Here is a 133510-nt window from a genome sequence, read left to right as displayed (position 1 = left end):
TCACAGGAGAGGAACAGCAAGAGAGTAGGCTTGATCCCCTCAGCCTGGAGGGGAGCTGATGGTTAGAGCCCCGAGACAAGACCTAGTGAGTAGTGAGGAGAGAGGAGCCAACCTTGGGAAGGGGAAGAGGTAAGGAGGAGAAGAGGGGACCAGGCAGAGAAAGAAGAGAAGACCTAGAAGACAGCGGCTGAGAAAATTCAAGGAGAGGGTGGCCTGCCAAAGTGTTATTGACTAGGTTTGGCTGAGCACTTACTGTGTCTCAGACAGTATGCTGAGAACTTTGTATATATCATCTCATCTCATCATCTCAACAATGAAAAAACTATTATATCCCTGAAAAGGGTCCTTAGACTCAATTCCAACATGGGGCGGGGGAGGGGGTTCACTCATACCAACAAACAATTCTCAGACACCAGCAGGGGTGTCTAAGAATTCAGCTCAATTCTGATGTGATCTACCCAGAGATGGTGTCAGATTCCACTGGTGAAAGGCCCAGTTCCACAGTTCCACAAGACCACCCTCCACTTCAGATACCAGCCTCAAGCCCCGCTCCTACCGGTGCATCTTACCAACTGGCTCCAGAGTGGAGGTCCCCACTACCCTCTCTCTGAACGTTTGATTAATTTGCCAGAGAGAAATCAGAGGAATATTTTACTTACTAGATCAAGGGTTTATTATTAAAGGGTAAAATTCAGGAACAACCAGATGGAAGAGATGGATAAGGCAAGGTATGTGCGAGGGGGCCTGGAGCCTCCATGACCTCTCCAGGGACACCATTCTCCCAGGATTTCCAAGTGTTCATAAACCTGGAGGTTCTCCAAATTTTGTCCTTTGGATTTTTTGGGTTTTTTTGTATTTTTCTGAAGTTGGAAACGGGAAGGCAGTCAGACAAACTCCCGCATGTGCCCGACTGGGATCCACCTGGCATGCCCACCAGGGAGTGATGCTCTGCCCATCTGGGGTGTTGCTCTGTTGCAACCAGAGCCATTCTAGCACCTGAGGCAGAGGCCATAGAGCCATCCTCAGCGCCCGGGCCAACTTTGCTCCAGTGGAGCCTTGGCTGCGGGAGGGGAAGAGAGAGACAGAGAGGAAGGAGAGGGGGAGGGGTGGAGAAGCAGATGAGCGCTTCTCCTGTGTGCCCTGGCCGGGAATTGAACCCGGGACTCCTGCACGCCAGGCTGACACTCTACCACTGAGCCAACCGGCCAGGGCCTGTCTTTTGGGTTTTTAATGAAAGCTTAATTACATAAGCTTGGTTGATTGAATAATTAATGATTGGTGATTGATTCAACCTCCTGCCCCTCTCCCTTGCCCATAGTTGGAGACAGATGGGACTGAGAATTCCAACTGTCAAATCACTCGGTGGGTTCTCCTGGAGACAAGCCTGTCCTTTGGTGCTTCCAAGTCACCTTGTTCGCCTGACAAAAGACACCTCCATCACTCTCAGCACTTAGGAAATTCTAAGGATTTAGGGAACTGTGAGCCAGAAATAGGGCAAAGACCAAATATTTGTTTCTTATAAAATACAATATCACAATCCTCATTCCACAGATAAAGAAACTCAGGCACAGAGAGGGAAAATAACTTGTATGAGGTCACACAGCTCATGTGAAGTGGCTCTAGGACATGAACCCAGATATGCTTGACTCAGGAGCCCAAGTTCCTCACGTTTCTACTGAACTGTATAGGTCAACAGTGCCAGGCCAGGAGGAGGAGGGTTGAAAGGAGGCCATCTTGTCTTCCTTGCTCATAGGACCTCAGTTTTTTTCAGTCTTGGAACCAGGACAGGACAGATCTAAAGAAGAAATCAGCTCCCCAAGAAAGACAAAGAGGGACCAGAGAAAGCACTGGGGTCATTGTGCTGGCAGGTTACCCACCCCTGGAACTGCCCGCCTCTTGACTATTTAAGATGTAACTTAGCAAATGTCATCATAGCGCAATTAGTCTGTTATTTGCAACAGAGAGCACTTTATATACATTTATAATTCCAACTTTTATATGCTAATCATCCCCAAATCTCAAATTCCAGCTCATACAGCTCTCTTCCATTAACTGACGATTTGTTGAAGATCTCGGTGAGCTGTTCCAATAGCACCTCAAACTCATCATACCCCAAACAGAACACACCATCTTCCCCACACCATGCTCCTCCTTCCATTTTCCTTGTGTCCTATCTCAGTGAATAGCTCTACCACCCACCCATCTGCACAGACCGGAAGGCTGAGAGCCACCCTTGGGCTCCCCCTTCCTCCATTGAACACCCGTCAATCTCACCATCGAGCATGGGTCCAGCCTTACATTGTCATTCTCCCATCTGTGAGTCTGACTCTCCTTCTGGACTTTGAAGACTTTAAGGGCAAAGACTGTCTGTCTGTCTGTTTGTTTGTTTGTTTTTGTATTTTTCCAAAGTTAAAAGTGGGAAGGCAGTCAGACAGACTCCTGCTGTGCCTGACTGGGATCCACCCGGCATGCTCACCAAGGGGCGATGCTCTGCCCATCTGGGGTGTTGCTCTGTTGGTGGCCTGAGCCATTCTAGCGCCTGAGGCAGAGGCCACGGAGCCATCCTCAGCGCCCAGGCCAACTTTGCTCCAATGGAGCCTTGGCTGCAGGAGGGAAAAGGAAAGATAGAGAGGAAAGAGAGAGGGAAGGGTGGAGAAGCAGATGGGCGCTTCTTCTGTGTGCCCTGATTGGGAATTGAACCCGGGACTTCCACAAGCTGCGCTGACGCTCTATTGCTGAGCCAACCGGCCAGGGCCAAGGGCAAAGACTGTCTGTAATCATCTCTTTACCTCCAGTGCCTGGCACATAGTAAGCACCTAACAAGTGTCTCTTAAATGAATGAACAAGTGAATGTGTGAATTAAACAAGGGAGCAGCAAGGTCACTGTCAGATTTAGGGAAGATCAAGGTACTTGACTAAGCTTTTTTTTTTTTGGTTAGAGATGATGCAGCCAATGCAGAGAAAGTACTGGAAGATTGGGGAAGGGGTGGTTCTCGAGTAAATTCTGAAGCCTTGGGAAGGAGAGAGACAATCTGGCTGTTGTGATGGGAGGATAAGAGAAAGGAAAAGATGAAGGTGAGAATCAGAGGTGTCGGGAAGTTGAGAGAAAGGTGCTCATGTTGATGACCTCAGTCGAGAGAATGGAGGTCAACTTCGGAGGCAGAGGCAGGGAGAAGGGTGGCATGAGTGGGATTGAAGTTTGGACCAGACAGTGTGAAACACAGGAGGAAGTGCCCCAGAGAGGGGTGAGAGGACTGTCTGGGAGCATAACAACTTCCCCGATGTTTTCTAACACGCATTTGCCATTTGAGAGGAGCCATTCACATGATTCTGTTGACTTTCTCCAGCCACACTTGGCAGTCCAGGTGCGAAGGCCGAGCAAATGGACAGTGGGATCGACTCCAGCCTGGGAACTGGCAAGGCCAGCACTGCTGAACGTCAAGGGGTGGGGAAGGGAAATTCCCACATGGAGCCATGCTGGGCATCAAAACATGTCCTGTCATTTAATCCTCACAACTGTCCTGCAAGGGAGGTATTGTGATCTTTGTTTTGTCCAGGAGGAAACGAGATGCAGAGAGTTAATGGCTTGGCCAAAGTCATGAGTGGCAGAGCTGACCCGGGGTTCACGTCCGAGGTAGCCTGATTCTGAAACCTGTGCTCCTCACACTGAAGCATTTATTGAGTGCTTGCAGCATGCCAGGCACTGTGCTAAGCCCTTTCCATTCATCCTCTTGTTCAGTCCTCAAAATAACTCAGTGAGACAGGGGTCATGATTTTCCCTGCTGAGCTACAGTGGCTCAGAGAGGTTAAGTCACTTGGCCAAACTCCCTCAACATCGGAAGGAGAAAGTTACAAACCAGTTTCATTATCAGTTGTTGGAGCATTCTATCGGATGATGGGCGGACAGGTGAAGAGACAAAGTCAGAATATCAGCGGTGTGTCTGAGCCCAGCGCTTTTTTTTTTTTCTTTTTATTTATTCATTTTAGAGAGGGGAGAGAGAGAGAGAGAAGGGGGAGGAGCAGGAAGCATCAACTCCCATATGTGCCTTGACCAGGCAAGTGCAGGGTTTTGAACCGGCGACCTCAGCGTTCCAGGTTGATGCTTTATCCACTGCGCCACCACAGGTCAGGCTCTGAGCCCAGCGCTTTTAACTACTACATTTTACTACTTCCTTCTCTTAAGTCTCCTCATTTATTCACTCTACTGTCGATTAGTGAAAATTTCAAATACTAAAGTAGTAAGAATATGTACCCAGACCCAGATTTCTTCCTTAATGTTTCTCCAATCTTATTTCATCTATAATTCCCCCCACACACTTCTTTTTTTCTGGAATATTTAAAAGCCACTTAGTCATCAAGTCATTTCACCCATAAGTACTTCAGTAAGCATTTCTAACTGATAAGGATTGTGATTTCATAATCACCATGCCATTATCATACCTAGCAAAAATAACAATAATTTATTTTTTAAATTTTATTTATTGATTTTAGAAAGAGAGAGGAAGGGAAAGAGGGATAGAGAGAAGAATAGAGAGAGAGAGAGACTGACCTGTTATTCCACTTATTTATGCATTCGTTTGTTTGATTCTTATATGTGCCCTGACCTGGGATCAAACTCACAACTTTGGCATAACAGGATGGTGCTCTAACCAACTGAGCTACCCGGCCAGGGCAACAATAATTTCTTAATATTATCTAAACCCCAGACCATTTCCAGAGGTTGCTGATGATGTCAAATGTCTTTTTACAGTTAGTTTGCCCAAATTCGATCAAAATAAGGTCTGACACAGGGCACGTTGTTGACTTTGTCTCATCAACCTCGTACTCTGTAACAATCGCCTCGCCTTCCCTCCCATTCTTCTGTGCCACTGATTTGTCAGAGATGATTCTGGGTATTGCGATTCTCATTTTGACATATCAGGAACTGAAGTTCACAGAGGTTAAGAGATTTGTGGAACCTCACACAGCTAAGAGACAGACTTCTCATTTAGTAATGTCTCCAAAATGTGTTCCCAATGGGAGAATCTTTAGTGCCCAAGGGTCCCCACTGAGCAGGGGACAGGAAAAGCAGCAGGGAAGATGGTCTGGGCTTCACAAGGAAAAGAGAGAGATGGAATGTAACAGTAATTACAGCACTATTTCTGATTGATTAATGCTTGCAAGTGGCTGGGCATCCTGGCACTATTTCGGTCAGTAGTCACAACAAGCACAAATAGATTATACTTATTTCCATTTTACAGATAAGGAAACTGAGGCACAGATTGGTGTATGAAGTTGCTCCAGATCTCACAGCTGTGTAAGCAGAACTGGAATAGACCAATTTAACCCCAAAGTCTATGCTTTTTTTGATTGGCACTAGATAAGGGACTTTTTAGAAACCTGAGATCTTGAGGCCTCTTGGTGGGGAGAGAACCGTGGCCTGGGGCTCTGACACCTGAGCTCCATCAGCAGCTCTGCCAGAGACCAGCAATGTGATGCCCAGCAAGCCACCCCCACCTTCAGTTTCTTCATCTGCCAAATGGAGCAACAGAGAGATGATTCCTGAGGGTCCTTCTCCCTCCCCAGGGTTCTTCCCCATGGATGACACAGGCCTCTGGGAAGTGATGCTGGAGAGGAAACCACCCTCCATCTCCCCTTTCATTTTTGAATAGCTTGGGCTTGTTTGACCGTTCCCCAGTACATGACAGAGCAGATACTTTCCACATGTGCTGTTCTCCCCCCAACCCCCATGACATCCCTTGGAGGGTGGGATCCACCCTGCCTCTTCCTCTAGATTTCCCCTAGAGCCTCTGTGGTGCCTCAGAAAAGAGGGGGAGGTGTTATTTTCTTAAAGTTTGAGATTCCTGTCACATGCTTTAAAGTCATGCTCATAGAAGAATCATCCCAAGTCATGGTATCAAACCAATCAGTCATTTGACCCAGAAGGCAAAGCCAGAGTAATTGGCAGAGGCAGGTTCATGGGATCTGGGGCATGATGCAGTGCCCCAGATGCCAAGGCAAAGTCCCTGGGCCTGGCCCATGTGCCATGGAAGGGGAGCATAGAGTCCCAGACTCACCACTCAGGACAGGAAGTCCCACAGGCCTCTTCCCTCTGTCCCCAGGTCCAGACAATTATTGTGGGCAGCTACAAGGGCTCTGGAAAGTGGGTGACCTTAGAAAAAGGGACTGTCTCAGGGAATATAAGGTATCAATAAGGTCTGGAGGGGGCTCTATAACAATGATTCTGAAATAAAATATTGGAAGTGCTTTATAGACTGAGATGTAATAAATCATCACTATAAGGTCCTGAGAGTGCAGAGCAACAACCAAGAGGCTGCCTAGGCACTACTGAATCCTAGTTTAAGTTTAGGCTCCTCTACATATCAGCTTTGTTACTGTGGGAAGGCTACCGAACCTCTGTGTCTCAGTTTCCTCATCTGTAAAATGAGAGTTGGCTAGAGTAATGATATCTCTGAGGCTTTCTAGCCCTGAGAGTCTCAGGTTTGTAGTGACTATCCCCAACACTCTGTCCCTTGTTGAAAATTGATGGTGTAGGGGTGGGAATCTATTTGCCCAGGCTCATGGCACATATCTAGCACAGGACAGACACTCAGCAAACATTGTTGCTAATATTTTCACAGTCAGGGAAATAATACTGGCTGGCATTTACTAAACAGTTACCATGGCGGACCCCACGATCTATGTATTAGCTATTGCTACATAACAGATTTTCCAAAAACTTGGCAGCTTAAAATGATTATTATCTCACACCATTTCTGTGGGGCAAGAATTCAAGGGCAGCTGAGCTGGGTGGTCCCATTCAGTGTCTCTAAGAAAGTTGTTACCTGGAGCTGCAGTCAGTTCATCCTAAGGCTTCACTTCCAAGATGGCTCACTCACATGGTTGGCAGGCTGGTGGGAGGCCTCAGTTCCTCAGCACGCGTCCCTCTTCATAGGACCGCGTGAGCACCCTCATAGCATGGTGGCTGGAGAGTGATCCAAAACAGCAAGGCAGGAGTGGCAATGTCTTTCATGACCTAGCCTCAGATATCACACACTGTCATTTCCATGGTCTACTGGTCACACAGACCAACCCTAATGCAGTGTGAGAGGAGAGAACACAAGGGCATGACTAACGGGAGGTAAGAATTACTGAGGTCCATCTTGGAGGCTAGCAATTACAGTCTGTTTTAAGGGTTTTAGAATTATCTGCATATTCATTCATGAGATTGATACTTTTATCATCCTTATTTTGCAGAGTGAGTCACAGAGAGATTAGATAATTTGGCTAAAGTTGCATTTCTAGGAAATGGTCTTGGGTATTGTTATGAACTGAATTGTGTCTCCCCAAAAGTTTGAAGCTCTTGCTCCCAATGTGATGGTGTTTGGAGAGGGGGCCTTTGGAGGGAATGAGGTGATAAGGTCATGACTTGGGGCCTTCGTCTGATGGGACTAATACCCTTCGAGACACAAGGGAGGTGGCTTTCTCTCTCTTCATGAACACTTGCCGAGGAGAGGCCGTGTGAGCACTCGTGAGATGGCAGCCATGCGCAAACCAAGAGAAAAAGGCTTAGAGTGAAACAGGCCAGCACCTTGATCTTTGACCGCCAGTCTCCAGAACTGTAAGAAATGAATTTCTGTGTTTAAGCCATCAGGACTGTAGTATTTTGTTACGGCAGCCTGAGCAGACTAAGACAGTCCTTGACTGCAGAGAGTTGGGTTTTTTAGCTCTCACTCTTAAACTTCCCTTCCCTCTATGGTCCTATTAACATTGCCCCTGACTGGCTGGTCTGGACCCTGGGCTGGGGAGAGAGATCTGAACCATGTGGGGTCAGTCGGCACTGGGAGGACTTGGAAAAGTAACTAGAGGAAGCCTTCTGGCAAATTCCAGTCCCCGGGCTCAGCACTGACGCAGATATTCTGGTGCTTGTACCACAGAGACACAGTCTTGGGGGCCAGCAGCCCACCCCACCTGGCCTGCTGCTCCCCACCCCCACCTGCTGGAACCTGGTGCTTGCCACACACACCATTTGGACCGTCCAGATCATAAACAGTAAGCAGGAGGAAAACAAACTATATTTAAACTGGCAGTTGCCCCATAAATAAGGCTAAGAGACAAGTGACCCTTGGGAGAAAACAGTAGAAACACTGGTAAAGACCACGTGTCAATCCCCACCATAAACTAAAGTTTTGAAAACAAGGAAAGGGTCCAGAAAAGGGGATTCACAAAAGAATAAATGCCAATGCCTCCCCCCCAAAACAAACAAGGTGCTTGTTCTCATTAATGTTAAAAATCTCATTGAAACCGGAGTAAGATCTATTTTTCTTCTATCAGGTTGACAAAACTACTAACCAGTAATAACACCCAAGTTTAGTGAAGGTGGAGGGCAATGGATACTGCTGCGACACTTGGCTTTGGGGGAGGGGGTACAAGTTGACAAAATAAAAACATAACATATTCCTATATGTGCCTTAGCATTTGTATTCTGAGAAGTCTATATTGTCCCCAAACTAGAAAGATGATGACAGAAAGATATAGTCAGATAACTAGAGATAGATAAGATATTCAGATATAGAGATAATATTTTTATCTTTCAGTTACAGTTGACATACCATTATATTAGCTTCAGGTGTACAACATGTTTATATACGAGGATGTGTTTTACGATATTGTTTGTATTAACAAAACCTTGGAAACAACCATCAGTGGAACAAATAAATTGTTGCATGGTCACATAATAAATATTATACAGCAATGAGAATGAACAAATATTGCCACGTGCAACAACATAAATAAATCTCATAAAGAATGTTGAACAAAAGAGTATGTACTATATGATTCTGTATTTATGTAGTTCATAAAAGTCCACACTAATCTAAGCTGTTAGAAGTCAGGATAGAGTTAACCTCAGTTGGGGAGCTTGAAGGGGGTGGGAGTATAAGCGGGGCTCCAGGAGTGCTCATAAATTTTTTGTGTGTGTGTGACAGAGACAGAGAGAGATAGAGAAAGAGACAGGTAGGAACAAACAGACAGGAACGGAGAGAGATGAGAAGCATCAATTTTTCGTTGTGGCTCCTTAGTTGTTCATTGATTGCTTTCTCATATGTGCCTTGACCGGGGGGCTACAGCAGAGTGAGTGACCCCTTGCTCGAGCCAGTGAACTTGGGTTCAAGCCAGCGACCTTGGGCTTCAAGCCAGTAACCTTTGGGCTCAAGCCAGTGACCATGGGGTCATGTCTATGATCCTATGCTCAAGCCAGCGAACCCATGCTCAAGCTAGTGAGCCCACATTCAAGCCGGTGACCTCAGAGTTTCGAACCTGGGTCCTCTGCATCCCATTCCGACGCTCTATCCACTGCACCACTGCCTGGTCAGGCATTGACCTGGGTGTGAGATATGCAGGGGTATTCACTGTGAAAATGTCTTTAACTGTACACTTATGAATCGTGTTGTGTTCTTTTCTTTCTTTCTTTTTTACAGAGACAGAGAGAGAGTCAGAGAGAGGGATAGACAGGGACAGACAGACAGGAACGGAGAGATGAGAAGCATCAATCATCAGTTTTTCATTGCAACACCTCAGTTGTTCACTGATTGCTTTCTCATATGTGCCTTGACCGTGGGCCTTCAGCAGACTGAGTAACCCCTTGCTCAAGCCAGCGACCTTGGGTCCCAGCTGGTGAGCTTTTTGCTCAAGCCAGATGAGCCCGCGCTCAACCTAGCGACCTCGGGGTCTCGAACCTAGGACCTCCGCATCCCAGTCTGACGCTCTATCCACTGCGTCACTGCCTGGTTAGGCTGTGTTCTTTTTTTTTTTTTTTTTTAGGCTGTGTTCTTAATGTACATTACACTGAAAGAAAAAGTTTACTAAAAAATAAAACAAAAACATATCATAATAAGCATTCCTCCTGTCTATAGAGTAACTAAATATATACATAAATATTTCTTCAATTAAAAAAATGACTTTGATCCTGACTGGTTGTGGCACAGTGGATAGAGCATAGACCTGGGATACTGAGGTACCAAGTTTGAAACCCCATGATTGCTGGCTTGAGCCCAAGATTGCTGGCTTGAGCAAGGGGTCACTGGCTCAGCTTGAGCTCCCCAGTCAAGGCGCATATAGCAATAAATGAGCAACTAAATTGATGCAACTATGAGTTGATGCTTCTCATCTGTCTCCTTCCTGTCTCTCTCTTACAAAAAATAAAAAATTAAAAAAATAATAACGTTGAGCTTTCTAGATTGAACATCAATATGAAAAGATGTCAGCAATATATTGTTAGACACAAACAGAAAAATACATGTCACTTATATGTAACTTGATTCTTTTTTTTTTTGTATTTTTCTGAAGTTGGAAATGGGGAGGGAGTCAGACAGACTCCCGCATGCGCCCAACTGGGATCCACCCGGCATGCCCACCAGGGGGCAATGCTCTGCCCATCTGGGGCATTGCTCTGTTGCATCCAGAGCCATTCTAGCGCCTGAGGCAGAGGCCATAGAGCCATCCTCAGCACCTGGGCCAACTTTGCTCAAATGGAGCCTTGGCTGTGGGAGGGGAAGAGAGAGACAAAGAGGAAGGAGAGGGGGAGGGGTGGAGAAGCAGATGGGCACTTCTCCTGTGTGCCCTGGCTGGGAATCGAACCCAGGACTCCTGCACGCCAGGCCCACACTCTACCACTGAGCCAACCAGCCAGGGCCGATTCTTTTCTATTTAGACAATTATGTACTTATGTGTATGTAAATAAATTAATACACGTATTAAAAATTCTTTACGGGCACAGAAAATGGCTGGAAAAATCCCCACTGTTACATGTCACTGTTCTTATGGATGAGGACTCAGGGAGCTGGGGCTCCTTACTGGGGGCCCTCTCACGAAGCCTAGCAGGAACTTGAAGCTAGAGCTGAGTGAGCTGGGCCTTCTTCACCTCTGTCAGAGCCCAGCCCTGGCCAGCATGCCAGAGGGACCTGAGGATTAGGGTTTTTGGAAAGACTGTGAGAGGTGAGCAGCCCCAGGACCCCTGAACAGCCACGTCAAAGCCTGGGGCAGTGCATTTGAAGGCCCTTGCAGAGCAGGGGGAGGGCAGAAGTAGCCCTGCACTCATGGCCACCAGAAGTGGTGGGGGAGGGGGAGAAAAGGGAACACAGCCTTATCTAGGGACCCCATTTAATTATTACAGCCCAATGAGGTAGGTATGATTGTATCCATTTCTAGATCAGGATGCCAAGGTTAAGTACGTTGCGCAAGGTCACATGTAGTAAATGGACCAGCCAGACCTTGAACCCAAATCTGTCTGAAGCTCCAGTTAGGGGCTCTGCACTGGGCTGGGGAGGGAAGTGAAGACAGCAGGGAACAACGGGCTGCCCTACACAAAGACTCAGAAGCCCAGTCCACAGGTCTCCGCAGGGCTCAGAGCCCCAGGAGCCCAACCTCCCGGAATCACCAAAGCAGGTCCTACCCAGTGTGTGCAGCCAGGCCACCCAGCTGGGGTCCGGTCTCAACCACTAAATCTGGCTCCAGAGGCCGCTCTGTTAGCTTAGCACTGACACCTTGGGTTCCAGCTGCTGGCAGCCTCGAGGCAGGCACCATCCAAAATAGGTCCCAGGAGTGAGCCTGGTCTCTCCACTGTGCCTCTGCCCACAGCCACCCAGCCACTAATCCCCCAACTCTCCCCTCACCCAGCCCCCTCTTTCCCTACCACCTCCCTTCCCGTGCCAGCCCTCAGGTTCTGAGTCACTGTGGACGTGAGGCCTGGCTATTGGAAAGAAACAAAGGGTGGGGCAGTGGGCAGGGGTGGCTGGAACAGCCTGGGTCATGGATTCAAGTCCCTAATGTTTGAGCCAGATGTGACTTGTGACTTGGCTGATTGTCTTAAGCAGCTTAGAATAAGTTAGTTCACTGATCATTGGGGGTGGCAGGTCAGAGGCAGCAATGGTTGGGAGTCTACTGTGTACCAGTTTTTTTTTTAACTTCTCTCTTTTTTTTTATTATTAAATTTAATGCAGTGACATTGATAAATCAGAGTACATATGTTGAGAGAAAACATCTCCAGATTATTTTGACATTTGATTGTGCTGTATACCCCTCACCCAAAGTCAAATTGTCTTCTGTCACCTTCTATCTGGTTTTCTTTGTGCCCCTCCCCTCCCCCACCCCCTCTCTCCTTCCTCGCCCCCTCCCCCCTCCCCCCTGTGTACCAGTTTTAATCAGTCCTTACAACTGTGAAAGGTGGGTGTTAGTACCTTTATTTACACATAAAGAAACCGAAGTTCAGAAGGGGAAAAAAACTTGTTCAAGGTCACTCACAGCTTGGATTCTGGAACAAAAGAAGGCCTAGATTTTGAACTGGACCCTGTTACTAGCTGTGTCGTCTTGGGCAAGTTACTCTACCTCTCTGAGCCTGTTTCCTCATCTATAAAAATGATATTAAATTAACTTGCAGCTTATAAAATTATTGTGAGGATTTAAAAAGTTAATGTTAAGCCTGACCAGGTGGTGGCGCAGTGGATAGAGCGTTGGACTGGGATGCGGAAGGACCCAGGTTCGAGACCCCGAGGTCGCCAGCTTGAGCGCGGGCTCATCTGGCTTGAACAAAGAGCTCACCAGCTTAGACCCAAGGTCGCTGGCTTCAGCAGGGGGTTGCTCAGTCTGCTGAAGGCCCGCGGTCAAGGCACATGTGAGAAAGCAATCAATGAACAACTAAGAAGTCGCAACGCGCAACGAGAAACTGATGATTGATGCTTCTCATCTCTCTCCGTTCCTGTCTGTCTGTCCCTCCCTGTCTATCTCTGCCTCTGTAAAAAAAAAAAAAAAAAAAAAAAAATTAAAAAAAAAATTTAAAAAGTTAATGTTAAAATTCTTAGCATGATATCTGGTACAGAGGTCCTCAGTCAATGTTACTATGATTAGTCCAACTCTCTATTAGGAAGAGGATTCACTCCTTGAGTAGAGGGGCTAAGTAAAGTTTAGCCTTCTCAACTCAATCCAAGAAGTATTCCTGAGAGAAGCAGCATTTCTGTCCCATCTTAGCCGGAGACCATGAGCTCACTGTGTATGGTTGTGGTAGGGGCAAGCACACGGGATGGGGGTGGTATTTGGGAGAAGGTAGAACAACTCAGGCAGGAGAGTTGTCTCCTCTGGGGTGTGTTCCTAGGAGGGGGTCAGGTCAGGTCTACATATGGGCAGTCTTCCAGACCTTGTTCTCAGAGGATGTCCCAACAGCCTGCTTGGGCACCTTGGATGATAAACAGGTTGTCACTCTCCAAGCCCCAAGTGAAACTGATAAACCCTGGCAAAGTCGAGGAGAAGATAGGAGGCTCATCTATAAATACTCCATGACTCAGGATAAGTGTCCTGTTGAAGAGTTGCTTGTGTTTATGACTCTGTTGCTCTGGGGAAGTGTTCCAGCTCAGGGAGGAAGGTCTGGGCCAGTCTGAGGTCTGAGACCTCCCAGTCTGGGGTCTGGGGCAGGCCCTCCATGGCCTGGCTTAGTGTCCAATCCATTATAGGATTCCAAGAAAATCTCTCACCTCTCTGGGCTTCTTGTGATCCAGGAAATGAACCATATTGCTAATGGGCTGTGAGGCAGGATTACCTAATGATTGGGTACCCAGGTTTTTGGTACCAGAAAAATGTAAGCTCAAGTCTTAATTTCATTTCTGAACTACTAGCTATGTGATTTTAAGACAATAATTTCAGCCTGACCTGTGATGGTGCAATGGGTAAAGCATTGACCTGCAATGCTGACATTGCTGGTTCATAAAAACCCCAGGCTTGCCTAGTCAAGGTACATATGGGAATTGATGCTTTCTGCTCCTCCCCCTTTCTCTCTCTCTGTCTCCTCTCTCTAAAATAAATATATAAAATCTAAAATAATAATAATAATAATTTCACTTTTCTGAACCTCAGTTTCCTTAACTATAAAATGGGATAACAATGGGAATTCCTTCATAGGATCATCATGATGAAAGAAGAGAGCATATATAAGGTACTCCCGCAGTAACCAGCATGTAGCAGACCCTCAGTTAATGATAGGTATTGTGATTATAAATCAAGCTGGGGTCAACTAACAGACAGATGGAAAAGTGCAGCTGAATTTAGAAGAAAGATCAACCTGGGACGGAGAGAAGAGTCCTTTGCTCAAGACTGTCTGAAACTGCCTGACCTGTGGTGGCGCAGTGGATAAAGCATCGACCTGGAAATGCTGAGGTCGCCGGTTCGAAACCTGGGCTTGCCTGGTCAAGGCACATACGGGAGTTGATGCTTCCAGCTCCTCCCTCCCTTCTCTCTTTCTGTCTCTCCTCTCTCTCTCTCTCTCTCCTCTCTAAAATGAATAAATAAAAAAAAAAAAAAAAAAAAAGACTGTCTGAAATGACTTCTGAACTTACAACCCCTAAAGACACTCTTCTGCCTGACTTTGAATGTCCTCTTCCTAATAATCACCTCAGGGCCTTTGCACATGCTGTGTACTCTGCCTAGAATAATCTTCTCCTTCTCAACTGAGATGTTACCTCTTCAAAGATGCCTTCCAGGCCCTGGCCGGTTGGCTCAGCGGTAGAGCGTCGGCCTGGCATGCGGGGGACCCGGGTTCAATTCCTGGCCAGGGCACATAGGAGAAGCGCCCATTTGCTTCTCCACCCACCCCCTTCCTCTCTGTCTCTCTCTTCCCCTCCCGCAGCAAGGCTCCATTGGAGCAAAGATGGCCCGGGCGCTGGGGATGGCTCCTTGGCCTCTGCCCCAGGCGCTAGAGTGGCTCTGGTCGCGGCAGAGCGACCCCCCCTCCGAGGGGCAGAGCATCGCCCCCTGGTGGGCAGAGCGTCGCCCCTGGTGGGCGTGCCGGGTGGATCCCGGTTGGGCGCATGCGGGAGTCTGTCTGACTGTCTCGCCCCGTTTCCAGCTTCAGAAAAAAAAAAAATACAAAGATGCCTTCCATACTATTCTGTTTAAATAAAAACTCATCCCATTACTACTGGACTCAACACCTGTTTGATTCCTTCTTAATATTTATCACTATCTATAATTGTCTTACTCAATTTTCTTGTCAGGTGTCTGTCTCCAACCTCTCCTGCCACCCAAGAAAGTATCTGTTCCATGAATGGAGGAATTAGATGAGCTTGTTCACTGCTATATTCATAGCTCCTGACATATGCTGGGAGCCTAACAAATATTTGTGGGATGAATGAATGATCCAGCCCCACCTGTTTCCTGATATCTCCCTTTTTTTTTTCCGATTCTCTGATCCTTTAAGACTGATTTTCCACTATTTCCCCATCACATGCTCCTCATTCTCCCCTCCTATGTGCCTTCACTTGGAATGCTCTGTCTCTTTTGCCCATTCAAACACTACCCAAGGCTTAATTAACTTCTATTGGCCCTCCTAAGGGAAGCCCACTCACCCCTGGATCATGTGCCCTTGTGAAGTGAACAACCTATACAACTGATGGCCTTGCTACAGGCACCATTACTTATTTGTGACCTTGAGCAAGTCACTTCAGCTCTCTGGGTTCCATTTCCCCTAGTTAATTCTATCCTTGTGGTTGTGTCTAAGGGAAATAATTCAAAAACAGAGAAAAGCTATAAATCCCCAAAGATAGACTCTGAGTCATTATTGAAAATAGAAGAAAAACATTAAACAATGAAAATGTTAAATGTTAATAATAATAAAAGCTACTGTTTAATAAATACTTGAGTAGGCTAGGCAGTAAGCAAGGCATTAAGAGCTGTGGTTAAGCCCTGGCCAGGTGACTCATTTGGTTAGAGCATCCTACACCAAGGTTGTGGGTTCAATCCCCCATGCGGCACATACAAGAATCAACCAAAGATGCATAAATAAGTGGAGCAACAGATCAATGTTTCTCTCTCTTCCTCTTCCTCTTCCTTTCTTTCTCTCTCTCAAATCAATTTTAAAAAACAAGAAACAAAAACAGAGCCTTGGTAAGAGCACAGGCTCCAGAGCCTCAGCTTCAGAACTTAACTCTCTGTGATTTCCAGCCATTAAATTAACCGCTGTGAGCCTGTTTCCTCATTTGCAAAATGAGGATGATAATACTTCCTAACTCATTGGGCTTTGTTGTTGATATAAGCAAACTTTTTATTTATTTATAGTTTAATCCAAATACAGAAAAGTACACAAATAAGTGTGCAATTCGATGAGTTTTCACAAAATAAGGATGGTTGTATAATCAGCAAATAGGGCAGTTTTGAGGACTACATGAGACAGTCAAGATCTGGAAAGTAGTTAGAGCGCTGGTAAAGGGCATATGTTGTTACTTGCTCTTGTTTCATAAGCATTGTGCTAAGCACTTTACATGCATTATTTTTATTCAATCCTCACAGTAACTCTATGAGGTAGGCACTAATATTACCTTCATTTCAAATAAAGAAACCTAGCTTCAGAGAAGTTAAATATACTGTCCAACATCAAAGTTAGTAAATGACAGAGGTGAGAGAAGCACTCAAGTCTTTTGCCAAAACCTCCTTCCAAGCCCTTAGATATACTGATTCCTCAAGATGTCGATTGCAGCATCAACTAATAAGTTAAAAAAATTGGGTACTCAATGACCAACTTGGAAAACTGTGGTTTTCTGAATTCTTGAGTGAATTAAATAGATATTTATTGAGTACCTACTATGTGCCAGGCACTGCTGTAGGCTCTGGAAATACAGAGCAAGCAAGTTTATGTTCTGGTGGGAGAAGACAGACACAGAAAGAAATAAAGATAATGTGTGATGCTAATAAATGCTATAAAAAATATAAAGCAGGTGAGCTGGCTGGGTAGCTCAGTGGGTTCGAGTGTCATCCCGATACGTAGAAGTTGTGGGTTCGATTCCCAGTCAGATCACATATAGGAATGGATATGTGTCTGTCTCGCTCTAAAATCAATAAATATGAGGTCGCCGGTTTGAAACCCTGGGCTTACCTGGTCAAGGCACATAGGGGAGTTGATGCTTCCAGCTCCTCCCCTCTCTCTCTCTCTCTCCTCTCTAAAATGAATAAATAAAGAAGAAAAAGTAAAATCAATAAATATTTTTTAATCCTTTTCCATAAAAATACAAAGTGCAAGATACACTAGGTTGATAACTATTCCAGTCCCTGGGTACACCTTGTCCCAACCTTTGCTAGATAGACAAGATTCTCAGAAAAGTGAAATAGTTATTTTATTGAAGTGGAGTGATTGTGGGTGGTTTTTAAATTCTTTCCTTTTTAAAAACTATCTGCTGTTGTCACATTATTATTTCTGTAATTTTTTAAAAGTCAAGAAGAAGAAGAAGCAGTAGCAGCATTCCAGGAGTCTTAGACACACCAAATAACCCAGTTCTCTGGCGACAGTGAAGGTGACGCACATGAGATGGCATCTTAGTGAACGTGCTGTGCCATCTCAAGTAAGTCACACTTCCTCTCTGGGCCAAATACTGAACATGCAAAATGCCACACTGCCTGGTACCCCTGCCAAAAAAGTGGTCCCTCACAGATGCAGGCACTAACAAAGTAAAGCCTTTCTACTATTCACATGACACATACCTATAAGAATTATTTTTTAAAAAATCACACGAAAAGAAACATTGAATCATTAATAAAAATAAATAAGGAGAAAGAGATGACAAGCCACAGACTGGGAGAAAATATCTGCGAAAGACATATTTGATAGATAATTGTTATCCAACAGCTACAAAGAACTCTTAAAACTCAACAAGGAAATTAACAACCCTATCAAAACATGGGCAAAAGATCTGAACAGCTCACCGAAGAAAATACACAAATGGAAAATAAGCACATGAAAAGGTGCTCAACACCATATGTCATAAGGGAATTGCGAATGAAAACAATGAGATAATACTGCACACCCATTAGAATAACCCAAATGCAAAACACTGACAAGCAAATGCTGGCCAAGACGTGGAGTAATGGCTGCGCTCCTTCATTGCTGGTGGGAACGAAATGGTTCAGTCACTTTGGAAAACAGTTTGGCAATTCCTTACAAACCAAAACATACTCTTACCATACAACACAGCAGTCATACTCTTTGGTATTTACCCAAATGAGCTGAAAACCTATATCCACACAAAAAGCTGCATGTGAATGTTTCTAGCAGCTTTATTTGCAATTGCCCAAGCTTGGAAGCAACCAAAATGTCGTTCAGTAGGTGAATAGATAAGTAAACTACGATACACAATACATATTATTCACACTAAAAAAAGAAAGAAAGTTATCAAGATTAACAGGTGAAGCACAGGGAGTTTTTAGGGCAATTTTTTTGTATGATCCTTTAGTGGTCGATGCATGTCACTATACACTTTGTCAAAACCCATACACACAGAGTGAAACCTAATGTCAATTATGGACTTTGGGTGATAATGACCTGTCAGTACTGATGTGCTGAATGCAATGAATATACCACTCCGATGCAGATGTTGATGGTGGGGGAAGCTGTGGGGGTTGGGAGAGGGTGGGGGGGTATGTGTGAACTATCTGTACTTTCTGCTCAATTTCGCTGTGAACCTACAGTGCTCTGAAAAATAAAGCTTACTTATTTTTAAAAATCAATATAAGAAAACAAAGAAGCATTGTCTGGTATAGTTGTTAGCTCAGGTGGGGGATGGGAAATTCCTGGAAGATCTCTGTTCCTTGAGGTCTGCAACCACTCACACCGGGAGAACAAGAAAGAAGTCCTATGTGAAGAGAACGGGTTGGGCTCGGGCACCAGCTCTTTGCGGGACCCGTTTCATTTGTTCTCTCAACAGCCAAATGAAAATGTTGCTATTACACGAAGGGTTGATAATTATTATTATTATTCCTAGTCAACGGCGAGGGAAACTGAGGCTGAGGGATAGAGACTTTCCCAGTCACCTGTCTATCTGAGCCTAGAGGCTGAGCTCTAAGCCGCTAGGGAAGGTTGGGTTTCTCTCAGCCCCCTTCAACCTCCAACATCGCCCCCTCCCATGAATTGTTTTGTCTCTTCTGGGGGTCTGGTTGTAGTTGCAGGCCTTGCTGACTTGGACATTGGATCCCTGAAAGGACAGTGCAATGTCCTTAGGGGACTGACTGAGAATTTGACTGCCTGGAGCCTGACTTCATGCAGGAATTTCGCACCTTCCCAGACCTTAGACTGCAGGTGGAGGGTGTCTGGCAGGAGAAACAGACAATTGCTGCTCCCACGACGGGGGGGTGGGGGTGGGGGTGGGGGGGCTTCTCCCCCTCCTCCTCCTCCTCCTCCTCCTCCTCTTCCTCCAGCTCTCAGCCACCTGTTCCCAAGCCCTATCCTCTCCACCTCTCCACCTCTTCCTAGGAATGCTAAATCCCAGAGCTGGCAGGGCTTGTGAGGTATCAATAACTGAACTCCAGCCTGACCTGTGGTGGCGCAGTGAGATAAAGCATTGACCTGGAACACTGAAGTCGCTGATTCAAAACCCTGGGCTTGCCTGGTCAAGGCATGTATGGGAGTTGATGCTTCCTCCTCCTCTCTCTCTCTCTCTCTCTCTCCCCCCACCCCTCTGAAAAAAAATAAAATCGTCTTTAATAAATAAATAAAAAATAAAAAACTGCACTCTGACGTCTGTGCTAAGGAGTTGAGTAAAGCAATAAAATGGAGTCACTACAGTCCCGCTGGTAAATGATAAAATCAAGTTAGGTTGAAGCATGAGGAAACAATCTATTCCTGTTTTAACTAGTTTGGGAACTTAAATGTTGACCTGTCCAGTCCTGTATCAATGCCTGGATATAGATTAAGCCTCCAGATAACACTCTGATTACTCCCCTGAAGTACTAAGGTATCTAGACCACTTGATATTCATTATCTAGATTGCGTCATGATCACCATCTCGGGACCAGTCCGGAGGCAAACAAGACTGATCGTCTCAAGAATGTACTTTTTACTATAAGAACACTTAGCTATTCTTTCTTCTTCGGAACACTCTGGGTATTATCTAGTACCTCCAGTTGGCAAACCCTAAGACCTTTGAATACATCTTTATTTATTTCCAGCCAAAGCATTCTGACTCTTTTTGAATTCATTCAATGTGTTACTTAGAAAGGCATTCCCTCACCACCTAGCTTAGTGTATCCCAAGGTTCTCTTTACCAAGCCACAGTCGCAGAGCTCCAGGGAAAAGCAACCTGGTCTCATCTCTCCAGGCAGAGGAGAACAGAAGCTCCATCTCCACACATGCTGCAGATGGCTTTTCCAGTCTACCTGAATCATTACCAGCTAGAAGCAGCGGTCATTGGGACTTGGACGTGAGCTGCAAAGTATAGAATTGTGACAACAATTCCAGTGCCATGCGGACTTTTCCTGGATGTGGACTTTTCCTGGACTCCTGCTCCTTGGGACAGCTCCTAACAGACTGAATTGGGGTTGGGTTGCATTTATCAAGGACTTGGCATGGTGTTGGGGCCAACTTGGACTTGGTGAACTTGTTAAGGACACTACTCTTTTATGGTTTCTTGCTGTATTGGCCAAGAGTTTGCTTAAAAGCTTTAATCACTGTAAAAAAAAAAAAAAAAAAAAAAAGGAAGACTGGATAAAGAAGATGTGGCACATATACACCATGGTATACTATTCAGCCATAAGAAATGATGACATCGGATCACTTACAACAAAATGGTGGGATCTTGATAACATTATATGGAGTGAAATAAGTAAATCAGAAAAAAAACAAGAACTGCAGGATTCCACACATTGGTGGGACAGAAAAACGAGACTAAGAGACATGGACAAGAGTGTGGTGGTTTCTTACCTGTGGTGGCGCAGTGGATAAAGCGTCAACCTGGAAATGCTGAGGTCGCCGGTTCAAAACCTTGGCTTGCCTGGTCAAGGCACATATGGGAGTTGATGCTTCCAGCTCCTCCCTCCCTTCTCTCTTTCTGTCTCTCCTCTCTCTCTCCTCTCTAAAATGAATAAATAAAAAATTTAAAAAAAAATTTTAAAAAAATTAAAAAAAAAAGAGAGTGTGGTGGTTACGGGGGGCAGGGGGAGGGAAAGAGGGAGAGGGGGAGGGGGAGGGAAAGAGGGAGAGGGGGAGGGGGAGGGGGGAGGGGGGAGGGGCACAAAGAAAACTAGATAGAAGGTGACGGAGGACAATCTGACTTTGGGTGATGGATATGCAACATAATTGAATGACAAGATAACCTGGACATGTTTTCTTTGAATATATGTACCCTGATTTATGGATGTCACCTCATTAAAATTAATAAAAACTTATTTTAAAAAAAAGGCATTCCCTCCTGGCAGCCTACATTTGAATGCCTTTTCAGCCCATCCCTCCAAGACTTTCATGGCCCTGAAGAGCATGAGGGTGGTAGGATAATAATAATAACCATGGCTATCCTGTTTTGAGTGCTATCGGGTGCCAGGCCACGTGCTGAATGCCTCACTCACATGGTCACACTCAGTCCCTTCAGGTACATTTGGTATCTCCGCTTCATATATTGGGAAATTGAAGCGTGTGGAAACTCAAGTAACGCCCCAGATCACACAGCAGGTGAATGCCTGGGCAGGAACGAAAATTGGGGTGACAGCCAGAGATAGGCGTCCTGCTCAGACCACAGTAAACACTGTGGCCCAGTTCCTTTAACTTCCAGGAACAGAGTTGACTGGGATGGGGCATGGGAGGGGGAGGACCTTCCAGGAAGGCACCTTTCCCATGGACAGCAGGACCCAGCCTGTTGGCACAGGCCTCATGACAGCCCCAGGAGGCAGGAACAGGGCCAGCCTGCCAGAGGGGCCCTCTCAGGGCTTCTAAGTGAGGAATCAGGTGACAGGAACATCTGCTCCCGTCCAGGGAAAACACAGTCCTGCTAGGAGCAGCCCTTGACCCCTCTGCTCACCTGTTTTCTTCCGGTTCTTGTTCTCCATCCCCCACTCACTTCCTCACTCCCTGAGGTGCTTGACTATTTGGGGCTTCCCAGGAGACAGGGTCAATCACAGGGAGAGAAGAACAAAGAGGGAGGCCTATTTGTCCACGGGCTATGGTCACAAAGGCCTTGAATTTAGGCTTTTGACATTAGCGTTTGAAGGGCAGTGTTCCCTAGTGGTTAAGCCTGTGTCCTCTGGAGCCAGACTCTGCTGGGCCTCCCTCCCAGGTTTCTTAGGGCTGTGTAGCTTTGGTGAGTTTCCTTAACCTCTCTGTGCCCCATCTGTAAACTAGGAATAAATACAGGTATTTATTCATAGGGTAGGTGTGAAAATTAAATGAGTTACTAATGTAAAGTGTACATTTCTGTGAGTAGAAAGCCTGGCACAGAATAAGCACTAAGTCGGTGTTGGCTGCTGTTTCCAAATGATGTTACATGTGGACTCACAAAGTGGAAAGAAGACATTCATCACGGAAACTTTAAAAAATCACCTCCTCTCAGCCTAACCTGTGGTGGCGCAGTGGATAAAGTGTCGACCTGGAAATGCTGAGGTCGCCGGTTCGAAACCCTGGGCTTGCCTGGTCAAGGCACATATGGGAGTTGATGCTTCCTGCTCCTCCCCCCTTCTCTCTCTATCTCTCTCCTCTCTCTCTCTCCCTCTCTCTCTCCTTTCTAAAATGAATAAATAAAATTAAAAAAAAAAATTAAAAAAAAAAAAATCACCTCCTCTCATTCCACCACTCAATATACCACTGACACCATGTCACTCCATTTCCTTCTGATTTTTTTCAGCCCATCATTTTTACAACATTGTAATCATTGTATACTTAAAAGTTGTGCAACTTTGAGATGGTTTTCATTTAACATTTTATCCTAAGCATTTTTTATATTCATTCAATAGTTTTTTTGTTTTTTGTTTTTTGCAAGAGAGAGAGGAGACAGACAGAGATGGACAAATAGGAAGGGAGAGAGATGAGAAACATCAAATCTTTGCTGTGGCACCTAAGTTGTTCATTGATTGATTTCTCATATGTGCCTTGACCAGGGGGCTACAGCAGAGCGAGTGACCCCTTGCTCAAGCCAGAGACCTTGGGCTCAAGCCATCAACCTTGGGCTTCAAGCCAGTGACCTTTGGGCTCAAGCCAGTGACCATGGGGTCATGTCTACGATCCCACGCTCAAGCTGGCAACCCCTCACTCAAGCTGGTGAGCCTGCACTAAAGCCAGCTACCTCGGGGTTTCGAACCTGGGTCCTCCATGTCCCAGTCCAATGCTCTATTCACTGCGCCACCTCCTGGTCAGGCCAATATGTCTTTATTGAGGATCTAATACTATGCACTGAACCTTATTCTAGACCATGGTTGCAGATGGCTGGAGCCAATCACAGCTGCCCTCCAGGACAACACCAAATTTTTATTGGATAATGCATAATGTACACGGGTCGTTGTATGGCTCTCACAAAATTACATTTTAAAATATGTGGCGTTCATGGCTCTCTCAGCCAAAAAGCTTCCCAACCCCTGTTCTAGACTCTGGGTAAAAGACAGCTAGCAAAACAGACAAACCCTGCTCTACAGGAATTTACATTCTACTGGGAGTTGCTATATTGCCTTCAGAGCTCATTCTTTTTATTTTTATTTTTCAATTACAGTTAACATTCAATATTATTTTGTACTAGTTTCAGGTGTACAGCATCGTGTTTAGACAATCATATACTTTACAAAGTAGTCCCCAAATATTTCAAGTGCCTACCTGGCACTGTATATAGTTTATTTTTTATGTTTATTTTGTTGATTTTAGAGACAAAAGAAGGGAGAGAGAGTGAAAAGGACAGGAACATCAATCCGTTCCTGCATGTGCCCGACTGGGGATCAAACCAACAACTTCTGTGCTTTAGGACAATGCTCCAACCTACCAAGCTATTCGGCCAGGGCTATATATAGTTATTACAATATTATTGACTATATTCCCCATGAGAACTCATTCTTTTACATCAAGATCTCATTTACTACAGTAGAGAGCACAAATGTGAAGTGTGGAGGTTAATGGATTTTTAAATCTTTTTTTTTTTTTTTTTTTTACAGAAACAGAGAGAGAGTCAGAGAGAGGGATAGATAGGGACAGACAGACAGGAACAGAGAGAGATGAGAAGCATCAATCATCAGTTTTTCGTTGCGACACCTTAGTTGTTCATTGATTGATTTCTCATATGTGCCTTGACAGTGGGCCTTCAGCAGACCGAGTGACCCCTTGCTCAAGCCTGGGGTCCTCTGCATCCCAGTCCGATGCTCTATCCACTGCACCACCGCCTAGTCAGGCGGTTAATGGATTTTTACACACATATTCAACAGTGTAACTGACACCCAGAGCAAGAGACAGAATATTTCCATCACCCCAGAAAATTCCTTCACCTTCTCCATCAATAACCACCCCTCTTCTCCCCCACTAACCCTCAGTGTCTGTCAACATAGATTACTTTCATCTATTCAAGAACAGGACCTGGACTGACCAGGTAGTGGCGCAGTGGATAGAGCATTGGGATGCAGAGGACCCAGGTTCGAGACCCCAAGGGCGCCAACTTGAGCACGGGTTCACCTGGTTTGAGCAAAAAAAGCTCACCAGCTTGGACCCAAGGTTTCTGACTTGAGCAAGGGGTTACTCAGTCTGCTGTAGCCCCACGGTCAAGGCATATATGAGAAAGCAATCAATGAACAACTAAAGAGACACAACAAAAAAAGAAATTGATGCTTCTCATCTCTCTCTCTTCCTGTCTGTCTGTCCCTATCTATCCCTCTCTCTGACTCTCTGTCTCGGAAAAAAAAAAGAAAAAGAAAAGAAAGAAGAAAGAACAGGATCTGCTCTTTTGAGAATGCCTGTTTGTTTAGTTTTTAAGATTTTATTTATTTATTTTAGAGAGGAGAGAGAGAGAGAGGGTGGGGGAGGAGCAGGAAGTGTCAATTCCCATATGTGCCTTGACCAGACAAGCTCAGGGTTTCGAACCAGAGACCTCCGTGTAATAGATTGATGCTTTATCCACTGCGCTACCACAGGTCAGGCAAGAATGCCTGTTTTTTTTTGTTGTTGTTGTTTGTTTTTTGTATTTTTCTGAAGCTGGAAACGGGGATAGACAGTCAGATAGACTCCTGCATGCGCCCGACCGGGATCCACCCGGCATGCCCACCAGGGGGCGATGCTCTGCCCACCAGGGGTAGATGCTCTGCCCCACTGGGGCGTCGCTCTGTCGCGACCAGAGCCACTCTAGCGCCTGGGGCAGAGGCCAAGGAGCCATCCCCAGCGCCCGGGCCATCTTTGCTCCAATGGAGCCTCGCTGCGGGAGGGGAAGAGAGAGACAGAGAGGAAGGAGAGGGGGAGGGGTGGAGAAGCAGATGGGCGCTTCTCCTGTGTGCCCTGGCTGGGAATCGAACCCGGGACTTCTGCACGCCAGGCCGACGCTCTACCACTGAGCCAACCGGCCAGGGCCGCATGCCTGTTTTTTAATTGCTGCAGAATATTCTGTCCTATGGATATATGTTGGACACATATTTTGCTTTTAGTTTCTCATTGTTATCAATTGTGCTAGAGCACATGCCACATTTCTAATTCTGTCCTTAGGCTAGATTCTCAGAAGTAAGATCGATGATTGAAAATTAGTAAATATTGACAGAATGCTTTCCTAAAAGATGTACAGCACCAACAGTGGGAGGAACAAGCTATGAGCACACACCATAACTGGAGTTTGGCTCACTCACCTGTATTCTTAGTCTGTTTTAGCTGAATCCTCAGCATATAATACTGTGCTACGGCAGTGAGTCTCCACAGGAAGTTCGACTGGCATAAGGATCACAAGACAGGACTTCTCTTGGTCCTGAGCTGGGGACTCAGCTGTACAGAGCTGTTAGAACTGTGCAGAGCTGATAAGAAAGAAGCACTGAGATGTGGAGAGAGGGCACTCATATTCAGTTCAGTGGACTCTCTCAGCTCTGAGTCCTTAAGGAAAATGGAGTTTAGTCCAACATTCTTGGATGACTCGTCCTTTCTACACTAAACTTCCAAACCCCAGATCGTCTCAAATTTCCACCTGCCCTTAAATCTAGTTCTCTCCTTCTGCCTGATCACAGCTGGGTCCAGAGCACCATCATCTCTCACCTAGACCTTTGCAACTGACCTTCCCACATCCCTTTTGCCCACACTCGGTCTAATCTCCAACTGCCAGTTAAATGTGATCTATCAAACTGGAAATCTAATCATGTTTAAAATCTCTACTTAAATACCCTTTAGCGATGGAAGGGTTTCGTGATGGAATAGGTAAACAAAAATCAATGGATAAATGGATATGCAAAATGTGTTATACTGGGTGGGGTAAAAGTAGGATTATAGTTGTTCATATGGAAAATAATACATTAGTCAATAAATAATAACAGTTTGACCAGGCGGTGGTGCAGTGGATAGAGCATCGAACTGGGATGCAGAGGACCCAGGTTCGAGATCCCAAGGTCGCCAGTTTGAGCGTGGGCTCATCTGGCTTGAGCAAAAAGCTCACCAGCTAGGACCCAAGGTTGCTGGCATGAGCAAGCAGTTACTCAGTCTGCTGTAGCCCCACGGTCAAGGCACATATGAGAGAGAGCAATCAATGAACAACTAAGGAGTCGCAACGAAAAACTGATGATTGATGCTTCTCATCTCTCTCTGTTCTTGTCTGTCTGTCCCTATCTATCCCTCTCTCTGACTCTCTCTTTCTGTCTCTGTAAAAAACAACAACAAAACAAAACAAAAAAATAAATAATAACACAAGAATAAACTTTGTGTTTTGTGAACTCACAACTGTAAACCTACTTTTTCCATACCCTGTATATACATAATGGAAGATTATTCAGCCTTAAAAATGAAGAAATTCTGACATTTATACATGAATGAACCTTGAAGACATTGTGCTAAGTGAAAGAAGCCAGACAGAAAAGGACAAATATTGTATGGTCCTCATATTTATATGAGTTACTAGCACAGTCAGGTTCAGAGACAGGCAGTAGAAGTTGCCAGTGGGTGAGGGGAAGAGGGAATGGGGTGTTTGGTTTAGTGGGTATATAGAGTTTCATTTGGGAAAGATAAACGTTTTGGAGATGGATAGTGGTGATGGTTGTAAAACAATGTGAATATAGTTAATGCCACTGAAATCCGAACACCTAAAGTGATTAAACCAGTAAATTTTATGTTATGTATACTTTTCAACAATTTTTTTTTAAACATTCAATGAGCCCTGGCAAGATAGTTTGGTTGGCTGGAGCACTGTCCCAATGCAGAGAGGTTGCTGGTTCTATCCCAGGTCAGGGCACATATAGGAATAAAAGAGTGTTTCTGTCTATATATATCCCTTCCTCTCTCTCTAAAATAAATAAAAAAAAACAAAACCACAAAAAAACCCTTTAATGACCCTTAAAAGAATGACTTATCTCAAAACCCATTAACATGGTCAACATTACCTTACCAGATCTGGCCCCTGCCATATATATATATATTTTATTGATTTTAATTTATTGTGTTTACATAGATTCTAGTGTTGCCTTGAATGCATCCCTCCTTCCCCGTATTCCCCTCAACATCTCCCTTGCCCCCTTCCCCATAGCGCCCTCCCCCCATCCCTTCAGGTTTATCTCATCCTATCATCCCCCTTCCCTCTGTCCTCTTTTCCTCTGGTCCCTTTGATCTCTCCTCAATTCCATTCCTCAGTTCACATTGTTCATTGGATTCCTCAAATGAGTGAGGTCATATGATATTTTTCTTTTTCTGCCTGGCTTATTTCATTTAACATAATAGTTTCCAGGTCCATCCATGTTGTCGCAAAAGGTAAGATTTCCTTCTTTTTCATGGCCCCATAGTATTCCATTGTATATATGTACTAAAGCTTTTTTTTTTTGTATTTTTTTTTTGTATTTTTCTGAAGGTGGAAACGGGGAGAGACAGTCAGACAGACTCCCGCATGCGCCCGACCGGGATCCACCCTGCATGCCCACCAGGGGGCGACGCTCTGCCCACCAGGGGGCGATGCTCTGCCCCTCCGGGGCGTTGCTCTGCCGGGACCAGAGCCACTCTAGCACCTGGGGCAGAGGCCAAGGAGCCATCCCCAGCGCCCGGGCCATCTTTGCTCCAATGGAGCCTTGCTGCGGGAGGGGAAGAGAGAGACAGAGAGGAAGGAGAGGGGGAGGGGTGGAGAGGGAGATGGGCGCCTCTCCTGTGTGCCCTGGCCGGGAATCGAACTTGGGACCTCTGCATGCCAGGCTGATGCTCTACCACTGAGCCAACCGGCCAGGGCCTATATGTACCAAAGCTTTTTAATCCACTCGTCCACTGACGGACACTTGGGCTGTTTTCACATCTTCGCTATTGTGAACAAAGCTACCATAAACATGGAGGTGCATTTCTCCTTTTGAAACAGTGCTATGGTGTTCTTGGGGGTATATTCCTAAAAGTGGGATAGCTGGGTCAAAAGGCAGTTTGATTTTTAATATTTTGAGGAATCTCCATACTGTTTTCCACAGTGGCTGCACCAGTCTTTATTCCCACCAGCAGTGCAGGAGGGTTCTCTTTTCTTCACGTCCTCGCCAGCACTTATTCTGTGTTGTTTTGTTGATGAGTGCCATTCTGACAGGTGTAAAGTGATATTCATTGTGGTTTTAATTTGTATTTCTCTAATGATTAGTGATGTTGAGCATTTTTTTCATATGCCTATTGACCATCTGTATGTCCTCTTTGGAGAAGTGTCTATTCATTTCTTTTGCCCATTTTTAAAATGGCACAGAGAGAGGGATAGATAGGGACAGACAGACAGGAACAGAGAGAAATGAGAAGCATCAATCATCAGTTTTTCCTTGCAACACCTTAGTTGTTCATTGATTGCTTTCTCATTTGTGCCTGGACTGTGGGCCTTCAGCAGACCGAGTAACCCCTTGCTTGAGCCAGAGACCTTGGTTCCAAGCTGTTGAGCTTTTGCTCAAACCAGATGAGCCCGCGCTCAAACTGGCGACCTTGGGGTCTTGAACCTGGGTCCTCGGCATCCCAGTCCGACACTCTATCCACTGCGCCACCGCCTGGTCAGGCTCTTTTGCCCATTTTTTTTTTTTTTTTTTTTTTTTTTTTTTTTTTTACAGAGACAGAGTCAGAGAGAGGGATGGACAGGGACAGACAGACAGGAACAGAGAGATGAGAAGCATCAATCATTAGTTTTTTGTTAGTTTTTTGTTGCGACACCTTAGTTGTTCATTGATTGCTTTCTCATATGTGCCTTGACTGCGGGCCTTCAGCAGACTGAGTAACCCCTTGCTCGAGCCAGAGACCTTGGGTCCAAGCTGGTGAGCTTTTGCTCAAGCCAGATAAACCCGTGCTCAGGCTGGCGACCTCAGGTCTCGAACCTGGGTCCTCGGCATCCCAGTCTGACACTCTATCCACTGCGCCACCGCCTGGTCAGGCTCTTTTGCCCATTTTTTGATTGGATTGTTTATCTTCCTGGTGTTGAGTTTTACAAATTCTTTATAAATTTTGGTTATAAATCCTTTATCAGACGTATTGTTGAATATGTTCTCCCATTGTTTGGTTTGTCTTTTTATTCTGTACTTATTGTCTTTAGCTGTACAAAAGCTTTTTAGTTTGATATAGTCCCATTTGTTTATCCTGTCTTTTATTTCACTTGCCCGTGGAGATAAATCAGCAAATATATTGCTGTGAGAGATGTCGGAGAGCTTACTGCCTATGTTTTGTTTGTTTTTTTTTCTTTTTAATTTTATTTTTTTACAGAGACAGAGAGAGAGTCAGAGAGAGGGATAGACAGGGACAAACAGACAGGAACGGAGAGAGATGAGAAGCATCAATCATTAGTTTTTCGTTGTGACACCTTAGCTGTTCATTGATTGATTTCTCATATGTGCCTTGACTGTGGGCCTTCAGCAGACAGAGTAACCCCTTGCTCGAGCCAGCGACTTTGGTTCCAAGCTGTTGAGCTTTTGCTCAAACCAGATGAGCCCGGGCTCAAGCTGGTGACCTCAGGGTCTCGAACCTGGGTCTTCCGTATCCCAGTCTGATGCTCTATACACTGCGCCACCGCCCGGTCAGGCTGCCTATGTTTTCTTCTAAGATGTTTATGGTTTTACGGCTTACATTTAAGTCTTTTATCCATTTTGAGTTTATTTTTGTGAATGGTGTAAATTGGTGGTCTAGTTTCATTTTTTTGCACGTAGATGTTCAATTTTTTCAACACCATTTGTTGAAGAGGCTGTCTTTACTCCATTGTATGCTCTTACCTCCTTTGTCAAATATCAGTTGTCCATAAAGGTGTGAGTTTATTTCTGGGTTTCCTGGTCTGTTTCATTGATTTATATGCCTGTTCTTATGCCAGTACCAAGCTGTTTTGAGTATAATGGCCTTGTAGTATAACTTGATATCAGGAAATGTGATACCTCCCACTTTATTCTTCCTTTTCAAGATTACTGAGGCTAATCGTGTTCTTTTTTGGTTTCATATAAATTTTTGGAATATGTGTTCTATAAATATATCTTTGAATAGGTCATTGGTATTTTAATTGGTATTGCATTGAACGTATAAATTGCTTTGGGTAATATAGACATTTTAATGATGTTTATTCTTCCTAACCATGAGCATGGTATATGCTTCCACTTGTTTGTATCTTCCTTGATTTTTTTTATCAATGTTTTATAATTTTCTCAGTACAAGTCTTTAATCTCCTTGGTTAAATTTACTCCTAAGTACTTTATTTTTTTGGTTGCAGTAATGAAGGGGATTGTTTTCTTAATTTCTCTTTCTGACAGTTCATTGTTGGTATACAAAAATGCCTCTGATTTCTGAGTATTAATTTTATATCCTGCCACCTTGCTGAATTCATTTATCAGGTCCAGTAGTTTTTTGACTGAGACTTTAGGGTTTTCTATATACAATATCATATCATTTGCAAATAATGATAGTTTTACTTTTTCTTTTCCAATTTGGATGCCTTTTATTTCTTCTTCTTGTCTGATTGCGGTGGCTAGGACTTCCAGAACTATGTTGAAAGAGTGGTGAAAGGGGGCACCCCTGCCTTGTTCCTGATCTTAAGGGGATTGCTTTTCATTTTTGCCCATTGAGTACTATGTTGGCTGTGGGTTTGTCATAGATGGCCTTTATCATGTTGAGGTATGGTCCCTGTATTCCCACTTTGCTGAGAGTTTTGATCATGAAAGGGTGCTGGATTTTATCAAATGCTTTTTCTGCATCTATTGAAATTATCATGTGGTTTTTCTCCTTCCTTTTGTTTATATGATGAATCACATTGATTGATTTGTGAATATTGTACCAGCCTTGCCTCCCCTGAATAAATCCCACTTGATCACGGTGTATGATTTTTTTCATATATTGCTGGATTTTGTTTGCTAATATTTTGTTGAGGATTTTAGAATCTAAATTCATCAGGGATATTCACCTATAATTTGCTTTCTTTGTGTTGCCTTTGCCTGGTTTTGGAATCAGAATTATGCTCGCCTCATAAAAGGAGCTTGGAAGTCTTCCTTCCTCTTGAATTTTTTCAAATAGCTTGAGAAAGATAGGAGTTAGTTCTTCTTTGAATATTTGGTAGAATTCACTTGTGAAGCCATCAGGCCCAGGACTTTTGTTTGTTGGGAGGTTTTTGATAACTGTATAACTGTTTCAATCTCATTTGCTGTAATGGGTCTGTTTAGGTTTTCTGATTCTTCCAGATTTATTTTTAATTTTTTTTTTTTTTTTTTTTTTTTTTTTTTTTTTACAGAGACAGAGAGTGAATCAGAGAGAGGGACAGACAGGGACAGACAGGAACAGAGAGAGATGAGAAGCATCAATCATTAGTTTTTCATTGCACATTGTGACACCTTAGTTGTTCATTGATTGCTTTCTCATATGTGCCTTAACCGCAGGCCTTCAGCAGACCGAGTAACCCCTTGCTGGAGCCAGCGACCTTGGGCTCAAGCTGGTGAGCTTTTTGTTCAAACAAGATGAGCCCGCGCTCAAGCTGGCGACCTTGGGGTCTCGAACCTGGGTCCTCCGCATCCCAGTCCGACGCTCTATCCACTGCGCCACCACCTGGTCAGGCCAGATTGATTTTTAAAAGATTATATGTTTCAAGAAATTTGTCCATTTCATCTAGATTGTCTAATTTTTCTTTTTTTGGCATACAGTTCTTAATAGTATTTTCTTACAATCCTTTGTATTTCTGTTGTGTCAGTTGTTATTTATCTACTCTCATTTCTAATTTTATTTATTTGAGTCCTCTCTCTTTTTTTCTTGGTGAGTCTGGTTAAAGGTTCATCGATCTCACCCTGGCCGGTTGGCTCAGCGGTAGAGCGTCGGCCTAGCATGCGGAGGACCCGGGTTCGATTCCCGGCCAGGGCACACAGGAGAAGCGCCCATTTGCTTCTCCACCCCTCCACCATGCTTTCCTCTCTGTCTCTCTCTTCCCCTCCCGCAGCCAAGGCTCCATTGGAGCAAAGATGGCCCGGGCGCTGGGGATGGCTCTGTGGCCTCTGCCTCAGGCACTAGAGTGGCTCTGGTCGCAACATGGCGAAGCCCAGGATGGGCAGAGCATCACCCCCTGGTGGGCAGAGCGTCGCCCCTGGTGGGCGTGCCGGGTGAATCCCGGTCGGGCGCATGCGGGAGTCTGTCTTGACTGTCTCTCCCTGTTTCCAGCTTCAGAAAAATGAAAAAAAAAAAAAAAAAAGGTTCATCGATCTTGTTTACCTTTTCAAAGAACCAGCTCCTGGTTTCATTGATCCTCTGTATTGTTTCTTTAGCCTCTATGTCATTTATTTCTGCTCTAATCTTTATTATTTCCTTCCTTCTACTACCTTTGGGCTTTAATTGTTGTTCTTTTTCTATTTCTTTTAGATTCAGGGTTAAGTTGTTTATTTGAGCTTTTTCTAGCTTCTTAAGGTATGCCTGTAATGCTATGAACTTCCCTCTCAGTACTGCTTTTGCTGTGTCCCATAAATTTTGAGTTGTTGTATGCTCATTATCATTCGTTTCTAGGAATTATTTTTATTTCTTCTTTGATCTCATTGTTAACCCATTTGTTATTTAATAACATGCTATTTAGTTTCCAAGTGTTTGAGTATTTTTCAGTTTTTCTGTTGTGATTGATTTCTAGTTTCATGCCATTGTGATCAGCGAAAATGCTTGATATGATTTTAATCTTCTTAAATTTGTTGAGACCGCTTTTGTGCCCTAACATGTGGTCTATCCTAGAGAATGTACCATGAGCACTTGAAAAGAATGTATACTCTGCTGCTTTAGAGTGAAAGGTTCTGAAGATATCTATTAAATCCAGTTGATCTAATGTGCCCTTTAAGCCTGCTGTTTCTTTGTTAATTTTCTTTCTTTCTTTCTTTCTTTTTTTTTTTTTGTATTTTTCTGAAGCTGGAAACGGGGAGGCAGTCAGACAGACTCCTGCATGTGCCCGACCAGGATCCACCTGGCATGCCCACCAGGGGGCGATGCTCTGCCCATCTGGGGTGTCACTCTGTCACAATCAGAGCCATTCTAGCACCTGAGGCAGAGGCCACAGAGCCATCCTCAGCGCCCGGGCAAACTTTGCTCCAATGGAGCCTTGGCTGCGGGAGGGGAAGAGAGAGACAGAGAGGAAGGAGAGGGGGAGGGGTGGAGAAGCAGATGGGCACTTCTCCTGTGTGCCCTGGCTGGGAATCAAACTGGGGAATCCTGCACGCCAGGCCGACACTCAACCACTGAGCCAATCGGCCAGGGCCTTTGTTAATTTTCTTAGTGATGTTAGTGGGGTATTGAAATCCCCTACTATTATAGTATTGCTGTTGATCTCACCCTTTATATCCATCAAAGTCTGCTTTATATATTTAGGTGCTCCTATATTAGGTGTGTAGATCTTTATAATGGTTATATCTTCCTGTTGGATTGCTCCCTTTATCATTATGTAGTGACCTTCTTTATCTCTTACTATAGCCTTTCTTTTAAAGTCCCCTTTGTCTGATATAAGTATTGCTACCCCAGCTTTTTTTTATTTCCATTTGCATGAAATATTTTTTTCCGTTCTTTTACCTTCAGTCTATGTGCATCTTTTGTTTTAAGGTGTGTCTCTTGTAGACAGCATATGTATGGGTCCTGTTTTCTTACCCATGCAGCTACCCTGTGTCTTTTGATTGGATCATTTAATCCATTTACATTTAAGGTTATTATTAATATGTAGTTGTTTATTTTCATTTTATTCTTTAAAGCTGTATTCCTCATTTGCTATATATTTTCCCCCCTTTGATCTGTTTACAACAGGCCCCTTAACATTTCTTGAAGCATTGGTTTGGTTGTAATGAATTCCTTGAGTTATTTGAGTTATTTTTTTGTCTGGGAAGCTTTTTATTTCTTCTTCAATTTTAAATGATAACCTTGCTGGATAAAATAGTCTTGGTTGTAGGCTCTTGTTCTGCATTACTTTGAATATTTCTTGCCATTCCCTTCTGGTCTCAAGTGTTTCTGTTGAGAAGTCAGATGTCATCCTTAAGGGGGATCCTTTGTAGATGATAGCCTTTTTTTCTCTAGCAGCTTTTAATATTTTCTCTTTATCTCTTAGTTTTGGTATTTTAATTATGATGTGTCTTGGTGTAGATTTCTTTGGGTTTCTCTTTAATGGAATTTCTGTGCTTCTTGAACTTGTGTGACTTTTTCCTGCATCGGTTTAGGGAAGTTTTCAGCTATGATTTGATTGAACAAAGACTCTATCATTTGTTCTTTCTCTTCTTCTTCAGGAACCCCTATGATGCGGATGTTATTTCTCTTCATGTTGTCACAGAGCTCTCTTAGAGTTTCCTCAGACTTTTTGAGTCTCTTTTCTTTTTGCTGCTCTGCTTCTGTGTTTTCGTTTATCTTGTCCTCTAACTCACTGATTCAATCCTCAGCTTCATCCATCCTGCTTTTAACTTCTTCCATTGTGGTCTTCATTTCTTGATATTGTATTTGTCATTTGTGTCTGATTCTTTTTTATAATTTCAATGTCCTTTTCTATACTTGCTATCTTTTTTTTTTTTTTTTTTACAGAGACAGAGAGAGTCAGAGAGAAGGATAGACAGGGACAGACAGACAGGAACACAGAGATGAGAAGCATCAATCATTAGTTTTTCATTGCACATTGTGACACCTTAGTTGTTCATTGATTGCTTTCTCATATGTGCCTTGACTGCGGGCCTTCAGCAGACTGAGTGACCCCTTGCTCGACTCAGTGACCTTGGGTCCAAGCTGGTGATCTTTTGCTCAAACCAGATGAGTCCGCACTCAAGCTGGCGACCTCAGAGTCTCAAACCTGGGTCCTTGGCATCCCAGTCCGACACTCTATCCACTGCGCCACTGCCTGGTCAGGTGATACTCGCTATCTTTTTATTTAGGTGTTTGTTATGTCCATCTATTGCTGTTCTAAGATCTTTGAGCATCCTAACAATCATTATTTTAAACTCTGCATCTGGTAATTTGGTTATATCTAACTTATTCAAGTCCTTTTCTAGGGATTTCTCTTGATTCATTTGGGTTGCATTTCTCTGCCTTCCCATTTTGTCTGTGTATAAGAAGGGTGTGGCCACTGGAATCTAATGGGTGTGGCCTCCATGTTCCCTAGGTGTGGTCTGTCTGCAGGCCTGCCACCCCCTCTTTCGTTGTCTGGGGCATTCAGGTATAGGCATTGCCTGCACTGGACTGCTGTAGCTGTCACTGAGGTGTCCACCTCTCCTCCACGAGAGGGGCTCTGTTCACGTGCCTGGGTCTACAAGCCTCAGCAGGCCTCTGCCTTCGCCCTGCCCCCACGAATAGGGCTGCATGTCTCACCAGGGGCTGCAAGCCTTGGCACTGTGGGCAGGGCTGCACACTTATGCTCAGCCACGGGTCTCTGCCTATTCCCCTATATTGAGGTTTTAAGGCTGATTATCTCACCTTTTATCCCTTCAGTTGGGATCTAGACCATTAGGAAATACAAATGGAAGACAGATGGAGAGAGAAACATATGGGCTTTATTATTGATAACATGGGCTGGAGACAAGACTTGCACCTATAACTATATTAGAGCTTTCTAACATCTTCCTCTGTCCATTGCCTTCCCCAAATCCTAATTTTTAACTTCCTGTTCAGTCTTTGGTAGAGCAGCTGGGCACACATATTCCTTCCACCTGTGATGCTCCTCCCTCCACATCTCGCTATTTGCTACTCATTTGTCATTTCTTAGTATAAATGTCACATGCTCAGAAAGGCCTTCCATACCCAAACAAGAGACCATCCTATCTCCATTCCCAGTCTACTAACTAGTCTGGTGGCTCCTATAGCTACTTCTTCCTAACATTTTCCATTACTGTGCCTGTGTGTCCCTTTCCATGATCACTGTGGAGGTAAATGAGAAAGTAAGCCTGGTGAGAGCAGGCCCTCTGCATGTTTTGTTCCTGGCCACATGTTCCAGTGCCTGGCTCAGTGCCTCGCTCCTAGGCTCCCAGGTATGTTGAAGAACATTCTATCCACTAGCACTCCTCTCACGGATAGCTCTGTGTCCTCTTGGAAGGTAACATTCAGTCCTATGCTGAAGAGCAGGCCTTTTTGGTTTTGTGATGTGGGGTCTGCAGGGTGATCCAGGGCCCAATTACTTGGGAACATTGAGAAGTTAAGTGTGGTTATCTGGGGCCTCCTTCTCTGACCTATCCCCAAACAGCACACAGTCAGCTCCTGCTCTAAATACCTATTGATCAAATATTCAAAAATTGTTTGTTTGAAGGAGTGTCCAAATGTCTATTTTGACTCTCAAGCCTCAATTTAAATGGCATCTCGGCCCTGGCTGGTTGGCTCAGTGGTAGAGCGTTGGCCTGGCATGCAAGAGTCCCAGGTTCGATTCCCGGCCAGGGCACACAGGAGAAGCGCCCATCTGCTTCTCCACCACTTCCCCTCTCCTTCCTCGCTGTCTCTCTCTTTCCCTCCCGCAGCCGAGGCTCTATTGGAGCAAAGTTTGCCCGGGCGCTGAGGATGGCTCTGTGGTCTCTGCCTCAGGCGTTAGAATGGCTCTGATTGCAGCAGAGCGACGCCCCAAGATGGGCAGAGCATCGCCCCAAGATGGGCAGAGCATCGCCCCCTGGTGGGCATGCCAGGTGGATCCTGGTCAGGAGCATGCGGGAGTCTGTCTGACTGCCTCCCCGTTTCCAACTTCGGAAAAATACAAAAAATAAACAAACAAACAAACAAATAAATAAATGGCATCTCATTTCAAAAGCTTTCCCTGACCTTCCTTCCCCCTCTTCATAAGAACAGTTTAGGGTCCCCTCTTCTGGACGCATGCAATCCCCTCTGACACTAATCATATTGTACTATCACTGCTTGTTGAGCTGTCTCTCCTACTAGACTATGAGGATCATGAAGGCAGGGGCCTTGACTCCTTGTTCTCTGCTTTGTCACCAGCAGCTAGTACAATTTTTGCACATAACAAAGACCATTAAATAGTTGTTGATTTTATAAAGTACCCACCATGGGCAGGCACTAGTTGGCTCCTTGTGGGGTGGGGGAGGGAGGGAATGGTTAGTAACATTTTCTAGCTGTTCCCCAAGCCTCTGGACTTAAGCTAGTCAGTAAACCTCATTCTCAAGGACACGGAGCTTGGTCAAGAAAGGACCCACGACCCTAGACTAGCCAATCAGACCCAACAAGACTCAATTCCAGGACTGCTGTCTGGAGAATGGAGAAGCTCTTTCTCATTCTTGTGGTATGTGAACTGATGAGGCTGAATCCCTGGGAGATCTGCAGAGCACCTAAGCCCATGAGAGGAGCTACCCTAAAGATGGAGTCAGCATTATGGAAGCCAGAACACAGGAAGCTGTCTTTGGCAATAAAAAAAAATGTGAGCTGCTGAATCAACCTTTCCTGAAGTTAGACTTCCTATCTCCATTCTTCTCAGGCACATGTGCCAACTATTCCCATTAAGTCAGTCTGAGTTGGATTTCTGCCCTTGTAACATGCAGTATCCAGAAGGGTCAGAGGCAGCCAAACTTCAATATCTCAGTATATGCTGTGGAGCTAAGTGAATCCTCAGTTTGTGATGCTCTTAGGACCTTGTCTTGCAGCCCTCAACTCCTCATCCACCATGGCTCTCAGACAGGGACACCCCCCAGCAACAGCTCTCGGTGCCAAGGGCAGAGGGTGTCGAGCTGGGTCTAAACTCCAAGCTGCTCCAGTTATTCTCAGTCCTCACCAAGGAGACGGCGAGGACCCATACAAAGACAAAGCAGCTAAAGTTGTACCTGGCACATGACCTCCTTGCCACCCCCCAATCACTTGTCTGGGGGCTGGACAGAAGTAAACATTTCATTCTTCTTCTTACAAGTATAGTAGAGGTACAAGATTGAGGAATCAAAGTGTCAGATCTGGGAGGATCCTTACAGATAAGCTAGTCAGACCCCTTATTATGCATACGGAGAAACTGAGGCCCAGAACTGGGAGGAGACTTCTTCAAGGTCACACAGCATGTCAGTGCCAGGGCTGGATTAAGGATTAAAGAAGTTTCTCTGTTGGTCTTCCCCTGCGGAGCTGGAGCTGGGGTTACCCCAGCTTGGGAAGGAGAGGGGAGAAAACACTGATGGGAATGCTCCCTGCAATGGCGAGGTAGGTGCTGCTACCCCACACAGTCACTGGTGGGTGTGGTAAGTCATCCCTAATAATCTTATAGCATTCTGATAATGCCTTGTTGCTGGCTCAGGATGAGATGACTTCAGAGGGTACTGGGTCTCTGAAAAATCAATGAAGCCTCCAGAATTTCTCCAGAGAAGGAATTTAGGGCCAACAATCTGATGGGAAAAGGAATAAAGAGACTTGCCTTGAGGCTGTATCTGCATAGCAAGTATACTGTCGTTATTTAGATCAGGGTTTCCTAATTTCTACACTAGTGACATTTTGAGCTGGACAATTCTTTGCTATGAGGACTGACCTGTGCATTGTAGGATGTTTAGCAGTATCCTTGGTCTCTACCTACTGGATGCCTGTAGCACCCCTTAGTTGTGACAACCAACTATGTCTCCAGACTTTGACAAATGTCCCTGGAGAAACAAAATTGCCCCATTTAAGAACCACTCACTCAACTGTATGTTTAAGTGGCTAAGAGGGTATGATAGAAACTCCTCTAAAAGAACAGAGGAGACAAAAATATAAGGAGCTACTCATCCCTAAAAAAAATCATCAGAGAGATGGTCAGCTCTGGGCAGAACTGTGAACTTTGACTTTGCCTGTCCACCTTCCCTTTCTTGATGAGTTTCTTCTCTTTCATAACTCCCATTCCTACTTAGAAATTAATAAATTATCCAGGAAAAATTAACATGTGCATTCATGCTAAAGTGAGACAAGCAGTACATAATAATTACTAGAGATTAAAACACAAGCATTCTGTGAGCACTTCACTATATGTAAACTAGATCTCAAGAAAAGAACACAGGCATTTTAGTCAGACCGGGTTCAAGTTCTAATTTAGATATTTCCTAGCTATGTAACCCTGGACAAGTCCTCTCACTTCTTAGAACCTCCATTTCTCAGTTGTAAAGGGGAGTAATAAGAGTTTGTACCTCACAGGATAACTGTAGAGTAAATGAAAGCACGCATAAATAGCACTTTGCACCGTGCCTCACACAGTATATAGTATGAATATTACCTATTTTTATTTATGTTACCTATTTATGCTTATTTATTGTTCATAAGTGTAACTGCTCTCTGATGATCTGCTTTCTGCGAGTTCATTCTAATTAGGGGCATCTCCATTTGCCTTTTCCCATGGGACCCTTTGCTCAGGTAGAAAAAGGTCCAAAAACACTAATCTATGCGGCTTAGAACATGGAATCATGGCTCCACCTCTGACTTTTTAGAAACTTAAGTTATTGAGTCCTTCTGAGTCTGTTTCCTCAGCTATAAAATGGCATGCTAATACTATCCACTTGGTAGGATTCTTTTTTTTTCTTTTTTAATTTTTTTTGTGACAGAGACAGAGAGGAACAGACAGACTGTAAGGGAGAGAGATGAGAAGCATCAATTCTTTGTTGTGGCACCTTAGTTTCTCAGTGATTGCTTTCTCATATGTGCTTTGACCCGGGGGCTACAGCAGACTGAGTGACCCCTTGATCTAGCCAGTCACCTTGGGTTTAAACTGATGAGTCTTGCTCAAACCAGATGAGCCCACGCTCAAACTGATGACCTCGAGGTTTCGAACTTGGGTTCTCCACGTCCCAGTCGGATGCTCTATCCACTTCGGACGCTCTATCCACTGCGCAACCGCCTGGTCAGACTTGGTAGGATTCTTATGTGATTTTAAATATTACTCTTCTAAACAGGTCTGGGAATTCAGATGGAATTAGGCTGGGGCAGAAGCTGCACTAATAGGATTTGTCACCAGGTGGCAGGATTGCTACATCCAAGTTCACCTAGTGAAGAAACTCATTTCATTTTTTGAGCATGGTTGTCTTTTTATTATGAAAAAATTATAACACACACAAAAGTTGAATAGAATAACAAACCCCATGTTATCAGCACCAGGCTTCAACAACTACCAACATTCTCCCTCTTTTTGCTTGCTATGCTGCCTGTGGAGTATTTTAAAGTATATCCCAGATCTCACTTTTATTTTATCCATAATACATCACTGAGCAGTTCTAATTATTTCAAAAAGATCTTTATTTCTCTAAGCACTGTGTCATTATCCCACTAACAAAGAAGGACTATAATTCTTTCATTTCATCTATCAGTTCATATTTAAAATGCCCTGATTGTATCAAAGATGTTTTTTGATGGTTGGCTCACTTGAAACAGGATCCAAATGTTTCTGGGTTTGGAAAAGTCTTGACTTTTATACTTTAACAGTCCACCTTCCCTTTTTATTTTCAGGCCATGAATTTGTTGCAAAAACCAGGTCACTTGTCCTATAGTGTATCTCATATTTTGAGTTTGGCTACTTGTGGTGATAGCCTGTCCCCCCTATTTCTGGTAACCTGTTAATTAGATCTTGGCTTGATTAAGTTTAGATTTTTTTTTTCCCCAGGTAAGATTATTTCATGTGGACTGTGGTGGCGCAGTGGATAGAGCAGGAGTCCCCAAACTTTTTACATAGGGGGCCAGTTCACTATCCCTCAGACCGTTGGAGGGCCGGACTATAAAAAAAACTATGAACAAATCCCTATGCACACTGCACATATCTTATTTTAAAGTAAAAAAATAAAACGGGAACAAATACAATATTTAAAATAAAGAACAAGTAAATTTAAATCAACAAACTGACCAGTATTTCAATGGGAACTATGCTCCTCTCACTGACCACCAGTGAAAGAGGTGCCCCTTCCGGAAGTGCGGTGGGGGCCGGATAAATGGCCTCAGGGGACCGCATGCAGCCCGCGGGGCCGTAGTTTGGGGACCCCTAGATAGAGTGTCAACCTAGAATGCTGAGGTCAGTGGTTTGAAATTCTGGGCTTGCCTTATCAAGGCATCTACCAGGGTTCCCCAAACTACAGCCCACAGGCCGCATGCGGTCCCGAGGCCATTTATCCGGCCCCCTGCCGCACTTCTAGAAGGGGCACCTCTTTCATTAGTGGACATTGACCATCTCATTAGCCAAAAGCAGGCCCATAGTTCCCATTGAAATACTGGTCAGACTTCTCCCAGGAAAAAATACAAATGGCCAACAGATATATGAAAAGATGCTCATCTTCTTTAGCTATTAGAGAAATGCAAATCAAAACTGCAATGAGATACCACCTCACACCTGTTCGATTAGCTATTATTAGCAAGACAGGTAATAGCAAATGTTGGAGAGGCTGTGGAGAAAAAGGAACCCTCATACACTGTTGGTGGGAATGTAAAGTAGTACAACCATTATGGAAGAAAGTATGATGGTTCCTCAAAAAACTGAAAATAGAACTACCTTATGACCCAGCAATCCCTCTACTGGGTATATACCCCCAAAACTCAGAAACATTGATACGTAAAGACACATGCAGCCCCATGTTTATTGCAGCATTGTTCACAGTGGCCAGGACATGGAAACAACCAAAAAGCCCATCAATAGATGACTGGATAAAGAAGATGTGGCACATATACACTATGGAATACTACTCAGCCATAAGAAATGATGACATCGGAACATTTACAGCAAAATGGTGGGATCTTGATCACATGAAACGAAGCGAAATAAGTAAATCAGAAAAAACCAGGAACTGCATTATTCCATACGTAGGTGGGACATAAAAGTAAAACTAAGAGACATTGATAAGAGTGTGGTGGTTATGGGGGGGAGGGGGGAATGGGAGAGGGAAAGGGGGAGGGGGAGGGGCACAAAGAAAACTAGATAGAAGGTGACAGAGGACAATCTGACTTTGGGTGATGGGTATGCAACATAATTGAACGACAAGATAACCTGGAATTGTTATCTTTGAATATATGTATCCTGATTTATTGATGTCACCCCATTAAAAAAATAAAATTATTATAAAAAAAATATGTAAAAGTTAAAAAAAAAAAAGAAAAGAAATACTGGTCAGTTTGTTGATTTAAATTTACTTGTTCTTTATTTTAAATATTGTATTTGTTCCCATTTTGTTTTTTTACTTTAAAATAAGATATGTGCAGTGTGCATAGGGATTTGTTCATAGTTTTCTTTTTCTGGTTTTTTTTTTTTTTTTGTATTTTTCTGAAGTTTGAAACAGGGAGGCAGTCAGACAGACTACCGCATGTGCCCAACCGGGATCCAACCGGCATGCCTACCAGGGGGTGATGCTCTGCCCATCTGGGGCGTTGCTCTGTTGCAACCAGAGCCATCCTAGCACCTGAGGCAGAGGCCACAGAGCCATCCTCAGTGCCAGGGCCATCTTTGCTCCAATGGAGCCTTGGCTGTGGGAGGGGAAGAGAGAGACAGAGAGGAAGGAGAGGGGGAGGAATGGAGAAGCAGATGGGCGCTTCTCCTGTGTGCCCTGGCCGGGAATCGAACCTGGGACTCCTGCACGCCAGGCCGATGCTCTACCACTGAGCCAACCGGCCAGGGCCATAGTTTTTTTTATAGCCTGGCCCTCCAATGGTCTGAGGGACAGTGAACTGGCCCCCTGTGTAAAAAGTTTGGGGACTCCTGGCATATATGATAAGCAACCAATGAACAACTCAAGTGATACTATGAGTTGATATTTCTTACTCCCCTCAGCCTTGTAAAGTCAATTCATACCATATTTTAAAAATAAAAAAGAATATTTCATGGAGAGCACTTAGTGATTTGAGATTGATTTATGGGTTCAGGCTGTTAGCCTAAGCTCTTCATTGCAAAGTTCCCCAACAATTTTTCACCCATTTTTTGTTTTGTTTTTCCTCCATCATTCCCCTCCCCCTTCCCTCTGGTAACCACCATACTGCTGTCTAGGTCTATGAGTATCAGTTTTATATCCCACATGAGTACAATCATATAGTTCTTAGCTTTTTCTGACTTATTTCACTTAGTATAATATTCTCAAGGTTCGTCCATGCTGTTACAATGGCAGTATTTCATCTTATGGCCAAGTAGTATTCCATTATATTTATGTACCTCATCTTCTTTATCCAATACTCTATTGAAGGACAATTTGTTTGTCTCTCTTGGCCATCGTGAATAATGCTGTAATGAACATGGGGGTGCATATATGTGTCTTTGTGAACAAATGTTTTTGAGATTTTTGGGTAAATATCCAATAGAGGAATCACTGGGTAATATAGTAATGCTATTCCTTTTTTTAATGATTTTTTAAAGATTTTATTTATTCTTTTTTGGGGGGGAGAGAAGAGAAAGAGAGAGAGAGAAGGGAAGAGGAACAGGAAGCATCAACTCCCACATGTTCCTTGACCAGGCAAGCCCGAGGATTCAAACAGGCAACCTCAGCATTCCAGGTAGAGACTTTATCCACTGCGCCACCACAGGTTAGGCCAGTAACTCTACTCTTAATTTTCTGAGGAATCAACAGACTGTTTTCCATTGCAGCTATATCAGTTTACATTCTCATCAGTAATGAATGAGGGTTCCTTTTCTCCATAATCTCTCCAACACTTACTACCTGTCTTGTTGATAATAGCCAATGAGTTAGTATCTCATTTTAGTTTTGATTTGCATTTCCCTAATAGCTTAGTGAAATCAAGCATCTTTTCATATATCTGTTGGCCATTTGCATGTCTTCACAAGAGAGGTGTCACACATTCAGTTCCTCTGCCCATTTTTTAATTGGATTATTTGGTGTTGAGTTTTATGAGTTCTTCATATATTTTTGATATTAGCCCTTTGTCAGAGCTGTTGTTTGTAAATATCTCACTTTCGATTGGTACCTTTTTGGTCTTTTATCAGTTTCTTTCATTTGCAAAAGCTTTTTGACATAGTCCCATTTATTTATTTTTGCCTTTATTTCCCTTGCCTGTGGGCTCAAATCACCCAATTGTTTTAGCATCATTTTATGATAATGCCTAGACTGGGTATTTCATTAACGTCTGCAAAATCATACTTTTCTTTTTTCGAGAGAGGCAGGGAGAAAGATAGGAACATCAAGCTGTTCTTGTCTGTGCCCTGACCAGGGAGTTGAAACTGGCAACCTCTGCGCTGCAGGACGTCGCTCCAACCAACCAAGCTATCTGGCCAAGGTTTAATTTTTTGTGTGACAGAGACAGAGAGAGTCAGAGAGAGGGACAGATAAGGACAGACAGACAGGAACGGAGAGAGATGAGAAAGAAGCATCAGTTCTTCATTGTGGCACCTTAGTTGTTCATTGATTGCTTTCTCATATGTGCCTTGACCAGGGGGCTACAGCAGACCGAGTGACCCCTTGCTCCAGCCAGAGACCTTGGGCTCAAGCTGGTGAGCTTTGCTCGAACTAGATGAGCCCGTGCTCAAGCTGGCAACCTCAGGGTCTTGAACCTGGGTCATCCGTGTTCTGGTCTGATGCTCTATCCACTATACCACCGCCTGGTCAGGCAGGGCTTAATTTTTTTTTTAAATTTATATATTTTTAAGATTTTATTTATTCATTATAGAGAGAGGAGAGAGAGAGAGAGAGAGAAGGGGGGAGGAGCAGGAAGCATCAACTCCCATATGTGCCTTGACCAGGCAAGCCCAGGGTTTTGAACCGGCAACCTCAGCGTTTCCAGGTTGATGCTTTATCCACTGCGCCACCACAGGTCAGGCCAGGCTTAATTTTTTAAACTGATTTTTAGAGAGACAGAGAGAGGAAATGGGGGGGGGGGGGGAGAAAAGGGAAGCATTTGTTGTCCCACTCAGTTGTGCATTTTTTGGTTGCTTCCTGTGTGTGCCCTGATCGGGGATCAAACCCGCATCCTTGTTTCGGAAGGAGGCTCTTAACTGACTGAGCTAACTGGCCAGGGCCAAAACGATGCTTTTCTACTGCTATCATGTCTTCTGTGTTTATTAGTTGGAATTCTTCTATAAAAACAACTTTTCTTGTGGTGGATATTAACTAGACTTATTGTGATCGTTTCCCAATATATACATATTTCAAATCGTTATATTGTGTATCTGAAACTAATATATTATATACCAATTATATCTCAATTTTTTTTAATTTTTATTTTTTTTTAATTTTTATTTTTTTTGTATTTTTCTGAAGCTGGAAACGGGGAGAGACAGTCAGACAGACTCCCGCATGCGCCCGACCGGGATCCACCCAGCACACCCACCAGGGGCGATGCTCTGCCCACTAGGGGGAGATGCTCTGCCCCTCCAGGGCGTCGCTCTGTTGCGACCTGAGCCACTCTAGCGCCTGGGGCAGAGGCCAAGGAGCCATCCCCAGCGCCCAGGCCATCTTTGCTGCAGTGGAGCCTCGGCTGCGGGAGGGGAAGAGAGGAAGGAGAGGGGGAGGGGTAGAGAAGCAGATGGGCGCTTCTCCTGTGTGCCCTGGCCGGGAATCAAACCCGAGACTTCTGCATGCCAGGCCAACGCTCTACCACTAAGCCAACTGGCCAGGGCCTCTCAATTTTTAAAATATAACTTTATCTACTATTTAGTTACCCAGAATGTCACTCATTAAGGAAATACCAGGAAAATGTTTGATTATTTCCCTTTATTTATCAATGTTCAGAGTAATTATACTGCTTACAAAAATTAGGGGATATTTCAAAATGAATATGAAGTGATAAAATATCCCAATTTTTGTGAGCAGCGTAGTTGATTCCCTATAAAACTCTAACAGCAACAAATGTATTGTTTTCTTTAAGTATCATTATTATTAATGGATTTTTACATATATTTTTTGTTTTGTTTTTCTAATGCCCTGACTGGGGATCAAACTCACTACCTTGATGCATTGAGACAATGTGTTGTACTCTATTAAAATCACTTTTCTTTTAATGCTCAAATTATCCCATCTTTGGCCAGTGGGGTTCCTTGTATTGATGCTCCAGTCACTGTTTCATGACCCCAATAGTCTGTTACAGTTTCCTGGCTTCCAGGCAGAAGATGCCCAAACTCATTTTTCCTGCTCTGGATCTGGAACTAGATATTTATGAAAATAGCCTTGATTTCCTTTTCCTTTCATTTTTAATTTTTTTAATTAAAAATGGTATTTAGAGACCAAATCTGTGCACTAGGGGTGTTCAGTTACTACTAGGTTGGTCATTGCTTCTCGGCAGAATTGAAAGATACATATTGCATTGCCTGACCTGTGGTGGTGCAGTGGGTAAAGGGTCGACCTGGAACCCTGAGGTCGCCAGTTCAAAACCCTGCACTTGTCTGGTCAAGGCACATATGGGAGTTTATGCTTCCTGCTCCTCCCCCCTTTCTCTCTCTTCTAAAAAATGAATTTTAAAAAAAGATACATACTTCATTCCACTATCTAATTCAGACCTAAGATAATACTAAATGTCTTTAATACTTGTAACTCTGATACATTGAAAATCTTGATTCCTAATGCCATTAACATTATTATGTATCCACTTTATCCTAAAACATATCTGTTTTAAAGTAGCAATATCAATTTTACTACTAACAATAAGACTAATAAATGCAATTTAATATTTCTATTCAGTTCTAGCTATCCTTAGTCTATTCCATTAGGGAGGTACAATCAAAATATTTATAAAATCACTTGAAATTTTCTGTGTAGTTATGCTACCAATCTGACATACAAATGGTTCATGTTTCCCTTTATTTTTAATTTTATGAAGTATTTTATTCTTTTTTATTGAACTTTCTTATAAATATGCAAAATATTTACCAGGCTCCAAAACAGTAACTATATAATAAAATAGATTCAGTGAAGTCTCTTCTCTGTCCCCCCTCCGATCCACACAGTAAACCATTTTTAGAAGACTGGGGTTGACAAAACAGCTGTGGTACATACAATGGAGTATTACTCGACCATTAGAAAGAATGAAATTTTATCATTTGCAACAGCATGGACCTAGAGTATTATGCTAACTGAAATAAGTCAGAGAAAGACAAATACCATATAATTTCTCTTATATGTGGAATCTAAACACCAATATAAATGAACAAACAAAACAGACTCCTAGATACAGGGCATATAGGAGACTGGGTAAAAAAGGTGAAGGGGGTCCTGGCCGGTTGGCTCAGCGGTAGAGCGTCGGCCTGGCGTGCAGGGGACCCGGGTTCGATTCCTGGCCAGGGCACATAGGAGAAGCGCCCATTTGCTTCTCCACCCTCCCCTCCTTCCTCTCTGTCTCTCTCTTCCCCTCCCGCAGCCAAGGCTCCATTGGAGCAAAGATGGCCCAGGCACTGGGGATGGCTCCTTGGCCTCTGCCCCAGGCGCTAGAGTGGCTCTGGTCGCGGCAGAGTGACGCCCCGGAGGGGCAGAGCATCGCCCCCTGGTGGGCAGAGTGTCGCCCCTGGTGGGCGTGCCGGGTGGACCCTGGTAGGGCGTATGCGGGAGTCTGTCTGACTGTCTCTCCCCATTTCCAGCTTCAGAAAAATACAAAAAAAAAAAAAGGTGAAGGCCCTAACCAGGCGGTGGCACAGTGGGTAGAGCATTGGACTGGGATGCGGAGGACCCAGGTTCGAGACCCAAGATCGCCAGCTTGAGCACGGGCTCATTTGGTTTGAGCAAGGCTCACCAGCCTGAGCCCAAGATCGCTGGCTCGAGCAAGGGGTCACTCAGTCTGCTGTAGCCCCCTGGTCAAGGCACATATGAGAAAGCAATCAATGAACAACTAAGGTGCCCATAATGCCTTCCTGTCTGTCTGTCCCTCTCTCTGACTCTCTTTGTCTCTGTCACACACACACACACACACACACACACACGCACACAAAAGGTGAAGGGATTGAGAAGTACAGATTGGTAGTTACAAAATAGTCATAGGAATATAAAGTACAGCATAGGAAATATAGTCAATAATATTGTAATAAATATGTATGGTGCCAGATGGTACTGGAAATATCAGGAACACTTTGCAAAGTATATGATTGTTTAATCACTATGTTATACACCTGAAACTAATACAAAATAATACTGAATGTAAGCTGTAATTGAAAAAATAATTTTTAGGCCCTGGTCAGTGGCTCAGTGGATAGAGTTGTCCCGGTTCACCAAGGTCACAGGTTTGATCCCCAGTCAGGGCACATATGAGAAGCAACCAATGACTACACAACCAAACAGAACGAGTTGATGTTTTTTTCTCTCTCTCTCTCTCAAATGTATAGGAAAAAAAAAATACCATTAGGAAAATATATCACACTCCTAACACAGCAGGCAGGCTATTATATCATTTTAAGTAATAATTTGTAAAAAACCAAAAAGGTCCTTATCAAAATGGTAAGATGCCATAGCTGGAGTAGGAACACTGCATGTTGCAAAAGCTGCCTTTTTTTTTTTTTTTTTTTTTTACAGCTGAGTAGCACTTCATTCCCATGTACTGTAATTTATTCAGCCAGTTCTTATTGACATGTAAGCACTTTCTGATCGTTAGCTATAAAAATAATGCCATGATGAATAGCCCTGTGCATACAGCTTTTTGTATTTTTACCAATATACCACTAGGATAGAGTCCTAGAAGTTAAAAAATCTAACCTAGAATTACTGGGCGAAAGAGTAAAAAACAGGTAATGTGGGTATATACTGGCAAATTTCCTTAATTAGAGTTCATCTTTTGCCTTCCCACTAGCGATGCATTACTGTATCTGAGAATGCTATCCTCAGGTGTATTTTCTAATCTAACACCACACATAGAGAAGGCTGCAGAGAATTACAGATAAGATTCCTGTCTCAAGAGTCCCAGGAACTCTCAGTCCAGCAGGAGAAAACCTGTGGGCAAACAAATAATGATATAATGTAATAAATAGGGGGTGATTTACCCTGAAGAAAGGTTAAACTTCAGAGTCCCTCACTTAGAAACCCTTTCCCAGGGCCCAGCAATGTGTTTACAAGGCCATTTTGTAATCGTTTTCTTAAAGAAGACACTCCAAATTGTTTCAGGCTTCACAAGCCCTAAATCCAACACACAGACTTTAGATTCACCCTATCTTTGGGGTGGATTTCAAGTCTCAGTTCTGCAGCCAGCTTGAAATGAGGGACTCCTGTATTTAATGACTCAGACAAACAAAAGGAAAAACCTCCTCTGGCCTAGAGATAACCTTCCCGATTCTAACCAATTACCCGTACAGGTAGCTGTGTTCACAGAGCCTTCTGTATTTTCCCTGTACTTTCAAGAGCAGAAACCAAGCCTTGGCTGACTTTAGTAGTCCTGGTAGAAAGGTGGAGATTGGTACATGGAACTCAGGACAAAAGTCTGGAACAGAGTTCAGAGCAGTTTTGGGAGGAATGGGGGGCGGTGTTACACCAGGGGAGTGGGTGTTCAAAGCAGGCCTCCTCCCCCCTAAAAAAGACACCTCTGGGTCAAGTAAGTCAGAGTTCTGTTTCCTCATTTGTAAAAACAGTTCATAATAAAGCCTGCCTTTGTGGGAATTTGATTAGGATTAGGAGATAGAATTTAAAGATCTGACCTAGTTATAGACCAGGGGTTGGGAACCTATGGCTCGCAGACAAATCTTTAATAAAAAAATAATAATGTTAAAAATAGAAAACATTCTCATGTATTACAATCCATTCATTTCCTACCCCTCATGTTCATGGTTGCGGGAGGCTGGAGCCAATCACAGCTGTCCTCTGGGACAACACCAAATTTTTATTGGATAATGCCTAATGTACATGGGTCGTTGCATGGCTCTCACGGAATTACATTCTAAAATATGTGGTTCATGGCTCTCTCAGCCGAAAAGGTTCCCAACCCCTGTTCTAGACTCTAGAGAAGTCAATAAATTGAGGACAGAAAATAAAATGGGTAATTGGTTCCTTGAAGGCAGTGACGGATTCTTTGCCCACCGTGCCTTATACAGCAGTGGGAGGAGGAACAATTACCTTATTTACCAAATAGTAGGTGCATAATAAGTGAAGAAGGAATGGACATTCCTGGTGGATGCTTATTGATCTGTGTAACTAACTGAATGACTGGTTAGTCCTGGTCTCTGAGTAACTGACAGTCCGGAGCTGGCTCAAACGAAAGCGCGTGCTGGATGTGCCTGACGGCTGTCAGGCGGCCCCATCACTCGGACTGACCGTCAGGCCCGCGAGACCGGCTGAGTTCCTTGTCAATCTAGGCCCCGGCCGGCTGGGACCGCCGCCTCCAGCCGCGCGCCCGCTGGATCCCCCCTCTCCACGACCCCGCGGGTGCGGCCGCTGAGCAGGACCTGCGCGGGCGACAGCAGTCAGGGGCCGGCGCCACAGCCCCTTCCTTCTCGCGCCGGGCAGGGCGCCCCGAGTCCCGTCAGCCGCGGCCCAGGAACAATGAGGCGCCGGCTTCTTTAAGGGAGATACCACCGCGCCGGCGGGGCAGGGGACGGCTTCTTCCCAGATGATTGCACCCAGCCCCGCGCCGCCGCCGTCTCGGCAACTGCATCGCCAGCGAACAAGGCTCAGTGACTGACAAAAGGTGAAGCCTCCCTCCCGGCGGGGCGGGCACCAGGCCTCCCAGCTCCGGCCGCGCCTCCACGCGGACCCGCCGAAACGCCCCGCATCCAGCACGCACCCCAGGCCCGCGCCGAGGAAGATGCACCAGGCGTCCCACCCTAGCGACTCTCGCACACCTGCCCGCGGCTGGGTAGGTCGGCAGGAGAGCGGGGAGGGGGTGGGGTGAGGGAGGGGCCACCGCGCAGAGCGCGCACCCCCTGCTCGGGCGTGCTGCTGAGGTCCGGTCCCGGCGCCGCGCGGGATGCGGCTGGAGCACAACCGAGTCTCGAGCTAGCGGTGGCCTCGCGCTCCCGGCCCTGGCCTTCCCTGCGTGGAGGAACAGGAGTGGTGCGTGCCGGAGCGCGTACACCTTTTGCAAATCCCGGCTCCTGGAAGCCAGGGGAGCAGCAAGGCCGCCAGGGGAGCGCCGGGCGCCCGCCCAATAGGGACAGCGCGAGGTGTCCCGGCCCGCGCTACGGAAAGCCGGAGGGGGGCGGGGCCGCGAGGCGTAAGGGTGTGTGTCCGCGCACCACGGGGGCGCGCGCCGGCCTCTGACTGGAGGCCGCGGCGGCGGAGGCGCGAGCTGCCCGATAATGGCGGCCTGCAGAGCCCGTGAGAGGGAGAAGCGGCGGCGGCTACCCTGAGGTAAATTCGGCCCTACAGCCTGGCAGAGAGGCCCTGCACGTGCCTCCCTCTCCAGGGGGGCTGTCACAGATCTGTCAGCCGAGGGATCCTGGGGAAGGCCTCGCGCTCCCTGGCCTCCGGCCCGCACACCTCAGGCCACCCGCCTCCTCTTTTAAAGCCTGTGGCCTCTCCCCCAGGCCTCTGGCCTCAGCCTCCAGCCCCAGGACTGGACCCTGCGGGTTAGAGGCCTCGGGAGGATTCCCCTGGCTTTCATCTGGACGCTGCTGAGGAGGGGGTGGGCCTGGTACTTGGCCAATGAGCTGGGCCCTGGGCCTCCACGTCTGGCAACACCTCTGCCCGGCACCGGCCCTAGCCGGGCACCGGCAGGTGTGTGGCCCGCCGGCCCGCGTCCGAGCGCTGAGCTGGCGCAGCGGGCGCGAGAGCCCGGGATGCCCGCCTGGGCACGGGGGATCGCACGGGCTGCATCATCGTCTCGCGTTGTAACCCGGATCGCAAGGATTTCCTAAACACCTCCCCCTTGTTCAGGTGCTCTCTCCTCTGGATGTATGGGACAGCTTCAAAGACGCAGCCACTTTGAGATGGACAATAATTGGCGACCCGCGGAGAGCAGGAAAAAAAAAAGTCTGCAGTGTAGTTGGGGCAGGGGATTCTGGGCCAGGAAATCAGACACTAGGAAATACACTAGGAACTTGAAGGGTGGGTGTCCAATCAGAGGAAGTGTGACTGAGAAGCAATCTCGGAAGCTTTTGTTTGCTTTTTTAAATCGATACTATGGACTTAAAGTAGCTGTTCCCAGGTTTTCAGGCTCAAGGGTCAGTAGCTTTTTGTTCCCCCAAACAAAGACAGTCCCTTGATATGTAGGACAGTTTTGAGTAGCAAAAATAACCTAGATCTAAATAACCCCTGTTAAACCACAAATAGGTAATCATAGTCTAAGTAGCTTCCTTTATTTTTAAAGGAACATGTTTCTCCACAAACTTTATTTCCACCTAATTGGCAATAAATAAGGAAGTAAAGTAAAATAGGAACATATACATTTTGACTGTTTACTTTCAAATAGTAAAACAGTATACGTTTTCAGTTCTACATATGATCTGGTTCACTTTCAGTCCCTAAGCATAAGCCAGGTGTTTGTATTTCTAACTGTGAGGGTTTTTGTTTTTTGTTGTTTTTAATTTGGTTGTTTTATGACCTTTTATGTGACTGTCAGCTTTAAAGAGAAGCTGGAATTTGTTTATTGATCAGTAAGAATGCTGAATTTCTTGGTTTATTTTTAACAGTATTGAAGCAGTTTGTGTAAGAGGCAATACAGTGTAATGGATTAAATTTTGGATGTCAGAGCCAAATGGCTTGATTTCAAATCTCAGGTCAACAACGCCTAGCTGACCTTGGATATGTTGCTTAAACTCTGCATGCTTTAGTTTCCTCATCTGTAAAATGACCATAATAGTATCTACTTCATAACATTATTAGGCACATTAAGTGTATTAATGCATATATCTGACAGAGGGCTGATATCCAGAATACATGGTAGGGTAAAAGTGGGTTTACAGTTGTTCATATGGAAAATAATACAGTAATTTATTAAGTAATACAAGAATAAACTTTCGTATACTCACAACTGTAAACCTACTTTTGCCCCACTAGTAAACCTACTTTTGCTTGGAACAGTTCCTGATACATGGTAAGTTCTACATAAATGTTAGCTGCTTTACTGTTATTAAAATATTTAGATTTGTCCAAGATATAGCAAATATCTCTCAAGCATTGCAAACAGTGAGACCAATGATAACTAAATCATACATAAAAAGAAATACAAGCCAATAGGCATGCTTAATTTCAATAGAGCACTTTGTTGATTTTTCCAGAAACCTTGACCTTGAAGATGGTGAGTAGCCAGCCAAAGTACGATCTAATACGGGAGGTAGGCCGAGGTAGTTACGGTGTTGTGTATGAAGCCGTCATCAGAAAGACCTCTGCACGGGTGGCAGTGAAGAAAATTCGATGCCATGCTCCTGAGAATGTTGAACTAGCCCTGCGTGAATTCTGGGCACTAAGCAGTATCAAGAGCCAACATCCAAATGTGATTCACTTGGAGGAATGCATCCTACAAAAAGATGGGATGGTGCAAAAGATGTCCCATGGCTCTAATTCTTCCCTTTATTTACAGGTATGTGTGGCTGAATGGGAAATAGAGATGATTTGAACGTAGCACTGGTGAGCAAGAAGAGGAGTAAAAGAGTCAAATGGACTACTTTTAAATGCAGGTGTTGCCTGGCCTGTGGTGACGCAGTGGATAAACCTTTGGCCTGGAATGCCAAGGTTGCCAGTTCGAAACCCTGGGCTTCCCTGGTCAAGGCACATACAACAAGCAAGCAATGAACAACTAATATGAAGCAACTATGAGTTGATACTTACCATTCCATGCTCCCCTTTCTCTCCTGTCTCTGTAAAAACCAATAAATAAAGTATTTTTTAAAATGCAGGTGTTTACATAGTTAGGAGTAGATAGGGGCCTACCAAGAATTGGGTTACATGTTTGCTATAAAACAAGGTTTTATTTAAACCTGTGATGCAAATACCTAAGAATAAAAAAAGCCACCTGTTATGCCATGATACTTGCCAATCTGCATATGAATGGGGCAAGATAGGAACTAGGAAAGTGATCAAGACTAGAGTCTAATAAAGTATACTTATTTGAAATCAATTTTTTTAAAACTGAAGACAGAAGAAAAGGAAACACTCCACAACCAATAGCAGCACCCATAGGTAATTGAGCACTGGTTAGAATATAAGCCTTTGTTCTTAAATGCTTATATGGTTTCTTAATCATTCAGTTCTACTTAATTTTCATGAAGTATATAGCTTAGCACTTGTTATTAATAGTGCTAAAGCTAATGTTAGGATTCCTGCTTAGTTCAATGGTTTGTACTAAGTGCTTTAAAGGCAGTTGCTAAGAACAATACTATGAGGAAAGTATTATTATCTCCATTACAGATGAAGAAACAGAGGCTTAGAATATATAATGAATTTATCCAAAGTCACATAGCTAGCAAGTAACAGAATTGGGAGATGAACATAAGTCTCTGACAACAAAAAAAACCCTAGTGTTCTCTTAACCTCCAAATTACTCTTTTGCAGCCCTGGGAAAAGCATTAACATATGAAAACAGAAAAGGTTAGGTATTTTTTTTAAGTTGGCTTCTGCCATATATCAAAATCTCTAGTAGCTCTAAGAAAAGATACTAAGGCATAGCTAATTAAAGGCAAGAGCAAAATTTCTTAAGTCCAGTCATTTTTTTTAATGTTTATTTTACAGATTTTAGAGGAAGGGAGAGAGACAGGAACTTCAGTCTGTTCCTGGATGTGCCCTAACCAGGGATTGAACTGGCAACCTTTGCGCTTTGGGACGATCCTCTAACCAACTGAGCTATCCAGCCAGGGCAAGTCCAGTCATTCCTGGAAAAGGAAATAATTTTCCATGAGTATGTCTAAATTCAGAATTTACCATCAGGGTGCAAAAGTCTGTTTAAAACAACAAAGGCTTATAAGACTAGGAACAACAGAACAAACAATACTTGTAATTAGAAACTTGAAATTTTCATTGTATGGTGAATAAATATTAATCCTGAAAGTCTAGTTTATATTGCAGTTTAACATGCTATGCCCTGCAGTTTTCTAACTGAATATAAAACACAACTTTTTTGCCTCTATTTGAATTATTGTTTACTTTTATAAAAATGCTTAATTTGTAAGTTGCACTCATAGAAAATATCGGAAATATTCTTAACACCACATTTCCTCTTAAAAGTGTATAGAACCGTACTGAACTTTGCATTGAATTTTGGAGACCAAGATGCATAATCTTTTTCCAAAAGACATTTAAACATGTGACTTAGTGCTTATGGTATCCTTGAGTCCAGATCAAGTAATCCTTATAGTACTAGTTATTAGCTGGTCTTTCAAGGCTTGAACGTGTAAGTACTTCCAGACTTGATTCAGTGATTTTTTTTTTTTTTTAATCCAAAGCATCTTTTCGTTTAATAGTCTCTTTCCTCTTTTAAAGCTTAATAGACCTGTGTTTGACTTGTGGCACTTTTTGCTCAGTGTACAACCTTGGGTAATAACCTAACTTTTCCCAGAATCTGTATCTTTGTATGTAAAATAGGAATAATAATTTCCGTCTTCCATGGGAGTTGTCGAAATTAGAGGTGATACAGATACAGTACTTGGCACATAGGATATACTCAGTGCTGGGTAGCTCTAAATTATCTTTTCTATGGATTTGTTTAGTTAACCAAATATCCATCAACACTATTAAGCAAGTGCCTTCTTTAAATTTACATCTGGTAAAGATAATCAAACAAATCTAGGGAGAGTCCCAATGCATGGTCTTCTCCATTCTCGATACAAATTTTTTATTTTTCTCCATGTTTTTCCAGATAGTTTCGTTGTTGTCAGTTGGAATCATTAAATTAGTTGCTGATAGCTAAAAACCTCACCTAGAAGAAAATGTAAAACAAATAATTAACAGAGGACACACAGTCTCATGCATAGGAACTTAGTGGCCACTCTGCAAACTTGTGATGAGTGTCATGAGTGAGAAGTTCAGGATGGTATAGGAGCGTTAATAGGGAACCTGACATAATCCTGAAGTTCAGGAATTATGAACTGTTTCAACTAAAGCTTGCAGGGTAAAAAGGAATTAGCCAGGTGAGGAAAAAAACTTCCCAGGCAGAAAGAACTACACATATGAATCTATTGAAGCAAAAAGCGTGACACTTTCTACGAATTGAAAGAAGATAGTAAGACAATAGGTAGAGGTGTTTGTTTTTTTTTTAATTGATTGATTTTTAGAGAAAGGAAGTGGGGGGGGGCGCACATTGTTTTGTTTTCCACTTATTTATGCATTTATCGATTGATGCCTGTATGTGCCCTGACTGGGGATCGGGGATCGAACCCACAACCTTGGTACTTGGGGAGGATGCTCACCAACTGAGCTACTAGGCCAGGCTAGAAAGCTCAACAGGGGTCAAAGCACACAGGATCCCTTAGCCTCCGTTAAAGAATTTAGACTATATTCTAAGAGAACAAGGAAGCTATTGAAGGACTTTAGGCAAGAGAATCAATGGCTAATATCTTCTACATACAAAATTAAGCAAATTGGGCCTGACCTGTGGTGGTGCAGTGGGATAAAGCGTCGACCTGGAACACTGAGGTTGCCGGTTCGAAACCTTGGGCTTGCCTGGTCAAGGCACATATGGGAGTTGATGCTTCCTGCTCCTCCCCCTTCTCTCTCTCTCTCTCTCTCTCTCTCTCTAAAAAATCAATAAATAAAATATTTTTTTTAAAAAGCAAATTGTGCCCTGGCCGGTTGGCTCAGCGGTAGAGCGTCGGCCTAGCGTGCGGAGGACCTGGGTTCGATTCCCGGCCAGGGCACACAGGAGAAGCGCCCATTTGCTTCTCCACCCCTCCGCCGCGCCTTCCTCTCTGTCTCTCTCTTCCCCTCCCGCAGCCGAGGCTCCATTGGAGCAAAGATGGCCCCGGGCGCTGGGGATGGCTCCTTGGCCTCTGCCCCAGGCGCTAGAGTGGCTCTGGTCGCGGCAGAGCGACACCCCGGAGGGGCAGAGCATCGCCCCCTGGTGGGCAGAGCGTCGCCCCATGGTGGGCGTGCCGGGTGGATCCCAGTCGGGCGCATGCGGGGGTCTGTCTGACTGTCTCTCCCCATTTCCAGCTTCAAAAAAATACAAAAAAACAAAAAAACCCAATAAAGAAAAGAAAATTGCTATATCTCTCAATCAGAAGGCCTCAACTATAGCCCTGGGCCAGTTTTTGTATGACCTACATGCTAAAAATAGTTTTTACTTTTTCTGTGTATGGGGGGTATTTTTTTTTTGTATTTTTCCAAAGTGAGAAGTGGAGAGAGGCAGACAGACAGACTCCCACATACGTCAGACCGGGATCTACCCGGCAACCCACCAGGGGGCGATGCTCAGCCCATCTGGGGCGTTGCTCCTCTGCAGTCAGAGCCATTCTAGCGCCTGAGGTGGAGGCCATGGAGCCATCCTCAGTGCCCAGGCAACTTTGCTCCAATGGAGCCTCGACTGTGGGAGGGGAAGAGAGACAGAGAGGAAGGAGAGGGGGAGGGGTGGAGAAGCAGATGGGTGCTTCTCCTGTGTGCCCTGGCTGGGAATCTAACCTGGGACTTCCAGATGTCGGGCCAACGCTCTACCACTGAACCAACCAGCCAGGGCCAGTTTTTACATTTTTTTCAAAGATTTTATTTATTGATTTTACAAAGAGATTAGGGGGGTGTAGAGCAAGAAGTATCAACTCATAGTTGTTTCACTTTAATTGTTCATTGATTGCTTGTCATATGTGCCTTGACTGGGCAAGTCCAGGGATTCGAACTGGTGACCTCAGTATTTCAGGCTGACGCTTTATCCACTGTGACCACAGGCCAGGCAGTTTTTACATTTTTTAAGTTTTAAAAAAATAAAAGGAAAATTATTATGAAACAGACCTTATGTGGCTTGTCAAGCCTAAAATATCTATGTATTTACAATCTAGTCTTACTCTAAACCAGGGGTCCCCAAACTATGGCCCACGGGCCGCACGCAGCCCCCTGAGGCCATTTATCCGGCCCCCGCTGCACTTCTGGAAGGGGCACCTCTTTCATTGGTGGTCAGTGAGAGGAGCATAGTTTCCATTGAAATACTGGTCAGTTTGTTGATTTAAATTTACTTGTTCTTTATTTTAAATATTGTATTTATTCCCGTTTTGTTTTTTTACTTTAAAATAAGATATGTGCAGTGAGCATAGGGATTTGTTCATAGTTTTTTTTTATAGTCCGGCCCTCCAACGGTCTGAGGGACAGTGAACTGGCCCCCTGTGTAAAAAGTTTGGTGACCCCTGCTCTAATCCATTCTTTGAATACTGGGCCTCTGCATTACTCAAACTATTTAGGAAGTTTGTTTTTGAGGGTAAAGGCAGAAAAGGAGTAAATGAAGTAAGAGTGATGGTGCTGGTCTTTAATCTCAGCATATTTAGAAACAGTGTACCTGGTAAGTAACTGTGTTCTGTACCTTTCTATCATTTTCTTTCTTCACTGGCAAACACAACAAAGAAAATTCATGCAAAAAAGACATCTGCACAGCATTACAATTACTGCTATTTGCCAGGGGGGAGATGGCGTGGAGAGGTGTTCTTTGCTTCTGCCCGCAAAAATAACAAGAGGAAGTACCAGTAGATTTTAATGTAAAATTAGCAGTTCCTTTCATCTTCAACAACTCTGGCTTTCCTACTGAGTTTCTATTAAACCCATGGGTCTGAAGAGGACACCATAGAACAAAGGCTTACAAAACACTATATGCTTGTATTTTAGAATGGTAGTTCATGTTCAGTAAAGTAATATATTCTTGAATTTCAGATAATAAGATTTATAATTAGATAATAACAAAGTGATTTATTTTAGATTTTCAATTTGTATCAAAGGAATATTCAAACTCATATTTGAATTTTTATATCAAAATGAAAATATAGCCTGACCAGGCGGTGGCACAGTAGATAGAGCATTGGACTGGGACGCAGAGGACCCAGGTTCGAAACCCTGAGGTCGCCAGCTTGCGCATGGGTTCACCAGCTTGAGTGTGGGGTCGCTGGCTTGAGCCCAAAGGTCGCTGGTTTGAAGCCCAGGGTCGCTGGCTGAGCCCAAGTTCACTGGCTTGAGCAAGGGGTCGCTAGCTCTGCTGGAGCCCCCCAGTCAAGGCATATATGAGAAAGCAATCAATGAACAACTAAGGAGAATAAGGAGCCACAACAAAGAATTGATGCTTCTCATCTCTCTCCCTTCCTGTCTGTTCCCTCTCTCTGTCTGTCTCTCTCTCAGTCTCTGTCACACAAAAAAATGCAAATATGATTTTGATAGTATTTTTTTTTTCCATTTTTCTTAAGCTGGAAACAGGGAGAGACAGTCAGACAGACTCCCACATGCGCCCAACCGGGATCCACCCGGCACGCCCACCATGGGGCGATGCTCTGCCCACCAGGGGGCGATGCTCTGCCCATCCTGGGCGTCGCCATGTTGCGACCAGAACCACTCTAGCGCCTGAGGCAGAGGCCACAGAGCCATCCCCAGCGCCCGGGCCATCTTTGCTCCAATGGAGCCTTGGCTGCGGGAGGGGAAGAGAGAGATAGAGAGGAAAGCGCGGCAGAAGGGTGGAGAAGCAAATGGGCGCTTCTCCTGTGTGCCCTGGCCGGGAATCGAACCCTAGTCCTCTGCACGCTAGGCCGACGCTCTACCGCTGAGCCAACCGGCCAGGGCCTTGATAGTATTTTTTTAAATTCTTTATTTTTTAATTTTAGAGAGGAGAGAGAGCAGGGGGGAGGAGCAGGAAGCATCAACTTGTAGTGGTTGTTTCTCATATGTGCCTTGCATCTGGGCAAGCCTGGGACTTCAAACCCAGGTCAATGCTTTATCCACTGTGCCACCACATGTCAGGCATGATTTTTATAAATGGGTTTTTAGAAGCCACCCAATGGTAGAGATAGCCAACGTATTTGCATTCTGCTTATAGAATATATGAAGTAATGATGTCAGTCTTTTTCATCAGTGACTACAAGAACACTTTATTTCTCTAATCAGTTGTTTCTTGATCATTTTTCTCTCAATTTCTCGGATGATGTTGATAGTATATGTGCAATGAGTAAGAAGAATATTTCAGGCACTTTCATTTAATTGAATTTCCTAATTGAAATTTATATCCCAGCTGGCAATCTCCCAGGATCTAGCTGCTGAAATTTCAATGTTTTCATGAAGCTATTAGCTAAGTGGGTAGAGTTCAACTCCATCGGCATATACAGAAAATGTGCAGCCAGTTGGATACTTTTCAAAATAAAACCATTTTTAGCCTGACCAGGCGGTGGCGCAGTGGATAGAGCATCAGACTGGGATGCCGAGGACCCAGGTTCGAGACCCCGAGATCGCCACCTTGAGTGTGGGCTCATTTGGCTTGAGCAAAAAAAAAAAAGCTTACCAGCTTAGACCCAAGGTCACTGACTCAAGCAAGGGGTTACTCGGTCCTCTGAAGGCCCGCGGTCAAGGCACATATGAGAAAGCAGTCGGTGAACAACTAAGGTGTCGCAACGAAAAACTGATGATTGATGCGTCTCATCTCTCTTCGTTCCTGTCTGTCTGTCCCTGTCTATCCCTCTCTCTAACTCTCTCTCTGTCCCTGTAAAAAAAAAAAAAAAAACGAACCATTTTTAAATAAGTTTCTACCTCTTGACTTGGAGATTTAGCGTGTACTCATTAAGAAGTGACAATTTGAGCCTGACCAGACAGTGGCGCAGTGAATAGAGCTTTGGACTAGGATGTGGAGGACCCAGGTTCAAGACCCCAAGGTCGCCAGCTTGAGCGCGAGCTCATCTGGTTTGAGCAAGGATCACCAGCTTGAGCCCAAGGTCACTGGCTTGAGCAAGGGGTCACTCAGTCTGCTGTAGCCCCCTGGTCAAGGCACATATGAGAAAGCAATCAATGAACAGCTAAGGAACCGCAACAAAGAATTGATGTTTCTCATCTCTCTCCCTTCCCATCTGTCTGTCCCTATCCGGCCCTCTCTCTGACTCTCTCTGTCTCTCCCACAAGAAAAAAAAAAGAAGTGACAGTTAGAGCCTGGCCTGAGGTGGTACAGTGGATAGAGCATTGACCTGGAACACTGAGATCGCCAGTTTAAAACCCTGGGCTTGCTTGGTCAAGGCACATATGACAACAACTAAAATGAAGCATCTATGAGTTGATACTTCTCAGTCACTTCCCCACCTTTCTCTCTAAAATCAATAAATAAGATGTAAAAAAAAATGATAGTTTGAAGTACTGAAATTTAAAATAAAATGCACTTATGAAAACTATGGAATATTCACATAAAATTGGATTTTTTTTCTTTCTTACAGGGACAGAGAGAGTCAAAGAGGGATAGATAGGGATAGACAGACAGGAACAGAGAGAGATGAGAAGCATCAATCATCAGTTTTTCGTTGTGACGCCTTAGTTCATTGATTGCTTTCTCATATGTGCCTTGACCACAGGGCTACAGCAGACCAAGTAACCCCTTGCTCAAGCCAGCGACCTTGGGTCCAAGCTGGTGAGCTTTGCTCAAACCAGATGAGCCCGCGCTCAAGCTGGGGACCTCCGGGTCTCAAACCTGGGTCCTCCACATCCCAGTCCGACACTCTATCCACTGCACCACCACCTGGTCAGGCAGGAGACTCACTTAACCAGTTACTTTTTTTTTATAACTGAATTGTATAAACTGTGCAGATGATTACAATCTGGTTTCTTTTCCTTATAGCTTGTGGAGACTTCATTAAAAGGAGAAATTGCCTTTGATCCCAGAAGCGCCTATTACTTGTGGTTTGTGATGGATTTTTGTGACGGAGGAGATATGAATGAGTATCTGTTGTCCCGGAAACCCAATCGTAAAACTAACACCAGCTTTATGCTTCAGCTGAGCAGTGCCCTGGCTTTCTTGCATAAAAACCAGATCATCCACCGAGATCTTAAACCTGATAACATCTTGATTTCTCAAAGCAGGTTGGATACCAGTGACTTGGAACCCACACTGAAAGTGGCTGATTTTGGGCTAAGCAAAGTGTGTTCAGCCTCTGGGCAGAACCCAGAAGAACCTGTCAGTGTAAACAAGTGTTTCCTTTCCACCGCCTGTGGAACAGATTTCTACATGGCTCCTGAAGTGTGGGAGGGACATTACACAGCAAAAGCTGACATCTTTGCTCTGGGAATTATCATCTGGGCAATGCTGGAAAGGATCACATTTATAGACACGGAAACAAAGAAGGAACTCTTGGGGAGTTATGTAAAGCAAGGAACTGAAATTGTGCCTGTTGGGGAGGCACTTCTGGAAAATCCCAAAATGGAACTTCTCATTCCTGTGAAGAAAAAGTATATGAATGGGCGAATGAAACAACTGATTAAAGAAATGCTGGCTGCAAACCCTCAGGATCGTCCAGATGCTTTTGAATTAGAACTCAGATTAGTACAAATTGCATTTAAAGATAGTAGCTGGGAAACGTGACACATATTATTTGCAAATATCTTGGATGACATGCTGCTTCTGTTTTCACAGTGATGCAACATAATGTGGCTGAAAAAGGATATGAAAATCTGAATTCCACCTTCTAAGGGTTTAGTTTTTATTGTGGGATGTTTTTTTCCTCATTTTTCTTAAGTCCAAGCTGGCATTTTGTTAGTATGTTTTAAATGTATTACCAATGTGGGTGTAAAAAAAATTTTTTTAAATGATCATTGGTAGAAGTTTGGCAGGAAAATTCTTTAAGAGCCTAGAAGAAAAGACAGTCCAGTTTTCTGGAAATATATCTCCAGAAGTATTTTAGACATTCCTTGTCAGTATTAGGAATTTCCATGGAGGAAGAGGTTTGCATGCTGGTAATGCAACCTTTGAAGCTTTGTAAAGGAAACATATATGTATATATTTATGTATATGTAAGTATGTGAATGTGTGCATTTTGCATTCCATATGAAGAAAATGCCGGTTCTGTTTAAATTATTTAATGTAGGTTTGGGTTTTTGAGATTTGCTGGTGAAATCAGTAATGAAAAATAAAAGAACCTTCCTTCATCTTCTTACCCTGTCCCTCTAATGAAATCATACTAAGTTTTTTTTATTTTTGTAATATTATAGTTTTTTTTAAAGGCAACATTTTGGAGGGTCTAAAATAATCTTATTAAACAGAAATGAAATTAAGTGATCCAAAGCTGCTGAAATATGTTTGAGCTCTCCAGTGCCCCAGAGCTGCAGGAGTAGAATTAGCCGTGCAGTTGTGTGGCAGCAGTTGGCAAGGATATTGATGATTCAGTCATACTTTCTTTAGGTAGCCAAGCATTCAATTAATCAGTTAAACCACTGCATTGGGACATGTCTGCACTTGAGCATCTGTAATCTGAACACAGGATTCTTCTATTTCTGAAAACATTGCTATATATATGTACTGTTGTGTTTGATATGTTAATTTTTTATTTCAAGACTGTCTAAACCTCACCATAAAATTGAAGAAATCAAATGAGCTTTATCCTCACATTACCTGCTCTGATAGGGTCTCTTGTTTCATCACTGGAATTCCTATCATTTTGGCACTAATGCTGTTTCCTCTTGTCTAATTTGACACAGTAATGGTAGAGATATGGTTGTATTAAATGTTGATCACCTTTTTCTAATGTGAGAGATGATACCTATATAGTTTGGCAAATGAATAATATATTGTGGCATCAACTATATCTTTCAAGTAGAAAAGTTATAGATTTATACAATCACTTGGTTTGGTCTATGTCAAAGCCAGTAGACCATTATTCTTCTTGAAGTCATTTTGATTTTAACCTACATGATTATTTTCAGTTTGTTTTTCTGAAAATACAGATACTTAATATCTAAGGAAAGAAAATTTTCCTAAAACAGAACATTAACCTTTAAGGTTAGAGAGACTTTAAAACCATTTTTTTTATCTAAGTTAATATTTATAAAGCACTAGAATTTTTGGTCAAAAGTGTTTTTTAAAAATTAGAATATTGAAATCATCAATAGTTTGCATAATCTGTTCAAATGTTCCTTTGAGCTTCCACAACTTTTGGAATATTGCTATCATAATTTTTTTTCATATTTAAAATATGTTCAAGGGACTCTAGGGAGTGAAAAAGCACAAAGAAATTACAGTACATAAAATTTCTGAACTATGTGTTACTTGATCTGGAAGTTTGAAACTTGGACTAAAAGGTTTTATTAAAATAAGGCTTTTTAAAATAAAAGCAAAATGTCATATTTTAACATCACCTTCAAGATGATAAGCAGTGGAACAATACACTGGCACCTCATGATAATTGACCCTCTGGATCACCAAACTGGTATAACACGATCGGGCCAAGGGGACTGAAGTCAAAGCGTCATTATAATGCCTGTCAATAGCATGACAGATTCATGATGATTCACATGATGGTATGCCAGTACTTCATTTGCTCTTCAGATATCTATGTGTTGGGAGCAATGGTTTCCTAAGTACATAGTTTTGGGTCCTACATCATTTAAAAGTTAATGATTATAATTTATTTTGAAAGATTTTACCTATAAAGTGGAATTCTTTCTTTCACTGGTAAGGGTGTGAGGTGATCAGGAAGTTTCTTCTAGAATCTTCTCAAGTCCTTGTAATCTAAAATAGCCTAAGCTACCAAGCAAAACAACAGTAAATTTTTTGTCTTCATTTGTTCTTTCAGTCAGGAGATATTTATTAAGTACCTACTGTGTGCTCAGCACTGAAGGTCAGTTGACAAAATGACAAGTTAAAAATAGTGTATAGCCACAGGTCTTTTCCAGCCAGGAGGAAGAAATACAAGATGACTAGCAATACTTGAAAATTCCTGGATATTTGCTAGAGGAAAAATGAAAGCAAGAATTTGTGCACAGTGCCTTGCCCATAATAGGTACTCAATAAACAAGTATTCTTCATAGAGCCTCTTGCCATGGATTATAGTGTTTTATGAAATTTGTCTTAATTGAAAAAAGACCAAATATTTCAAATAAGCTTATAGGCAGCTGTGGCCAGTTAAAATATGGGGTTGTACAGTTAGTTCCTAGAATGTTATTTTGCACTAGTTGTCACTTAGGAGGGTTCCTGTAAATTTTTTGGTGCTAAGGGATACTTTGTCATGATGATGAAGTAAGTGTTAAGTGTTGGTTTAATAGCACACTGAATAGTTTTTTCTGCTGGTCTGTTTTTTCCTCTTTGTTGTTGTTTCTAATTGTAAAAATGTTTATCAAACTATTGTAGCAGCTACAAAATAATTCACCAGCATGACAAAATGGTCAAAAATATGTCATCAGCACTTCAAAATGAAAGCAACTTTTGAAATTTTCTTTTTAAATTGTCAAATATATTTTATGAAGAATTTATAAAAGGGGGAAATGATTGTAATTTATTGTTCATGACTTTTTTTTTTTTAAATAAAGTGAGTTTCAACAACAAAAAAAAAACCCTGGAAATTCTCCATTACTGCTTCGGTGGCTCACTGAGTAGTTCCATAGTGCATTACTCATGAACGTGACAGAGGATATAAAATTTGAAACAATGTCATTTTCAGCCTTATCTATTAAACTTTCAGTAATAGCAGCTATTGCTCAGAAAAAGAAGATTTAATTATAGGAGTTCCTTTCAGCATTTTAAGTTCTCCAAAATTTTAGTGCTTACTATCTTGTAGTATTTCTCAGAATAACTTGTATTGCCTGAAATTTTACTTTTACTTATCTTTCTCATTAAGCTGAGGATGCATTCCAGACTCAGAATGAAGTCAAGAAGATGCAGTTTTTCAGTCTATAACTTGAGACCATGGTTTCTTTTCTGTAAAATCATCTGGCCCACTCTTTTCTTTCCTTAATAGGTTTTATTATGTATGCCTTCTCCAGAATGTACAAACTACTGAGGATATAGTGTACTTGGTGGTCCAGTGCAACTGCAGAGGGGAAGTGGCAGGAGAAAATATTCACGTGTGATCCAGTGATGAGTAGGAAAGCAGGCATCAGAAATTGTGTCTGCTTTGGGCTCTGCCACCTTTTCCTGGTATAACCTTTGTAGACAGGCAAATTTTGCTTTCTATTTAGACAGTAACTTTTTAAATTTAATCTTAAAACTGTTAATATTGTGCTTACAAGCTTTTTTGTAACCCTTTGCAGTTTACAAAGTGCCTTCTTATGGTCTTTGCATATCTTTCCAATAGGTTTTACTTAAAAATAAAGGCTGATTCCTTGATTTTTTAGTAATAACAGCAGTTAGTGAGGTAATGGTTTTACCCAAGCACCCAGTTTAGTGTCTAATCTCTGACCCCAGTTGGAGTTTTCTCTAACAATAAAGCTTTATCTTTCTCAATGAAGTAATGACCCTTAGTTATTTGGTCTTTAAATTCAAATGTTGCTGTCAACCAATCATAGATGTCTGCTAAAGTGCAGTGTAATGATAAAACAGTTGGTTTGTGGTTAGATAACTTCTAGTTGAGAAAACCTACCAGCCAGGCAACCACACCTCTTGAGGGCAAAGTGCGTCTTTTAAAAGCAGTACTGGACTTTCCCTTTTGCAATGATTTTTCATTGGTTATAAAGGAATTGTTTTTTTTCTTTTTCTGAAAGATGCCTGGGTTTTTGTTTGACTTCACGCTTTCATTTCCGGTTCAGCCCTAGTATTTCAAGCTTAGTTTATCTTGAGCAGAAGTTAAGCAACTTGCTATTGCCAAAGGCATCATCGCTTAGAGCAGAAGCATATGCCTTGGTGTAGCAGATCTCATATTGAATACTAGCTTTTGCAGACACCACATAATTAATGTGTGGCTTTGGGCAAGTCACTTCATTCTGAGCCTCAGTTACCCTATCTGTAAAATGGAGATTATATTTACATTTCAGGTTTCTGTAAAGATTAGAGATACTACACATGTCAACATGAGAAACTTCAAAAACCTGTGGAGAATTTTTATGAGTTTATTGGAGCCAAATTGATGACATATGCTAGAGAGCAGTATCTGAAATGCTCCGGAATATAAATTTTGCAGCTTTGTTTATGCATTTGAAATTAAGGAGGGGATGTAAGGAAGATTGGAGAAAGCAAGGTGGGGATTGGATTACAGAATAGTTAACAAGAGTATGTGCTCTCCTGAGGGTTAATTAACCCCCTTCAAGGGGTATTGTTACTTCTGGTATTTCAAAGGTATGTTAACCTAGATGCACCAAAGCAATAGACAGAGCTGGCTTAAAACCTTGCACTGAAGAAGTTATGGGCCTGGGGCATGACCATGACCACCTGCCCAGTTAAAAATTTATGATATAATCACTCTGTGAGGTTATTTTCCATAGACCCTTTTTTTTGGACACATACATAAAGTGCCTAGCACTTTAAATACTCAAATGGGCCTGACTAGGCGGTGGTGCAGTGGACAGAGCATCGGACTGGGATGCGGAAGGACCTAGGTTCGAGACCCCTGAGGTCGCCAGCTTGACCGTGGGCTCATCTGGCTTGAGCAAAAAAATAAAAATAAAAAGCTCACCACCGAGTAACCCTTGGCTCGAGCAAGGGGTTTCTCTGTCTGCTGAAGGCCCGTGGTCAAGGCACGTATGAGAAGGCAATCAATGAACAATTAAGGTGTTGCAACGCTCAACGAAAAACTAATGTTTGATGCTTCTCATCTTTCCGTTTCTGTCTGTCTGTCCCTCTCTATCCCTCTCTCTGACTCTCTCTCTCTGTCTCTGTAAAAGAAAAAAAAAAGGGCCATGTGTAGGGAGATGTCAGGTACTTATATTGTTTCTCGATCTAGGAGCTGGTTAGACAGGTATATTTACTGTATATTGTAAAAATTCATCAAGCTGCACTTAAAATTTATATACTTTTCTCTAGGTGTCTATTCTTCAACAAAATTTTATTTTAAAAACCAACAAAAAACGTGCATTGGGGCTGGAGACTCCCACAACAGCTGTTGTCAGAGGCAGAGGGAGAGGACACAGACTTTGAAACCAGACACCACCTTTCTGTTATTAGCTTTGTGACTTTCATTAGTTTCCTAACCTCTCAAATCCCTGCTTCCCCGCATGTATAAAGTAGAGATAACCCCTGACTCTGAGCACTGTGACGGCGAGGGGGTGCCTATAGAAATGAGGACTCACAGGGAACAACTCCGAGTTGCCTTCACTGCTAATTTACACCAGGATAGATAGCAGGTGTGCTGGTTTCTTATTTAATTTAGCTTCTATTTTTCATTAATTATTTGAAAAACATCTTACCTAACCTGTGGTGCGAATTGGCAACCTCAGCATTCCAGGTCATGCAACCCCAGGCTTGCCTGGTCAAGGCACATACAAGAAACAACTACTGAGTTGATGCTTCTCACCCCCCCTTCCCTCTCTCTCTCTCTCTAAAATCAATAAATAAAATTTAAAAAAAGAAAAATATTTTCTATTCAAATACTATAATGTCCTGCCTGGCTCTGTGCCCTGTAGCCTTACACAGGCACAGGCATAGTTCTTTTTTTTTTTTGCAACGGCTTTCCCTTCTTTTATTTATTTATTTATTTATTTTTATTTATTCATTTTTAGAGAGGAGAGAGAGACAGAGAGAGACAGAGAGAGAGAAGGGGGGGAGGAGCTGAAAGCATCAACTTCCATATGTGCCTTGACCAGGCAAGCCCAGGGTTTCGAACCGGCGACCTCAGGATTTCCAGGTCGACACTTTATCCACTGCGCCACCACAGGTCAGGCCACCCAGGTATAGTTCTTAATTAACAATGTTCTTAGCCTGGTTTTCATTTGTTGGTCAAATAAGTTTATAAATATGATATACTAGAAAGCCCGGCGGTCATACGAAATGACCGCTGTTCTAGATATTATAAATTGTAATTAAAATGATTTGTGCAAAGGTGTCTGCTAATTCAAACTGAATTACCCAGGGCAGGCGGTGAGGACGCCCCTTTGCTTACTGCCCCACAGGGTTTCCTCCTTCTACTTGCTTAATTGCTTAAAGTAGAGTGCAATGAAGGAAACCACTGGGGGTACATTTCTTAAGAGCCACCGCTAGCTCAATAAATAAAGGTGATTTAAATAATAAAATGTTAGTTCAGGCTCTGGCACGGTTGGCTCAGCGGTAGAGCGTCAGCCTGGCGTGCGGGGGACCCGGGTTCGATTCCCGGCCAGGGCACATAGGAGAGGCGCCCATTTGCTTCTCCAACGCCCCTCCTCCTTCCTCTCTGTCTCTTTCTTCCCCTCCCAAGGCTCCATTGGAGCAGGGATGGCCCGGGCGCTGGGGATGGCTCCTTGGCCTCTGCCCCAGGCGCTAGAGTGGCTCTGGTAGTGGCAGAGTGATGCCCCGGAGGGGCAGAGCATCGCCCCCTGGTGGGCAGAGCATCGCCCCTGGTGGGCGTGCCAGGTGCATCCCGGTTGGGCGCATGCGGGAATCTGTCTGACTGTCTCTTCCTGTTTCCAGCTTCAGAAAAAAGAAAAAAAAATGTTAATTCACATGTCAAAGATCTCTTTGTACACAACATTTCTTGTGTAGATCTTTCCATCATTTTTAAGCTCGCCTTGCAGAGGACCATCAATTATTTTTAATTTTACGTCCGTTCTTTCACAAACTCTTAAACAGGCAACATAAAGTTGACCGTGTCCAAATGCAGGCTCAGGTAAAAAAATGCCAACACACTTAAGCATTTGGCCCTGAGAGTTATTGATGGTCATAGCAAAGGCAAGTTTTACAGGAAATTGTCTACGTCTCAATTGAAACAGCAACCCTGTTTGAGATGGAGCCAAATCAATTCTTGGAATGACATGTATTTCACCTTTAGAGGAGCCAGTCAAAGACTTAGCTATTATGACATTATTTTTCAATTGGAGAACCTCTAGTCTTGTATCATTGCAAAGACCCCTTCTGGTGTTAAGATTTCTTAACAGCATAATAATTGCTCCAATCTTTAACCTCAATTTGTGAGGTGGCATGCCAGAAGGCGGGACTATTTGAATGCCGTGGCAACTTCACTCCATTGGCTAGTACAGTTACACAAGCAACCAATAAGCTATCGGCGACAAACAGACACTTAAGCTGCATATAATAAAGATATGTTTGGCCTGACCAGGTGGTGGCGCAGTGGATAGAGCGTCGGACTGGGATGCGGAAGGACCCAGGTTCGAGACCCCGAGGTCGCCAGCTCGAGTGTGGGCTCATCTGGCTTGAGCAAAGAGCACACCAGCTTAGACCCAAGGTCGCTGGATCCAGCAGGGGGTTACTCGGTCTGCTGAAGGCCCGCGGTCAAGGCACATGTGAGAAAGCAATCAATGAACAACTAAGAAGTTGCAACGCGCAACGAGAAACTGATGATTGATGCTTCTCCTCTCTCTCCGTTCCTGTCTGTCCCTGTCTATCTCTGCCTCTGTTAAAAAAAAAAAAGATAGCCCTGGCCGGTTGGCTCAGCGGTAGAGCGTCGGCCTAGCGTGCGGAGGACCAGGGTTCGATTCCCGGCCAGGGCACACAGGAGAAGCGCCCATTTGCTTCTCCACCCCTCCGCCACGCTTTCCTCTCTGTCTCTCTCTTCCCCTCCCGCAGCCAAGGCTCCATTGGAGCAAAGATAGCCCGGGCGCTGGGGATGGCTCCTTGGCCTCTGCCCCAGGCGCTAGAGTGGCTCTGGTCGCAACATGGCGACGCCCCAGATGGGCAGATTATCGCCCCCTGGTGGGCGTGCCGGGTGGATCCCGGTCGGGCGCATGCGGGAGTCTGTCTGACTGTCTCTCCCCGTTTCCAGCTTCAGAAAAATGAAAGAAAAAAAAAAAAAAAAGAGATATGTTTGCTCACTTATAGTTTGCATTGGGTGTGGGGGACAGGCTGTAAGCAGGCAGGGTCCTTATAGCCTAAGGCTTAGTTTTAAGACTAAGCCTATCTCACCCTAAGTGACTTTGTATCAGAGACTTCCTTGTTTGTATATTGGATTAAAGGTTTTAATTTCTGCACTATAAAATGGGGCAGAGGAACCCATGCTGGGAGAGAGCAGAGAAAGGCCACGTGGAGGAGAGGAGAAGCAGCCAAGAAGGCAGAGTGCTAGCCCTGGCCGGTTGGCTCAGTGGTAGAGCGTCAGCCTGGCGTGCAGGAATCCCGGTTCGATTCCCGGCCAGGGCCCATCTGCTTCTCCACCCCTCCCCCTCTCCTTCCTCTCTGTCTCTCTCTTCCCCTCCTGCAGCCAAGGCTCCACTGGAGCAGAGTTGGCCTGGGCGCTGAGGATGGCTCCATGACCTCTGCCTCAGGTGCTAGAATGGCCCTGGTTGCAATAGAGCAACGCCCCAGATGGGCAGAGCATCGCCCTCTGGTGGGTATGCCAGGTGGATCCCGGTTGGGCGCATGTGGGAGTCTGTCTGACTGCTTCCGTTTCCAACCTCAGAAAAATACCAAAAAAAAAAAAAGTTAATAATAAAAAAGAAGGCAGAGTGCTGAAGGAGAAGCCAGTTTGTGCAAAGTTTGTGCAGAGAAAAGGAGATGGGGAACAGAGGTGAATAAGGCTGATGAGGTAGAAACCTTTGATTCTAGGAAACTTGGATAAGTCAGTGGCTTTGGGAGCCCTGAATGGAAATAGAAGTGTTTTTCCACTGTGTGTATTTCTTGCCTGCCGGCTGCAAGCTAGGATTAAAGCTAATGGCCCACCAGTTCTTGGCTCCGTTGTTTCATTACCATCTGTTCGAATCAAATGTAAACCTGCACGGGCCAGGTAGCTGTGATGGTGCTGTGGCTACTGGCCATACACCATTTCTCTTTCTATTTGCTGATAAATGATTGATAATAATGCAGAATTATTGGCCTGACCTGTGGTGGCACAGTGGATAAAGTGTGGACCTGGAATGTTGAGGTCGCTGGTTCAAAACCCTGTACTTGTCTAGTCAAGGCATATACGGGAGTTGATGCTTTCTGCTCCTCCCCCCTTTCTCTCTCTCTCTCTCTCTCTCTCTCTCTCTCTCTAACTCTCTCTCCTCTCTAAAATGAATAAATAAATAAATAAATAAGATAATAATGCAGAATTATCATCAAAGTCTGCCATCTTTCTGACACCTACTACCATACCTAGGCATTTGGAGAGTACTAATAGGACCAAATACTGGGATGACATACCATTTCTCCTAACTTCAGGTGGAAGGAAGGCAGGGAGAGTGTTAGTTAACTAGTATGATTTGAGAGATGTTGGGGGGGGGGTATGGCAACAATGGCTAACATTCTGATAATAATTGAGCTAGACTGCAGTGGTTTCTCTCCTCTCTCTAAAATCAATAAATAAAACCTTTAAAAAAAGAAAAATAAAGCTCAACATTATTTAAAGGAGTCTAGTCCTAATAATGTAAACTTCATAATGTCTGCTATCAAATTAAAAAGTATTGCCTGACCAGGCAGTGGTGCAGTGGATAGAGCATCAGACTGGGATGCGGAGGACCCAGGTTTGAGACCCTGAGATTGCCAGCTTGACTGTGAGTTCATATGGCTTGAGCAAAAAGCTCACCAGCTTGGACCCAAGGTCTCTGGCTCGAGGAGGGCGTTACTCAGTCTGCTGAAGGCCCACGGTCAAGGCACATATGAGAAAGCAATCAGTGAACAACTAAGGTGTTGCAACAACAAAAAGAAACTGATGATTGATGCTTCTCATCTCTCTCCATTCCTGTCTGTCTATCCCTCTCTCTGACTCTCTCTCTGTTCCTGTAAAACAAAACAAACAAACAAAAAAACAAAACAAAACAAAACCCCTGCCTTTAGCCTGACCAGGCGGTGGCGCAGTGGATAGATCGTCGGACTGGGATGCGGAAGGACCCAGGTTGGGGATCCCGAGGACGCCAGCTTGAGCGAGGGCTCATTTGGTTTGAGCAAAGCTCACCAGCTTGGACCCAAAGTCACTGGCTTGAGCAAGGGATCACTCGGTTTGCTGAAGGCTCACGGTCAAGGCACATATGAGAAAGCAATCAATGAACAACTAAGGTGTCACAACAAAAACTGATGATTGATGCTTCTCATCTCTCTCCGTTCCTGTCTGTCTTTATCTATCCCTCTCTCTGACTCTCTCTGTCTCTGTAAAAAAATAAAAAAGTATTAGGCCTGACCTGTGGTGGCGCAGTGGATAAAGCATTGCCCTGAAACGCTGAGGTCGCTGGTTCAAAACCCTGCACTTGTCTGATCAAGGCACATATGGGAGTTAATGCTTCCTGCTCCTCCTCTCTCTCTCCTCTCTAAAATGAATTTTTTAAAAATTGTTTTATTTATTTTTTATACAGAGACAGAGAGAGAGTCAGAGAGAGGGATAGACAGAGACAGACAGGAACGGAGAGATAAGAAGCATCAATTATTAGTTTTTCCGAGACTAAGAGACATGGACAAGAGTGTGGTGGTTACCAGGGGTGGGGGGAGGGAGGACATGGGAGGGAGGGAGGAAGAGAGTTAGGGGGAGGGGGAGGGGCACAGAGAACTAGATAGAGGGTGGCGGAGGACAATCTGACTTTGGGCGAGGGGTATGCAACATAATTTAATGACAAAATAACCTAGACATGTTTTCTTTGAATATATGTACCCTGATTTATTAATGTCATCCCATTACCATTAATAAAAATTTATTTAAAAAAAAATTATTAGTTTTTCGTTGTGTGTTGCAACACCTTAGTTGTTCATTGATTGCTTTCTTATATGTGCCTTGACCACGGGTCTTCAGCAGACCGAGTAACTCCCTGCTGGAGCCAGCGACCTTGGGCTCAAGCTGGTGAGCTTTTGCTCAAACCAGATGAGCCCGCGCTCAAGCTGGCAACCTCGGGGTCTGGAATCTGGGTCTTCCACATCCCAGTCCGACGCTCTATCCACTGCGCCACCTCCTGGTCAGGCTCTAAAATGAATTTTTTAAAAAGTATTCAGTATGCAAAGAAGCAGGAGAGAAAAAACAATAGAAAGAGACCTCAGAAATAACAGAGATGATAAAATACTATACAGGATGTTAAATACACTTCTTACATATATTTGAAGTGAGGGAAAGCATAAGCATGAAAAGGAGAGAAGATGTTATCCTAAATGTTGAACAACAATAATCGTTTTAAATTCTAAACAATTCAAAATGAACGTTTTGGATGAGATTAAAAAAAAAAAAAAAAAAAAGTGGCCCTGGCGAGTTGGCTGAGTGTACAGAGCGTGGGTCCTGCGTACCAATGTCGGGGGTTCGATTCCTAATGAGGGCACACAGGAGAAATAATCATCTGCTTCTCTCCCGTTCCCTCTCCCCTTCTTTTTCTCTTCCCCTCTGCAGCCATGACTCAACTGGTTCTAGTCGGAGGGGGTGCTGAGGATAGCTCCCTTGATGTGTAAACGTCCGTCCCAGACGGTGTTAGGGTTTGCCGGTGGATCCTGGTGGGGGCTCATGCGGGAGTCTATCTCTCCATCTCCCCTCCTCCCAATTAAAAAAAAAAGTAGCCTTAATAAATTATTTTTCCAAGTTGCTTTTCAAACCAAATGAGAATAATGTATGTGAAGATATTTCATAAACTACAGAAAAAAATAGAAATGAAAATTACTGCTCTTACGGATTAACTGGTTTTACCACGCACCAAGTGTCAGGTAAATAACCATCCTAGTGATCACCGGATGGAACAGCAGAGCTAAGGTGCGGAGTTGGGAAATGACAGCCGGCAGATAGAAGCGAATCAGGAAGGCTTCTTCTTCTTCTTCTTTTTTTTTTACAGGAACAGAAAGCGAGTCAGAGAGAGGGATAGATAGGGACAGACAGACAGGAACGGAGAGAGATGAGACGCATCAGTCATCAGCTTTTCGTTGGGACACCTTAGTTGTTCATTGATTGCTTTCTTATATGTGCCTTGACCGCGGGCCTTCAGCAGACCGAGGAACTCCCTGCTGGAGCCAGGGACCTTGGGTCCAAGCTGGTGAGCTCTCTGCTCAAGCCAGATGAGCCCGCGCTCAAGCTGGCAAGCTCTGGGTCTCAAACCTGGGTTCTTCCGCCTCCCAGTCCCACGCTCTATCCACTGCGCCACCGCCTGGTCAGGCCAGGAAGGCTTCTTGAAGAGTAAAGCCTGCCCTCTAGTGGATGGGCCTGGAACACCTTGTCAAACACAATCTACTGACGTTTTCTGGGTATCCTTGGGCAGTGGTCCCCAACCCCCGGGCCGCGGACCAGTACCGGTCCGTGGGCCATTTGGTACTGGTCCGCAAAGAAAAAATAAATAACTTACATTATTTCCGTTTTATTTATATTTAAGTCTGAACATGTTTTATTTTTAAAAAATGACCAGATTCCGCCTGACCTGTGGTGGCGCAGTGGATAAAGCGTCGACCTGGAAATGCTGAGATTGCCGGTTCGAAACCCTGGGCTTGCCTGGTCAAGGCACATATGGGAGTTGATGCTTCCAGCTCCCACCCCCCTTCTCTCTCTCTGTCTCTCCCTCTCCTCTCTAAAATGAGCTACTAAGAAGCTTCCCTTTCAGATAACCTTGGGATCTCTGAATGGGATCTCAGAGGAAAAGCTAGAGAGAGGCTGAATCTTTCCTGGGGGCTAGAGGTGTAATCTTGGCAAGAGATGATGATGGTTGGGACCAGGGTGTTAGGAGTGGAGTGGGATAGAGGTGATCTAGATAGATAGATAGATAGATAGATAGATAGATAGATAGATAGATTTTTAATTATAAAATAAATTATTTAGAAAGTTACAGAGGTAGTAGAGCGCAGGTGGTGGCACAGTGGATAGAGCATCGGACTGGGATGTGGAGGACCCAGGTTTGAGACCCTGAGGTCGCCAGCTTGAGCACAGGCTCATTGGGTTTGAACAAAGTTCACCAGCTTGATCCCAAGGTCACTAGCTCAAGCAAGGGGTCACTAGGTCTGCTGTAGCCCCCTGGTCAAGGCACATATGAGAAATCAATCAATGAACAAGTAAGGAACCGCAACGAAGAATTGATGTTTCTCATCTCTCTCCCTTCCTGTCTGTCTGTCCCTCTCTGTCTCTCTCTCTGACTCTCTCTGTCTCTGTTACAAAAAAAGAAAGAAAGTTACAGAGGTAGTAGAAGTGAGCCAGTTGGGTTGTGTAGGCTCAAGAAACATGTTACAGAGGCAGAGGAAGGGCCCTTGGAACTTAGGAAGAGCAAGCCAATCTGGATATATTCTGAAGCTAGAGCCAAAAATATGTTGCTGATGGATTAGATGTGAAGTGTAAAAGAAAGAGATGCATCCAAGATTACTTCAAGGTTTTGACCTGAGCAATTGGAAAGAAGCTGAGATAAAGGGTTAAATGAGATGAGGAAAGCAACGTTGGATGAGATTTAGCAGGACAAAGGATAGGTCATTAGTTTAGTTTTGGATATGTTGAATCTTGGGTTCCCAGATAATATCATCAGTTCAAACTCAATGTCTAATAATTCCTAAAATGTCTGGATTTCCCTTCTTTCTTCCTTAGAGGAAAATTTATTACATATGGTCATGGCAGTGCTACAAGTTTCTCCCCTAAGGGACCTGGCCTTCTATTCTATCAGGACTTCAGGTCTGTGAACCAGCTTGGATCTGAAAACTAGCCCAAAAGGCTGAGGTACTCCATTGTGACAATTCAAGTTAGGATTCTGACCGTAAGTCATGGAGGTTTTTCTGTAATATATCTCAATATTATTATTTGTGTGTGTGTGTGTGTGTGTGTGTGTGGCAGAGACAGAGAGAGTCAGAGAGAGGGACAGACAAACAGGAAGGGTGAGAGATGAGAAACATCAATTCTTTTTATTTATTTATTTTTTATTATTTTTATTTTTTCTGAAGTTGGAAACGGGGAGGCAGTCAGACAGACTCCCGCATGCGCGCGACTGGGATCCACCCGGCACGTCCACCAGGGGGTGATGCTCTGCCCATCTGGGGCGTCACTCTGTTGCAACCAGAGCCATTCTAGCACCTGAGGCAGAGGCCACAGAGCCATCCTCAGCACCTGGGCCAACTTTGCTCCAATGGAGCCTTAGCTGCGGGAGGGGAAGAGAGACAGAGAGGAAGGAGAGGGGGAGGAGTGGAAAAGCAGATGGCCGCCTCTCCTGTGTGCCCTGGCCGGGAATCGAACCCGGGACTCCTGCACACCAGGCCAACGCTCTACCACTGAGCCAACCAACCAGGGCTGAGAAACATCAATTCTTCGTTGCAGTTCCTTAGTTATTCATTGATTGATTTCTCATATGTGCCTTGACCGGGGGGCTACAGCAAACCGAGTGACCCCTTGCTTGAGCCAGTGACCTTGGGCTCAAGCTGGTGAACCTTGCTCAAACCCGATGAGCCCGCGCTCAAGCTGGCGACCTCGGGGTCTCAAGCCTGGGTCCTCCGCCTCCCAGTCTGATGCTCTATCCACTGCGCCACTGCCTGGTCAGGCTCAATATTATTATTTTTAAAACATTTTAAAAAGATTTTATTTATTGATTTTACAGAGGGGAAGGGGCAGAGTGAAAAGTTATCAACTCATAGTTGCTTCACTTTAGTTGTTCTTCAATTGCTTGTCATTTATGCCTTGACTGGGCAAGCCCAGAGTTTTGAACCAGCAACCTCAGCATTCCAGATCCATGCTTTATCCACTGCACCACCACAGGCCAGGCACCTCAATATTATTTAATAAGCTGCTACTCTGTTTCAATTTTAGAGACACTCTGGTTAAAGAGTCCTGCAATTCAAGACATTCTGATGATCACTTCAACCTACTGCACATCCCCCCACCTTGACTGTGGCAGTTCACTAGCACCCTCAGAACTCACTAGAAGGAACCCTACTCTTTAAAGGGCCTCCAATATAAAAATACTCGAAAACTCATTTATTGAAGACCACATGGGTGTCTGTCACTCGGGACCCAGTGCTCAAAGCTGCACAGTATAAACTGTACCCTTTTACATCTGTTCTCAGACCTCACACTGTTCAGCTCCAACCAAACAATTCTCTCCATCTCTTGCCCCGTGTCCTCAAAATAAGAGTAGTGCAGCCAAATGCCACAAAGTTATGCGCTGCTGCTGACGTTGCAGACAGCCACTGTGTGGAGTGCGGAAGTGGGGAATACCAGTGGTGAAAGCACTTAGGTAAGATAAACGATAGATTAGTTAACTTGTCAAATCCTTCCTTTCAGAGAGTGCGAATGCCGTGGATTCACACACAGGAAACCATTGTTCCCCAGCAAGTGCCAAGTGTCCATTTTCTTGTTTTACTTCCCTTTCCAGTGTGTAGCATGGTGTTTGCAATAATAGCATAGGATGCTAGATAGAAGGTGATGAAGGACAATCTGACTTTGGGTGATGGGTGTGCAACATAATTGAAGGACAAGATAACCTGGACATGTTTTCTTTGAATATATGTACCCTGATTTATTGATGTCACCCCATTAAAATTAATAAAAATTTATTGGCCTGACCTGTGGTGGCGCAGTGGATAAAGCGTTGACCTGGAATGCTGAGGTTGCTGGTTCAAAACCCTGGGCTTGCCTGGTCAAGGCACATATGGGAGTTGAAGCTTCCTGCTCCTCCCCCCTTCTCTCTCTCTCTCAATCTCTCTCTCTCTCAATCTCTCTCTCTCCTCTAAAATGAATAAATAAATAAAAATAATTTTAAAAAAATTAATAAAAATTTATTTTAAAAAAACTCAGTAGGCATCAGAAAGCAACTATAAGAGAGAAGAGAAAGGTAGGCATACAAAAACTGTAACAACAGAAAGCAAGAAGAAGATAGCATTGCAAAGGAGAAATAATTTTTATGAATGAGGGCCGGTCTATTTAAGCATAAAGATAACTTTTGGCCTCTGTTTGTTCTAGCCCTCCACCTCCCTTACCCAGTCCCCTCACCCTCAACAGCTGTCAGCATGCTTTTTATGTATGACTCTGTCTCTATAGTTCATTTTGTTCATTAGATTCCACTGACGAGTAAAATCATATGGTTCTTGTCTTAAAAAAAAATAGCATAGGATGGCTGAACAATGTTCTGCATATTAAACAATATATTTTATTAAAAATGAACATATATTTTACTTTGAAATTTGTAAATGAAGACCAGGCATAATATGCAAGAAGCATGGTGCTAATTGCTTTAGGAGACGGTGGAAATTGTCACATAAGAAGTAAGGATTTAGCCTGACCAGGCAGTGGTGCAGTGGATAGAGTGTTAGCCTGGTGCAGAAGACCCAGGTTTGAAACCCCAAGGTCACCAGCTTGAGCTGTGGGGTCGCTGGCTTGAGCATGGGATCTTAGACATGACCTCATGATCTCTGGCTTGACCCCAAGATCACTGGCTTGAGCAAGGTGTTGCTGGCTCAGCTGGAGCCCCTGGGTCAAGGCATATATGAGAAAACAATCAATGAACAACTAAGATGCTGCAACAAAGAATTGATGCATCTCATCTCTCTCCCTTCCTGTCTGTCCCTATCTGTCCCTCTCTGTCTTCGTCTTTCTTCCTAAACAAACAAACAGCAAAAACAGAAGAAGTAAGGATTTAAATGATGCCATTAAAATATATGGTATGGTCCTGGCTGGTTTGCTCAATGGATAGAGCAATGACCCAGTATGTGTTGGTTCTGGGTTTGATCCCCAGTCAGGGCACAAATGAGAAGCAACCATCTGCTTTTCTTCCCTTCCTTCTCCCCCTTCTCTCTCTCTTCCCCTTTTGTAGTGAGTGGCTTGATTAGTTCAAGCATCAGCCCCAGATGGGGTTTCCAGGTAGATCTCAATCAGGGTGCATGCGGGAGTCTGTCTATCTCCTCTCTTCTCACTTTAAAAAATAAAAAATAGGCCCTGGCTGGTTGGCTCAGTGGTAGAGTGTCAGTCTGGCGTGCAGGAGTCCCGGGTTCGATTCCCGGCCAGGGCACCCAGGGGAGGCGCCCATCTGCTTCTCCACCCCTCCCCCACTCCTTCCTCTCTGTCTCTCTTTTCCCCTCCTGCAGCCGAGGCTCCATTGGAGCAAAGGTGGCCTGGGCACTGAGGATGGCTCTGTGGTCTCTGCCTCAGGTGCTAGAATGGTTCTGGTCTCAACAGAGCGACGCCCCAGATGGGCAGAGCATTGCCCCCTGGTGGGCATGCTGATTGGATCTCGGTCGGGTGCATGTGGGAGTCTGTCTGACTGCCTCCCTGTTTCCAACTTCAGAAAAATACAAAAATACAAAAATTAAAAAATAAAAATAAAATAAATGGTAATATTTTGTGTTAATGAAAATTTATCATATATACCCCATTTAAATGTTTGAACATCTTATGTAACATTCATTGTTCATGTCTAAATATAAATATTGCTTTAAGAATTTTATTTTTGCTCTAGCTAGGTAGATCAGTTGGTTAGAGTGTCATGATACTCCAAGGTTGTGGGTTCAATATCCTGTTAGGATACATACAAGAATCACTAATGAATGCATATACAAGTGGAACAACAAATTGATATTCTTTTCTCTCTCTCCCTTCCCCTCTGGATAACCCTGGCTGGATAGCTTGGTTAGTTAGAAGCACAGAGGTTTCCAGTTCATCCTGAAGCACAGAGGTTTCCAGTTCGAACCCCGGTTAGAGCACATACAGGAATAGATTGAAGTTCTTGTCTCTCTCTCTCTCTCTCTCTCCCTGCCTTTCTCTTGATAAAATGTTTGAAATAAATATTTAAAATCAATAAAATTTTTAAATAGTTTTTTTAATACTTTATTTATTCATTTTAGAAAAGAGAGAGAGAGAAGAGGGGAGAAGCAGGAAGCATCAACTCCCACATGTGCCTTGACCAGGTTTTGAACCAGTGACTTCAATGTTCCAGGTCTAAGTCTTATCCACTGCGCCACCACAGGTCAGGCTAAAATCAATACAATTTTTTAAAATTTTAGGAATTTTCTTTTCTTTTTTTTTCTTCTTTCATTTTTTTTTTTTTACAGAGACAGAGAGAGAGTCAGAGATAGGAATAGACAGACAGGAACAGAGAGAGATGAGAAGCATCAATCATTAGTTTTTCGTTGTGGCTCCTTAGTTGTTTATTTATTTATTTTTTTAATTATTTTTATTTATTTATTTTATTTTATTTTTTTACAGAGACAGAGAGAGAGTCAGAGTGGGGGATAGACAGGGACAGACAGACAGGAACAAAGAGATGAGAAGCATCAATCATTAGTTTTTCGTTGCTCATTGCGACACCTTAGTTGTTCATTGATTGCTTTCTCATATGTGCCTTGACCGTGGGCCTTCAGCAGACCGAATAACCCCTTGCTTGAGCCAGCGACCTTGGGTCCAAGCTGGCGAGCTTTTTGCTCAAGCCAGATGAGCCCGCGCTCAAACTGGCAACCTCGGGGTCTCGAACCTGGGTCCTCCGCATCCCAGTCTGATGCTCTATCCACTGTGCCACCGCCTAGTCAGGCCTTAGTTGTTTATTGATTGCTTTTTCATATGTGCCTTGACCGTGGGGCTACAGCAGACTGAGTAACCCCTTGCTCAAACCAGTGACCTTGGGTTCAAGCTGGTGAGCTTTGCTCAAACCAGATGAGCTCGTGCTCAAGCTGGAGACCTTGGGGTCTCGAACCTGGGTCCTCCGCATCCCAGTCCGACGCTCTATCCACTGCGCCACCGCCTGGTCCGGCAGGAATTTTATTTTCAATTCTAGTTGCTACAATACTACCTCAGCAGAGAAAATGGAAATTTTAAAAAACTAAAAAAAAAAAGAGAGAGAGAGAGAGAGACTGAAGAGGTTATATGATTAGGCATTTCTATTAGTAGGATACAAATTATGTAAAACCTTTTTTTTTTAATTTTTTTTATTATTTATTCATTTTAGAGAGGAGAGGGAGAGACAGAGAGAGAGAGAGAGAGAGAGAGAGAGAGAGAGAGAGGAGAGAGATAGAGAGAGAAGCGGGAGGAGCTGGAAGCATCAACTCCCATATGTGCCTTGACCAGGCAAGCCCAGGGTTTCGAACCGGCGACCTCAGCATTTCCAGGTTGAGCTTTATCCACTGTGCCACCACAGGTCAGGCTAAAACCTTTTTTTTTTAATGTTTATTTTATTGAGAGCAAGGAAGAGAGCAAGAGAGAGACAGGAATATTTCTTCCTATATATGACCTGACCAGGGATTGAACCGGCAACCTCTGTGCTTCGGAACGATACTCTAACCAACTGAGCTGTCTGGCCAGGGCATGAAACCTTTCATTATAGTAACACACTTAGTAATTTTGCTGAAATCCAAACAAGAAAAAGATGTTATAGAATAAAGATGTGCATCTTTATTTTTCTTACTCATTCACCATTGCTGGCCCTTTAACAGAACACCCAAACATGCTTAATAATAATTAGATTGAGTCATCTTTGATATTTCTATGACTTTCTCTGTGTAAAAAAGTTTAACTATATTTTTCAGCAAGTCATTATGAAGATGTATTTCTCAAGAAAAGAGGACAGATTTCTTACCCTTGCATTCCGAGAGAAACCCCTGTTTCTTTTCCATGCATTTCCCTAGTTTACTAGGTCTAGATTGGATGTTTCTTTGTTTCTTGCACTGGATCAAAAGGCACGCTGATGAATACAGTGGTAGAAGGTGGGGACGATGGAGTTGTGGTGATGGAGGTGTAAGTGACACAGACTGGAGCGAGAACTGCCATTGGGGCTGTCCTCATTCCAGACCTTGCTTCCGTCCGGCACACCAAGCCAAGGTAGGAAGGCCAGTGGGTAGCGAGAGTGGGCTTGCCCCAGGCCGGCCTGTAGACAGTCAATGTGGCAGGCTACTCGATGGCTAAGAGCCCTGCTCTGGAGTCCCAGCTCTTCCATCGGCAAACTGTGTTTCCTCACCCCTCTCTGCCTGTTTCCTCACCCACTTTACTTAGTTTTGTTGGAAGTGAGGTCCTGAGCAGAAAGCATTTAGCATAGTGCCTAGCACAGAGTACATGGTAGATGTAGTTGGTTTTGTTTGGGGGACACTAGGTTGTAAGATCTGTGAGAGCAGAAATCCAATCTATTTTATTCACACTGTTCATTAGGTACTCAGGGAAAAAATGGTTAATGACATCTTCCTCTCCACCACCCTGCTGCCCCTCCCCTCTCTGGCCATCTCTGTCCCTCCTCCCAGTGACTACTGGGCAGTGGGTGCTGGGCACCTGGCTCGGCCCAGAGGCCGCCCCCTCAGGGGGAGAGCAGGAGCCAGGCTATTGTTGTGGCTGAAATTCTTTCCAAAACGGAAAGCCTTGAATGAGAGGATAGCTGTTCTGGCCTCTCTGGGGACTCACATATGGCCAGCGCGGGTTGCCGGGGCTGCTGGGCATTGCAGAAGCCGGCGCTCCGCCCCTCCCTATCTCTGGACCTCGCCCAGGCTGCTCCTTGAGCTCCCTTCTCTCCTTCTGAGTCTGACTTTCTCAGGGTCCCCATCACCTCACTGAACCCATCTCCTCACAAAACCCTCCCTCTGCCCCTCATCTTCTCTCTAAGCCCTCCTGAACCGCCCCCCCCCCCAGCCTGCACAACCCTGTCCCTAGCCTCTTGCCCTCACACCCTGGTTCCTACTGTCCTCTTGGCCCACTGCTCTCACCATCCCTTCCACAATTCTGCCACCCTATGCCCTCCTGCTTCCCAGAGCCCCGCCTCCCATCCCACCTGGTCAGAAATCCCTTCCAGGCCCAGATGCCCTCTCCTCTTTGAAAGCTTCCCGTTTCACCAGGGCAGAACAAATAGCCCCGCCCCATGTCCCCTGCTTTGTTCGTCTCTGTCACAGCAGCACTGCTCTCACTTGAGTTGTGATCAGTCCTTCACGCCTCTGCCCCACCCCCTCCCACAGCCCCTGGGCTTCCTGGGAGCAAAAACCGTGTCTGACTCATCTGCTGACCCCGTGGCACAGAGCGGTGCTCAGAATGATTTGTTGACAGCAGCTGAAAGTGAGACTGTGGGAATAGATGTAAAAAAAAAAAAAAAAGATTTAGGCCAGAGTTATCAGGAAGGTGTTGGTGGAGGAGAAAAGCCAAAAGGCAGAGTCATCTAACATTCTGAGCACCTGGAGCACCAGGGGCTTTCTCTTCTCAGCCACCACTTCCATTTTATGCAAAAGCAAATTTAGAGAGGTTAAGTTCTTGCTCAAGGCCACACAGCCAGTGAGTGGTAGACCAGGATTAGAATAAAAAATGGGCAGAGGTGTGGATGGCTATGGCACGGGTAGCTGGCTGGTGAGGGGGTTGACATGTTTCTCCTCTGTGACAATGTGCATCTGGGATCTGAGGCTGGATCTGAAGGGCCTCCCTGACCCGTCTCATTATTCCCGACACTGACCGGGGCTGCTTCCTAATTGTCCCATCACCCTTTCTTCAAAGGAGGCAGTTCTGACTCAGGCCCATTCCCATCGATCCTCTGGGTGATTCGGGAATGAGTTCGAAATAGGAAGGAAATATCCTTCAAATTTGGCCTCCCTCCCTTTATCAAGAGGTGCTGGCTCTCCTGCCCGGAAGGAGCCACTTTAGGAATCTCCCGGGGGACTTATGACCAGAAAGCCAGATGATCTGGTTCACAGCAAGTATGGCCAAGAGACAGGCAGGGCAGGCAGCTCCCTCAGGATCCCCCATCTCCCACTGACTCTCTCAGGGCTCCCTCACCCAGAAGGCCAACCCATTTGACCTCTCCTTTGTGACCCTGCTCTACCAGTATGTAGAGGGTCTGCATCCACTAGCATCCTAGAGAGGGTACTGTCACCCCTCCTTGACCAGCCGCCCCCTCAGGCTCCTGAGAGCAGAGCTGTGTCTGCCCCTCTGACCGGAGACTCTCCGGGCTGACTGTGTCTACCCTCCTATGACAGAGATTCAGCAGGAGAGCAGGGTCACTTCTAGTCACCCCATCAGACCTGTGGCTGCCCCAGGGAAGCACCTGTGTTACCCTCTGCATCCCCTTTCTGTACCCCAGCATCTGTCTTTGGTCCTTAGAAAAGAGCTGAGAAAGGGGCCCCTTGCCATTTCACCCAATCCGGATGCTCCTTTAAGACCAAAGGGATGGGGGTTGTATCAGGAGTCAGACACAACAGCCCCATCCTCCCCCTCCTTCACTGGCCAGGTTTCCTGCCATTGACAGCATCCCAGCTGGGCCCTGCCCAGCATCCCTGCTTAACCCCTTAATGACCAGAACTCAGGACTACTGGCCTGCACCCCCAAACTTCACCTATAAAATCAGGAGAATGAAACCCATCTCATTTGGTTGTTTTGAGGATTAAACGTGTTCATCACTTGTGTGAGGTACTCAGAACAATGCCTAGCATATATTAATCTCTCAATGAAACTTAGCTATTGTTCCTAATTGGGTGAGCTTGGATCAGTCATTTCAGCACTCTAAGCCTCAGTCTCTTCCATTGTCGAATGGGAAAAATAATAAAACATACCCCCAAAGATTGTTCCGGGATGAAGTGAGATAGTGTAGATGAAAACATTTTGTAAAGTGTTGTACCAACACAATATAGAATTATCATGGACAAAATAATAATAATACAAATCCAACTAGGTAATAAAAAACTCTTAACAGAAGATGGGCCTTCTGGTTTCCAAACTCCTTATTTAACAGGCAGAGGATGAAGTGGGAAGAGTGGATTTGTGGTTGGCTTGGTCAAGTTTCTTCCCTATCTGATCTAGTTTCCTTACCCTGCTGGACCCCAGTCTAGAGTCCTTGGGAGGGACAAAGGCCATCAGAGAGCATAGGTGTGGATGTGCTTTGTAAATATTAAAAAATGACGCAAGGGAGGGAAAGGATCTGTGGAAAGTGGCCTGCTAGAGGCAGGCAGGGCCCCTTGGTGGGGACATTGGTCTTTGAGCTCTGGGCACTGCAAGAGTTTACCTGCTGAGAAGAGGGGAGGAGCCCTCCTGGTTACAGCACTGTGGGGACAGAGCCCCTCTTGAGACCTGAGGTGCCAGATTAAACAAACAAACAAACAAACAAACAAATAAACAAAAAATGGTGCCAGCTCTAGAAGTTCTCAGTTGGGGCAGAGGAGGAAGGAGCCCAAAGGACCCAGGCTGGGCCCCAGAATCATCCCATCATAGTCCTCCCAGCCAATCCCCTTTGCCATCAAAGGACTTTGGGCAGAGGCACCTCCAATGGGTTCCCAGGTGACCTTCACTCCAAGACTTGCTGGGACAGGCTCACCCTGAACATCTGCAGCACCACTGTCCCCACCCTTAGGCTGCAGATTCCTGGACCCACCCTTATAGGAGAGCAGGCTTGACATCATGCACACACCCTGACCAGGACAGGTCTAAGCCTGCTACGGGGACGGGGTGGGGGGGGGGGGAGGAAGACACAATTAGAACCCTGCTCTATCTTCCCATACCAACCAAGGGATTTGCCAAGACCCAGCAGAAGAGCTGACCCCACGGGAAGAGCATGGCCCCACCCCAAGCCTCTGAGGGAAGCCTGGGAATCAGACCTTGTTTGGGGTCCTGGCTGTGCCCCTAGCTAACTGCCTCCATGCAAATCACTTAACCTGTTGGAGCCTGTGGGACCATTCATAAAATAAAGGAGCTGGACCTGATCCATAGGTCCTCTCTAACACTGAGGCTGTGATCAGGAAGGAGTTAATGAGGCCAGGCTGTGGGTCAGGAAGGCAAGGGTTAATCTGGGGGGGTGGAGGCTTTCTCAGCTTTTCCTGTGGAGAGTGAGGTTTGGCTGCCACCAATGTTACTTCTAGTCCCTGCTGTCCCTCCTGCCCTCAGTCTGGCCCTGCCCAGGGACCCCTGCATTTAGCTTCCTCACACAGAGGTGAGTGCATCCGAGCCCAGCACTGGGGTGAGAGGGCACCCAGGGACCCAAAGGCAGGGAGGCTAGCTCCATGCCAATGAGCACAGTCCCCCAACCCTCAACTAGGGCAGAAGCCTTGGGCCAAGGTTGGAGCACTAACCCCAGGACTGGGAGAAAGTAGGCAAAGGGACAGAGGGCACCGGGATGTCAGGCATCTAGGGTGGAACATCTGTGGTTGGGCATTAATGCCAGCCCAGAGGCAAGGAAGAGGCGGTAGATGGCAGACTATTTTGGTCCCTGTGTTTAGGGACTTTTTATAGCCTCTGCACTTGGGGCTGGGAAGAGGCGGAGGAGACAAAGGGATGTGAGGGTATCCATGAGTTCAGATAAGCACAGTGCCCTCCTGGGACCTTGGATTCTGACCCATTGCCTGCTATAGTCCTTGGGAACCAGGAAGGAAGGCACTGTCAGGGTTCCTTGCTGCCTGGGTTCCTACTCACCTATGGGCTGACTTACTAGACACTATCTGGGTGTCTAAGCATGTGTGCATGTGTGTGTGTAAAGTTGAACAGGTTGCACTGTGGTGGGTGGGGTTGGTAGGGTCTCTGCCCCATGGCCCTCACCGGGGTTCCCCTTGCCCCATCCCTGACAAGTTCTGTTCCTTTGTTGCCTACAGACTTGAGGTTCCCTGAGCCCCCAGAACCGATATGTCCCTCTTAGCTGAATGGAAATGGGGGGAGTAAGAGGACAGGGGTGGGACGCATGTGTGTGGCCTATTCTGTTACTGCCAAAGGAACTGTCAGCTCTTGATTTACAACCACTCCTGGCCCCCTTCGCCTGCAGAAGGGAGGAGGAGGAGAAGGGTCGTGAGGTCTCAGGGTGAGGAGGAGGCAGAGACCCTGAGGGTAGATTTCTGGGAGTGCAGGTTTTAGAAAGAATAGGTGGAAGGAAGGAAACTTTTTATTGAGTCAAGGGGCCCATCTCTAATGGAAATTGCTTGGTTTTATAGCAGCAGGAATACAAGAAAGAAAAAGGACAGATGTTCTGACAGGCAAGTGAGAGATCCAATCTGAACCAGTTCTGGACTACAAGGCAAGAGACCTCGGTTCCAGTTCCAGTCCCTAACTTTCAGTAAGCCTTGAGCAAGCCCCTCCTCTCTAGAAATGCAGAGGTAGATAAAGGGATGTTTAGTTGGGTATTCTGGAATTCCCTTGGCTGCACAAAGAGCAGGTAACAGGTACCTAGCTGACATGACCTGGTGATCACTGCCCTCTCCCTCCCAATGGCCTTGCAGGGCCTGGGCAGGGCTGTTGGCTGCAATTACTGGAGGCTCTTACCCTGTGGTTATATCCCTGACCTCGGTGCTTGGGGGTGAAAAGGGTGGGCCCTGCTGGAGCCAGCCTGTGGCTGGGAAACCTTGTCTTGGACTCCAAGTTGCTGGGTTGGGAAGAGGTATTTTTTCCGGTTAAGGCCACTTTCGGGAATTGGGCCGGGACCAGCCCCATTTCCTTTTCCAAGTGTCCTGCTTGTTGATGCCTACTTGGCATGCCCCTGTGGCCAGACTGGGGCAACCCTCAAAGGGGCATATGTTTCTGGGTGGCCAGGGAGCTCCTGCCCAGTGTCTTTGAGGGATGGGTGTAAGGGACAGCCTGAGCCTCTGTTCCTTGAGCAGGGCACCAGCTGACTTGGATGGGGGAAGGGTGGCTGTTTGATCCTATTCCCAGGAATGCCTGCAGGAGAGGGGCAGGGATATCTGCTCTCCCCCTGACCATTCCTCTTTCCCTGCAGGCCCCAGGGAGCCCCAGCCAATTGCTCTCAGCAACTCAACTAGCTGCCTACCTCCAGCGGCTTATGGGTCACTGTCCTGTCCAGTTCTGCTAAGATGCTTTTAGCTTCTCCCTCCACCTCATCCAGGGGACGGACTCCCAGCGCGGTGGAAAGGCTGGAGGCCGACAAAGCCAAGTATGTCAAGACACATCAGGTGATAGCACGACGCCAGGAGCCAGCCCTGCGTGGGAGTCCTGGGCCGCTCACTCCACACCCCTACAATGAGCTGGGGGCCCCTGCATCACCCAGGACGCCCAGGCCCGCCCGCCGAGGTAGCGGCAGGCGGCTGCCAAGGCCGGACTCCCTCATCTTCTACCGTCAGAAGCGGGACTGCAAGGCTTCGGTGAACAAAGAGAACGCCAAGGGTCAGGGGCTGGTGCGGCGCCTCTTCTTAGGCACCCCCCGAGACACCACCTCGAACAGCCCGGGCCCAACAGAGAGATCTACTGCTCCTGGGGGTTGGGCTGCGCCCCAAGATGACCCGGAAGCGGCTGAAAAAAGGGCGCTTTGCCCCACGTGCTCGCTGCCCCTGTCGGAAAAGGAGCGCTTCTTCAACTACTGCGGCCTGGAACGCGCGCTGGTGGAGGTGCTGGGTGCCGAGCGCTTCTCTCCGCAGAGCTGGGGCGCCGACCCCAGCCCCCAGCCTGGAACGTCGCCATTGCCCAGCTCCAGGGAAGCCAGCGACTGGACGTCCAGCGATGGCGGCGCAGATCGCTCAGATCATGCGGACGGCGGGGGCGGCTCGGAGGCGGCGGGCTCGGCGCGGGACGGGCGCCCCCCGGTGTCCGTGGTGGAGCGCAACGCGCGCGTCATCCAGTGGTTGTACGGCTGCCAGCGCGCCCGCGGCCCGCCACGCGAGTCTGAGGTGTGACTGCGGCCGGTCGGGAGCGGGCTCCCGGAGAGTCTGGGGTCTGGGGAGGGTCAGGGGGTGAACGCAGGGCTGGACCCGGCACAGGCAGGGACACCCTTGCCTCTGACGCGCAGGTTGCTTTTTGGCAAGCCCTCCCCTCTAGATCTCAGCTTCCCCTAGTAACCATGGGAGCATGGGACAAAATGATTCCCAAGGCCCTTCCCAGCGCAGACAGTGGAGGCAGAGGAGGCAGCCTCGTGGCCCCTGTGGAGGCCGGGTCTGGGGAGTGAAGACTGGGCTGAGAATTCAGAGAACCTGCTGAATAAAGTCAAAGCATTAAGCGATTCGTGAGGTTGAGGTTGATGTTGAGAAGGGGGCAGGTTTGAGTGGGTTTTGGACTGTGGGTTCCAGGCTGACTGTGTGACCCTCCCTGGGCGCGCACTTAACCTCTCTTGACTGCAGGTGCACCCCTCGTTAGTCAAAATATTTTTGATGGTCCTAACGTTCATGGCACTGTGCCCAGCACATAGAAATGCTCAAGTGAATGATAAGCTGCTATAACCACCACCGAATTAGTACCTACTAACACTATTACGATCATCTTTTCCACCGACCTCCAGGTCGGTCCAAATTAGAGTCGGGAGCCGGGAATAGCCTGTTTAGGGGATTCTAGGGAGGGGCCTCCTCTAGAAATCTGGACCCCACCGGTGTCTAAAAGATCTCCGTTCCTGGAGTTTTGCTGCCCCCTTTTGGTTAATAGGTATGAACGGCTGAACCAGAATTGAGGACAATCAAGGAAGGGGGCCTTCAAACAAGGATTTTGCCAAACCACAGCCTCACATCCTGCCGCTGTCTTCTTTCCCTCAAGACACATGAGGTCACCTGCTTCCTCACACGTTTGCACCTCTAAGTCGTTGTTCGCAGTCCTCCCTTTGCCTGGGTTACCTTCCTCTTTCTCTCCACTCATCCTTCTACGATGACATATGTTCATTCTCCCCCCCCCCCCGAAAATTCCTAAATTGTCCAGTCGGCCTCATCTCTGAGCTCCCAAGTACAGCTCTATATTTTGAGCCTGGTTTAGTGTGTGAACTAGTACAGGAATGGCGCACATAGCAGGGCTACAGGCAACGTTTGCTAAATTAAAAGAGGCTGGCCAGAACGATGGAGTCTGTCCTCAGGGTTTCCCACCGTTCCTGGAAAGTTGTACCTTAAATCTAACACTATCCTGCCTGACTAGGCGGTTGCGCAGTGGATAGAGCGTCGGACTGGGACGCGGAGAACCCAGGTTCGAGCCCCCGAACTCGTCAGCTGAGCCCGAGCGCGGGCTCATCGGGTTTGAGCAAGGCTCACCACCTTGAGCCCAAGGTCCCTGCTGGCTGGAGCAAGAGGTCACCCGGTCTGCTGTACCTTGCCCCCCCCCCCCCCCCCCCGTCAAGGCACATATGAGAAATCAATCAATGAACAACCAAGGAGCTGCAACGAAGAACTGATGTTTCTCATCTCTCTCCCTTTCTGTCTGTCTGTCTCTGCCAAAAAAAAAAAAAAAAAAAATCTAACACTATCCTGATGCCTGGGCTGTCCCTGGTCATTTTCTCTATATGTTTGTGGGATAAGGAGGGAAAGATTCCTCCAGCTGGACCACCACCCTGAGGTTACCCACCCCAAAGCAGCTTCTGGGCTGTCCAGACAAAAGCACGCGTTCACATGGGCAGTTGGCCTGGGTTTTTATGTTGGAGGGTAGAGGTGGGCACCCAGTTTGGCCGTCCGGCTAGTCACCTTTGGGCGCAGCCTTCACCCTCATCTCGGCCAGTTTGTTGGTGAGGAAATTCCACTTGAAGTCGGCCGCCGCGTCGGCCTCCTTTGGCTCAGGTTGCTCAGCGGCCTCCTCCGTGGCCTCGTCCCCGGCTTCAGGGTCCCGCTCTGGGGTGGGTTCGGCGCCGCGCAGCATGGACGCGGCCGCCGCCTGCTGCTGCTGCCACCTGCTGGTGAACGCGTCCCAGAATCCAGGCCCGCGCGGCTCCGCCTCAGCCGCCGCCGCCTGCGAGGCGGTCTGCGCCGCCAGGGGGCTGCAGGAGACAGGTGGGGTCAAAGGCAAGCGGAGAAGTCCCGGAAAGGACGTAGAGGAGGAGGCGGGGTTAAGGGACCTGTAATGGGGCCTGGAGACCCCGGGTGGTTTCAGAAGACTGGAGGAGCCCGGGAGGTTAGGGAGCAAGCAGTTCAGGACCTGAAGGCAAGGGGAGGGCTTTGAGGCCACTGGGGTGGGGCAGGGTCTGAGGATTAGGAAAGGGACTCGAGGAGAGGTCAAAGGAGGAAAGCCAGAGGAGTCAAGCCTGGAAAGATGGGGGTAGAGCCCTGAGAAAGAGGCGGAGTCCAACGATTCGAGCAAGTGCCGTGGGACTAGGAGGGGCGAGATTCCAGGAGAGGGGTGAGTTCAGATCTCGAAGTGGTGGTCAGGAAAGCCAAGAATGGGTCCTGGGAAAAGAGGCGGGGCGGGGACGAGGGTCAGGTTTTGGGGGTGGAGGGAAAGGGAGACGAGGAAAATGATGGAACAAGGGGAAAGGACGGATAGAGCAACCCTAAGGGAAGGAGAAATGTCGGAATCAGAGGCTCGTGGGAGGGGAGGGACAGCAGGTGGCCGGGAAATGTGAGGGGAAGGGCATCAAGGAGCGATTGTGCGGCTTGAGTTGGGATCTCAGTTCTGAGGAACACCCCCTACCAGAGTTGGGAGGGAAAAGAAATAGTGCAGGGAGGAGAGATGGGTGCCTCAGGGGACCCTAGGGGGAAAAGGAATCGGGAAGTGTCAAGGAGGGGTGTGACTGGGCTGGAGGAAGGGGCAGAGATGGAGGGTGTGCCAGAGATAGAGCTAGGAGGAGGACAGAGGCCCTGGGTCCTCCCCCTTAACCCTCCAGCATCAGAGGCCTGCTAACCTGCTAAGGTTACTAAAACTAGTATGCCTCAGAGCCTCAGGGAGGCTGCTGAAAATCTAGATCCCAGGCCTCACAAGCTCCCTAGGAGGATGAGAGTTTAGTTCAGTATTTGGGAATCTCTGATCTGGATCACCCTCTGTCCCAAACATCTAAAGATTCTTTGCTCGGTTCCCTGATTCTAGGGAGAGGACCTCTCCCGCTTGGATAGAGAGCAAGAGCCCATAATACCTTCTAGCACAGCTAGAAATTTACAGCTGGTAAATTCCTCCTGAGAGGAATCTAATCTCCCAGATATGCTGATTTGGCCTGTTTTCTGCTAAGAGAAACAAACAGCAGGGGCTGGGCCTCCCTAATCTTCTGTAGTCAGAAAGACAAACAGACCATATGGAAAAGCCATGAAGAAGGGGACCCTAGGCCCATCTCAGAATTACCACCACCACCACCACACACACACACACACATACTGGTCAGCACAGGGCTCCGGTGGCAGCAGCTTGTCCTCATCTTCTTTGTTAAACAGAGATGACATTGTCAGCCAACCTTTCACTCCGACCCCCTGAACCTAGGAGGAAGGGTCTAGGAGTCAGTGAGGGGCCACAGCACCACCTTCCAGGACTCCACCACCGCCTCTGCCAGGCTCCCCAGGGCTGAGTTGGAAGAAGGGAGAACTCACCCGGCGGGCCAGCTGTGACATGGGATTGAAAGCCTCTGGGGTTGGTTCTGCTGTCTCAGACTCCACTAAAGCTGGGTTCTCCCTCTGGGACACAAGACACCCACTCAGCATGAGAAAGGCCCCAAAGGAACAGTGACTCCCTCCCCCACTGCTAGCCTGGTACACAGAGACCAGGCAACCCAAACTCTGCAGAACTAAACACACACCTTGTCCTCTCACACCCTCCACAAATACATACAGGTATTCCTCTAAACAAAGCTACCAGTCACATACTTTAACTGTATGGAAAAATCCCTCCAGGAACACTTGAGCACACATATATGCCCCTCTACAGACACATCCATACACACACCCCAAAAAGTGGAAATGGGCATACACACTGATGTAAACACACCTGTGCATGAGCATTCCCCCACATGGCTATAGCTCTTCACCTGTACGTGGCTGTATACACTCTGAGGCACTTGTATGAGGACATGTATGCAATTATACCAGTCACACTTGTGTACCTATACAACTGCAGACAGCTGCACTGAGGCCCAACCATAGTACACAAAACCTCTCCACCCATACACAGACACCAAGTCACAGATGTTCATACAGACATACTATACAAACAGAACACCTTCCAAACCTGCATAGAGTCATAGAGGCATAGACTTCTGCCCAAATGTACACTTGAAAATACCTACACCCAGTTCACAGCTGTACATTCACCTTCACTGGGGATTCCATATGGACACCAATCCTAATAATGACCCACAAATACTTCTTCACATGCCCAGCCCTGCAAACCAACCCGTCTAGACAAACACTAATTCACACTCGCACACACACATGCATACCACAGAACATGTTCCTGCCCCTGCCACATCTAGTTATGCAGCTGCCACTTATTACAGCCTTTAGATATAAGGCTGTTTCAGAGCCTTTTCAGTTTTTTTAACGTCAGGATAAACATGGTCTAAGTGGCTCTGTTCCATGCTGTTATAGTGGCCCTCAGAATACAAGTGTCAATTTCCCTCTCTGGAACCCGGGGGCTCACTTCCCCTCAAGGGAAGCCATCCCACTTTTGCTCAGCTCTGTCCGTTAGAAAGTCAAGCTGAATGGACCTTGTGTGGCCACTGCCCACTGGACCTAGAAGGATCTCTTCTCTGTGGCAGCCCTTAAGATCTCTCCCTAAATCTTCTTTTTTTGAATATCTTGGCTTTCTGACACTGCTCCATGCCAGTTATCACCCCTGAATGTGCTGATTACTTTTACACAAATGTGCCTCTCTCTCTCTCTCTGAGCCTGCCCCTTGCTCCTCTGCCCATTCCCCATCTAGCAAACATGGATGGTACGTACCTCCTCTGCCAGCTCCTCTTCAGATTCCCCACTGAGGGTCTGTAGTACTTTGGATTTGTAGGTTTTCCAGAAGGCCTGGTTCATTGCTGCAGAGGAAATAGGTCTGGCACCCAGGCAGAGGAAAGCAGCGGCTCAGTGGGCACCCAGTGGGTCTGGGTTTGGGAACTTGGTGAGAATGAGAGCCTGTCCCAGGGATCTGGTGACTTCATTAAAGATGCAGCAGCCTTCCCAGCTGGCACAATGCCCAGCAAGTGAACCGATCCCAAGGAGTCTAGGGTGGGGGTGGGACAGAGCAGGTTTCTACAACTTCAGCCCCTTGTGACCCATATTGACCAAGAATAATGAATACATCTCTCTCCACAGATCAAGTACTTTCTGGACCTAGGAGTACTTGATTTGATTTCTTGGAATGGCTCCAGAAAAATCCTCTTTCTTTCACAAAGTCCATTTCCAAAGTCCTTGGGTCCAGGACCCACATATAATAACAGGCCCCTGTTATTATAATCATACCAGCTGTGCCCTCAGCAAGGCCCTGCCCTATGTCCCTGCTTAGCCTCTGTGAATTGGAGTAGGAAGGTCTCAAGAACCCCAGTCAGTGCTCTGGGCTTATATTTCACTGCTTTTCTGGGCTGGAAACTGATTCCTTCTCCCCAGGGATGCACGTGCCTGTCTCCCTGTTTCCTGGCAACAGGTTCCAAAGAGCTGGAGCCCCTAAATTATTGCTGAGCTCCTCTGGTCAGCCTGTAAGGCACCAGGCTGGGTGAATGGGAAAAGCCTTCTCTGCCCCTCTCCCCACTCTGAGCATACAACACCTAGGCTCAGAGAAAGGGGATAAAGATGGGAGGCCCTCCTATGAGCACCTCCTTTTCTTATGGTAGGAGCTGATCCCTCTTAAATCTGACAGAATGTCTGAGCACTGTGATCTCTGGAGAGGAACAACTCTTCCACTCCTCCTTCACGGATTTAGCTGAGGTTAGATGAGGGATGGACACCAGAGGGAATAATTGGGGAGTGGTGAGAAGGGGCAAGGATTTGTCAGGGGATGGAGGTATCTCGGGAAGGTCCATGGGGACCGGAATCCCAAACTTATTCACTCTCATTCACTAATTAATTTATTCACATCATAGACATTTCCCCCCATAGATACTTAAGCATGACCCTCCTCCACCGCGAAATCTAAGATCTGGGAACCAGGAAAGAGTGATGAGACCAGAGGATAACGCTGAGATAGGTGATGCAGGGCAGACAGGGCAGCGGGACGCACAGGGAATCCCCATGGCGCGCACCACCGCCTCTCCCCAGCGAGGACCCGCAAGGCCTCCCGACACACACGGGTTAAGACACTTAGTCGGGCCCTGTCCCGGGCACCGTCACTGACACCGATGGCCACTTGGGGTCGCTCAAGGCGCGACAAGTGCGAGTGACGCCATCAGAGGTGGTCCTACCGCGCTTGCCCCGCCTCTGGGCGTCCCATGACGTCATTGAATGGTCCGGAAGCGCCCGCATGTGAGCGTACAACTCGGCTCTAGGCCCTCTGACTCCGGTGACACCAGGCATGGGTCGCTCCCGTCGGACCGGTGCGCACCGTAGGCACTCCCTGGCCCGCCAGATGAAGGCGAAGCGGCGGCGGCCGGACCTGGATGAGATTCACTGCGAGCTGCGGCCCCAGTTTCCCTCACGGCCCCGGCCAGACCCGGCCGTCCAACCCGACCCGGACCTGCCGGGGGGCGGCCTGCATCGCTGTCTGGCCTGCGCGTAAGTTCTGGCCTGGCCGGCTTTGGGAGGAGTAGGGTCCGTGGTATGGGCCCGGGCTGTGAGGTCCGGGGCGCGAGGAGTCTCCACTCCTGGGATCTGCGGGCCTTCCATTCCTTCAGATCCGAAGCTTGGCATCAGGGAATGAGCTTGGGTCAAGGAGATAGACACACCCGACAGACACCAATCACCTCCTCACTCTCCTATTACCCCTCCTCCCCATAGGAGGTACTTCATCGATTCTGCCAACCTGAAGACCCACTTCCGATCCAAAGACCACAAGAAAAGGTATGAAGGAATGAGGAGGATTGATGGATGGGTGCCTGGTTTACAGGGCTCGTGTTTGGGCACCTCCCAACTCCATCTTTTTCTCCCAGGCTAAAGCAGCTGAGTGTGGAGCCCTATACTCAGGAAGAGGCTGAGAGGGCAGCAGGTATGGGCTCCTATGTGCCTCCCCAGCGGCTGGCAGTGCCCACAGAAGTATCCACGGAGGTCCCTGAGATGGACACGTCTACCTGACATGGCTTGAGGATACGAGGCCAAGGAGCTGCCCATGGACAGTGGTGTCTGCAGGGCTAGGCTGGCACAGACTGTGCCAACCTTTTTTGGCCCTGGGTTTGTCGAGTGGATGGCCTCTTCTGAGTGCCCTCCCGCTCAAATAAAGGAACTGGATAAAAAGTGCTTGCTTCTGACTCCCTAACCTCCAGGAAACTCCCCCACACTCCTGCCCTGGAAGGATTTCTCTGCTACTATTGTGTGCAGGACCCAGGATGCCTATTCCCTATTTGGTCCAGCTCCAGAACCTGCACCCTTGCCTTCCTGCAGGGGTCCTGGCATCCCAGCTGGAGCCCCCATGCAGAGCCCAGATGCAGTGGGGAGAGGTGGGGAGCAGGATTAGGTTTGTACTGCTCTGTTTCCGATGAGGGCAGAAAAGAAGTGAGATCCTAAGACTGTAGTCTCTGCTGAGTTACCTACCCCTCTCCTCAGGACCCAGATGAGAAGCTGCACACTTCATCATGGTTTCTGTGGTGGTGGCCGCTGCCCCACCATCTTCCAGACAGCATAGCAGGAGCCACCGAGTCCAAGGACAGCCAGCAGTGTAGCCACAACCCCAGCCAGTGGACTCCGGGGCTCTGCCTTCAGCTCCCCAGCTACCTGCATCTGGGGATGTACAAAAGGTCCACCAAGGGGTCAGTTGAGACTTCTAGGAAGGGAAGGAGACAAGAGGATGGAGGTATGGCCGCCATTGCTGCCCCAGGGAGACTCCACCCTAGTCTCGCTTCAGTGCCCATCTGGGCCCTGGCTGCTCAGGCGGCCGGGAACGTGACCACATTCCCTCACTGTTGGGGCTGACAATACAGCGATGATAGGGGGAGGAAGGGATCGGTGCCAGAAACCATGAGTTAGGGGTTCTTACCTGTAGCACCCGGAAGTAGCCAGGGGTCAGACATCGAAATCGCATGGTGGGTGCTACGAGTCTCCCTGGAAGCCTGTAGGGTGGAAGCAGGAATGAGGATCAGTGGTGTTCATGGTCCCAAGAAGTGGAAATGCCGGGGCAGAGAGGTTCCTGACCTCTCATATGCATGAGAACCGTGCCCGCGGAGGATGCTCGCCAGAGTCAACCCTCTCAGATCTGGTAAGGGGCAGGGCAGCTGGACCTTTAAATCTGGTCTCTTCCCCCGCCTGCCTGCCCTGCCAGCCTTAGGAGCAGCTGTCAGGAGAGATCAGCATCAGGCCTGAACAGCACCTCCCCCACCTACCCGGGTAACCACGCTGGGTAGGCAGGATAGGGAGGCCTTGTCTGACAGTGCTCAGGAGTCTCAGGCCTGAACCAGGTACTGGGAGGGCCTCTGCGGCCCTAGTCCTGGCCCCATCCCTATCTCAGGTGATTGGATGTCACCAATCAGCTCTCGGCAAACCTGGGGAAGGGTACCTTAACCCCTCCCCCTCCCAGTGGTACTCCTTTTTTTGTTGGTTTTGGTTAGTTCAACCACCCCTACGTTTGGAGAAGGCACATATCCCCGCCTTCTCCAAGATGGAGTTCCTGCAGGTACCTTCCTAACCTCAGCTTCAGAACAATAATAAGAGATTTGCATATACTGATTACGAAAGCTGCTATTTTTCAGCACATCATAGACAGCAGTATTCTTAAGTACTTTACATGTACTATATTATTTTATTTGGTACTATCTCAAAATGAAAGAAAAGGCATTTTCAGAATACTATGTAGAGTATCTGCCCACATAGATAATGGAAGAACACCCAAAAAACAATAGTAGGCCTACTGGGGAGTGGGCTAAGGATATTCTAGGGGGGAAAAAATCTTCCTTTTACATAATGACCTACTGGTATGTAATGACCTTTGAAAAAAATTTTTAATTAATTAATTAATTAATTTTTTTTTTACAGAGACAGTGAGTCAAAGAGGGATAGACAGGGACAGACAGACAGGAACGGAGAGAGATGAGAAGCATCAATTATTAGTTTTTCATTGCGTGTTGCAACACCTTAGTTGTTCATTGATTGCTTTCTCATATGTGCCTTGACCACGGGCCTTCAGCAGACCGAGCAACGCCTTGCTGGAGCCAGTGACCTTGGGTCCAAGCTGGTGAGCCTCGCTCAAACCAGATGAGCCCGCACTCAAGCTGGCGACCTCAGGGTCTCGAACCTGGGTCCTTCCGCATCCCAGTCCGACGCTCTATCCACTGCGCCACCACCAGGTCAGGCGACCTTTGAAATTTTTACAGCAAATATGTAGAAAGAGCTTTTGTAGACTCATAAAACTACCTTCAAAATAGAAGCTGCCATTTATAGTGCCCAAACTGCCTAGCTCTGCCAGGTGCTGGGAGCACAAAGTATAGACACTGTAGTGGTTGCTAGGACCCCATTCCTAGGGGAGTACGTGAATACAAGTGATGAGTCCTTGTCTGTTTCTCCCCTACAGGATTGTGAGTTCTGGGAGGGTAGAGGCTACCTGGCTTCTCACTTCTATATCTTTTTTTTTTTTTAATTTTAGATAGAGACAAAGGAAGAGAGGCATTGATTTATTGTTCCATTTATTTATGCATTCATTGGTTGATTCTTGTATGTGCCCTGAGCCCGGATTGAACCTGCAACCTTGATGTATCAGGACGACACTCTAACCAACTGAGCTACACGGCCAAGGCTTCACTTCTATATCTTGTGCCAGCTCAGGGTAGGTGTTTGATGACCTCAGGATGGTGGAGATGGGTCTGTTTATTGGGCTTTCCCAGACTGCCATAGGGAGAATTTTATAGGAAGAAAAAGGTGCAAAAAAAAAAAAAAAAGAGAGAGAGAACTCGGCATGGAGGAGGGTTGGAGGGGACACACAGTGCAAGTGTAACACTGGGAAGTGAAGGACAAAGCTAAAGTGGTGAGGGCCATGTTGCAAATCTGGAGCCTACTGGTTCACAAATGAGGGAGCTAGACCTGAGGGAGTCTGGCGAGCTGGGCGTAGAAGGCTGTTATTCAACCTATTTTCAGAAGCAGAAACACACACTGAGCCAGGAAGGGGATCCCTTTTGAAGGAAGCAGCCAATGGTCTGCACTCATGTTTGATGCCACATGTGAAGGTAGGAGGGGATCAGCAAAGCTGGCCAAGTTCCAGAGAACTGAATTTGTATGTGAAATTATTAAATGATGACAACACTCATATACTCTATGGGCATCTGTGGGCCAAATGTAGACTTTAGGTCTTGGTTACAGGAAAAATAGTGATAGGCTTTGAAGGCCGGTTTTGGGGGCACTGGTAGAGGTTTTGAATGAGGTGACATAGAGAGATAGACTCTAGGAAAGCCTCCCTATAAAATTAAGGCAATAACTGAGCTCTACTTCATGTTACAGATTTCAAAATACTTAAAGGACATCCGCACAGCACTAAGGTCTAGGTGTTTGCCCCCTTAAGAAGGAAAAAACAAGTTCGGCCCTGGCTGGATAGCTCGGTTGGTTAGAGCATTGTCCTGAAGCACAGAGGTTGCCAGTTTGATCCCTGATCAGGGCACATAGAGGAACAGATTGATGTTCCTGTGTCTCTCTCACTCTCTCCATTCCTCTCTTTAAAATCAACATAATTAAATAAATAAGTAAATAAATAAAAAGAAAAGAAGTCTGACCTGTGGATATCCCCAGTGGATAAAGTGTGGACCTGGAACACTGAGGTCACTGGTTTGAAACCCTGGGCTTGCCTGGTTAAAGCACATAAAGGAAGCAACTACTACAAATTGATGCTTCCCCTCCCCCCCTTTCTCTCTCTCTCTCTCTCTCTCTCCCTTTCTCCCCCCTCTCTCTAAAAACCAATAAAATCTAAAAAAAAAATTTTTTTTTTAAAAAGAAGAAACAAGTTCAGAGAGGGGTAGAGTTTGGGCTCAGTCACACAGCAAATGGAACTGATTCTGATTCCAGTGTCCTGCGAGTCCCTTGGCCTGGGCTGGCTGCTGCTGACAATAACTGCAAACAGTTCATATGTTTCAGTTCTAAGATTAAGGGCTTCAGAATTCAGGGGGGCCCATAAACTTGGATGGAAATAATATATATTTTTTCTTTTTAAAAACAATTTTAATTTATTCATTTTAGAGAGGTGGGGCGAGGGGAGAGGAAGACAGGAGAGGAGCAGGAAGCATCAACTCCCATATGTGCCTTGACCAGGCAAGCCTGGGGTTTCAAACCAGCAACCTCAGCATTCCAGGTCAATGATTTATCTACTGTGCCACCACAGGTCAGGCCCGTATATTTATTTTCACTAACCTCTAACCAAAATCTGTCATTTACTTCCATATAGATTAAAGTGTTAATAGTATCTGTGGCTTTGTCACCAATAGTAAACATATTTTTATTTCAAATTGTGGTTATTATAAGTACCTCAAAATATTTATGTTCATAACTATTTCAAAATTGTGATAGTTATTAATTCATCATTAACTCACACACCTTCAGACACTCCTGCAACATAGCTTGCCATAGATTGGGTACTCCTGGGCCCAGTAGAGGGCGTGATCAAATGGTGAAGCCTTCCATTCTCATACCAGTAACCCAGGCTTCTCCAGTGCTCCCTTGCACTCTTCTGCCTTTAGTTGTTTGCTGACCAATTTGTTTAAGGTGTGCCAAAGACCACCCCTCAGTTTAATGTTCTTAGTCAAGCTGAGCGACAACACATTGATGTTGTTAGAAAAGGAAACATGTTTTTAATCTGCCAGTCTTGTTATATAATGCTAATAAACACAAATTGCTATATCATAAATTTGTGTTTTTAATATATTTTTTAACTAATTGTCTTCCATATAATCTTCAGCACTTTGTTTCATGCTTTTTTTTTTTTTTTTGTATTTTTCCGAAGCTGGAAACGGGGAGGCAGTCAGACAGACTCCCGCATGCGCCCGACCGGGATCCACCCGGCATGCCCACCAGGGCGCGATGCTCTGCCCATCTTGGGGTATCGCTCTGCCACAATCAGAGCCATTCTAGCGCCTGAGGCAGAGGCCACAGAGCCATCCTCAGCGCCCGGGCAAACCTTGCTCCAGTGGAGCCTTGGCTGCGGGAGGGGAAGAGAGAGACAGAGAGGAAGGAGAGGGGGAGAGGGGGAGGGGTGGAGAAGCAGATGGGCGCCTCTCCTGTGTGCCCTGGCCAGAATCGAACCCAGTACTTCTGCACACCAGGCCGACGCTCTACCACTGAGCCAACCGGCCAGGGCCTGTTTCACGCTTTTTAAAGCATTTTGGCCCTGGCTGTATGGCTCAGTTGGTTAGAGCATTGTCCCGAAGCACAGAGGTTGCCGGTTCAATCCCTCATCAGGGCACATACAGGGACAGGGCTATGTTCCTGTCTTTCTGTCTCTCTCCCTTCCTCTCACAAAAATCAATAAATTAAAATAATAAATAAATAAGTAAAAGCATTATTATGAATAAGGGTCCAGAGGTTTCACCAGATTGCCAAAAGCGTCTATAGTAGGAAAAAAATGGGCTTAAAAAACCTCTGCTCTAGGCCCTGGCCAGTTGGCTCAGTGGTAGAGCATCGGCCTGGTGTGCAGGGGTCCCGAGTTCGATTCCCGGGCAGGGCACACAGGAGAAGCGCCCATCTGCTTCTCCACCCCTCCCCCTCTCTTTCCTCTCTGTCTCTCTCTTCCCCTCCCGCAGCCAAGGCTTCACTGCAGCAAAGATGGCCCGGGCTCTGGGGATGGCTCCTCGGCCTCTGCTCCAGGCGCTAGAGTGGCTCTGGTCCCAACAGAGCGACGCCCCGGAGGGGCAGAGCATCGCCCCATGGTGGGCAGAGCGTCGCCCCCTGGTGGGCGTGCTGGGTGGATCCTGGTCGGGCGCATGCGGGAGTCTGTCTGACTGTCTCTCCCCGTTTCCGGGTTCAGAAAAATACAGAAAAAAAAGAAAAAAAGAAAAAAACCTCTGCTCTAAAGGCGACCTGACCAGATGGTGGCATCAACCTAGAACACTGAGAACCTAGGTTCAAAACCTCCGGTTGCGGGGATGATCCCATGGTCCCTGGCTTGAGGCCCAAGGTCCCTGACTTGTGCAAGGGGTCACTGACTACAGGAGCCCCTGCTCCAAGGCAGGTATGAGAAGCAATCTATGAGCAACTAAAGTGCCACAACTACAAGTTGTTGCTTCTCATCGCTCTCTAAATAAATAAGTAAATAAAGGTCTTAGAATTATTAATTCGAGGGTGTTCTGCCCCTGGTCCCACAGCTAAGAAGCTGTGGGTTTGCACTCAGGAATCTGGCTCCTTAACCTCTGTGCTTTGCTGTCACTTTTTAGTTCCTTTTTGAGGAGCCTAAAGGTCAAGGTCCCACCTCATGAAGCCAATATGAGGCGGGACCCCAGGCGGGCTCTGAGGTCACATGGGTTACACACCAGTTGCACCGCCACCGGGTCAAGCGACCCAGCAGCCCTAGGAGGCCTGAAGGGCGGGTAGGAGGCAGGCTGGCGGTGGGCGAATGGCTGTCTCAGTGCCTCACCTGGCCAGTCACGTGGGCCCAGGTATTCTGGTGGCCCCGCCCAGTGCCCAGCCCGGCCCCTCCCCAGCCCTCGGCTCTGGGAGCGGAAATTCCTGCGCCGGCGGGACGGAGTCATCGCCGATCCCTTCGGGTGGACTCCGCCATGGAGCCAGTAGAGACCTGGACGCCCGGGAAGGTGGCAGCCTGGCTCAGAGGTGGGTGGGGTCGGGACAGAGTTGGGCTTGAGGGGCTCTGGGGCCGGGAGAGATAAAGGAAAAAAGGCCTGCGGAGGCTGTCAGTTGGTTAATCTGTCAACAAGTAGTTATAAGCGTCTGCCCTGTCTCTGGGACTGTGGAGGCAGAGATGAGCCCCGTAGGCCCGAAGAACCAGAAGGGGTCTCCTATTGCCCCAGCTGCCAAGAGGCTGCCAGGGTGGCGATGCGGAGGCGGTGGGTGTAATGAAAACAGAGGGGGACCCGCCCAGCGCGCCCACGCCCACTACGTCTCCTAATCTTCCCTCTGCTCCCCGGCATAAAGGGCTGTTATTAAACCCATTTTTCAGAAGCGGAAACTGATCCACTGAGCCAGGAAGTGATTTGCTCAGCTCTGGAACAAGGCTGGTCTTATTTCCCTTCTCCCCGCCCTGAGGCTCCCAGTGTGTGAAGCAGAAACCCCAGCCAGATCAACGGGTTGGCACAGCCCCTTCCCCCAGGAGCCTCCAAGAGAGATGCCCCCGGCCTCAGTCAGCCCATCTGGGTGGGAAAGGGCCCAGAATGCCAACAGACTCAGAGAAGCGAAGGGCTAGGACAGGCAGGGGGGAGGGAGAGTCAAGACTTTCCTCCTAGAGGGGGAGGGGGAGCATGAGTATACTAGGGTCAAGCTCAGGGTGACCAGACCCCATAAAAGCAGGGATTCAGGGTTGAATTCAGACTCCCAAACTGGGTTTCAGGTCCAGCCCCTCCATTCACCAGTTCTGTGACCAGAGGTCTCAGTTTCTGTCTCCATAAAATGAGACTAGCAACTCAAGTGTCATGAAGTGCACAAATGAGACAATCATCATGGCAAGTGCCTAGGATGCTCAATGCCAGCTCTGTTGGGAGGCACACAGCACATTCACTGTTCACTACCCATAGAAAAGAAGTTGCTCAAGGACTCATAGCTATGGAGTGAGTGACAGGTTTAGGAACTGTCCAGTGCTCTTAATGTCACACAAGGAGCATGGGAGAGCTGTTGGTCACACACAAGTTCTCCAGGGAAGGAAACTGGCTTGCTTGGAATAGGAGGAATTTCTCAAAGAGTGAGCAAACTGGTAACCTTTATTTGCATTAGTTTTCCTGTCTGTAAAAATGGGAATAACAGTAGGCTCTACCTTCTAGTTTCAGGGAGGATCAAATGTCTGAACATGTTTAAAACCATTAAAGTTTCTCCAGCTCATAGCAAGCATTCAGTAGATATTTTTCTTATTTTTGAAGGTCTACTTTGTGCCAGGCAAGGGCTAGCATTAGAGATCAACAGTTATTTAAGGCCCAGTCCTTGAAGAGCTCTTGGTAAAGTGGCAGAGGCTGATGTGTAGGGGTTTCTGCAGGTACAGAGGGCAGTGGGGGCAGAAGAGGCCCCGACGCAGCCTGGGGAGTTGTGCAACACTTCCTGGAGGAGATAGATGAAAAGGAGAGTAAAGGAGCTGGAAGACCAATCCAGGGAGAAGAACTAGCACCTGCAAGGACCCTGAGACAGAAGAACATTCCAAGAGCTGCAGGGAGTTAGTGCTCTGGATTTGAAGTGTTGAGTTTGAGGGGCTATGTCAAGTGATGAGACGAGAGGCACGGGACAGCCTGATCACACGGCCTTGGAGACATGGTAAAAAGTCTGGCGATAGTAATTCAGTAGCTGTTACTGATAGTCTACCACAAAACAGGAAATGGCCAAGTGATTGACATGTGTTATGTCACTTACACATGATTAGAAGGTAGGTGCTTTTATTATTACCAGTTACAGGTGAGAAAACCGAGGCACAGAACAATTAAATTACTTGCTCAAGTGCTGGCACTCAGGTCTCCTTGACTCCAAAGCCCCATCCATGTTCTTACTCCCTATTAAGCAGACAAGCAAGCATCAGCATCAGAACACCTGGACACCTGGAGAATTTGTTAAAACGTGAACTACTGGGCTCTATCCCTGAGTTATTTAGCAGGCGTGGGGTGGAGCCAAAAATCTATATTTCCAACTAGCTCTCCAGTGAGGCTGCTGCTGCTACAGGTCTGGAGACCAGCCTTTGAGAGCCACTGCCCTATTAAACTATCCTACTTCTCAACTCAGTAGCCTCATCTGTGAAATGCGCAGAATACAGCCTAGGTCTCAAGGTTGTTATTAGGGACAGATGGGAGGCAAAAGGGCTATATGGGAGTGAAGAAGTGGCCAGAAAGGCTGTGTCATCCCCTGGTTCCTCCATGCTGTCCCTCCAGGCCTTGATGATTCCCTGCAGGACTATAGCTTTGAGGACTGGGAGCTGCCTGGCAAGTACTTGCTCCAGCTCTGCCCCCATCATCTTGAGGCTCTGACCGTGTGGCCTCTGGGCCACCAGGAGCTCATCCTGGAAGGGGTGGAACAGCTCCAGGCCCTGGTGAGTGAATGATGGCTACACTGGCTTCCAGCTTCTATCCACCTGGGGGTGTCTGATGGGCTGGCCACTGCTAGGGGGTTAATTGCTCCCTCTCTGGCACAGAGCTCTGGGCTACAGACAGAGAACCTGCAAAGCCTGACAGAGGGGCTGCTGGAGGGGACCCGTGTCTTCCAGAGCTTAGTCCAAGGCCGCCTGGGGGGCTGTGCCGAGCCCCCTGCCGATGTCCTCAGTGCGGCTGCGGAGCTAGTGCATGAGGCCCATTCCCTCCTCTTCTGGCTCAACAGGTATCTCAGGCTCCTCCTAGGGTCCAGGTTGGGTGACTGGATAGGGGACCCTTCTCACCCTTGGTCTCCTCAGGGCCTAGAAAAGAAAAATAGAGCTTGGCTCTTGCTCAGCTATGTGGAGCCAGGCAAAGAGGTTAGTTGGTCTGTGCAGGGCACCGGGATGCCTGGGTCCCGACCCCCCACCCCCAGCTTGTAATCATAGCAGTCATATTAACAACACTGCATAGACAGCTTACCTCCCCCTTCACTGGTTGCTGCTTGTCTCACAGGTACCAGTACATGTGTCGTCTCCTCAGGGAATCTTTCCCTGTTAAATACTGTCAGAGCTCCCTACACTTCATAGCAGTTGAAGTTAAATATTGTTGATGGAATCGTGTGTTCAACTTCTGACTCCCCAGTTCCTAAACAGCCAGGCAGTATCAGGTGCTTGACAAACAAGTCCTGTGCAAAGCTGGTTAGCAGTATCAGTTATCCCCTTTACCCTAAACCAAAACCCGTCTGAGCAGGTGTTATCCCCACGCATCAGACGAGGGTCGGCTCTGAGTGCTTCTGGGACTTGACTGTTAAGCACAGCTGCTAACATCTGTTCCATTTCTCCGTGCCAGGTACCTCTTCTCCCACTTAAATGACTTCTCGACCTGCCAGGAGATTAGGGAGTTGTGCAGGAAGCTGGACCAGGTCTTGCAGGAGGTAGGAGAACCAGGAGCCAGGCTTGGCCCAGGCTGTAGAGACCGAGTCACAGGAGAGCTTTTTATAACCCATGAATCAGCACAAGATTGAGAGTGAGGACAGGAAGAGGCATGAGCAGGAAGAGAGGTGCCTAGCCACTGGGTAGCGGGCGGTGGGGGCACGGGGTCTCCTACCTGGCAGGGGCACCCTGGGAAGTTTGGCTTTTAAGAAGAGGAGGGGTGAGGGCATGTGTGGTGATTTTTGGGGGCCTGGTGCCAGTAGGGAGACCTTGGGGCCGAAGCTCTGAGGCCGTGTCAGTCTGGGAAGGAGGCCAGGGTATGGGAGGCAGGGAGGGACTGCAGGGAATTCCCCCCATCCTTTGGGGAAGGCAGTGCCCCTGCTCAGGGAAGGCCCCTGCTCTCACTGCTTCCAGGACTGTCCAGCGGCTGAGAAGGAGAGCGAAGTCCTGACGATTGTAAGTGCGCGTGTGGAGGGGAGGGCAGTGGGGTTGGGGTGTCGTAGATGGGCTCAGGCTAGACATGCTGCTCCCCGTCCCCCAGTGCAGCCACGTGGCTGGGATCTGCCACAACATCCTGAGCTGCAGCCCCAAGGAGTTGCTGGAGCAGAGGGCCGTGCTAGAGCGCGTTCACCTGGACAATCCTTTGGTGAGCTCTGACCTTTTACCTCTTACCTCTCACCTCTTGGCAGCCCAGCCTAGGCCCTAAAACATGCTTCCAGGATACCACAGAATCCTCTAGTGTTACGGCTGGAACGCATTTTTTTTTTTTTTTTTTTTTTTTCCTGAAGCTGGAAATGGGGAGGCAGTCAGACAGACTCCTGCATGTGCTCGACCGGGATCCACCCGGCATACCCGCCAGGAGGCAATGCTCCGCCCATCTGGGGCATTACTCTGTTGCAACCAGAGCCATTCTGACGCCTGAGGCAGAGGCCAAGGAGCCATCCCCAGCGCCCGGGCCAACTTTGCTCCAATGGAGCCTTGGCTGTGGGAGGGGAAGAGAGAGACAGAGAGGAAGGAGAGGGGGAAGGGTGGAGAAGCAGATGGGCGCTTCTCCTGTGTGCCCTGGCCGGGAATCAAACCCAGGACTCCTGCACGCCAGGCCGACGCTCTACCACTGAGCCAACTGGCCAGGGCCTGGAATGCATTTTTTTTGTACAGATGTTAGAGACCCAGAGGACTTCCTGGGGTCTCACCATTATTCAACATCTTCCCCAATTTTGTTGGGCTGCAGCTAGTGTGGTATCAAGTGACAAACTCTATCCCTGAGACACAGACCTAGAAGGTTAGGGAAGAGAACATGAACTTTTCTGCTTTAATCTCTCCAGTTGGGAAAACCAGAGCTCCAGCCCATCCTAGCCCTGCCCTGCCCCTGCCCTGCCCTGCCCCTGCCCTGCCCTGCCCATCCCTTCCTACTGCTCCCCATCCCTGCTTATCCCTTTAGGAGGGTTGCTGAGAATCTCACACCTCAGAAGTCAGCAACCCCAGCTTCCCTCTGACCCTTATTGGAGGAAGAGGCAGAGGCCCACAGAGGAATAGAAAGCCCAGAGTCACAAAGCAAGTTGGGCAGTGACAGCTTGGAGCCAGCTCTTTCCCCAGTTTTGTTCATCCAGGAATTTTGTTGCTCAGTGGGGTCCTGCGCACTGGCCCTGCTGCCCTCACACCCTCGGTGACAGTAGCCTCTGCCTTCTCAGGGCCTAGAAATTCACACCACCAGCAACTGCCTGCACGTCGTGTCCCAAGTGGGCACCCAGGTGAGAGCCCCACACCCTTCAACTGCCCAGTTCCCAAAATCCCTTTTACCTGCCAGCCAAGCCAGCTTCAAGCCCCAGGAGGGTGCACCCTCTGAGCCCCGTCCCCCACACCAGGTCCCCTCTGACTTCCGGCTGCAGATCCTGCCTGGAGATGAGATTGTCCAGGTCAACGAGCAGGTGGTGGTAAGTGAGGAGAGGGACATGGAGGGAGTGAAGGGGTTACTGAGTAGAACCCAGGGCTGATGGGTAGGGAGGAACTTGGGGAGACTAGGGTTGTAGGAGTTGCCTTACATGAGAGCTATGGTGAGGGGCTCATGGAGGCTTCCTGGAGGAGGAGGCATGAGGCAGAGCAGGAAGTTGAGAGAGGGCTCTGAGGGAGAGGGCTGTTGGGTTGCTTCAGAGCCTCCTGCCCAGCTTGATCCAGCCCGGGGTCCCTTTCCTGTCCCCTAGGTGGGCTGGCCCCATAAGAACGTGGTGAGGGAGCTGTTTCAGGAGCCAGCCGGGGTTAACTTAGTGCTGAAGAAGGTCCTGGTGCCAGAGACACCCCCACAGGTACCTGCTGCCTGGCCCTGCCCTCGGCCTGCTTTCAGATTCCTGTGGCCAGCTTCATCACTCTGTTTCTGGTTGTTCCCCAGACACCACCTCGGGCCCTGAGCTCTCCGCAGCTGAGGGTCCCATCAGTGGCTCTGGCCCCACCATCTCCCAGGTAACAGATTCTGCCCCTTGTGCGTCTTGGTGGGGGACCCACGGACTCGTCTCATCTCCCCTTGCTCTCCTCTCCCCAGGGCCCCACCTGAAGATGTCTTTGCCTTCGAGCTGACCTCAAACCCAAGTCCCAAGCCCAGCCCTGCCTCAATAGGTAGTTTCAAAGCCCCACAAAGTGGTAGATGCCCCAGGAAAGACATGTGGGGTGCCTGCCTCTGACCCCTGGACTCTGACACAGGCTGCCCTAATGCCGGCCTGGGGCTGAGCTCATGGACCCTCCTCTCTTCTCCTTCCCTGACAGACTGTGTCTCCCTTGACCCCGAGCCCCTGCCCATTGCGCCTGCTCCCCCAGCCGCACTCCCAGCAGGGGCAGCAGAGACTCGCGGACCCCTAGAAGACAAGGTAAGTTGAGTGGCTCAGCAAGGAAAGACATGGCTCTGGACCCAGAACCTCCTCTAACCCTCTGTGATCCTTTCAGAGTCCTGTCGCTGGTCGGAAGAAATCAAAAGGTATGAGATGCACCTGACTGGGTGGGGGTCCCTGACATGAGGAGCTCTTAGAAGTCTTTACAGTGCTGGGCAAGACACCTCCACATACACACACATACACACACATACACACTTCACACACAACTTCTGGAAAAAGCTTTGTTTCTTGGGTCGGACCTGTGCTCCCAGCCTGGGCCTCTCTGAAGCTCTGACTTTGAGCTAACAGCTTGTCCTCTGATCTTCAGTTTCCTCATCTCTAAAACGGGAAGAGTCATTCCTCAGAGCTGACAGGTGTAACATTCCAAGCACAGAGTATGGGTTCAGAAATATCAGCTTGGACACTCATGGCAACAGTGCAGTTTTGGGGGCCCAGGGTGCCTGGCTAGCCCCTCACTGACCGGCCGGGCTCTACTACTGCAGGCGTGGCGACGCAGCTGAGCCGCCGGCGGGTGTCATGCCGGGAGCTGGGCCGGCCCGACTGTGACGGCTGGCTCCTGCTACGCAAGGTGCCCAGTGGCTTCATGGGCCCTCGCTGGCGCCGCTGCTGGTTTGTGCTCAAGAGACACACGCTCTACTGGTACCGCCAGCCCCAGGTGAGACCCTACACACAAGCGTGTAAGCAAATGAGTCACTTCAGGCCCACAGTTCTTGTTCCAACCCCACCATCTACTCTTATCTATGGAAGTAGATAGGTCACAAGTGGGCCCCAAACCCTCATGAGCCCTAGTGTTCCTCTCTCTAAAATGGAGACACTTTAGAGAGAAATGACCTACTATGTGTGTAAAAGCACCTTTCCTTCCTCTTCTGTTATTCTGCCCATCCTAGTGATAGACCATTCATTCAATTGTTCATTCAACAAACATTCAGGTGCCTACTGTGTACTGGCTCTAGGCTGGGCACTGAGGACACAGGGCAGTCTTGGACAGTTCTTGCTACTCCAGGCTGGTAGGGGAGTGGGTGAATATACGCCCAAGGACAGCTCAGGGAACACATGCTATGATGAAGGAAAAGCCTAGGGGGCAGGTGGGAGCCCGCAAAGGTGGCCAGTCCAGCCAGCAGAGCAGTGAAGGCTTCCTGAGAACTCGGTGCTCAAGGGTCAGTCAGATGGAAAGGAGATAAAGCCAGAGGGGAGAACAGCTTCTGCGGAGCTCAGTGGGGTGAAGCAGCCTGTCCTTGTCTTTTGACGGAACAACTGCAGGAGCAAGCTCCTCTTTTGTGGCTATTTCTCTGGATCTCTTTGGGTCCCCTTTCCTGGCTCAAAGGCACTCCTTGGTCACCTCCCTGCTCACACCCCAGATTCCTGACACTGAGATTTGTGGTTAGCTCAGGAGGTGCCCCCTGTGGGAGGTGGCCTCAGGAGCCTGGCTGGACCTTGAGGGTGTTGGGGTCTCATGCTGACCCTCCCTGTGATCCCCCCAGGATGAGAAAGCTGAGGGCCTCATCAATGTCTCCAACTACAGTCTGGAAAGTGGGCATGATCAGAAGAAAAAATAGTTAAGTCCTGGGTATGACGTGCTGGACATGGTAGGGAGACAAAGGAAGATCCAAAGGGGCAGTAGGGGTGGGGTGTGGGCAGCAAGGGGCTGGGATTCCCGGGGAAGCCTCTGGGCTCTAGAGGGGCACATCCAGGCTGAGTGAGGGCCCTCTGCTCCCTGGCAGTGTGTTCCAGCTCACCCACAATGTGTACAAACCCTTCATCTTTGCTGCTGACACCCTGGCAGATCTGAGCATGTGAGTGCCACCCCCTCACCCCTGACCTCCAACGTGAGTGCTGAGAGCCTGGATTCACATCTCTGCTCTCTGATAGTGGGTGATAGAGGCACTCCCTTATGATCTATAAAAGGGCCTCAGAGTTGCTCTGCGGATTAAATTAGATGATACAGGGGAAAGGCCGTTGGCATATAGTGAATGGGAATTCCCTGAGACTCGTTTGTCCACACAGGTGGGTGCGGCATCTTATTACCTGTATTTCCAAGTACCAGTCTCCAGGCCGGGCCTCCCTGCCCTGCAAGGAAGGTCGGTGTCTCACAGGGGTGGGTCTCACTGGGTCTCACCTGAGCCTCTATCTTTCCTGGAATGGGGGCTGGGAACTCAAATGCCCTAACCCACTTCCTGGCCTCCCAAAATCCTTTGAAGCTTAGTGGGTCCCCCAACTGCTCTTGTCCACCTCAGACTGCTACAGTGAAACAGAAGCAGAAGACCCTGATGATGAGGCTGGGTCCCGCTCAGCCTCGGTGAGTATGGGGCTGGTGGGGGGGTGAATAGTGGGGTGTAGAACTCAAACTGACACCTTCTCCTCCTCCCACGCTGCCCACAGCCCAGCCTTGGCCAAGCCGGGAGTCCTCTCCATGGAGACACTTCACCTGCAGCCACCCCCACGCAGGGCAGCCCACAGTCCTCCTTTGGCCTTCCAACAGGTGCTGTGCCGGGCTTGGGAGCTGACATGAGGGGCTGGCGCTGAGACAGGCGCACCCTCATCCTGCTTCTCCTCCCACAGATAACAGTGAAGGGGCACTGGAAGGAATGGTCCAGGGGCTGAGGCGGGGTGGCGTGTCCCTCCTGGGCCAGCCACAGCCCTTCACTCACGAACAATGGCGGAGCTCTTTCATGCGGCGCAACCGCGACCCCCAGCTCAATGAGCGGGCGCACCGAGTGCGGGCGCTGCAGAGCACACTCAAGGTCAGCTGGGGCACTGGGCATGGCAGGGCCTGGGCTCTATTCTTTCGGCTCTGGCTGCTGGCCCATGCTCTGGGCTCAGCTGTGGACTGGGCCAAGTTCTAGGTTCCCAATTTGAAGACTGGGACTATACTGGGTCAGGTGCCCAGAGTTCGCTCTGGGTTCAGGCTCTGCCACTCTCCCTGGGTGATCATGGCCTTTAGCCCCTACTCTCCTTACAGGCAAAGTTGCAGGAGCTGCAGGCCCTGGAGGAAGTGCTAGGTGACCCGGAGCTGACCGGAGAGAAGTTCCGGAGGTGGAAAGAGCAGAACCAGGAGCTCTACTCAGAGAGCCTGGCGGCCTGCAGAGTGGCACAGGCGGAGGGTGGCTCCCACGTCCTGACCTCTGACTCCAGAGAACAGTCTTCCCACTCCTTGCCCTCTGACCCTGAGGAACACTCCCATCATTTCCCCCTGACCCCAGAGAGCAACCTTCAACCTCCTGACCTCTAACCCTAGCCAGTACCTATCTTCTGACACCTGGCCCTGAGGACCACCTCCACCCCCAGCCTCTGACATGTCTAGGACAGAGCATCTGTGGGTTCTCTTTAAGGTTGGAAGTAGAACTGGTCCATAGTTTTACCTCAAGCTGGCTTCCCTCTGCCTGAGCATCCGCTATTTCTGCTCCCCCCCCCCCCCCGGAGCAGGGTAAAGTGATATGAACTCTGTGCCACCCTCTCCCCCCTTGCCAGTGAAGGAGTTGAAAGAGACTGGGCCTGACCTGTGATGGCACTGTGGATGGAGTGTCAACCTGGAATGCTGAGGTGGAATGCTGAGGCAGAATGCTGAGGCTGCTGGTTCAAAACCTTGGGCTTGCCCAATCAAGGCTCATACAAGAAGCAAATACCACCTGATGCTTCCCACTCCTCCCCCTGCCTCTCTCTCTCCTCTCTAACATTAATAAATAAAATCTTTAAAAAAGGAAACTGGGTTGAAAGAAACTCCCATCTGTGCTCTGACCTGTGGGGGCACAAGCCTGCCCCCTCAGTCCCTTGGCATTTCTCCCCTCCCCAAACCAATCTGTACAAATGTTCTTCACTTTACACAAGAGACACTTTTCAACCAGATAAAGTGTTTCCCTAACAAATTTATGAGTGCCTTGACTTCCTTTTTTTTTTTTTTTTTTTTTTTTTGTATTTTTCTGAAGCTGGAAACTGGGAGGCAGTCAGACAGACTCCCGCATGCACCCGACCGGGATCTACCCGGCACGCCCACCAGGGGGGGGATGCTCTGCCCATCCGGGGCGTCGCTCTGTTGCAACCAGAGCCACTCTAGCACCTGAGGCAGAGGCCATGGAGCCAACACCAGTGCCCGGACCATCTTTACTCCAATGGAGCCTTGGCTGCGGGAGGGGAAGAGAGAGACAGAGAGGAAGGAGGGGGGGAGGGGGGGAGAAGCAGATGGGCACTTCTCCTGTGTGCCCTGGGCTGGGAATCAAACCCGGGACTTCCACATGCCAGGCCAACGCTCTACCGCTGAGCAAACCGGCCAGGGCCTGACTTCCATCTTATGATCAGGAATTGGCTGACCAGGGGGACTGGAATGAAAAGCTGTCAGACAGGGAGGAACACTTGGTACCTACCTTCTGGGTGGCCCACTGGCCTGGACTGCATGGAGCTCATGTCTACCAGGATGAGTATTGCTACTCCATGGTTACGAGGACTCCTCATCATGCTCATTGGCCCCCAGCCCTTTAGACCAGAGGGTGCTTTCCTGCCCCATCTCAGGGGAAGACAAAATAAGAAATAGAGACCAGCCTTTCACACTCTAGATGGGAAACATACCTTGTGTGGAAGGGCGGGTGGGCTGCTGGAGACAGGGTGATGGGATAGGGTAGCAGTGGGGAGGGGAGCAGGTTGCAGTCTGTTAGGAGGAGGGCCCTGAGGTGAAACATTTTTCTCATTTCAGTGTCCCCTCCAGCTCCTGGATCCAGAGCAGGGACACACCCCCGTGTTTCCCTCCAGGTTGTAGAGGAGACCTGACTTGCTCCCACCAGCCTCTGACTTTTGACCCCAGCCAAATTCCTTAGTGTCCCTAGCTTCCTCTGTGGGGTACCAAGGCGGTTTAGTGGGAGGAGCTTCTCTCGAGACTAGAATTCCTTGGTGGAATGCAAATGGCTAGAGGTCACAGAGGCCTCTATGATATCACCACGAGGGGGAGCAATACTGCTTGGAGTGACATTTCTCTGAAGAGTGGAGGAGACTGAGCAGCTATGGCTAATAAGTGGTGGCAGCAATGGCGCGACAGCACCGATATCAAACCTTTGGATGTCATGGTAGGTGACCCCTGCCTGGCTCCACCATTCAGTCTGGGGCCCCCATGGTCGGGTGGGGCACAGGAGGATTGTACTGGGTCCAGATGGGTAGGGGCTGCACTAAGGGGCCCTGTCCTCACCCTTGCTTGCAGAGGTCTGCTCAAGAGCCCTTCATTCGGCCAGAGGAGCAAATGCTCATCGACCGCCGAGATATCATTAGCAAAAAGGTAAGGATAAGGCTGGGCAGCATCCACCCTCACCCCCACAATAACCCTATTGCAGCTGCACCTGTGGGGCAACAGGCCTCATAACGACTCTGTCCCCATCACTTCTTGGCCTTTTGGCTAAGATCAAGTGTAGTATCTGTTCTTACCAGTTTAATATCTGATACGTCCCCTACCCGAGGACACTATATTAAAATCGGTTTGTAGAGCAGGGAGATGGACGAGGAGCTTGCTCCGTCCACTCCGCACATTGACCTGGTATTGCAGTACTTTTAGGAACAGTGCACCCCCCAAAATTAATTAACATAAAAAATAACTCTGTCCCTTTGCCTTCTAAATATCCTTCCAGAGGACACTCCCCAGCAGTAACCCCTGCAGTCACTTCCCCATATGTTAGCTACTGCCTGTCAGCGATCCCCCCCCCCCAGGAACCCTTATGTAATGACAATCGCTCACCAGCAGAAACCCAAATCTCCCTTGCGATGACCCCCACAAAGATCCCCCAGCAGTGAGCCATTTAGGTAGTGACCTCTACACTGATACCCCATTCCATGATCCCCTCTTAGCCCCCACCCACCCAGATTATCCTCCCCAGAGAGCCCCATTCACTGAGAGAAAACATCCAGGCAGAGGCCTCCCACAGTAACACCTGCCTGAAGGAAGATCTCCCACCCTCTCCCAGGATGCCTGGGACATACAGGAGTTCATCACTCGAATGTATGTCAAGCAGCTGCTCCGACACTGGGCCTTTCAGCTGCTGCTGGCCCTGCTGCTGGTGATCAACGCCTTTACCATCGCGCTCCGCACCAACTATGTCCTTGGCCAGGTGGGACTCTAGCCTGACCTCTGTCCTCATTGATCTAAAGGGGACCTGGGTAAGGCATTTCCCTCTCTGGGCCTCAGCTCCTCATCTGCCATGGTGATTGGATTGGCTGCTCTTCAAGGCCCTGTCAGCTCTGACCTTCCAGAGGTCTAGAGATAAAGGAAGACATTTGTGATAGAGGTGGCTCAGCTTTGAGGAACACATTGCATTTGTACAGGAAGGGCATGGAAAAAATGGTGTAAGCAGAGGCAGGCAAATGGCTGGTGCCTTGTAGGGAAGGATATCCCATTTAAAATTTTTGTTTTAGTTTATTGATTTGAGAAAGAGAGGAAGGTGGAGAGAGAGAAAAAGAAACATCAGTTTGCTGTTCCACTTACTTATGTATTCATTGGTTGATCCTTGTATGTGCCCTGACCAGGGATTGAACCTGCAACCTTGGGGTATCAGGATGATGCTCTAACCAACTCAGCTACATTGCCAGGGCTGAGTAGTCTATTTTAATCAATAGTCACTAAGAGAGAGTCACTGTATGCCAGGCACCATGTTCAGTGCCAGGGTTTCAGGTATGAATACATAGACCCAGTTCTATCTCAGACAGACACAAACATGTCCTTATAAATGCCTCAGTATCAGAGCATGAGAACTCTGGGAGGACATCAACCCTGATGGGTCAGGATGAGGCTTCTTGGAGAAAGGGACACTTAACCTGAAAATAAAAAATGAGTAGATGTTGGCCAGGCAGAGGGATATGAGAAAGAACATCTGGGGGCAGAAGAAATAGCGTGTGTGTTCTATGTATCCAACTTGCTGTATAGTATGACTCTGGTCTTTTCCTTGATAATTTATTTTCTTTATTTTCTTTATTTATTTTACAAAGAGAGGGACAGATAGGGACAGACAAAATAGGAACAGAGAGAGATGAGAAGCATCAATCATTAGTTTTTCATTGCAACAGCTTAGTTCATTGATTGCTCTCTCATATGTGCCTTGACTGTGGGGCTTCAGCAGACCAAGTAACCCCTTGCTCGAGCCAGCGACCTTGGGTCCATGCTGGTGAGCTTTGCACAAACCAGATGAACCCATGTCTCGAACCTGGGTCCTCTGCATCCCAGTCCGACGCTCTATTCACTGTGCCACTGCCTGGCCAGGCTACTTTCTTTATTTTTTAAGGTGTTTTAAAAAGATTGTATTTGCCTGACCTGTGGTGGTGCAGGGGATAAAGTGTTGACCTGGAACGCTGAGGTGGCTGGTCTTGCCTGGTCAAGGCACATGTGGGAGTTGATGTTTCCTGCTCCTCCCTTGCTTCTCTATCTCTCTCTCTCTCTCTCTCCCACCCCTCATCCCTCTAAAATGATTAAATAAATTAAAAAAAAAATTTTTTAATTCATTTTAGAGAGGGGGGGAAGAGAGAGAGAGAGAGAGAGAGAGAAGGGGGAGGAGCAGGAAGTATCAACTCCCACATGTGCCTTGACCAGGCAAGAAAGGGTTTTGAATCGGCAACCTCAGTGTTTCCAGGTTGACGCTTTATCCACTGTGCCACCACAGGTCAGGCTAAAAAAAAGATAGTACTCATTGGTTTTACATTGAGAGATGGGTGGGGAATGAGAAGTATCAGCTCATAGTTGCTTCACTTTAGTTGTTCTTTGCTTGTTGTATGTGCCTTAACTGGGCAAGCCCAGGCTTTCAAACTGGCAACCTCAGAGTTCCAGGTTGACACTCCATCCACTGTGCCACCACACACCAGGCAGTTTTTTTGTTTGTTTGTTTTGTTTTTTTGCTTTATTGATTTTAGCAATAAAATCTCCTTTATTGAAAGGAGATATAGGGGGGTAAAACCCCCACCAATTTGTCGTTCCACTTATTTATTTATTCATTGGTTGATTCTTGTTTGTGCCCTGACCAGGGATCAAACCCAAAACCTTGGTATGTCAGGACAATGCTCTAACCAACCAAGCTACCTGGCCAGGGCAATAGTTTACTTACTTTCTTTCTTTCTTTTTCTTTTTTTTTTTTTTTGTATTTTTCTTAAGTTGGAAACAGGGAGGCAGTCAGACAGACTCCTGCATGCGCCTGACCGGGATCCACCTGGCACGCCCACCAGGGGGCGATGCTCTGCCCATCTGGGGCATCGCTCTGTCACAACCAGAGCCATTCTAGCGCCTGAGGCAGAGGCCACAGAGCCATCCCCAGCGCCTGGGCCATCTTTGCTCCAGTGGAGTCTTGGCTGTGGGAGGGGAAGAGAGAGACAGAGAAGAAGGAGAGGGGGAGGGGTGGAGAAGCAGATGGGCGCCTCTCCTGTGTGCCCTGGCCGGGAATCGAACCCGGGACTCCTGCACGCCAGGCCGACGCTCTACCACTGAGCCAAACGGCCAGGGCCATAGTTTACTTTCTTACAAGGAGTATACTACATACATAGATTGTGCTATTTAAAATCAATATTTTTAAAATGTCCAATGTGGCCCTGGCTGGTTGGCTCAGTGGTAGAGCGTCGGCCTGACGTGCAGGAGTCCCGGGTTCGATTCCCGGCCAGGGCACACAGGAGAGGCGCCCATCTGCTTCTCCACCCCTCCCCCTCTCCTTCTTCTCTGTCTCTCTCTTCCCCTCCCACAGCCAAGGCTCCACGGGAGCAAAGATGGCCCAGGCGCTGGGGATGGCTCCTTGGCCTCTGCCCCAGGTGCTAGAATGGCTCTGGTTGCAACAGAGCGACGCCCCGGATGGGCAGAGCATCGCTCCCTGGTGGGCGTGCCGGGTGGATCCTGGTCAGGCACATGCGGGAGTCTGTCTGACTGTCTCTCCCTGTTTCCGGCTTCAGAAATAAAATGTCCAATGTGGTAGCTGATGAATTCAGAAAGGTGGTCAGTGGCAGGATCTTTAAATTACGTTAAAGGGCCCTGGCCGGTTGGCTCAGTGGTAGAGCATTGGCCTGGCGTGCAGGAGTCCCGGGTTCGATTCCCGGCCAGGGCACACAGGAGAGGCGCCCATCTGCTTCTCCACCCCTCCCCCTTTCCTTCCTCTCTGTCTCTCTCTTTCCCTCCCGCAGCCAAGGCTCCATTGGAGCAAAGTTGGCCTGGGCGCTGAGGATGGCTCTGTGGCCTCTGCCTCAGGAGCTAGAGTGGCTCTGCTTGCAACAGAGCGACGCCCCGGATGGGCAGAGCATCGCCCCCTGGTGGGCGTGCCGGGTGGATCCCCGTCGGGCGCATGCAGGAGTCTGTCTGACTGCCTCCCCGTTTCTGGCTTTGGAAAAATACAAAAAAAAAAAATTACGTTAAAGGGTGGCCTTTATCCTATGCCATTGAAAAGGCAGGGAAGGGTATAAAGCAGGGGTCCCCAAACTACGGCCCGCGGGCCACATGTGGCCCCCTGAGGCCATTTATCCGGCCCCCGCCGCCCTTCTGGAAGGGGCAGCTCTTTCATTGGTGGTCAGTGAGAGGAGCACTGTATGTTGCAGCACTGCAAAGCGCGGCATTGCTCGTGTACAGTACTACTTCCGGTGATGCAGGACGCACGCGTCACGGCTCTGGAAGCGCGTCATATCACTTGTTACAGCTAGCAGTGACAAATATGGACCTAGACATTGACCATCTCATTAGCCAAAAGCAGGCCCATAGTTCCCATTGAAATACTGGTCAGTTTGTTGATTTAAATTTACTTGTTCTTTATTTTAAATATTGTATTTGTTCCCGTTTTGGTTTTTTACTTTAAAATAAGATATGTGCGGTGTGCATAGAAATTTGTTCATAGTTTTTTTTTTATAGTCTGGCCTGCCAATGGTCTGAGGGACAGTGAACTGGCCCCCTGTGTAAAAAGTGTGGGGATCCCTGGTTTAAAGTATGGAAGTGACATGACCAGGCATGTGTTTAGAAAACTTACACTGGCATGACCTAGGGTGGCACAGTGGATAAGGCATCAATCTGGAATGCTGGAGTCACTGGTTTGAAGCCCCAGGCTCGCCTGGTCAAGGCAAATGTGAGAAGCAACTACAAGTTGATGCTTTCTGCTTCTCCTGCCCAACCACCCCTGCCTTTCTCTCCTCTCTCAAAAATCATTAAATTTTTTTTTTTCATTTTTCTGAAGCTGGAAACAGGGAGAGACAGTCAGACAGACTCCCGCATGCGCCCGACCGGGATCCACTCGGCACGCCCACCATGGGGCAACGCTCTGCCCACCAGGAGGCGATGCTCTGCCCATCCTGGGCGTCGCCATGTTGCGACCAGAGCCATTCTAGCGCCTGAGGCAGAGGCCACAGAGCCATCCCCAGCGCCCGGGCCATTTTTCCTCCAATGGAGCCTTGGCTGCGGGAGGGGAAGAGAGAGAAAGAAAGGAAAGCGCGGCGGAGGGGTGGAGAAGCAAATGGGCACTTCTCCTGTGTGCCCTGGCCGGGAATCGAACCTGGGTCCTCCGCATGCCAGGCTGACGCTCTACCGCTGAGCCAACCGGCCAGGGCAAAAATCATTAAATCTTTAAAAAAAAAAAAAAAAAAAGGAAAACTGCCTGACCAGGTGGTGGTGCAGTGGATAGAGCATCGGACTGGGATGCAGAGGACCCAGGTTTGAGACCCCGAAGTTGCCAGCTTGAGCGCAGGCTCATATGGTTTAAGCAAAGCTCACCAGCTTGGACCCAAGGTTGCTGGCTCGAGCAAGGGGTTACTCGGTCTGCTGTAGCCCCACAGTCAAGGCACATATGAGAAAGCAATCAATGAACAACTAAGGTGTTGCAATGAAAAACAAATGATTGATGCTTCTCATCTCTTCATTCCTGTCTATCTTTCCCTATCTATCCCTTCTTTCTGACTCTCTCTCTGTCTCTGTTAAAAAAAAAAAAAGGAAAACTTACACTGGATGCCACAGTGTTGGTCACAGAAGAGAGAGTCAAGAATGGGAAAGGTGGAGCAGACAGGACCGTGTTGGCGATGTTCAGGTGAAAGATGACAGGACTTGGACCAGGACAATGGTTGTAGGTAAAAAGAGGCCACATGTATCTGAAGCTCCCTAAGAGTCAGATCCATGGGGCTTCCAGATCGATTTCAGGAAAGCAACCACTTAGTGAGCACTTATACATACTACCTTGTTTAACATCTGTCATCATCTCACACACACACACAGGGAGAGCAAGAAGTTATGTTTGTGGCTTGAGCAACTTGGTGGGGATGGTGCCATTTGTTGGGATGTGGGACATGGGAGGATGATGAGTTTGGTCTGAGCTGTGTAGAGTCTGAGGGGTTAGAGGTCAAATCTGAAACACCGTAGAGAGCACTGGGACGGAGGTGGGGGCATGAGAGTTGCCAGCATCTGGGTGGATGGTTGCTGAAGCTAAAGGAAGGGATGAGGCTGCCTGGGGAGAGAGAACTAAGTGAACAGAGAAGAGGCCAACATAGAACTCTGAGGGGAGCCTACGAGCGAAGGGTAGAAAGGAAAGGAGAATTCCCAGAGGGGTGAGAGCAGCCCAGGAGGGTGCACTCTCAGGGGAGCGGGCACACGGCAGATGTGGCTAAGAGACTAGGCATCAAGGACTATTTAGCTCATATGACCTTGATGAGAGGATGCTATGATGTGGTAGGAGCAGAAACCCAATTGCCAAGGCTTGGAGAATGAGTAGACTGGAGGGAAGATCATACACATTGATGGGTCATGAAATCAGTTTAGAGGGCAGGTGCTAACACTCTGATATGGAATGAAATAGTAGGATGAAAAAGAATAAAATAGAAATCATCTGTGTAGGGGGGTGAGGAGTAAAGAAGGGGGAGAGAGCCTGACCTGTGGTGGCGCAGTGGATAAAGCATCGACCTGGAAATGCTGAGGTCGCCGGTTCGAAACCCTGGGCTTGCCTGGTCAAGGCACATATGGGAGTTGATGCTTCCAGCTCTTCCCTCCTTCTCTCTCTCTCTCTCTCTCTCTCCTCTCTCTCTCTTTCTCTCTCTCTCTCTCCCTCTCCTCTCTAAAATGAATAAATAAAAAATTAAAAAAAAGAAGAAGGGGGAGAGAGCTTTATGTTTTAAGATGTAAAATATATTTCTTACTATGGGTCCCAACCAAAAATGGTAAAACCACTGGTATAAGATAGGATATGTGTATGGAGTTCAAATTCTAGAGACCTGTGAATGCCACTCCCATTTTGAACCTTCCTCTGAAGGCCATAGGGAACCATGGAAGGCTTGTGGGTAGAGAAGGCAACTCTGATTTAGCCATAGGTGCCCATGACTTGGAGAAAGCATGAGGACTAACTAGGAAGTTCTTTCTACAAATAGTGAGGAGAGCTGATTGCCTTCAGTGGCCAGTGGGATGGCACTGTGGGGACAGATGAGGGAACAGAAAACTCTTCCTTGTTGTAAACAAACATCCCTCGTCCATGATGCCCTTTGAGAATTTGAAACAGGCAGGGAGCCCATAAACCGTAACTTCCCATCTGGGTTTAAGAAGCTCTGCCCAGTGAGTGGATGTGTGTGGTGGCAAGGTATGGGCAGCAGGAGGCCTCCAGGTGTGGTCGTGAGTCTTGGGTAGAGTCTGATGGCCATGGAGGTGAAGAAAGTAAGGAGTCCAGGTGACTGTGGTAACTGCCAGGGTAGAATCAGGGGCTGAGAGCTGTTAATAGTGTCACTCCCTATAGTGGCATCACAGCTTAATGGGAGCTAAGGGCGTAGGACCTGTGTTGGGTGAAAGTGAGTTGGGATATAAACAGAATTCAAAGTCGTCAAGTTATCTGTCTGCAATCCAGCCAGCCAGGGAACATAGCCGGGGGAGACACCCAGGAGTTTGAGCAGGCTGACCTGGGGGATTTGGGAGCTGGGGCAGCAGGAATGGTTGGGACAACCAGAAGAGAAAGGTGGAACATAGTGTTTTCCATCTCAGGGTCAGAATTTTTCCTCCCAATTCTGGGGCCAGTTCTATGTCTCCCACACTTCCCTTTTCCAAGTATCCTATCCTCACTCTAAGAAGCAGAGTTTTGCAATCAGACAACAATCTCTACTGTGGCTGTCTGACCTTGGGCACCTTTCACTGCTCATCTGTAAGATGACAATACAGTCTACTTTGTGGGATGATGGTGATGATAATGACAATGACGTGTGTGTGGTCTTAGCACAGTGCCTGGCATGTACGTGCAAGGTGTGCTCTAAGGGAGCTCCAGAGATGTTAAAGATGAAGAGAAGCAGAAGTGTGGGCCTTCCCTCCCCCCAGGGCGTCCCCTCTCCCTGGCCCTGCCCAGTCCTCCATTCCACTGACCTGCCTGTCCCTCTCCTTTTCTCTGTCTTCCATGTAGAAACACTATGAGTTATTCACTACTATAGATGACATTGTGCTGACCATTCTTATCTGTGAGGTTCTCCTGGGCTGGTTAAATGGCTTCTGGATTTTCTGGAAGGTGAGATCCTGGGCCCTCCCTGCCATCGCCCCTACCCTTCCTTAGGAACTGCATCCCACCCAGTCCCCATCCCTGTACTCCTGCTCTGGCCAACTGAGATGTGTGTGTGTGTGTGTGTGTGTGTGTGTGTGTGTGTGTGTGTGTGTGTGTAGAGAGAGAGAGAGAGACAGACAGACAGACAGAGATGGACTACTTCTGAGATGTCTGATACAGTAACTTATACTAGAAGTGCAGCCTCTCTGGGTTTCAGTGCCTGCTCCAAATTTCCCCCAATCTGTGATCCTGGGAAAATCTTGATTTCCTTATATAAAAAAATGAGATTGAGAACGTTTACCTTAATTTACAGGGTTCAAGAGTAGGAATCATCAAACTTTTTCTATAAAGGGCCAGATAAGTATTTTCAGTATTGTGGGCTGCCTAGTCTCTGTTGCAAACACTCGTCACCTCTGCCGTGGGAACATGAAGAAGCCAAGGACAGCACGTAGATAAATAAACATGCCTGTGCCCCAAATAACCTCATTCAAGGACATCAAAATTTGAACTTCATATACTTTGTATGTGTCACCAAATATTATTTTTTTATCTTTTCACCCACCCATTAATATGTATACCATTCTTAACCTGACAGTTTTATAAGAAAAGAGCTGCTGGCCAGCTTTAGCCCCTGGCCTAGAGTTTGCTGACCCTTGTTCTGTAGAATTAGTTATCAGGGAGCTGTCTGGGTGGGCATGGGTCTGGAAGTTACATTAAAGAGAGAAAAACTCAAACTCTTTGTGTGAATAGGACTTCTGAAGCCAAGGAGTTTATTTTACCTTTGGGCATGTTTGAAAAGAGGCTTAAAAAAAACTATCCAAAAAAACCCCTCTCATAAAAAGGAAGTATCATTTAAATATAGTTACCAGAACAACCAAGTAGAAGTATAATCTTTCCGTGGGTCAGAGTTTTTACTTCATAGAACACAGAATGCAGAACTTGGAACACAAATTTTTTTGTCTAGACGTCTTAAAGACTGCTCTGGGCAAACAAGAGTTGCAAGGATGCTTATTAACAGAAAAAAAGAATAGGATGGGTTGTATTTACACATCACCACACTGGAGAGGAGAGCAGGTACCATGGTTTTGTGAACACTTCAATGCACTGTTTCTTTAGAACTAGCTCTTGAATGCAGGCAGACATCTATTCACTAAGAGGGAACGTTCCTCCTTCACATCTTCCTGAGATTTCTTCCAGCAGAAGTTAGGGATCTGCACTTTCAGAGTTAAGCCCCAGACTTTCTTAGCACAGGGAGGGACTTAGAGCAAGCATGAGAATCTTGCATTCCTCAAGCCACTCTGCCTGTCCCTTAAGCCAGGGTTTCTCAACCTCAGTATTGACTTTTTTTTGTTTGTTTGTTTTTAACAGAGGCAGAGATAGACAGGGACAGACAGGAAAGGAGAGAGATGAGAAGCATCAATCATCAGTTTCTCATTGTGCGTTGCGACTTCTTAGTTGTTCATTGATTGCTTTCTCACATGTGACTTGACCGTAGGCCTTCAGCAGACCGAGTAACCCCCTGCTGGAGCCAGTGACCTTGGGTCCAAGCTGGTGAGCTCCTTGCTCAAGCCAGATGAGCCCGCGCTCAAGCTGGCGATCTCGGAGTCTTGAACCTGGGTCCTTCCGCATCCCAGTCCGATGCTCTATCCACTGTGCCACCACCTGGTCAGGCTCAGTATTGACGTTTTGGCCTGGATAATTTTTTGTTGTGGGGACTGTACTAATGCATTATAGGATGTTTAGCAGCATTTCTGACACCTACCCACCAGATGACATTAGCACCATCCTAGTTGTGGCAACCAAGACTATCCCCAGATATTGCCAAATGTCCCCTGAAGGGCAAATCAACCCAGCTAAGATAATGTTCCAAACCCTAACCTTCCATCTAGGACCAGGCTACCAGTGCCAAAAGCCAGGGCTTGTTAGAAGCTGCTTTTGCCTCCTTCCCCACCCCCATTCCTTCCCCTGGGTCCTGGTACACAAAGCCTACTCCTTGTTGCATGTGTATGGTGGAGGTGGTGGCGAGAGGAGGGAAAGGGGAAAATATGCTGAAGAGAGGAAAGTCTGAAAATTAATATCTCAAATATTGCCCTGCCACATAAAGATTCTCAGGTTTGTCCCTAGTTCTCCCTTTCTTTCAACACCATCTGTGACTCCTTCCTCCTCCTCATCCCCACAGCCTATTAATCATTATTTCACCTTCTAAATATTTCTCAAATTTCTTTTTTAAAAAAACATTTTTTAAAGACTTTATTTATTTATTTTAGAGAGGAGAGAAAGAGCGGGGGGCCAGAGAAAGAGAGAGAAAGGAAGAGCAGGAAGCATCAACTCCCATATGTGCCTTAACTAGTCAAGCCCAGGGTTTTGAACCGGCAACCTCAGCATTCCAGGTTGATGCTTTATCCACTGTGTGCCACCACAGGTCAGGCTCAAATTTCTTGCCATCTCTGCATCCCTGCTATCCCTATTTTAGCTCTTGCCTTGTCTTCTCTCACCAGAATGTTGCTATGGCTTCCTGTGTCCCCACCTGCCATCAGAGTGATCTTCCCAAGGCACAAGCCAAAGTATCCTTGCTTATTTTAGCAGCCTCACTAGACCTGGCCTCCCCTTGGTGTTCCAGCTGCACCAAACTGCTTGTAGTTGCATTACACACACACACACACACACACACACACTCTCACACCCTTCTCACCCCTATGTCCTTGTCCATGCTGACCCCTCTCTATACAAGCTCTCTGTCACTTATTCAATTACTTACTCCTACTCACAGCTTAAGATTCACTCAGATAACCTCGCTTCCAGGAATTCTTTCTGTCTCTCCCAGACTAGGTTAGGTGTTGCTGTGTATCTCTCTACTACTATGTGCTTTCTGTGTGCTTTATCTTTCTTACCTGGAGTTAAAATTTACTGTCTGTCCAAATCCCTCAAAACAAAATCTGTGAGCCCAGCAGGGCAGAAATCCTGCATCTTCAGAATTTAGCTCAGGATCTGGCATAGAATATGAGCTTCATACTGGACGGAAGGAACGATGGATCTATAGACAGGCAGACTTGTGTCTCCTTGTGTATGTGTAGGGACAGACACTCTGAAGATGGGACACCAGGAAAGCTTGTGTTTAATGGACTGTTTTTCCATTAAAAAAAAAACACACACACACCACTTTTCCTACTGAATATTTAATGCGGAGACATATGGGTCAAAACCATTGAAACGTACACACAGAATTCTTGCTTTCACTCCTTTTCTTTATTTGTGTGAGATTCTTTCCCCCTTCCCTGTTCCTGGATAAGTTTGTGCCTTACTGGATTTGTACCTGTAAACATTTCCTGTCTCTCTTATACAGTGAGAGCTAGTTCATCTCTGTACTGTCTACCGATGCAGTGGTTCTGAATCTTTTTACTGGTATTTATTTTCCTTTTATTGGACTGTGTGTCACAGAAAGGCTGGAGCGTCCAAACACTCTGCTGTCACTGAATTGTAGGGCAAGGCCATTTTCAGCAGTGCACTAGCCAAGGTGGATACTCAGCTTAGGAACTAGCCGTGCCTGACCCGTGGTGACACAGTGGATAGAGCAATGACCTGGAATGCTGAGATCGCCGGTTCAAAGCCCTGGGCTTGCCTGGTCAAGGCACATATGGGAGTTGATGCTTCCTGCTCCTCCCCCTTCTCTCTCTCTCTCTCTCTCCTCTCTCTCTCAAAAAATGAATAAAAAAAAATTAAAAAAAAAAAAAGGAACTAGCCGTGTGCGTGTGAGTCGAGTCTCCATCCACTGTGTGTCTCTGAGGCTGCCCTCGGCTGTTGGCCCATGTCTGAGACCGCAAGTGCATGCCTGTTGGGTGACACGTTTTGGTGACGACAGAATGAGTCACAGCAGTGATGGCAGGTGACTGGCCCTGCTGTGAAGGGAACATTGAGCCCCCATTGTTGGGGTGTGGGAAAGGCAGACCCAGGATGTCCCCATGGGCTGGCCTGACAGACCCTGCTGGGGCCGCCCCGCCCCCCCCCCCCCCCAGGACGGCTGGAACACCCTCAACTTCGTTATCGTCTTTATCTTGCTCCTGAGTTTCTTCATTCATGAACTCAATGTCAGTTCTATCACCTACACCCTCAGGTGAGCTGGGAACTCTGGGGAAAAGAGGGGGATCTGTCTGGACTCTGGGAAAGAGATGGGGGGTTATTACCAGCTGGGGATTAGTTCTGTCTGCCTGGGCAGGTAGGGTGGTGGTAAGGAGGAGGGGGTCTGGGAAGGGCTGAGGGGCACCCCTGAGAGGCTCTGCCGCAGGGTGCTTCGTCTGGTGCACGTGTGCATGGCGGTGAAACCCCTGGCCGAGATCATCCGCGTCATTCTGCAGTCAGTGCCGGACATGGCCAATATCATGTTCCTCATCCTCTTCTTCATGCTGGTCAGTGCCCTCCCCCACCTCTGCCACTCCCCTTCCCTGAACAGGCCCTGGGTCACTGGGGTACAGGGGTGTCTGGAGGAGAGGAGAAGCCTATGGGCCCAAATCTCTGTGGTTCCCTTGGCAGCATTCATTTGCATGTCTTGTTTCCAAGGCTCTTGGGTAAAGCCAGGGCGGGTCTTTGGTCTCTCTGGCAGGTGTTCTCTGTGTTTGGGGTCACTCTCTTTGGTGCACTTGTGCCCATGCATTTCCGGAACATGAAGGTTGCCCTGTACACCCTCTTCATCTGCATTACCCAGGATGGCTGGGTGGACATCTACAATGACTTTCAGTGAGTCCCCGTGGGGCTTCTGGGCCCCTAGCCAAGCCAAGCAATGCAGGGCTGGGCTCCCATGAAGCAAAATACTGACTGAGAAGGGAAAAGGACTCTGGGTGGGAGCAGTGCTCCAGGGCTGGGGGTAAGGATGGCTGGCAGGAAGCGGGTGTTGAGGCTTTAAACTGGAGGAAAGGAGACCACTAGGGCTGGGTGCTCTGGGTTTATGGACTGCTCAAAGCCTTGTCTCTTTGAAACTCCACCCATTCACAGTCCCACTGCAGACCTATTCATGGATATTTCTCCCATTGTGCTAAACAGCTGGGTAGGCAGGCCTTGGGCTAGAGGAACTTTCTGTCATTGCACTAGGGCTTCAGGGCAGCCTCCCATCCCACACTGGAGCCCACCAAACTGCCTGGACTCCCGGGAACTTAAGGTCTCATTTCATTTATTCTTAGACCCACTGCCCAAGGTCATGTTGGCTGCCTGGATTCTGTTATTTTTTTTTTGGAGGACGGTGTTCTGTTCTGTAACTCCTTCCCATTAAGACTAAACCCTATTTATTCCCAGTCTACTCCAGAGAGTTGGGCCTCTGACTGATTTCTTTTTATTCCTTTCATAGCCCAGTTGGTAGGGGGCTTCTGCCACCGTCATGTATTATCACTGAGGTAGTGGAGAAACTATAGAGTGTAAATACAGGCAGACTGGGTTTTTGAGTCTTTGTTCCACCACACTCACCATGTAACCTTGGGCAAGTTACTTCATCTCTTTTCTGAGCCTCAGTTTCCCCATTTGTCATTGGGGAAAATAAAAAAATACACTATTAAATATGTCATGAATTGCTGTGAGAATCAATAGAAAATATATATATATATATAAATCTCTTAGCATAGAACTTGGCATGGTAGACACACACACACATGCTATGAGAGAGAGGAGAGAGAGCACACATTATTATTTGGGGAAATATTTTATGGGAGATTTATAATAGTTATTAACATGGGTGGGATTTCCCCTGTATATCGTCCATCTAATCTTTTTATAATGAGCTTGAATTACTTTTTTTTTTTTTGTATTTTTTCGAAGCCAGAAACGAGGAGGCAGTCAGACAGACTCCCGCATGCGCCCAACCAGGATCCACCCGGCATGCCCACCAGGGGGCGATGCTCTGCCCATCCAAGGCGTCGCTTTGTTGCAACTAGAGCCACTCTAGCGCCTGAGGCAGAGGCCACAGAGCCATCCTCAGCGCCCGGGCCAACTTTGCTCCAATGGAGCCTTGGCTGCGGGAGGGGAAGAGAGAGACAGAGAGGAAGGAGAGGGGGAGGGGTGGAGAAGCAGGTGGGCGCTTCTCTTGTGTGCCCTGGCCGGGAATCGAACCCTGGACTCCTGCATGCCAGGCCGATGCTCTACCACTGAGCCAACCGGCCAGGGCATGAATTACTTTTTATAATAAGAAACATCACTGTCAATAGATCAAACTTAATAATGCTGATGCACAAAGCCCCGCCTTGCAGGTCTGGGTTGAGGACCCCACTCTCTGGCTGCAGGGCAGGTTCTCAGTGAGGAGCAGCTGCTGGGACAATTAGAAATAGGCATTATATCTGCACAGCCTCAGTGAAGTGGCGAAAGTCCATGGGCCTTGAGATAATTTCCCTGTTTCATAGATGAGGAAACTGAGCTCAGAGGGCCAGGGTGGTGACAGGGCTCTTGCCTGCCATCTCCAGGATGAAGACCAGGGACTATGCAATGGAGATTGGGGGTGCCCTCTATTTTTCCTTCTTCATCACCATTGGTGCCTTCATTGGCATCAACCTGTTGATCGTCGTGGTGACCACCAACCTGGAGCAAATGATGAAGGCACGAGAGCAGGGGCAACAGACTCAAATAAACTTCAATGAGGTGAGTGAGATGGGGAGGGCAGCAGGAGTGTGTGTATGAGTGCTGACTGGAGTGTATACGTGTGTGCGCGTGCGCGCGCTCGAACACTCAAGTGCCTGGAGAAAGCCAAGCTTGAGACCCAGAGGTAGCATTCTGTACCCTGAGTGCTAGCTCACCAACTGGAGCTTCTAAGGGGTGTGGATGACCTAGATGTCTTGTTTCCATGGCAACTCAAAACCGGGCAGCTGGGTGACCTTAGGGCATTTAACCAATCTAAGCCTCGATTTCTTCTTCTGTAAAATGGGAATAATGACAATACTTACCTCATAAAACTATTATGAAAACTACATGGATAAATGAATAGTACTTGGCACATACTAATAACAATAAATATTAGCTACATTATTATTTATTCAGGAGTAGAACTTCAGAAAGGTTGGGGAGGTGGAGGGTGTAGTACAGGGGTAGTCAACCTTTTTATACCTACTGCCCACTTTTGTATCTCTGTTAGTAGTAAAATTTTCTAACTGCCTACCGGTTCCACAGTAATAGTGATTTATAAAGTAGGAAAGTAACTTTACTTTATAAAATTTATAAAGCAGAGTTACAGCAAGTTAAAGCATATAATAATAATTACTTACCAAGTACTTTATGTCGGATTTTCGCTAAGTTTGGCAGAATAAATCTTTTTTTTTTTTTTTTTTTTTGTATTTTTCTGAAGCTGGAAACGGGGAGAGACAGTCAGACAGACTCCCGCATGCGCCCGACCGGGATCCACCCGGCACGCCCACCAGGGTCGAGGCTCTGCCCACCAGGGGGCGATGCTCTGCCCACCCTGGGCGTCGCTCTGCCGCGACCAGAGCCACTCTAGCGCCTGGGGCAGAGGCCAAGGAGCCTTCCCCAGCGCCCGGGTTATCTTTGCTCCAATGGAGCCTTGGCTGCGGGAGGGGAAGAGAGAGACAGAGAGGAAGGAGGGGGTGGGGGTGGAGAAGCAAATGGGCGCTTCTCCTATGTGCCCTGGCCAGGAATCAAACCCGGGTCCCCCGCACGCCAGGCCGACGCTCTACCGCTGAGCCAACCGGCCAGGGCCTGGCAGAATAAATCTTTATAAAACAACTTACTATAGTTGAATCTATCTTTTTATTTATATAATACTTTGGTTGCTCCGCTACCGCCCACCATGAAAGCTGGAACACCCACTAGTGGGCGGTAGGGACCAGGCTGACTACCACTGGTGTAGTACTTCCCAAAGTGTTGAGGACTCTGGGCTGTGATTTGAGAGTAGATAGGGCTTTAGCAGTTTGCTGAGTAGAATTTATCAGGACTGAAATGACGGGGGTAAGTGTGGGGCTGTTTTAAAGAGAGGTGAGAATTTTCAAAGAGGTGGGGAAAGGCTTGTATTTATTTTATTTTATTTCATTTTTGTGAGAGAGAGACAGAGACAGGGGTAGAGAGAGATGAAAAGCATCAACTTGTAGTTGTGTCACTTTAATTATTCATTGATTGCTTTTCATATGTGCCTTGACTGGAGGGTTCCCTCTGAGCCATGACCCCTTGCTCAAGCCAGTGACATTAGGCTCAAGCCAGCGACCTTTGGGATCAAGCCAGTGACCATGGGATCATGTCAATGATCACAGATTCAAGCCAGTGAGCTTGCGCTCAAACCAGCAGACCCCAATGTTTTGAACCTGGGACCTCCGTGTCCCAGATCGACACTCTATCTACTGCACCACCACTGGTCAGGCATGGCTTGTATATTTGAAGTTCAGCTCCCACAGCAAGTAAGGAAGCTAAGATTGGTTGGACCTGAAATGAGAGACATTAGAATCCTGGTATCCTAAGACACTCATCCTCCCTGAAGCCAAGCAGGAATTGGCTAGAGGAGGAGGTGCCAGTTGAGCTGTCTGCCCTCTCTCCATTTTTCCTTCCCTAGGCAGTCGACGAGGAGACATACAAGAATAATGGCCTGCCAGTGGTGCACTGTATGGTGGCCCGTAAGGAGATGTCTGGCCTTCCGCAGGAGCCACTTGTGGGGGGACCCCTGTTGAACCTCTCAGAAAACACATGCGACAACTTTTGCTTGGTGCTGGAGGCAATACAGGAGAACTTGAAGCAGTACAGAAAGATCCGAGATGAGCTCAACACGTAGGGTGGATACTAGGGGTATCCCCAAGTCCTGTGAGTTAGGGCTGAGTGGAGCCTCAGATTCTTCTGGCCTTATGTCCTCACCATTTTATAATGTGGACTCTGTGGCCCAGAGAGGTTAAATGATTTACCCATAGTCCCCCAGCCTTCTGGAGGAGCTGGAATCCAGACCTCCAGGTTCCTCCTATCTCACACAAGGGAGCACACAGCTCATCCTGGGTCTCTATCAGAGTGAAGGAGGAGGATGAAGGGGTTGGACACCAGGGAAGAGATGGGAGGACTGCCCCTTTTCCCCCTACCCTGGAACGTACTCACCCCTCTGACCCCAGGATAGCGGAGGAGATACATTCCATCAGCTTCAACCAGGAGCAGGAGGAGGCGCTGCTGCAAAGGCACTTGTCAAAGAGCATGTCCCTAGGCAGCAGGTCCTCCTTGGACAGCCGTAACATGACTCACCAGCAAGACTTGATCACTGCTCTCGTCAGCAGGGAAAAGGTGCAGCTTTCCTCTCCTACCCAAGCTGTGCTTACCCCACCACCCACCACCCCACCCAGTCCAGCCTAGCCTCTGCCGCAGCAGTCCAGGTTTCTGTCTATTCCAAGGTCCACCCCCTAGATTCCCATGCACCCTAGCAGTTATGGCCAATTCACCAGTCAAGTTAGGTTCTCCTTTTCTTCTCTGAGAGGCCCCGCTTCCTCCAGCAGATCTCGGGGTTTTGAACCTGGGACCTCCCATTGAGCCCAGGTTCCGCCCATTGAGCCACTTCTGATTCTAGTGGCCTCAAACCTACCCTTTCTCAGTAATACTAGAGCCAGCTCGCTTCCTGTTTAGTGGCAGATACTTAGGTCCATGACGGTAAAGGACCCTTGGGTCCTGTCAAGGGTGCATAAGAGCAGCCTCCTCCTGAGAGGAGAAAAAGGCACACACCCACGTCAGTTTTGGCTTCCCACGCCATCTGACTGGAGTAGAATGACCAGCAGCCTCATCAGTGTCCACTGCCTGGCCTCCCAAGCTCAGAGTGGATACGAGGCAGGCTAGAGTTAAACATACAAAGGACTTCCCCGGGAGTCCTCCATGGGACACCCTTGAAGCTGGAGGAGACAGGTAAGGGGGCGTCTGCTATGGCAGAGTAGGGTATTGACAAGACCTCTTGGTTTGCAGATTCATGAGTCTGGTACAAGCTTACGTAGCAAGCACAAGAGCAGCCGCTGAGAGAGCAGAAGGGGAGCCAAGGGGCCTGTGCACACACACCCAGCAGCTGCATCTTCCTGCATTCCTAGCCTGACTTGGCTAAGCCTGGCCTGAGCCCATCCCGACCCTCACACCTGGGCAGGTGCCTGGGGCTAAGGAGCGGCGGCCTCTCTAGCACAGGCACCAGGTCCAGAGGAGCCAGGATGAAGGGCACTGGGTGAGAGTGAGAGCCCTACCACAAGGGGGTGCTGGCCAAGGCAGCCTGTATCTGGCCTAAGGAGGAACACCCTGGGGCTCCTGCTCTAGGCCAGAGCTAGATGGGGCCTCAGTGGGCCCAAGAACTAAGAGGAGAAAAGTGATGCCAGTAAAGCCAGACATTTGTGTATTGACAATAAAGTTTTGTGTTGGAATCAATGTGTCTGGTGGATTCCTAACCTCTTGGAGGCAACCTTGCCCCAAGTCTGATGAACAAGATATATCTTGTCCCTCAAAAGCCTATTTGTCTGATGGGAGAGAGATGGACCACCCTCCAGAACTTCTAGTCTAAGAGAGAATCCACACCCTAAACATTTATGACTTAATGGTAGAGATATAGTCCCTGTCCTTAGAGTCC

At 47.0% G+C, this 133510-nt stretch overlaps 6 protein-coding genes and 2 non-coding genes across 15 annotated transcripts; 7 read left to right on the top strand and 1 right to left on the bottom strand.

Annotated features, from left to right (window-relative positions):
• The first annotated feature begins 50017 nt into the window (after nucleotides 1-50017).
• PDIK1L (PDLIM1 interacting kinase 1 like) lies at nucleotides 50018-65487 on the top strand. Of its 2 annotated transcripts, none has more exons than XM_066270036.1 (3): nucleotides 50018-50956; nucleotides 53319-53620; nucleotides 61799-65487. In XM_066270036.1, exons 2-3 carry the CDS (start codon nucleotides 53336-53338, stop codon nucleotides 62537-62539), a joined length of 1026 nt encoding a protein of 341 aa, XP_066126133.1. In that variant the 5' UTR covers nucleotides 50018-50956; nucleotides 53319-53335; the 3' UTR covers nucleotides 62540-65487. The 2 variants fall into 2 exon arrangements, with proteins under 2 accessions (XP_066126133.1, XP_066126132.1); XM_066270035.1 differs by lacking the exon at nucleotides 50018-50956 and adding an exon at nucleotides 50987-51450.
• Nucleotides 65488-86609: 21122 nt separating this feature from the next.
• FAM110D (family with sequence similarity 110 member D) lies at nucleotides 86610-90772 on the top strand. 4 transcript variants are annotated; one of them, XM_066265126.1, is made up of 4 exons: nucleotides 86610-86718; nucleotides 87707-87828; nucleotides 88486-89389; nucleotides 90612-90772. In XM_066265126.1, the coding sequence occupies exons 3-4, from the start codon at nucleotides 88580-88582 to the stop codon at nucleotides 90684-90686; spliced, it is 885 nt and encodes a 294-aa protein (XP_066121223.1). In that variant the 5' UTR covers nucleotides 86610-86718; nucleotides 87707-87828; nucleotides 88486-88579; the 3' UTR covers nucleotides 90687-90772. The 4 variants fall into 4 exon arrangements, with proteins under 4 accessions (XP_066121223.1, XP_066121226.1, XP_066121225.1 ...); XM_066265129.1 differs by having other exon boundaries at nucleotides 90135-90770; XM_066265128.1 differs by lacking the exon at nucleotides 90612-90772 and having other exon boundaries at nucleotides 88486-89718.
• A 224-nt stretch (nucleotides 90773-90996) lies between these two features.
• Nucleotides 90997-98426, bottom strand: C3H1orf232 (chromosome 3 C1orf232 homolog). The gene is made up of 7 exons (XM_066270033.1): nucleotides 97646-98426; nucleotides 97491-97563; nucleotides 97049-97234; nucleotides 94322-94407; nucleotides 92975-93058; nucleotides 92766-92863; nucleotides 90997-91440 (listed from the first exon to the last, which is right to left on the bottom strand). The coding sequence occupies exons 2-7, from the start codon at nucleotides 97522-97524 to the stop codon at nucleotides 91143-91145; spliced, it is 786 nt and encodes a 261-aa protein (XP_066126130.1). The 5' UTR covers nucleotides 97525-97563; nucleotides 97646-98426; the 3' UTR covers nucleotides 90997-91142.
• ZNF593 (zinc finger protein 593) lies at nucleotides 95877-96754 on the top strand. Its single transcript, XM_066270034.1, has 3 exons — nucleotides 95877-96076; nucleotides 96299-96361; nucleotides 96451-96754. The coding sequence occupies exons 1-3, from the start codon at nucleotides 95877-95879 to the stop codon at nucleotides 96590-96592; spliced, it is 405 nt and encodes a 134-aa protein (XP_066126131.1). The 3' UTR covers nucleotides 96593-96754.
• Nucleotides 98427-103031: 4605 nt separating the features above from the next.
• On the top strand, nucleotides 103032-113354 carry CNKSR1 (connector enhancer of kinase suppressor of Ras 1). Of its 4 annotated transcripts, none has more exons than XM_066270032.1 (21): nucleotides 103032-103227; nucleotides 105493-105650; nucleotides 105753-105934; nucleotides 106540-106624; nucleotides 107037-107078; nucleotides 107164-107268; nucleotides 108314-108373; nucleotides 108488-108556; nucleotides 108824-108925; nucleotides 109009-109079; nucleotides 109159-109232; nucleotides 109380-109480; nucleotides 109557-109587; nucleotides 109987-110159; nucleotides 110986-111059; nucleotides 111226-111297; nucleotides 111509-111582; nucleotides 111739-111800; nucleotides 111884-111983; nucleotides 112064-112245; nucleotides 112464-113354. In XM_066270032.1, the coding sequence occupies exons 1-21, from the start codon at nucleotides 103032-103034 to the stop codon at nucleotides 112731-112733; spliced, it is 2283 nt and encodes a 760-aa protein (XP_066126129.1). In that variant the 3' UTR covers nucleotides 112734-113354. The 4 variants fall into 4 exon arrangements, with proteins under 4 accessions (XP_066126129.1, XP_066126127.1, XP_066126125.1 ...); XM_066270030.1 differs by having other exon boundaries at nucleotides 103112-103246; nucleotides 108512-108556; XM_066270028.1 differs by having other exon boundaries at nucleotides 103112-103246.
• Nucleotides 113355-114492: 1138 nt separating this feature from the next.
• CATSPER4 (cation channel sperm associated 4) lies at nucleotides 114493-132918 on the top strand. The gene is made up of 11 exons (XM_066265125.1): nucleotides 114493-114555; nucleotides 114687-114761; nucleotides 115441-115584; nucleotides 122836-122937; nucleotides 126984-127081; nucleotides 127253-127373; nucleotides 127568-127701; nucleotides 129408-129582; nucleotides 131495-131706; nucleotides 132036-132201; nucleotides 132868-132918. Exons 1-11 carry the CDS (start codon nucleotides 114493-114495, stop codon nucleotides 132916-132918), a joined length of 1341 nt encoding a protein of 446 aa, XP_066121222.1.
• LOC136332506 (U2 spliceosomal RNA) lies at nucleotides 114859-115050 on the top strand. The gene has a single exon (XR_010730755.1). It is a non-coding gene; the product is annotated as a U2 spliceosomal RNA (small nuclear RNA).
• Nucleotides 118040-118115, top strand: TRNAV-GAC (transfer RNA valine (anticodon GAC)). Its single transcript has one exon. It is a non-coding gene; the product is annotated as a tRNA-Val (tRNA).
• Nucleotides 132919-133510: the final 592 nt, after the last annotated feature.

The sequence above is a fragment of the Saccopteryx bilineata genome, chromosome 3, assembly GCF_036850765.1.
Source record: "Saccopteryx bilineata isolate mSacBil1 chromosome 3, mSacBil1_pri_phased_curated, whole genome shotgun sequence".
Taxonomy (NCBI): domain Eukaryota; kingdom Metazoa; phylum Chordata; class Mammalia; order Chiroptera; family Emballonuridae; genus Saccopteryx; species Saccopteryx bilineata.
Note: the sequence above shows the minus strand (reverse complement) of the source record. Positions and strands in the feature narration are given on the sequence as shown.

Bases quoted from the DNA above. Each gene is read 5' to 3' on its own strand.
- CNKSR1 (XM_066270032.1), top strand. From the start codon at position 103,032: ATGGCTGTCTCAGTGCCTCACCTGGCCAGTCACGTGGGCCCAGGTATT. The intron at 111,060-111,225 runs GTTAAGTCCTGG...GCTCCCTGGCAG, and splicing joins CATGATCAGAAGAAAAAATA to TGTGTTCCAGCTCACCCACA. The intron at 112,246-112,463 runs GTCAGCTGGGGC...CTCTCCTTACAG, and splicing joins CGCTGCAGAGCACACTCAAG to GCAAAGTTGCAGGAGCTGCA.
- PDIK1L (XM_066270036.1), top strand. From the start codon at position 53,336: ATGGTGAGTAGCCAGCCAAAGTACGATCTAATACGGGAGGTAGGCCGA. The intron at 53,621-61,798 runs GTATGTGTGGCT...TTTTCCTTATAG, and splicing joins ATTCTTCCCTTTATTTACAG to CTTGTGGAGACTTCATTAAA.
- CATSPER4 (XM_066265125.1), top strand. From the start codon at position 114,493: ATGGCTAATAAGTGGTGGCAGCAATGGCGCGACAGCACCGATATCAAA. The intron at 127,082-127,252 runs GTGAGCTGGGAA...GCTCTGCCGCAG, and splicing joins TCTATCACCTACACCCTCAG to GGTGCTTCGTCTGGTGCACG. The intron at 132,202-132,867 runs GTGCAGCTTTCC...CTTGGTTTGCAG, and splicing joins CTCTCGTCAGCAGGGAAAAG to ATTCATGAGTCTGGTACAAG.
- ZNF593 (XM_066270034.1), top strand. From the start codon at position 95,877: ATGGGTCGCTCCCGTCGGACCGGTGCGCACCGTAGGCACTCCCTGGCC. The intron at 96,077-96,298 runs GTAAGTTCTGGC...TCCTCCCCATAG, and splicing joins CATCGCTGTCTGGCCTGCGC to GAGGTACTTCATCGATTCTG. The intron at 96,362-96,450 runs GTATGAAGGAAT...TTTTTCTCCCAG, and splicing joins TCCAAAGACCACAAGAAAAG to GCTAAAGCAGCTGAGTGTGG.
- C3H1orf232 (XM_066270033.1), bottom strand. From the start codon at position 97,524: ATGTCTGACCCCTGGCTACTTCCGGGTGCTACAG. The intron at 97,235-97,490 runs GTAAGAACCCCT...GTACATCCCCAG, and splicing joins GCTACTTCCGGGTGCTACAG to ATGCAGGTAGCTGGGGAGCT. The intron at 92,864-92,974 runs GTGAGTTCTCCC...CCTTCCTCCTAG, and splicing joins TGTCACAGCTGGCCCGCCGG to GTTCAGGGGGTCGGAGTGAA.
- FAM110D (XM_066265126.1), top strand. From the start codon at position 88,580: ATGCTTTTAGCTTCTCCCTCCACCTCATCCAGGGGACGGACTCCCAGC. The intron at 89,390-90,611 runs GTGTGACTGCGG...CTGCCTGACTAG, and splicing joins GCCCGCCACGCGAGTCTGAG to GCGGTTGCGCAGTGGATAGA.